Raw genomic sequence first — 144,179 nt, 5'->3', positions numbered from 1 at the left:
GCCCGGGACAGCGAGCCGGGCCCGGGACAGCCAACAGGGCCCGAGACAGTGAACCGGGCCCGGGACAGCGAGCAGGCCCCGGGACAGCGAGCCGGGTCCGGGACAGCGAGCCGGGTCCGGGACAGCGAGCCAGGCCCCGGGACAGCGAGCCGGGTCCGGGACAGCGAGCCAGGCTCCGGGACAGTGAGCCAGGCCCCGGGACAGCGAGCCAGGCTCCGGGACAGAGAGCCAGGCCCCGAGACAGCCAGGCGGGTCCGGGACAGCGAGCCGGGTCCGGGACAGCGAGCCGGGCTCCGGAACAGCCAGCCGAGGGTCTCCGGTGGGAGCGGGGAGAGGCAGCTGTGGGCACGGCGGGTTTGGCGTTTCCCCGCTGAAATGTCATACCCGACTGAGAAACGCGGGATCCGTGTGTTATGGTATATCACGGTGCGTGTTTTAAGGCTTGTGGCCGCTTCGAGACGGCGAGGAATGGGAGGTGCGGAGCTCTGCCAAGGATGGAGGCAAGGTGGGAATCGTGCCCCCCTCAGACATCCCCTGCCTCTCCACTGCGTCCATCACGTCCACTCCGAGCCTTTTCCAGAGAGACTTTCCCGGTTTCTCCGTCGCACGCTCGGAGGGGGCCCTGTGCCCCCTCACGCCGTGAACGGGAAGCCCGAGCGCTCCGGTGCTGCCCCGGCGGAGCGCGGCCGGAGAGGGGCCAGCCCCACGCCAGAGCACGGGGCACAGCACGGGGCACAGCCGGGCCGCCGCTCTCCCCATCCCTCCATCCATCCCCCCTTCCCTCCTTCCCTCTCACCCTCCCTCCCGGTGCCCGTCTCCCCGGCGGGGCTGGGGGCCGGGCGGGCCGAGACCACCCAGCTGGCCCCCGGCCCCGGCACGCCGGCCCTGCCCGGCCTCCCTCCGCTCCGCCGCTCTCTGCGCCTTACCCCGCTCTCCTCCCGGCCTCTTCCCCAGGCATTTCCTCCCCCAAACAGAGGTTTGCTGATCAGAAATAGGGTGCAGAGATCGCCTGAGTAGGCGGAGGAGGGAAAAAATTAAGAAAGAAAAAGAGAAAAGGAGATGGGGGGGAAGGAAGAGCTGAGCAAATTAGCAAAGAATTACAGCCACTGTAAACCCTATGCAGGTATTTCAACAGCTTGGGCACAAAACTCTGTAAATCAGAGCCGTGCCGGAGCACGGTGGGAGGCTGCACCGGGAGAGGCTCGCTCTCCTCCCCGCCGCTCGCCGGTCCCCGGCATCGCCCGCTTTGCCTTTCTCGGGGCGCTCTGCCGCACCTGAGCAGAGCCCGACAAAAGAAACCCCCTGTCCGGAGTTCCCGTCTCCGCCGTGCCCCGAACCCCCTTCTGGCCGCCAATCCAAACCACGTCTCCCACAACCCGCGCCCCTTCCTCTATCCCCGCGTTTGAGGCCGCTCATCTCTTCTGACATCCCAAATTTCATCTCTTGGCTGTTAAGGAGCCTTTAAAACACTCGTGCAGGACACCCTTCCTAGCGCCCTAAGTATCCCCCTACGTATATTCTCGTAAGTGGATTTCTCGCAGCTTCCCTAGATAGTTCTCGTTTACCTCTAGCTCTTAAAAAAATTTCCCTTTGGATATTTCTTTAGTGTATCGTGATACCGAAGTCTTTGGTGGCAAAGCGACGGCTTTCCTAGGGAAAAAAATAGGTAAAAGGTGAGTCCAAGCAAGGTTATTAAAATGGTCTGAGTTTGTTCAGAAAGATAAAGACAGTTCCCGCTTAGTCAGGCAGAGGTACTCTCCAGCTTTGCGCTGTGTATGAAAGTAGAATTACTTATTTTATGGATTTATTTTTTATGTAAAAATTATGATTGAAAACATATAATTGGTGCCAGAGTCGTTGAAAATCAATTATTGTCACTTCGTAGTCTACTGCAAACCGACGTTCATTTCTGTGAGATCAAGTAGGGAGGTGTTGGCGTGGCCACACGCCTGTGGAGAAGCCCGGTGACACCCTGAGAATTTAGTTCATGGAGCAAAGCGAGTTTGAGGGTGCCTTTTTTCAGTGCTTTATCTCCTTATGTTGCCGCGTTCACCCAGCACCAAACACCCATGTTCGTGCAGCACAGGCGTTTCATTTCTCGTGTACCTGCTTGATACCCTTGCCGGTATTTTTATTAGCTCCGAGAAAGCCAATAATATTTGAAAAAGAGAAAAGCGTGATGCTTGGGGGTATATTGTTGTTTTGGCAGCGAGTCTCAGATATACAATTCATGTGCGTGTAATAGTTTCCAAAGACTTCCCTTGCAGGGCCGTTTTCTTTTAGGGAAAGCATCGTTTAGGGAAAAGACTTTAATCTGCGAGAAATTGCTTTCCTAATACGGGCTTTATAAGCCCCATGGACAGAAGACCGTACTTAACATAAACCCGACCATGTTTTTAAACAAACGCAGTAGTGAAAAGCGCATTTTTCAAAACCGGCCGAGGCTGATTTGCGTTTACCCCGACAGTGCGGGCGGCCGGGGGCTGGGGCGCTCATCCCGCCGCTCGTACTGCCCCGCACGGGCACGGCGTCTCGGCCCCGGACAGACTCGGAACAGGCGAGTTCCGACGCCCTTCCCCAGCGGCGCGCAGCAATGCCCGCCACACTGCGGCGTCGGTCCCGTCCCCGCCACTTCTCCCGTCGGGACTGAACCTTTCCCCCGCGCTAGGCTACAGCGCTCTGCTGAGGCGCGGCGAGGGGGGAAACATCTCTGCAGTGCGATCCCGCACTGTCCAGGTGGAAGGCGCCGCTTTCTGCCTCGGAGAGGGACCGTCCCTTCGAGGGTCTCCTCGGCCGGGCGAGGCGGGGACGCCCGCGGGCCGCAAGGGGTTAAAGGGACGGCGCGCCCCGGCGCGCGCCCCGCGGAGCAGCATCGGCCCGCGGCGGGAGCCAATGGGCGGGAGGGGCGCGCGGGGGCTGCCCAATGGGAAGGCGCGGGGCCGGCGCTGTCGGGCGGCCGTGAGGGATGGCAGCGCCGCCGGCAGAAAAAGCGGAGGGCGGGCGGGGGCGGGACAGAGCGGGGCGGAGGCAGCGCCCGTGCCGCCAGGGACCCGCGGCGGCGCCCGGCGCAGCGCGGTGGCCCCGGTGGCCCCGGCCCTATGGGCGGGCGGGCCGGCAGTGGCGCAGAGAGGCTGCTCCCGCTGGCGCCCGCCCTCCCGGCGGCAGAACAGGGCCCAGCACCGGCGCGGCGGCGGCCGGCGATGCGGTCGCCCAGCTGAAGACGCGGCACGGTCCGCTGCTCGTCCGCGGGGCTTGCCCGTCGCCGGGCCATGTCCGTCCGCGGCGGCAACGCCCTGACGCCTTTTTCCATCCAAGCCATCCTCAACAAGAAGGAGGAGTGCGCCCGCCACGCGGCGGGGCGGCCGCCGCTCCCGGGGGCGGCCGGCGGCTGGCGGCTGTGCGGCGGCGCCGAGGACCCGCCGCTGCCCGCGCCCGCCGCCCGCGCCCCGGCCCCGCGGACGCCGGCGGGCTGGGACTCGGACTCCGCGCTCAGCGAGGACCCCGAGGGCGAGCGGCGCTCCGAGGAGGAGGGCGCCGGTGGCAGCGCCCGCCCCGCAGAAGCCACGGGTGGGGGGCGGCCGGCGGAGGAGGAGGCGCAGCCCCCGGAGGCGGCGGAGCGGGACACCACCGGCCTCAGCGACAGCGAGATGTCGGCCGCCGTCTCAGGTAGGGGCGGCCCCGATGGCGGCTCCTCCGCGCCCGCGCGAGGAGGGCGGGAGGGCCCCGGAGGGCTGGGAACCGGAGATGACCGCGGCTCTCGCCGGCTCCCCGGAGTTGTGCGACAGGCTCGGTTGTGCCGGGGGGGAGAGAAAACCCGAAACGCGTCCCGCGGGGCGAGGGAGGGCGGATCGGGGAGGGCCTTTGGCCCGGCGGAGCCCGCAGCTCGCCAGGGCGCCCGGCGCTTAAAGGAGAGCGAGAAGCCCCGGCCGCTGCCGCCGGCGGCTGTCCCGGCGACGGGGCGGGCAGCGGCTCAGCGGGCTCTCCCCGTCGCTGCGGACCGGCCGCAGGGAGCGCGCCTGGCCGCCTGTGCGCGGGTGCCGCTGTCCCGCTGCCTGCCTGCCCTGACCGCCGTGCTCTCGCCCTGCCCTCAGATCGCAGCCCTCCGGAGGAAGAGGACGGAGCGGGCAAGTGCGGGAATCTGCTGCCGAGGGAGGAGGAGGCGGCGGCGGCTCCGAAGCCGCGGAAGAAGCGCTCCCGCGCAGCCTTTTCCCACGCGCAGGTCTTCGAGCTGGAGCGGCGCTTCAACCACCAGCGCTACTTGTCGGGGCCCGAGCGAGCCGACCTGGCCGCCTCGCTGAAGCTCACCGAGACGCAGGTGAAGATCTGGTTTCAGAACCGGCGCTACAAGACCAAGCGGCGGCAGATGGCCGCCGACCTCCTGGCCGCCGCCCCCGCCGCCAAGAAGGTGGCCGTCAAGGTGCTGGTGCGCGACGACCAGAGACAGTACCACCCTGGCGAGGTGCTGCGGCCGCCCTCGCTGCTCTCCCTGCAGCCATCCTACTACTACCCCTACTACTGCCTTCCCGGGTGGGCTCTGTCCACCTGCGCCGCAGCTGCCGGCACGCAGTGAGAGGCACACACACACAACCCCCGGCCCCGACACCCCCAGCATACACACTGGCAGCCAGGAAACCCATCTTCCCTCTGCCACCCCCCCATCCATCAATCCGTCCGCTCAGCTTCTCAAGTCCAGAGCCCCAGCTGCAGCTCTCAGTGCCTCGGACAGTATTTATTATTATTTTATTGTTATTTTTATTATTAATATTTTTGGATGGTTCCTCACCCTCTCCTCTTTCAACGTAGGACTTCTTGGCCACCCCCACCCTGACCCTCACCCTGTCCCCATCCCGCCAGCCGAGGACTCTCGCGATTCGGCACAACTTGTTCATGGTATCCATGTTGTCAGTGTATTTGGTGTAGACTTTTTGTTTGTTTGTTTTATTTTGCTTCGGATGGGTAGAGACTCGATCTTGTGTGGAGAAAAAGAGAGAGAAAACAAGGAGAGGAAAAAAAAATACAACCCGCAAAACCAATTGCAACTCAAAAGAGGAGATCAAGGACTCCCTCAGTGGATTGTAAGGAAGATAATTTTTGTCGCCTGAGTCCTTGGTCTTCCAACTTGTTGCAAACTGAGTGTGCCTTGTATGGTGCTGAATGTATGGAAGCCTCTTTCAGGTCCCCCTGCTCTTGTTGCCCATGTTATTCCTGTACTCCATGATCCCTGGCAAAGGATAAATATGTCACAAAAGGGTGAGACTTATATCGAAACTCTGACTTCTTGTTTTCCTTTTTTTCCTGAGATCTTTCCGTGTTCGGGGAGGGAGGAGTTATGGATTTTTCGCACTTTCCAGATGTATTAAAGTTGTTATTTTTATATTCAATGTGAATATTTCTAGTCAGGCTTTTTAAGAAATCGATGTAACAGGAAACTTTAATACCGTCAGTGCCTTTTACAACTCTTCTGCAGAGCTCTCCTCCAGGGGTGGGGGTTTCTGATCTGCTCAGCGATGTAATTACAGTCTCTTTCTTCCAAGGTAACTCGTTGCTTTTTTTTTTTTCCTTCTTTTTTTTTTTCCCCTCCATTTCCCTTTTAATGGCACTGTGCACTCAACTAGATTATTTACTTCAAATGAATTGTGAATGTTTTAAGCTACCCGCTGTACTTGTTTTGTTGTTTGTTTGGGTTTTTTTTTTTAATTTATAAACTTTAGTTTAACACTTACCCCTGCTGCTTCTGTCATTTCTGAGAGCAGACACGGATTTCCCCAGTGATATTTTCCCCCGCAGCAGACCTCAGGCCGTAGCTCAGACCACGTCCCTCCTTTTCCCACTCGCACGGTGAGGATCGTAGGGCCTGGCAGAGATCTGGGCCGCCTTGCCCGGCTGCACCGGTCAGCGCTGATGCCCGTTCCCTCTGCGGGAGGCGGAGGGGACCCAGGAGCTCTGGCCGGGTGCCCTAATCACTTCTTTGGTAGCCCCTGTTCCAGATGGAGCCATCCCCCATCTGCCGGAGAGCCGGGATCGGTGGCTGTGTTTACGGGTGCTGGTAGCGGTGAGGACGCGGGGCAGTCGGCAGAGCCACTCAAGCTGCTTTTCCCGGTCGGTGGCAGCCTCTCCGTGCGGGCTGCGGCCCCTCTACCGCGGCGAAACCCTGGCGGATCCCGGGGCGAGTGCGCGGCTCGGTGCATTGCTTTCTCTCTGCCGGAGCCTGGCAGAGACACCGGGCCGCGGGCTCAGGATTGGGCTGCAAGAGGGGCCTTCGGCGGAACTGCCCAGGCCGTCCGTATCCCGACACTGCCGCGATAGCCGCTTGGGGCAGCCTCCCGCCTTGGACTGAATCTCTCCAAGCCTCTCTGAGAGACCGGGCCCTCGGCGCGGTGCTGGCGGCTCTTTCCCCCCATCGGCTGCTGTCCTTGGGTGTCTCCCCGGGGCCAGCGCTGGCCGAAGGGGAGGGCAGGCTCACCTGGGGCGGGCAGCTTCCCCCGGGGGTCGGGGGCGGGCAGCGGCGCTCGGAGGGACCGGACCCGGTGGTGGCTGCAGCTGTTTGTCAGCGCCGCAGGAGCCCTGCCCGGACCAGGCTCACAGGCGGCCGCATTGCCTGGGCGCTGCTGATCCCTCATCACCGCCGGCTTCTTTCCTTTCCTGCCGGTTCGCACGGGCATTCCCTGCGGCTCCCGGGCACCGAGTGGCTTGCCCTATCGCTTCCCGGCCGCTGTGCCTGCAAGCCGCCCCAAGATGCCGCCGGGCTCCGGCCCCCCTTGCTGTCATTTCGCTTTGCCCGGGCTCGGGCACCCCGCAGGTTAGATGTCTCCGCGCTGCCAACTCCAGCAGCACTCGGCAGCACGGGCTGGGGACGAGCTCTCTGTTCCCAAAGCCGACAGCCGCCGTGACACCGGAGGAAATGCTTTGGGTTTGGTTTTGCCCTGCCGGGCGTGTCGGCGGTCCTCCTGCCGAAAGGAGTGCTCCAGATGCAGCAGTCCCTTGGCAGATACGGGAGGACTGACATTTATTTGGCCCGATCCGAAGCTCTTGTCTCTTTCTTCTTCTTCTTATTTTGTTTTTTATAACTATTTCCCTCCGACATTCCCAACACTTTCCTTCCTGGAAAACACGAAACTTTGGGACAGCAGAATCTGGACCCCCGTGCACTTAAGGAGGTAAAGAGGTGCCACTGCTGCCCTGCGGTTTGCTTTTTCCTGGCCCCTGGGGACGTTTCTCTGCCTGCAGCCCCGTACAAGGCACCGAGCCGCTGACTCCCATCTCAGGTTCGATGGTACAGCCAAGCTTGATCCCTCCTCTATTTGTCCCACTGCAGACAGTGTGGGATGCTAAACAGAAAAGCAGAGGTGTGGGGACTGCAGAGCCCCCTCCTCACAGCCTTTGCTGGGAGGTAGGTTTTACACAGCAGAGGGATGTTACCTGATGTGTCTGGGATGATGCATCTTTAGATTTTAGTGCTGCAGATAAAGGGAAGTTGATTCGTTTTGACTTGTTTTGGATTATTTTGTGTGAAATATGGCACAGTGATGCAAACTGAAAGGTACAGCTCACACCAGCGGAGGTTTTGTCCCCGGCGGGGGTGGCTTCTGGCAAAGTCGGCTGTGGTTCTATAGGGCCCCCTGTTCGAGGGAGCAAACTATCTCTAAGCCTAATTTTTTTTCGCCGCCCTTTGGTCACTGTGTTGTATTATTTTGATTTGTGCTTGCTAACAAATGTTGTGCTCTAGGGAATCTCCTGATATAAAAGGGAAGTGACTGTTATTAGAGATTCCTTGGGTTGTAACACTGGGTAACAGACTCAAAATGAAGCGTCAAGCTAATTTCCTATGAACCAGGTAAAACTAACATGCATTTTACTCGAGATAGAAGTTGCTGGAAAAGATGATCCAAATAAAGATGCCCGGAATTTTAGTATTGGTGTTTAATATCGAACATTTATGCATCGACAGTGTCCTTTTTTGACGTTGACAAAATCTGATACTTGAGAAACGTCAATATGTGATACTGGGAAAATCTAATCGATAATTTAATGGAGTTTTTCTGGAATTTGAGACATTTCTATTCCTGTTTTTTCTTAATAATTCTGATTTTTGAAATATAAAGCAAACTCTCTGCATCCTTTATATTTTCTTAATGGCAAAATCTCCAGTAACACGCATGTACTGAGGCCAAAGGAATTACTCCGTATTTTCGGCTCTTAAATTATCAGCAGAACCTGGGCTCTAATACGCTCTCTTCACACACCTTCAGACACGCATTCAGCTCATCAGCACATACACGGCTGCTACGTAAAAATAATCTCCCTAACGATGTGTCTCAATTTCGGTCTCTCTCACAAACCCCGAACCGTACAGGGGCCGTGGGAATCATTTTCCGTCTGACCGTGGGCAAGCTGTAGCCTTAAAAAAAAATTCTTGCAAAGACAAGGGGGAGAAGGGGGAAATACCGCAGCTCCAAGAAATTCGATTGTTGAAATGTAATGTAAATTGTGTATATCTTTGCATATGTCTCCATTGGCGCTTGTGTTTGTGTATTAAACAGTCGCACAGGCGCAGAGTCCAGCTCTGCAGACGGGAGGCTGCCTATATTTAGCTACCTCCCGCTCGCTCGCAGGGTAATAAAACAGGAAACCACGTTGATTTGCCCCCCTCTCTGCACACACACACACACACAAACACACTCAGGTAGAAATCAGCGACACTTTCCCGGCAGGAGGAGAAGCAGCAGAAGACCCCGGGACACAGCAGCCCCCCCGGCCGTGCAGCACCTGCCCAGCCTCCCAGGGGCTCCCGGGAGCAGGGGCCAAAGGTGGCCCGAGGTTAAGGGCCTCTCCCCGGCAGGCCTTGGCAGGCTTTTTCCGCTCCGCTGCTGCTGTCAGTGGGACGGCGACGAGCCCCGAGGGCCGCGGGGAATCTCGGCCGCCTTTCCAGCGGCTCTCCCGGGGCTGCAGCACCAAACCACGGGAGCAGCCGCTCCTCTGGAACGGCTCCGAAGACAAGGACAGGGGTGCTGGAAAGCCACACCCCGCGGGCTCTGGAGATCCAGGGCGCTGCGGCGTCTCCATCGAGCAGCCTGGCTATTCCTAAGGTGATGGGAGACATAAAGGGCAGGTCCTTTTGTCCCGGCCACATAATCAAGGATATTACCTCTCCCAACCTTTCTGAAAGCCGCAACAAAGTGGACTGATCCTTCGCGTTGTCCGCTGCTGCGGGAAACAGCGTGATTAACCGGGGAGCAAATGGCGCGTTTCCCAAGCGGGTGTCACGGCGCTCAGTGTCAGGACACCGCACCGCTCCGGTACAGGCAGCACACCCTCCTCCGGGGCCGGGCAGAGGCTCGGATGGGCCGGCAGGCTCTGCCCGGGGCTCCCGGCCCCGCTGGAGCTGCCGCCTGCGGGACCCGCTCTGCTCCGCGCCCGGGCAGCCGCGCTGCCCCGCACCGGCCCGGGCCCGCTCCTTGCCGAGGGACCGCGGGACAGGGCGGACTCCTACCCGCAGGTGGGGCTTGCCATTTTCCTAGAACACGTTTAATATTTGTGGTGTGGGATTTTTGTTTTGTTTTGGGTTTTGTTCGTTGTTTTTTTTAAGGGAGGGACGGAGCGGAGAGAGAGGGCGAGTTCACGGCCGGGGCGGCCCGGGAGGGGCTGTGGCGGTGACTGGGGCAGGCCAGGGACAGAGCTGCCCTCCTCCACCCGCAGCCGCAGACACCTCCCTGGCTCCCTCCTAGGCAGGTCCTACGTCCCACAGAGGAAAGCCCTGGCAGAGCCTGAGGGGTTGTCTCCTCGGTCCGAGGCCCTTGGGGTGACCGAAGAGACATCCCCGGCTCTTTCTCCGGTGTTTCCCCAGACTGCTGCCCCATTGCGGAGCCGATAGAGGTCTTTGGCATCCCAAGTGATGCTGGCGATAGTCAGCGTGATCCTCGAAAAAAATTAGAGTAGAGCTGCAGGTTAAGCTGTTTTATGGTTCTCAGGTGCTCCTGTGGCTTCTTGCCTAAAATCTGACTCGGTAGTAAAGAGGCCACGGCTTGGGCTCCCGAAGGAAAGGGATGGCAGCCAGCAAACATATCCTCTGCTGAAACAGAAACTAGCCAGGGAAATCTCTCCCGCAGCAGTGGCTCGGCGCTGGGAGAGACAGAAAGGGGATCGGAAGGCAACCGGCAAGGACTACCTGATGTCTACAGAGGGGTGCAAATGGCCACCAGAACTGGTGAACGATGTCCTTCCCACCAGAGCAGGGACACTTCTAATAATAATAATAATAATAGTAATAGTAATAGTAGTAGTAGTAGTAGTAGTAATAATAATAAATGGATTTAAATACTCATAGGTTTTAAAATATTTTTTTCATTATTAAAAAAAAAGGAAGGAAGGGAAAAAGAAAAGAATCATGGGAGCTAGGAAGGCCACACGCAATCTTTTCGTGCACGGCCGATTGACAAGTAAAACAGTGCTTTCACACCGAACAAGAATGGTAGAAAACCATAAAACGGGTGAAAAGGAAAAGACGGGTGTGATTTTCAGCTCTCCGGGTCTGGAGGGTATCGGCTTGCGAGGGGCTCCGGCGGCCGGGGGTGGCCGCAGGCCGGGGCCGGCGCTGGGGGAGCGCTCACGGCGCAGGAGCCGCTGCTCGGGGCAGGGCGCGGGTTACGGCGTTGCTCCCTAAATTGCTCTGTGGGGAAAGCAAATCCTGCGGGCAGTGACGGCTCTGAACAACACCCCTGCCTGCTGCTTCAGAGCCCGACCCTGCCTGTGGGCTCGGGCGGTCTGAGGAGCCCGCTCAGCAGCGGTGATCCGCCCCCCGCTAGAGCCGTCCGACAGCGAAACCCCCGCTGCTTCTCTCCCGGGCCGGGGTAAATCACTCTGCCCACGGATCTGCGCCGCGCTTCAACTGGCCAGAGAAACGCTTTGTGTCGCAAAGGACTCGAGTGATAATTAGGGATGAAATGCGCGTGGAGAGGACTAATATTATTTTTGGCTTGTGCGGGAATAATACGGATTTGCAAACTGTACGAATAAAGCCGGGAAGGCTGGAAGGGGAAGGGAGGGAAGGTGGTCCTGCCGGCAGAGCCAGAACTCGGTGGCGGGGTTTGTGCCGGGCTCCTCTGTTCAGGGGGCGAAAGCGAGGGACAGGTCGTGTTTGGGAGTTGCCTTCAGGCGCTCGACTGCGGTACCGGGCGGCGGCAGGGGGGCGGCGGCGGGGGGAGCCCTGAAGGCACAGCCGAAAAGCCACGGGGACGTTTCCCTTCGTGTCGTGCGCGGATTTACGGAGGCGGCGGCATTGCCACTCTGTTCTGCACCGTGGCACGGTACTTAAAATGACCACATCAGACAAATAGTCTTTACTTGACTTATTAATATAATTATTATTATTAATAATAGTAATAGACGATTCGAGATTCTCTTTATTCAGTAAAGAATGAAAAATGGTGGCAAAGGGGGAACTTCTATGGACGTAATACATTTTCCCAGAAGAAGAAAAGAACACGTGCTCATTTGCTGGTTATAAACCCCACTGTGCAGGGGTGCAGACTGTGATTTTGTCAAGCAACTGTGAAGCTTCCTTTAATTTGTCTGAAATTTTACTAAGTTCCCGGGCCAAAAAAGAAAATGTCTGGAAGAAGCAGACGGGTTTCCTCGGTCTTCGAGAAAATCTTTTGCTTTTTGCTGCGCGGATTCGCGGCCACTGGGAAGCTGTGTTTAGGTGTCCATGTCAGGTCATGGCTCGTGGGAACACAATAACATTGTTTTACCCAAAATACCTCCAAAAGATATTGAAATAACCATTTCGTTTTTGCGAACAAATTATTTCACTAAAAAGGAACAGAAAAGAAGGTGCAAGAAAAAAATCTATCGCAAGCCCTCTTTACGGGGTGAACTTTAAAAGGAAAACTCCGACATTTTTAGGTTGGAAAATTGAAAGATTTGCAATATGGAAACTACTTGTAAACAGACCTCGCTTAGGGAAGATTGTTGTTTCCAGTGGGGTGCAAAGCCCTCGGCCAGGCAGGCACGGCAGGGCTGAGCGGGGGGCGGCTGGAGGAGGCGGAGGGGCCGGGGTGCTGCACCCGCGGGACCGGGGCAGCGGGTCCCGGGACATCCCCTCACACCAAGGACAGGAGCAGCTACGCGGGATGCAGCGTGTGCCTGGCAGAAGACATATTCCAGAAGCTCTCCCCATCTTTTCTCTCCTGCATCCCCGGGAGGTGCCTGCTGGCTGCTCGGGACAGCCCCCCATCGCTGCCGCATCCCGCCCGGCTCTCTGCTCCTTGCCTCCCACTCCCTGCAAAGCCTTCTCTGACTGATCGAGCGCCTGTCGCCTGTGCCCTGGCCATGAGCAGGGCCATGAAAGCTCTCGTCCCCGGCCGTGGCAGGCAGCGGGGCGGGAGCTCCGGGCGGCCCGGCCCCGGCAGCGCGGCGGTCCCAGCGCCTCTCTCGGGCCCGGCCAGCGCCCCGCGGGGCTGCTCCCGGCCTCCCGCGGCCCGGCAGGGAGGGTCTTCTCAATGCCAGGCCTGTGTATTTGTAGTTTGATTTCGCACGTCAAGGATAATTTCTTCATACAACTTAATGGACGCGGCTTGACATCCATAATGATCGCTAATCATTCAAATTATTTTTGCTAGCGCCCAGACATGTTCCAGTTGTTGTGATAGATCGCGTTTCACCCATAATGACGGACAATTACCATTTCTAATTCGCCGGCTTTTGACACCTAAATCCACCCACCATATGTGGCTGAAACGCGCCGGGCTCGGCGGCGAGGTCCTGATGACATTTGCAGCGAGCCCCTCTCCTCTGAGCGGGGCACCTGGGATGCCACCCACCCCCCGGCACCCCCGGCCCTTCCCCAGGCCGCCGCAGCCCGGCTGCTCGCCATGGCCAGCCCAGGAGGGCAGCCCGCGGCCGAGGGTGTGCGTGAGGCGGCCGGCGGGGCCCGCAGCCAGTCCCACGCGGAGCAGCCGGGCCCTTCTCTTCTCTTCTCTTCTCTTCTCTTCTCTTCTCTTCTCTTCTCTTCTCTTCTCTTCTCTTCTCTTCTCTTCTCTTCTCTTCTCTTCTCTTCTCTTCTCTTCTCTTCTCTTCTCTTCTCTTCTCTTCTCTTCTCTTCTCTTCTCTTCTCTTCTCTTCTCTTCTCTTCTCTTCTCTTCTCTTCTCTTCTCTTCTCTTCTCTTCTCTTCTCTTCTCTTCTCTTCTCTTCTCTTCTCTTCTCTTCTCTTCTCTTCTCTTCTCTTCTCTTCTCTTCTCTTCTCTTCTCTCGTGTCTCTTCTCTCCCCTCTCCCCTCTCCCCTCTCCCCTCTCCTCTCCCCACCCCGGCGCCCTTCGGGGCAGCGGGCTGTGCTCTCCCCGAGGCGCTGACGCGTCTCAGAGGAATCCCAGATGGAAAGCGGCTCGATCCACGAGCCAGGGCTGTCCCTGCGGGCTGTTCCCTTCCCGCCGCTCTCGTCACCATCTCGGCCAGGGAAACCCGCGCGTATTTGTGCTTCGATCCTCCACGGCCCACGGCCTTGAACTGTCCTTTGTGGGAGAGACAGCAAAGCGCGACGGGGAGGTTTGGCTGCAAACAAGGCGCGCAGTGCCTTTGCATTGCTTCCATCGCGTTTCTTGGGGTATTTACGTCCGCAGTTCCCCTAGAGCTAGGTGCACACGGTGTGAGGTGTCCCTGTGGGACCCGGTGCAGCCAGTGGAAGCAGAATCGGCAGCTCCGCGCCTCCTTCCCAGCCTCAGCGCCAGTGGCTCGGCACGGCCCGGCCGTCGGGGCACCCACACGCTCTGCGGACAGATTCACCCCAGTACTGGGTCTCGTTTGGCAAAAAGGAAGCGTGAGGATTCACTCTGGGTGATTTTTTCGGGGTCGTTTTGTTTTATTTGTTGTTTGCTTGTTTGTTTAGTTGTGTTTGGGTTCGGTTTTGTTATCGTTCTTAAACGAATGAAGCCACCGTCGTTTGGCTTTAATCCCCGCACGATGGAAGCACAATGCGCATCGACCTCAACGTCGATGGCACAGCATTCCTGCCCAAGTGCTGCAAGGCAGAAACTCCACGTTTGTACAGAGCGGCAGGCATTGCCTGCTTTTTAAACCCTGGGTATTTCTGCTGCATTAACGTCTGTTGAGCCACATGAAACTTTCCCTTCGTCAGGAATTACTGACCGTGGATACCCCGGTCACAGCTGCAGGGACGGGCAGAGAGGGAGCAAAGTCAGGTGCTGATGCTGTGCTCCTGTGCCCCGCTTTGCAGTGCTCCCCGACGCAGCCCGATGAGAGTCAGAGTGACACAGAAACCCAGACAGGGCCACGCAGCCACGCGTGTTTCCAGGGGGGCTGGTGATTAGCGGGGTGAAGATCACACATCGGAGCATGCCGGGGCTTTACCCGGCCCTGCGCAGTATCCCTGGTGAGATGAGTCCCCAGGCTGCTCCCCCGAGTGCCCCTGCAAAAGCCACTCATGAACTCGTTTCTCCGCCGGGGCGGGAGGACCGACGGGAGGCACCGCAGGGCCGCGGCCACCGGAGCCCGGCTCGGCGCGGCCACAGGGAACTGTCATTGCCGGGAAAGTGCTGAATCTGGCCGGGCACTGGCCCTGCTGCACCTTCTGCGGCAGCAAAAACCTCCCCGCAAAGGGCGAACACACCGACCCCCGCTTTGGACAGCTGAGGTGCAGGAAATGGAGTCTCACAGCCTGTTAAAGCGAGCAAGTGCAAGGATTTAGCCGTCCATTTAAAATAACACTTTAAAATAAAGACTAGAGGGGTTGCCTGTCTGAGATTTCTTGGATCCCGATGAGGTATTTTGATAAGGATTTCTAGTTAAACTAGTTTATTTCTAGTTAAATTTCCAAGCATGTCTGAAGTGCTATTGCACTTTCCCCAAGAATTAAACAAAATAGTTTCTCAGCTCTTGAATTTGAGGTAAAGATGATGGAAAAAAAAAATCACCAGCCCAGTACACACTAAAAACTCCGAGCAACTGCGCATCAACAGGAACCACCCGACTGCCGGGAGCGGCGCTTCTCGCCTGGGCAAGGCAGGCTGGGCTGAAACGCCCCTCCAAACACACCTCCCGGAGTTCCGAGACTGGGGCCCGAACTGCAGCATGCCAAGGAATAGAACCCACGTTCCTCACTGGGAGCGGGACTCGGGCTCAGGTGCTCGGTAGTACTAAGGAAGCCATGAAGGACACCCCAGTATGAATCCCTCAAACTCAGCAGAACAGTAATTGCTAATGACCTTTCCTCGCTTTGGACATACAGGTTTGATTAAAGGCTCTTTACAATTATTTCCCCCTAAATTTTCTGGCAGGCGTCCGGACTCAGATAGCTCCATTTCGGGCAGGTTCGGTCTGGGGCTTTTGCCACGGTTTAGATCACATTCACACCCTCTCCACCCTGACCTTCACATGCACACCCTCATCGATTACAGGGAGTTTCCTAAAACCAGGAAAAACACCATGGCATTCAAGAACTAGTAAATAAACTTTCCTATATGTTTTTGACAAAGATTATCCTCTTACTCTATGTATCAACTGGTGATATATAAATTTGGGGGGGGGGGGCGGGGAAGAGAGGGGAAAAAAGAACTCATATGTTCATTCTCTGCTAGGATAAGAAAAGCAATGTTCCAGAGACAGAAGGTCCCTTTTCCTTGATAACTTTGTAAGATACATGTTACTTTATGCCTTAACACACCACCTTAGACCTGCAGATCTCAGTGAATTGTGGGGAGCAAAACCTATTCTGTAGAGCATACTGTATCTTCATTCCTTCTGCAGAGTATTTTCCAGGTATTGCTGGAACAGAAAGGTCTCTCGGCTTCCTAGCAACTGTTCCACAGTGGTATTAAAGAAAGGACGAATATCTCAGCGCTTCTTGCTTGTCTCCTGTCTCAGGAGATCCCTCTGGACCGTCCCACAGTCCCCTGCTGGTACGTGGCGTCTGACACTGCCATCTTGTGTTCTACAGCTCCAGCTGTTATTTACGAAACCAATTTCAACGAAAACGTGTAGTTACGAACATAAAAGGTATAGCTGAGATAGTTAAACACATGCTCTCAAAGGGAGGTGCCAAGCGCCCGTTTTATTTAAAAGGATAAATTTCAACATTTTAGCTCCTAGCTAAAGAGCAAAGTTTAAACATATTTGAGCCCGTGAGACCTTCATGAAATGAGCAGGTTTCTCTGTCTCTGTCATGGTACAGCTCTCAGGTACTCTCAGCTCTCTCCAGTGTCGCTTTTCTTCTAGTTATGTTTATCATTCTCTAGGAAGAAAGTAGTAGAATTTATTTATGCTGCGCAGACACAAACCTGAAGGTCATGTCAATATTTTACTGCATATTTTCTGCCTTCACTACCAGTGCTGTAACCTAAGACAAATCTATGCAGACTCACCATGCAGCTTTGGCTTCAGTAGCTAAAACAGCATGAAAGAGAAAAGCTAAGGAAAATCATTCAAATGAGGCAAGACAAAGACATTTTACCCCATCTTAATAATTTGAACTGATAGGCACAGACATCAGGCCAGTGAGGACAGATGGAGGAGAAGTGAAGTTGATATACAGGTTTTATACCCAGCAATAAACGTCAAAACATTTTGGGCAGCTGAAAAAAGAAGAGTGTAATGGCAACAAAATGGGCATCTCTGGAAACACAGAAGTGCTGTCAAATTGTACCTTTTTTTTTCACTTGTTCTTTTTTTTTTTTTTTTTTTTTTTTTTTTTTTCTTACAGAGAAGGCCTAATGGCATGCCAAAGTTTATTTTACATTTCCTGACTTCTTTTGTTAATGTTATGATCTTGATTACTTAAACATTGTTTTCTTTCTTCATTAACATAAGTATAGATTGCAAATCACTGTAACTCTTTAAAGTATTAAAATCATGTAAGAATGGTGTGATTAGAGTAAGTGATGAAAACTTTCTGGTCAGGACTTCAAAACATGTCAAATTCCTAATGAACAACTTGAGTAGGATGCTGCAAATAATGTTAATTAAAAATGTCCATGCACAGTCCCTTTGAGGGCATGCGAATAAATACATAGCAGTTTCTACTGGGATCTCAGTTCATACTGAAAATGAGGAAGTCTTTATAATTCATAACTATTACAGAGTCTTGATGAATGCTCTTTCTCATATTTCCCACTGGAAACCATTAGATAATCTGTTTTTATTATATAGAGCCAAACATTTGGCTTAATATTTTAGTTTTAGAACAGACCACAGAAGCATGGGGATATTAGCCATCTCATAATTTTTAGGGGTGCCTTAAAGTCATGTACATTTATTCCTGTCTTGAGAGTTTCTTTAAATTACAATCTTTGATCCTTGTTCTTCTAAAAATGTTACCCAAGATACATATAAAACAGAAGTTTCCTACTCTGTGTTTTTTCATTAACCATCTACCTTCCCACCCACTAATGCTGTGAATTTAAGAGTCTACATAATTGAGTCTGTAAATTAACAAAAAAATCCAGACAGCCAGAGCAACCAAGTTGCAGATGGTACATTGGCCTTAATGTTCTTATATTAGCACATTAGGCAAGCAGAAAGGGAGCTTTTAATTCATTATGCTTATGTGTTTTGGTTTGGTGGTAGTTTTTTTTTAATGGCAGCAAGATGCCTTTCTTTCCCTGACCTCCCTTCAAAGCCAATATCTTTTTGGGGCCAAAGATGAATTAAGTCAGATAGGAAAAATGTGTGATGAATGGATTATTCTGGGTATCTGAGAAAGACTGTGAGTAGGAAGCAATGGACTGCAAGAGTAATTCAAACTGGTTTTCAGTGTTCTAAACTATGAGTTATTCAGCATTTCAAATTGACAGCTTGTAAATGTAAATTTTATTAAATGCAGAGCAATAAAATTTTGTAAGTTTCTGTCATTTTGAATTTTAGTGGTCGAAATTGAAGCCTCTATCCTTTTAAATCACAACTTGTAGGAGCACAGCTCTATAGCATCCATTACTCCTAAATGTGTAAATGTGTGCTTTTCAAAACCTCATTATTGCCTTTGCTCACAAAATATCCTTGTCAGGATCCAGGTCTGCATGTCTCGTGTCAATGATAGGCTGACAGGCTCATGCCCTCTGTTATGTTTACAGTGTATATTGTATAAAGTTTTCTGCTCTTCATTCTCACTAGGCAGAAAATAAAACAGGATTATCAGTGATAGCACCCTTCAGACCAGCCAGATTTTCTCCTTTGATCTCAAAAAAAAAATTCTTTGCATGTGCAGTGCAAGAGTCTGGCTCAAGGATCCTTGTTTTGCTCTTGAGACAGACATTGCCTGAATGAGGAAAATGAAAACATAATAACGCCTACCAGCTAAAGCTGAAATCTAGCAGGCAGTGTCTTGGAAAAGTTCTTGCATGACAGAGTGAGATCAGTGGAGAACTTTTGTAATATTTTACTGGATAACAAAGCTTGAGTAGAAGGCAGTTTTGCATAGGCAAAGGATTGCAGGAACTCAGCCAGACAGCTCAGAAATTTATGAGACCAATTTTTTTTTGGACGATTATAACTGCCATCGAAGAACCAAAGTGAAGTGACAGAATTGCACAGCATCCAACATGTTTGTGTTTGCCAGCAGGGATCTAAAATCCAGCCACCTCACTTCATGTGCTCCAGCAGTCACAGACACATACTGTCTGTGTCTGTGTCTGTGGGTGTACATTCGTCCATTTAAAAGGAACACTAGCAACTCAAATATCATATTTCCTTTAAAAAAACAGGCATTCTACTTACAAGTAAGAATTGAAAATCACTCCAAACATTTTAAATTGTGTCAAATGATGAGAAGGATTAAAGACACACCACACCTCATTTTAAGTCAGAATCTCAATTCTCATAGTAGCCTAGATATTTTTATAGTATTCTGTTAAGTCTATGCAATAAGCTGAGTAAGCTCTCAATTAATTGAATATATTGTCAAATTGAATATGAATTTGAGTGTGTTATTAACTGGTGAGAATTTTACCAAAGTAAAGTAAGATAAAAACAACTGATGCATTATAAGATGCTAAAAGCGTAGGTGGTGGAATTCTCAGGAATTAGAAAATAATACCTAATTTTAATTAGTAATAATTGCATGTTCTCAAAACCTTAATTGCACCATTTCTTCTTGGTCTGCTTGAGTAGAGTACTAGATATGCAAATTCTGTCACAGTTTTCTTCCAGCTTTTGCTGGGATGCTTCTCTTAACTCTCTCTTTCTTAGTATTTTCTATATTTACCACGTTGCTAATGCACCTCTATGGTTTGGCTTGACTTAGATCTGAGATAATCATGCCATAAAGCACTTCATCTCCATCAGAAACACCTACAGTTTTGGCAGCAGTAATAAAATTGCCCTCAAGATGTAGAATTTCCTGGGAAGAAATTAGTTTGGAAGCATATAAACTAGCGTTGAGGAAAAACACTTTGAGTGAGTCACAACTTTTGATATCACATCAGAAGAAAATTGATACAAAGTAGGGGTTTGAAAACCAGTTATCCAAGAGATGTAATTCTGCTGGTCATAGTCCCTTATGGAAAATTGGGGGATAGTTCTGATTTTAGTTTGTCATGTGCAATAAGAAAGATGAATGGAAAAACTCAGAAATATTAGTTCTTTGTCATTCCAGCTGAGACACATTGACACTGAGCTGTGAACTTTACCGTGCTAAATGATATAAATAATGTCTGAGAAAGTGTGTTTATTAGAGCTAGGACAGACCAACTTCCAGACAGGATGTCAGCTCTCCAGTTTGCTGGATGTCACAGCTCACAGAAGCTGCAGCAGCTGGAGGGACTTGTGCCCAGCCTGATTGCTCCTGTCATGGCTTAGGTCACGGATGAAGATGAGCTCAGGTGAGGCTGTGGTGTGGGTGAGGTGTGGGTGCACATTCATTGCTGCAGTGGTGGTAGCAAACCATGGAGAAATTGTGGATGTGACGTCCTGAACTGCTGCAGCTGCTGGCTCCTGAACACAGACGGAGCCCTCTGTCACGGTGGATAGTGACACACACACCTATTTGGCACAGAATATATCTCAAAGCTGATTAAGATATTGCATTAAGCTATTCAGATGGGGACCATTTTCTGGCAAAGTTAGTGCTTTGCCTTCATTTTCAGACATGGCAATGAGATGACACAGCTGATGGCTGCCTGGTAGGTCTGTGGAGGAAATGCTCATCCACCAGAGTCCTGTATCTTATATAGACTATTACAACAGGACATAGCTGAGTTGGAGGATACTAAATGACACTCCATGGATATTTCAAATTAATTTTGGGCTGAAATCATTGTTTGCTCAAGAAAATCAGTCTTGGGTGTCTGCAGTCAGTGCAAACTTACCTCTCCCATGAAAGTTTCCCAGGAAAGTGCGCATCCAATAACTCCAGACTGAGCTATACACCTGACTGCATCGCTTGAATATTCACAGCGGCTAAAATCTGTAGTCAGACATGAGGATCTCAGTTCACTAGGTGATGTACACAGGTATAGCCAACAGATCATATTTGTTCCCTAAAAACTGCAAATTGCAATCTAGGGAAAAAGAAAAAAAAGTTTCCACAGTCATGGGGGACAATCAAAGAACAATGAGACAATTTCACACAAAATGACAGACAACTGTACTGGATCATCAGTACCTTCCAACTGAGAAGTACTTATAGATGAGGTTGCACAGTGAAGGAGCAGAGGAGTAGAGGCTCTACAGCAGCCAGTATAATAAAGTCTAGGAGTCTGGGGAACTAACTAGCTGTAAGCACTCTAAAAGCATGGCTGGCATGTGCTGCTGTGAACACAGAGCTGCACTGTCATGACTATGACATCTGCAGTTTAATGTTGGAGATAAATGTATATTTGGAGAAACCTGGAGCTCTTTTCTCACCTTTGAGGCTAGGTTGTCTAGACTTGGCAGAAAGGGGATTGCAGAGGGTTTCCAATGTCAAGATTCATTCAACTCATGTATGTGCAGTTCCTAGGATGAATATCAATAGTGAATAATTATTGCTGTGAAAGCTGATCATAAAAGTGCTTCAAGGGATATATCCACTATCATATTTATGTCAAATGTATTAAATATCATTTGCAATTAATAATTTATTCAGAAAATTAAGTTTGTCTTCTGAATTGTTCACACAGTCTTCACAGACTGATAGATTATATTAAAGCTTTAATTGATGTATTTCCAAGGGATTTCTTTTGACATATAGTTCAGAGTGAAAAAGAATGTTAATAAGGACCTGTAGGCAAGTGAAAAATAGGATACATTGCAACACAGGTTCACTTCACATGTCATATTAATGAGACAGTTGATTTGCTGAAAGATTTTTAGACATGTGCAATTTAGACATGATAATGTATTGGGTTTGCGTGTCCAGGTTTTGGTAGCGGGGGTGGGTTCTGTGAGAAGCTGCCAGAAGCTTCCATCATGTCCAACATGAGCCAATACCAGCTGGCTCCAAGATGGACCTGCCACCAGCCAAGGTCACGCCAACAGCAACAGTGGCAGCACCTCTAGGAGGTAAGGAGAGGGGGAAAAAATCTGCACAAGTGTATCTGAACAGAGAAATGAGAATATGTGAGAAGAACAATCGTGCAGACACCAAGGTCAGTGGAGAAGGAGGTGAAGGAGATGCTTCAGGCACTGGAGCAGAGATTATTTATCCCTCTGCAAGCCTGTAGTGCAGACCTTGGAGAGGTAGGTGCTCTGTGGAGCTCCATGGTGGAGCAGAGATCCACCACCAGCCCCTAAAAGACCCCATGCTGGAACAGGCAGATCCCTGAAGGAGGCTGTGACCCTTGGGTAACCCATGGTGAAGCTGGGAAAGAGTGTAAGGATCCTCCCCTGCAGAGGAAGGAAAGGGAAAGACTATGTGTGATGAACTGACCACATTCCCCCTTCCTTATCCTCCTGCACCCCTCAGGGGAAGGAGCTGGAGAATCAGGGAGTGAAGATGAGCCTGGGAAAAAGGCAAGGGTGACAGAAAGGTGTTTTAAGTTTTGAGTTCATTTCTCTGTGTGGGAGTAGCTACACATTAAGGCAGAAGTATGGAAATTGGTAGATAAGGAGAAGATGGGAGAATTAGATAAAGAGAAAATTATGATGGATGTTACTGAAAGAAGTATCAGGTTGCAGGGGATGGGCCACCTGAGCAATAAGTTTCAGGTGCAACATTGTGTAAGGCATTTCTTAAAGAACTGCCCACAAAAAGCAGGATCAGGCTGATTAACTGGCTAAGAGGATTTTGGGAAGCTATGGCAGAGGCTCAAGATACTGGGCCAAGAGAACTGGATAACTGTGGCCCAAAACCCTCGATGTGGGGTAAGATTCAGCCATATAGACTGTAAAGTCATACACTTGGAAACTAGTAACTAAATATTCAGGAGTATTCACAAGGAGATGAGATTTAATAGCTTATAGTTCAAGAGAAGAATGAGATAGCTACTAGATCTATTGTAAATGTGATTTCTGTGTGAAAAAAGCAAATGCAATTATTGTGCACAATAAAAAAAAGCTGTGGGAAAGAGGGAGAAAAGTGGACATTTGAGATTATTGTACTTGTCTTCCCAAATAGGCAGGCTGAGGCTCTGCCCTCCAGGAAGCATCTAAACATCTGCCTGCTGATGGGAAGTAGAGAATTAATTTCCTTAAAAAAAAAATCGCTTGTGTGTATGGCTTTGTTTCACTTATTAAACTGTGATTATCTCAACTTTCATCTCTTGTTTTTGTCCTGATTCTCACCTTGCTCCTGCTGTGGGAGAGGGACCAAGTGACAGGGGGAAGTTTCTCTGTCAGGTGGGATGTTGTGGTTTACCCCAGCTGGCAACCAAGCCCCATGCAGATGCTTGCACACTCCACCATCAGCAGGATGGGGAAAGAACTGCAAGGGTAAACCCATAACATGGAATGAAACCACCAGGCCTTAGAACAAACTTCCAAGAAGAGTGGTGAGAGCACATGGCTTTCCTGCTTTCATGATGGAACTTGATGGTATCCTTCAGGAATTCAACAACAGGACACCAGTGATTCAGGTGGGTCCTTCCAAAGCTGCAGTACAGGCTAGAAAATAATTCTAGATTTTCCACGGTGTTATAAAAAGAAAAAAAAACCAGCTTTTTTTTTGGACTGGTAACAGGTCAAGACTGTGAGAAAGACAGCTTTATCCATTTTTGCAACAAGCATTGTGGTTTGGGGTCAAGAAACAGGAGTTCCCAGTGATCCTCTGTGTTCATGTGGGAAATTCCAAATTTGCATGACTGTGTCAGTAGAAGTTAGAATTACTTAATTTATAAATTAGCTCTCTTTTTGTAGGTCTTTTTGACCCGTTTTCTTTCTGTAACTGTTGTTAGCCTTGCTGTTGCTGGACTTTATACTCTGAGTTACATAGTGTAGTTTAGTGAGAAAAAGTGTTTACCACACTGAAAATGTGGTGTGGCTTTATTAGTAAATTCAGCTAGTGGAAAGACAAGAGAACTTGTTTGTCCATTCACACAACTGGAGAGCAGGTTTCCAATGTGGGTTTTTCATGTTAACTATGGCTAGAATTACTGCTCATGTCTTAAATACTAGCCAAGTGTCAGTGAGTTATTTCCCTTTACAGGGAAAAAGGTAGTGCCTTACACATATTAAAAAGCTACTGCTGACATTTCTCTCCCCTCCCCAGCAGAGTCAATGCAGGAGGAGATAGTTCCAGTGGGACCACATGCCATGGTCACTATTGCCAGAGGGATGCGGTCAGCTTTCTCCTAAACATTTAGCTTGGCCTCCACAGTCCTGTGCTTGGTGAACCTCACTGGCCCTGTTTTACTGGGCAGTTTGTGGGGAACAGCTGCCTAGTGGTTCTTCTCTGTTTTGTTAGGCATTGTAGTTCATAAAAGTTGCGGCCTTCAGCTTAACCATATTCCTGAGTGGAAAGTCTTGTTCACTGCAGTGTCTGGGCCAGAGACCTTTACATCACTGCAGTCAACAGTGTTAAAAACAGTCACTCCTTACGTGACCTTAGGTTAGCAGGAAGCAAGATGGAAGAATGCCCTTCCAAAAGCAAGGATTTCCAACTTGAGTAGGAACTGTTTTTCACATGTACCAAAACAAGTCATTATTTACCATTTCCACTCAGTTGTCTGTCTAGTCAGGCACATTAATCACTGAGTTTCACTCAAGGCATAGTCATCAAGCAGTGCAGAAGAAAACAGTGTCTGGTAAAGACATTAGAGATGGTATTGGTGATGTAGAAACAATTTGGGTTTTATTTGCAGATCTGTAGTGCAATTAAAACCAACAGCAGCTCTCTACTCTGCTCCAGAGATGAGTGGCAAACCCAACATTATAATGGAAGTAAATATATTTTCTTTTTAAATGCCCACTTTTGCTTTTCTTTTCAAGGACACTTTCCTCATTCAAACAAATGGAAAGTCGATGTCCACATTGAAGAAGAGGAGTGTGTGCAGATCCCAGCTACAGAGACTTGAAATAGAAAAACTGATATGAATGAAACTCAAAAGAGAATGAGTGTTGTTGTGTAAGCATGGGCATAAAAAGCAGAACAAATATTAAAAGAATGTCTTGTATTGGTAACAGAGGACACAGTTAATGTCAATCACTCTGAGAAGTGTGTTGTTTCCATCAAGTGCTGTAAGGACAGCACAGATGACTTGGAAGCTAATGACCCTGCATTCTTGAAGAGGATGGCAAAAAGGTTGAAGGCTCTCACACATGCTATTCCTTTTTCTCTCAGTGCAGATTCCACCTCATTCAGCTTGATTCACACCTTTTCTCAGAGCTTGGGAGAAGCACACATCTATTTCCTATGTAGGCAATGATTTTTAGTGATTTTGTAGATACTTGCATAAGGGAGTACAACCTTATACTACATTCAAAAAAAAACCTCCCACATTCAGAGGTGTAGTTTGCATTTGTACAGTTTGCATTTGCAAACATGGTGGACTGTGTGTGCCACAATTACTTAGTCAGGGTAGCTTAAGAGCAAGGAGGCAAAGGAATCAAAACTGGAACTGTACTATTTCTTCAAACAGAAACTGATTATCAAAAATAGTTTTCTAATTAAACTGTAACAAAATGAAAGGATTAAAAAAGACAGTATTTCTGACTTCCAGCTCAAAACATGAGCAGAAATGAAAATCAATGGCTTGCACTAAAAAATTTAACCAGGTTTGTAGGGGGAAATGTGAAGAAGGGAACAAACGCAACACAAAAATTCACAGGGGCCAGGAAGGAAAATTCCTTTAAACCCAAATGAGGTGAGCTGGGTACCTGGCTCTGTCTCTTGAGATGGATGAAGATGTTACATAAAAATGTGGACAGCGAAGAGTGAATACTAAAAATTCCCACTCTTGTCTCTGCCCCTTAGAAATTCCCACAGATTTCCCTATCCAGCCCTCCTTTCCTACCTACATATAAGCTCTAACTCCTCCACTGCTGCCTGTCTCCTCTCCTGAACATCTCTGGCCTGTGCTGTTACACTCTACTACCTGTGTCTCCCAAAAACTCATTCAGAAGTTGCAGTGATTCTACTTATGGAAAGTTACGAAATACAGACCAAATGTCAAACAATATATATTTACATAACAATATATATTTATTGTCTGCGTCACTTGGTGACCCAGGCTCTTTTCAGTGAAAACTCCATTCAAAGTAACTGCTCAAGGATTTTTCCTTAATGTTTTAAATATGCATAAGAGTTTCAAATTATCTCTATATTGCCATCAATGATTTTTTTTTCACTGCAGTGATCTGTTTGTTAATTCTAGTGCTTTTCAACACACTTCATATATTTCCTTTAACTGTGAAGTATCAAACACTTTGAGACTAGCTTCCTTTCATCTATAAAATGCAAATTTAGTAAAGATGGCAATGACAAAAATAGTTCAATTTGAAAGCCTCCCAGAGGGGATGTATTGTAGCAAAAGTTTGTACCACTCTGTAAAATGACCACAGCATGCTGTTAATGAGCTTGCTGAACATTGCAAGCAAGATGTGTAAAGATTTCCAGTCAGATTGTTTGCCCTGTTATGCTGCTTCAGTTAAATAATGGTAAACAACACTCTTTGGTAGTATTATTGTTAAAGCATTAACTCCACCAGGCACCTTTTTTGTACACTTATCTTTTATACAGTAAAAAGTGGTTTTAGTACATTCCTGTCATCCTTAAGCAAGGAGGTTTTTGGGAGCTGAGTTGCCCAATTGCATTCCTATGCCATTGCCTGGGGTAGTTTCCATTCATTTTTCTTAGTAGCCAGTAGCAAGCATGCATGTTTATCCATACCAAGTATTATTGTACTTCCAAAATTATGTTTTAATATATAACTGCTTATTTAAACAGATCAGATACACAGGCTCAAGACAAATTTAAGCCCATGAATACAACATCGAAGATAAAAAGGAAGAAGAAAATTAAATTTTGGGATGTTTATTACAACACACACATTTCTTTGAGGTATTTCAAATGAAAATACACATAGTCTGGACACCTGGAGCACCTTGCTCTCTTATCATCCTGCTTTTGCACATGTAGCTTCTCATCTTGTGAGTTAAATAGAACCTGTTTCCCCTCAAAATCAAGAAAGCTTTAAATTATTATTTCATATTTTTTTCTTAATGTGACTGAGGTGGCATTTGAGAAATATGAGCAGTTCCACCAAGAGTGGTTTATCAAGCATGTGTCTGCCCTGGTGTGAGATGTGGAGCTTTTAAATGTCTAATGCCAACTGTACAGCTATTCAGTATGTCAGAAATCATAAAGGGTAAGTTTCACGTTTGTCCCTATTGCTCTTCCTTCCAAGAAATGCTGAGCCCTGATGCTGATCTTGCTGAAGTGCCAAAGAACTTGCAGTACAATTAGGCTAAATGATTATCTGAAGTGGAAAATAATGAAGAACATGTTAAATTTGATTCAAAGTATGGAGTGACAAAGGTGTGTGTCTTGTTTTACATTAGAATCTAATGTACTTTATGGTGTATCTGCCCCCCTCTTTTTAATTTTTTTTCCCAGAATGTCATTAGAAAAGCATTTAGCCTCAATTATGCAAACACATGACTACATGATCAATACGGAACCTTCTTCATCCAACTGAGGATTGAGTAAAACAGTGTACCTGTAATATTGGAAATTTCAGACATACATATCATAAAGAAAACCTGAAAGAGACTGAAACAGGTGATTGCTCTTAAGACATTATACAAACTTGTTCTAAAAATTCTTAGCTTGTAATTGAATCCATTAAAATACATCTATACCTCAAAGAGTTCCAGATGGTTCTGTTCAAATTGTCATACAAACAATGTCCAAAGAATTGTTGTCACTCATACTGGAAAAATATGTCAAATGGAGGCTTGAAGAGATTTGGTACTATTGGATATCATTATTAATGACTTTTGAAGAGAGTATGGTTCTTAGACTTCCAGATATAAGCAAGTCAGGATGGTTGGCATGCATTTTAGAGGATAACATTATAAATAAAATTTTATAGACAAATGTTGCAAGTTGCCTGAAACAGGATTAAATTCAATGGGGAAAAGCAGAAAGCACTACAGTCAAACAGAAATAAAGCATGTATGAAATGCCAATAATAGGAGAGCATCCAGAGGCTCTTTTAGTAAATCAGGACTCATATGAGTCAGCAATGTCACACCGTCAAGAAAACAAACATCATACTGGGATATGTAAACAGAAGTCTTGTACGCAAGACACATGAAGTAATACTTCCACTCTGCTCAGTATTCCCAGGGCCTCAACAGAAGTACTGTATCCAGTTTTTGGCACAGTACTGCAACAAAGTGGAGAGGGGCCAAAGGAAAGCAACAAGAATAATCAGAAGTTTAGAAAAGACAACCGGGGGAAAGACTGACTGAAGAGGAGTTGTTTAGTCTGTGGGGAAGATGACAGGCTGAAGGGACGCTGGCAGTTCTCAAACTCAGGGAAGGCTGATGCAAAAGATGAGGTTAGAGCCTGTTCTCCCTGGCTATACAATGTATTTTATATGTAATAAAGTAATGGCCTAAAATTCAGCTAGGGCTACCTTGACAAGCTTTCTTATTGATTCCTTATATAGATAGAAAAGTTCTGAGACTGTGTGAGAAAATGGTGGAGTCTCTAGAATCGGGATTGTTCAGTCTGCAGAAAAGAAGGCTCCAGAGTGACCTTACTGCACAGGCCTTTATGTACCCCCCCTAAAGGGGATATGAGAGTGAGAGAGAGACTTCGTACAAGTGCATGCAGGGATAGAACAGGGGGGACGGCTCTAAACTGAAAGAGTGCAGGGTTAGATTAGATATCAAGAGGAAATTCTTCGCTGTGAGGTGCAGTGAGGCCGTGGCACAGGTTGCCCAGAGAAGCTGCGGCGGCCCCATCCCGGCAGTGTTCCAGGCCAGGCTGGACGGGGCTCTGAGCAACCCAGCCTAGAGAAAGGTGTTGGAATGAGATGATCTTTAAGGTCCCTTCCAACGCAAACCAGTCAGTGACTATGATTTGGCTGCCATAGCTATTTATTTAGTTGCCATATGTAATTGCCATAGCAAACCCCCGCCGCCCGCCCGATCAGCCCCACACGGGGCGGCCCCGCCCCTCAGCGGGGGCGGCCGGGCCATAGCCCCGCCCCCACCCCGCCCCCCGTTGCTTGGTTACCGCGCAGGGCGTCACTGCGGGGCCCGAGCCACGGCGGCGAGCGGCCTACAGCCGGGCTGAACCATCCTTCGACCCTGTGGGGGAAGAAGTGGGTGTGTCCCGAAGCAGTAGATGGACTTGTTGCTGTAGCTCCCGCCCTCAATTTACCGCTTCCCCCCCTTTTCTCTGCGCTGTCGTTGGTTTCGCCCTGCGCGGACCATAGCGACGGAGGGCGCGCCGGAGGAAGATGGCGGTGGTGGCTCCACCGTTGGTGCCGGCTTTGTGAGCGCGCCGCTCGCTCTTCTCCCTGTCCCGTTCTCGCTCCTGCACCTAGCTCCTCCCGGCTGCTCTCAGCCTCTTCTTTCCTGCCGGGGCCGTAGAGATCATGTCGGACTCGGAGGAGGAGGAGAGTCCGGACCGCCAGCTCAAGCTGGTGGTGCTGGGGGACGGCACCACCGGCAAGGTCAGTGCCGGCCCCGCCGGCAGCTCCTCTCCCTCGCCGCGGTGCCCTGAGCCCCTTCGCCGCCTTCCCCCTCACGCTGCCCCGGCTCTGCTGCTGAGGAGGGAGCAGCTCGCGGCGCTTCCAGTCTGTCGCGCAGCCGCTGTCGCGATACCCGCTGGCTGCTCCCCCTCGGCTCCAGGCCCTCCAGGCACGGGGGACGCGGGCTCTTCCCGCCGGTGTCCGCGCCGTGCCCCGCAGCCGAACCCTCTGGCGGGCCTTCCGACCCGAGGAGGTATCGTCACCTAAAAGACGTACACGACTGTAATCCAATTTTCTTGAGCCGCGGGCAAAGGAGCGGCCAGTAACGTAGTTCGTGCTGTGTGACGGAGTTGCCGTGGTCCCCGTGCGCTGCCCGTGTCGCGACGGAGGCAGGAATGGCTCGGCCGCAGCCGCTGGAGCAGCCCAGAGCCGCTCTCGGCGGCTGCAGTGCCCCGGGCGGGCAGGGCTGGGGTCCGGACCGGGCACGGGGGTTCGCGGCTCCCCTCCAAAGGGACGAGCAGGGAAGGTCGCTTAGCTGGGGCTGCAGCGCCCTTCCTTTCGGATACAGAGCTGCCAGCCTCCCGAGCTGGATGAAACACTTTGCATCTAGTGGAGTTACTGTTCAGAGTTTGAAAAGGCACTGCTGGGTCTATTTTAGTTTGTAACTTCTATGTTTTTGTTTTTTTTTTTTTTTCCCTATCTGTAATCACCATAATGAAACCCTGTTTATAAACGTTTATTTATCAACAATAATCAAACAATAATCAAAACAATCAAACAATAATCCAACAAATTTCTCTTTGTAAAAGAGAAATTTTGACAAGGAGAGACCAAAGAAGGCAAAAGAAAGGTTGCTTTCTTGACCATTTAAAATAGTTACTGATCCTAACTATTCCCTTGAACATTGCATATTGGCATATATAGCCTGAATAATTTTGTGAGACACACCTGAAAATAGTAAATTTATTGTATGATTGAAGTATACAGTTCTTTCCTCTGTCGTTAACTTTTGAAATTGCAAGGAGAAGAAATTCTGCGTGCTTCACAGTTCATATGAAAAAAGGAAATGTTCGTAGAGCTGGTTTAAGTGTAGTGCCTTGCATTAATAGGAATAAGCTCTAAGTGAAAGTACATGTGGTTTTGCTCACTTACTTACTCAGAGCTCTGTAAAGAAACAAAACATTTTTTTTTGTCTCCAGTGATTCTAAACCCAGTCTGAAGTGGTATTGTGTTCATGTGAGTCAGTAGATGGGCAGTTCCAGCCAGCTGTGTGATGAGAGCATAATAAATGTACAGCATTGACAGCTGAAGTGCTGCTTCATGGGTAGCATTTCCCAGGAGTTTCCCATTCACACTGAAGAATCCTTTCACTGCTGCTGTTGAGCAGCTTGTGGCAAGACCTCTTGCCAAGCATGGATTTTCAAGCATTCTTGAGTTTTGATGTATATTCCTGTTGGTTCCTACCTCTCTCTCAGGAGCTGCCACTCACTGCATCTCCTGCTGACTCCAGGAATCTCATGCTTCCAGGGCAGGTTCTTGGGCACGAGCAGCAGCAGTACTCTGGTGGGCTGCTTTTCCTCCCGTCCCCCCTAGATGATGCTGTAATAGAGGCTCCTTCCCACCATCCCACTGGCTGGCAGCACTCACAGATTTATTGTAGGGTCTTGTAAAAATAAAGAAGCAATTGGGTCATGGAATGGAAGGATAAAATGTACCTACTACTATTTTTTACCTCAGAAGACTAAATTGTTGAGGCTCCTCTCTTTTGTTGTCTACTCGTTCCGCTTACTTGTTGAAACCTGTGTATGTCTATGTGTTTTCAGCTCTAAATTGCCTGGCTCTCACATCTGGTTCACAGCTGGTCTTCACACACATGCATACTTACCTCTCTTTTACTGTGCAAGGTGTTGGTTTTTCTCTTCCTGTCACCCTGGGACCATGAGACAGGAGGTGTGTAGAAAATGATGGGATATATCTGAAATGCTGTATCTTGTACTTAGTGTGAGGTGTTCACATTTGTCTTCTTTTACCTCCTCTTTTCCAAAGAAACAACAAAAAAAATTGTTGTTATGGGTCAGGTGGAAACTTGCTGTTTTCCTCACCCATTGCTTAGAAGCAATGTGACTCGAGTTCTGTGAAGGGATTGGTAGCAGCTTAAAAACAAATCAATGTCAGTTCAAGCTAAAGGTAATGTTTGTACTTACACTAGCTAGGAATTGCTCTATCCATGAGGCAAGAGAGGCATGATGTGCTTCTGTTAATTTGTTTTGAGGTGGTTGAATTGATAACTGGATACTTAAATTTTTAAGGGTAGCAATAAGCACTGCTGGAGCAAACACAAGTAAAGAAGAGTAAAAGTGGAAGAAGGCAGAAGTGAGACAGTAGAATGTGTAAAACTCTTAGAGTAAAATAGAGATGCAAGGTAATGGTAAACTGTGGAAAATCAAAATTGAGGGAAGCAAGGCTGGTTAGTCAGAAGATAATAGAGGATGATTTTAATGAACTAGACAAACTAGGAAAACAATCTAAAGAGCAATCAGAAGTGGGGGCAATGGGGAGATGAAAAAATCCAGCAATTATTAATAGCAGTTGGCTCTTTGATTTTGAATATGGGAAGGACATATATACACACAGCTGCCTTACGTGTCTAGGTTTTAAATCAGACCACTCTTCGTGGGCCAAAATGATTTTCCATTAAAATAAACCAACATTACTACTAGTATGGATTGAAAAAAAAAAAAGATGTTATGATCCAGATATTTCTACTCTTTTTGTGCATAGATTGGCTTAATACTGAAATATACAAGGATGCTGATTTAAGATAGAATATTATGATTTGCCAATGTAGAAAAAGGTTTTGGGCCTCTGGAAGTAAATCTCAGAGCTATTAATGGGAAGGGAGGTCCTGAAAAATAGGTGTGCTGAGGTTCTGTTTGTTTGCTGTCTGTTGTAGCTGGAACTGGAGTATGGTATCAGAAACATCCTACCTTTCCTTCTGGTAACAATGGATGATGAAAATGAAATAATGAATGCTCAAGCTATAGGAGTGGTAGGAGCTAAAACATAGGTTGGCATAAAAAGTAGTGTCCTGCTTAATTAAGGATTTTTTTAGAATAGAAGATTTTTAAGCATTTTGAATTGTCTTGTTACACTTGGGCTCAAAAACTTCATAGATGGTGACAAAAATATTTTTATCACTCTTGAGTCTCGCAAATGGAGAACTGAATGAAGTGTGCTGTGCCGATTGGCCCAGCTGTATCAAAGAGACCTACATCAAATGTCAAGAAGTTATGATAACTTTCTCTTTTTCAGTGGAGAAAGTTGCATCAGTAGTTGGCAGTGGGATGGAAGGACATTAGCTTGGACAGTTATGTGTTTTTATGGTAGTTAAAGCATTTCATCATTTAGCCTAGTGTTTGTTTTAGTTTTGCTTGTCCTAAAATTCTTGTCAGTAAGATAGGACATGACTGAGAGATTAGTGTAGCTGTGCTTGGATAATGGTATTGATGTTCTAGAAGGGAGTGAGAGAAAGGATAGATACATGTGGTTTTTGGAAAATAGATTTTCAATTTGTGGCTAAAGTTTGTGTGTGAATGGAAATTCATGGCTTCAGAGCTATGTGCTTGCATCTAATTGAATTTTTGGTTTAGTTTTCTTTCTTACAACTGTGATACTACACTTTGGCACCACTTTCTCAAAACTTAATTCTATAGGACTTTACTCAAAGAGGTGTCATTGGTGGGGTTTTCCCTACAAGTTTCTGGTTGCCCTGATGAGTAGTCATTGTCAGAGCTGGCTATCATTGCTTGTTCCATATGACTTTCAATTTAATTACTTTTTAGTTTATTTCATAGATATTTGCTTTTTTTCCTCTTTACTCATTATGTAGGTCTTCAGGAACAGCATGTCAAATTCAGTTTATACTGAATTGTTGACATTGAAAAATAGAAGCAAGGAACTGTTATGCTTTTTATGTAAGGTTAAATTCCATCTTTGCTTCTTTGAAAAAAGCCTTCCTAAATATCCTATTGTATTTTGAACTTAGAAGACTGTACTTTTTTTTCTTTTACTGCTATCTTGGTTGCTGTATATTAGAGTTCAAAGACATTTTCTTGTTTTTAACAAGGCTTCTTTAACCCCAACCTTCTTCAATAAAGTATTGATATTTAGAATAGGATGTTTACATTAGGTGTGTGAACCTTCCAAATGGATGGAATTTTTGCTGGAAATTCTGCTATGCAAGCTGGTGACCTGTTTGTCTTAATAGAGCTGCAAAGGAACAAAGGCCTTCATACAATTGTATTGTTTTCTGAACCTGACATTAAGGGGTGGAATTGTATGGAATGCAACCTTTCTAAAAAATGGTCACTGATTACTTATTTATTTTTACAACTACAGTTCTACTGAACCATTATTTAACTTTCATTAATTGTTATATAGATTGTATTCAGCATGTCCTCAGGTAAAACAGTTGGGCAAAATCTTTTCTGGCAAGCATGGCAGGGAACACTTCTGGGATTTGAAGGGAGTATTTGCATTGTAGAGGCGCTTGAATATGCATTGACATAACTTCTTTGTTTATTGTTGTAAAGAAGTTTGAACTGTTGCTCTTAGCATTTTGTGGATAAATGCTTGTTTTGTGAAAAAATAGAGGACCCTAGACTGGTAATTCAACACCTTGAGCTCTAACATTTATTAGGAAAAAATTTAAGAAGGAGTTTGTCAATGATTTTGTGCTATAAATTCCTTTGCATTCAAGAGCACAGTGGAGAAAAACTGTTTCAGAGGACTTTGCCATGCTGTTGATTACTTGCTACTCTTATAGGTCAGCTGTTATTGAATATGTGTCATTTCTTGTTACTAACAGCCCTAGAAGTCCTCAGGGATTATTGAATGTCAAAGAATGATAAGCTAATATTTACTGAGCCTTTAAAATAAGAAGGGAGTGGTTGCTTATTTAATGAGGATCTTAATTAGTGTGTTGGAGAATATAGAATACTGTAATATAGTCAGATGCTACTTGAATCTGTACTCTAGGCACTAGTTACTTTTCCAAAAAGGAAAATTTCAAGAGGACTGAATAGTGTATTCATGCAGTTGTCTTATTCTCATCTACATCTTTAAGGTCATAATAAATTAAAGATGTCATTGTAATCTGGACATGCTAACTCTTGAGATTAAGTGAATCAGTTCTACTGACTCTTTCAGAACTGTAGTCTGAATCTGTATTGAATTTTATTTTGTGTGTGTTGTTAGGATTACTGTCACATAGCTGAAGGCAGAAGAATCTTCTCACGATTTGCTCTCTGTGGTCTTCCCCCTTTCCACAGGGATATAAATATATAAGTGTACTCATGCTATTTCTAGTTTACTTGCTTTTTTCCCCATTTTTTTTTAATTTTTAATCCTTTTGGGGCTTGAGTTCAGTGAAGTAAATGAAAATGTTGCATTAGGCTAACACTGACTTGTGGAATTGTTTCCTAAACATGTCTTCTGATATGAAAATATCATTCATTGTATATATGCCAGTGATAGGAATATAAATATAATACAGAAACATGAAAGCAGTAAATCTTATTTTATTTATTTAATAGGAAATCTAATAGCTGAATAAATATTTGCCAATTCATAATAGAGTGTTAATGCTGGAGCTCTGGTGATAATGTTTTAATGCTAAAAAGGGTGGTTTTTTTCTGTGTACGTTTGGCATTAGCCTAATTTAGATCTTTGTTATAACCTTCTATTCAAGGACCTTGCCTATTCTCATATTTCAGAACTATTTGCATTATTTTGCTATTGCATTTTGATTAAATGTGCTCCTAACAGCAATTCTGATAACAATTGGTATGACTTATCTCTTCATGGCTTGATAAATGGAAAACTGGCAAGAAAAAACCCTTCTGGCCTGCTTTGAGTTTTCTTAGACAGTGTAAAGGTTTTGTGATCTTCTTAGTATTTTTCCTTCTCTATATAGGTAAAGAAATATTTAGATTTTTTTTCTGTAGCTAATTTGTATATTTGTTTACAAATGTCATGCGAACAAGAGATTTTTAAGTGTACACTAATTTGATGTTGCTTATATTTTATAATTTTTAATATTTAGTATTTTTTTCACAATGCAGACTTCTGAATTATTTATGATTGTACCACTATTTTCTCCTTTACTTTTTTTGTGGGCCTTCTTTGTATATTTCTTTCCTTTTCTACCCCCACCAATTTCTTTTTTTTTTTTTTTCTTTGTCTTCAATGGAGACACTAAATTGCTACCAATAGAATGTGCCTTGCTTCAGTAGTTTGCCCAGGTTAGTTGTGTATCCTTTCAGCCATATACACTAAAAGCTTATTATTAGGTTAACAGTGTATTGGTTTGCTTTCATAAATCCACAGAATACCAATTGAAGAAATAAATTTTCAAATTTCTGCTGAAGGGAATAAATCTATAAATGTGCATTCTTAATATGTGTTTATCTTCTTTTTCTGTGTGCAAGAAAGGACTCTTTCCATTTAAGAGTTCGTGTAATCCCTGATCCCAAAACTGATGTACAGTGGCAGAATCTGGCCACACTCAGGAGCCCTCTGTGGGATCCTGCACTGTGCAGGTCTCTATTCTCTCCCAGAAAATTGGTCTGGGATCATGGTGTTCCTTACCAGAGAGGACCCTTGTTTTTGAAATGAACGCTTTTTAAAAATACTGAGATCTTGAGGTACAGATGGTGTTGCCTAGATTTATGTCTGTTTGAGCATACTAATGATACCTCCTTCAACTCTGCACAGTATTTTGTAATAGAACTATTAAGAGTTTTTTGAAATCAATGCAAATATGCACCTTGCTTCTTTTTGCATAAATTAGTAGCCTTTGCCACCTCCTGTTATTATGTTGAAAGTGACTGGAGTGCTTGTCAATCCAAATCCATGAACACTGTTGGCATTCATTGATTTAAAAAGTGCTTAACTGTATTTCATACTTTTGGGTTAACATAAAGTTTGTTGCTGTTAAAAATGACGACTTAATTTGATACTGTTCTGTTTTAGACATCCTTAGCTACCCGTTTTGCTCAAGAAACGTTTGGAAAACAGTACAAACAAACCTTAGGACTGGACTTCTTCTTGAAAAGGATATTATTGCCAGGTAAGAGAATAAAAACTAACTCTGAAAGGCTGGGTGGCAGCAGGACTTGCAGAAACAGATTCTTCAGAGTAATGTGTACTAAATAAGCTAAGTGCAGTGATTTTTATGGCAAAGTAAATTAGGTTGTTTGGAGAATATTTTGTTCATACTTTCCTGCCAGGTGTCATAGAGTTATGCATTTGCAACTTACATCTCTAAGTAAAGCACTGAATTCAAATAAAAGGAGTGTTATCTATACTGATGAATTTTATAATCCCTGCTTAAGTGCACTCACTTTTCACGTGGGTAGTGTAACATACAACAATGAAATGGAACTTTAAAGATATTAATTGAAAAAGTATATGTGTTTTGAAAGAAATATATATATTTTTAAATGAAATACACAGCTTATATTTGAGTTGTGTGGGAGATGCATAATGCAGCTATGGACTCACAGTGCTCTAATATGTGAATGCTGTTTTATGCAAGGCAGCATGAAATTGCTGGCATTTAATAGACCACTAAAATTTAGGGTCCCTCGGCACTCATAAAAATACAGTTTGAGCATTCAAGATGTTTCACTTCATGAAGGCAAAGAAACTATTTAGATGCCAGTTGCGGCACACTGCATGGAAAATGCAAAGAAATAATTAAAAAAGAATAATTGCTGGTTAAGTTTGTCTCTGGACAATTGGGGTTTAAAATACGTCTTTTCACTGATTTGTGTGTGCTCATATTCTAAGTATGCAAGTATTTAATTAAAAACATTTGCTTCTGGATTCAGAAATCAGAAGTTAGAAAAAGTTAGTGTAATTATTAAGAGCTGTAGAGAGATTTGATAAAGTTGATGCAAGTTCTGTAGTTCTGTCTTCTCCTTGTGGAGGATGAGGAGGGAAGGAAACTCAGAAAGTAAGCATTTTATCTGTAAACTGAAGTTATAAGAAAATGTATACAGTTCTTGAACTTATTTTTTAAAAAAATTATATTGCAAATAATTTCTTGACTGTGTTTATATATTTTCTTAAGTGAAACAGAATAATCTTTTCAGACTACCCCTGTGTTCACTATTTTGGTTTGGCCATTTTGCTGAACTTTTTTAGTATCTGGTGAATGATAAAGTACCAAATCCCAGTGCTTATTTCTCCATAAAATCAACAGAATAATTTTTTTATTGTCCTGCTCATGCCTCTAAAAATACCAGTGTGTATAATGCTTAACAGCAGTACTTGCAAGTGGAATGTGTACACAAATCATGCAGTGTGCATGCTGAGAACTTGTATTTTGCAAGTTTTTATTCCAGCTGTTAAGCATACAGAAACTATTAGTACGTTACTGGGATTCTAAATATCCTTGTTGAGTAGAAAATTTGGAAAATTATCAACTGTTGCTTCATTCATTTTTGTTCATAGTTTATATTGTGTGTGAATTTCATTCATTCATAGTTTATTTTGTAATAAAATCAGAATGCTAGTAAAAATAGCTCCAAAAAGTCTGTACATCTGTTTTCCTCAAAACAGTAGCATTTGCATTCATATTCAGGAAGAAACATTTTTCTGTAGGTTGTCACTCTGGTTTTGCCTATACCTATATATGTATTTAGGTGTATATGGCTCTGTGTTTCATAGGTAAACTGGATTAGTTGTAGGGAGTAAGAGGGAGGGAGGTTTCATTTCTAAATGCTGGAATGGGAAGCATTACTTTAGTAAGTGGATTTTTCTAATTTCTAGATTAGTTCTGGGTTTGCAGAGTTTACTCTATGCTTGTTTACTTGATAGGTTAATTGAGACCACTGCACAGAAATTATGTGTATCAGTAGGAAAAAGGACTCGATTTCTCTTGTTCAGTAAGAGAATTGATGAACAACTATGGTTCAGTAGTTGGGTTTTTTTTTTCCTTCTTCAATGTAAGCAAATATTCCAGAAATTAAAATTACAGATTTCTAGAATTACACAGAAGTTTGCATTGGGCTTCATTGAAATATATTATAACTTACAAAATAAAGTACTGCTTTTCTGGATTTTTTTTTGTTTTCTTTTAAATTTTTTTTAAGATAAAAGAGGCATTTGTCTCCAATTGTTTTAGTAACTAATGCAGTTTTGCAGTGAATATAGTAAATATTTTGCATGGTAAAACAGTACAGTTTAATACAAATCAGAATCAGAAGTACTTTGATAAATTTTGAATGTTTCCTGTGTTGCTCAACATGTGTCTAATGTTCAACATGAGAAATTCACTTCCTGCAGTTTGTTCAAAATACTTTTTTTTCAAAGTGCTAATCAGTTTCATTGTATTTATTGATGCAGAATCTTGCATAGTCTGGATGCAGCTATGGTGTAAGTTTTAGTGCCTAAATAGTGTATCTGTTACTCAGAGGGTCTGCTGATAGAGACTCCTAAGAGCCATAGTTGTATACTTTTTGGGAGGTTGTGGGTGCAGCTCAGTAAACAGGATTCTCCTGTTAAAAGGATTTTTTTTAAAGTTGTTGGTGTAAAAAGTGTTCAGACTTGTGTCTTGACTGTGCAGCACTGCAGCTAAGGTTAACCAGTGCACCAGGGTTCCTCCTGCAGGGTCTCTGCTGCTGCAGCACAGTGGCTTCACTCCATGCCAGGAGCAGTCTGCACACCTGCACTGTGCTACCTCACGTGTTTCAGCTTTGCACTGTGTGCATTTTCTACAGAGTAAAGAAGTGCTGGGGATTTTTTGTCCCTTAATAGTGTGTTACATGTTATTTTGACAGTATTCTCCTGTTATTTTTATTGGAGAGTTAAGACTGTTTCTAAGAACAGTCTTTATTATGCATGGTTTCTTTTTGTTTTGTTGTAAGTCTCTAGTTTTTATGTTCCTGTTAAATTGAAAAAATAAAAGATTTCAAACTTTTTGCAGAGAACTTTGTGTGCTACTATCTCAGTTGTTAATTAAATACTTGCTAGGTAAATTGCCTGCAGTTTTTCCTTTTGTCAGAGTAATCCTAACATCCTTCTTTCTTCCCCAGAATCAATCTGAGCACAAAGCAAATATTACAGAACCTACTTGGAAAAAAGGGAAAATGCAGCATTTTGCACAGGAGATGATCAGTATGAATTTCAGTTAGTGGGGTCCTAATTAAGAAGTTCACCTTAAACAAACATCCCAATTTTTTTTCCCTGTTTTTTTTTTTTTTTTTTTCTGTTAATGAAACAGAGTAAATAATTTGTAATAGGAGATTTTTTTAATTGGACAGTCACAGACTATTTAATGTAACTTACTGCACTACAATTTTTAAAGTTGTTCCATGCAGTTATCCAGATACTGGGGCCAGAATGGTGTGCATAATTTTCCTTAGGAGGAAAATCAAGTTGAAACTTTTTAGAATACTTGAACACAAGATTAGGCATCTGAAAATTACTGATTTTGAAAGTGATAATAGGCATAAAGGTTTTTTTTTTTCCAAAATACATGTCATGAATAACACAGTGACTTTCCAGCAGAATACATAGGGGTAGAATATTGCAGCATGGTGAGCCTTTGAGCCTGCATAGTTTGCTTACCCACTGAGGATGTGTAGTCTTTTCAGACTGAGGATGCACTGGTTTATGGAAGGCTTTCCTGCATTGTTTGCGATCATTTATATTCTAGGCTTTAAAAATAATTAATTAATTAATACATAGTATATGAATTATCAAAACAAACAAGCTTTTTGTTGATTATAAAAGGTTTCCTTGATTGAATTGGGGTGTTTATGATGTGTTTTCTAAGCTCCATGTAGATTTTTTCTTGGTATTAGATAAAACTCAGAGTAGCCTAATATCATCTCTGTATTTTTGAGACCAAGGTAGTAGTTTTGGGAATCTGCTCTTTGAACCAGATTAAAGCAAGGTTGCATTATAAAAATATAATGTGGTACATGTAATTTCACTGATAGCATATATTCAGCTATATAGGTATAATTTGCTGTTATTTTCACCTAGTACAGTGATACATTTCCATGGAGCACATTCCCTTGTGTAACCAATGCCAGCGTGTCAGTTACAAATTTACAGCTGAATGGATTGTGTGGGGTAAAATCAGATTGTCAACTACATAAAATAGTTGAATTAAGAATATATCTTAGCAAGCCAAAGTAGTGTGTTTATTTTCACTTGATTTGTAATTGTTGTGATGTGAAATTTGTTGCATTTTTTAAAATCTAGGAGTAAAATTAATAGGCAGTTGTGATTATTTGTGAACATGTAGAATTTGTATAAACATATAAGTGTCATGTGAGTTGTGTGTGGGTTAGAAAAAAATTTGTAAGTCCTTACTCTGTTAGAGTTTGGTGCTGCAGGTAATCAGTACAGTTCTGAAAACAGTTTTTACCATGCAAAATGTGAGAAAGTATACTTAAATATGTTTGGATGTATATGGTACCTTACCTTTCTATGTATATTTTTGATCTGTGAGTTGCTGAGTTGTCTTGGAGAATATGTATGATTTGTAGGATGTTAAATATTCTACATGCTTTTTTGCTAGTTCTGTTTTTAAAAACCTATTAACAATTTCAACGTAGCTTAAAAATGGTTCAGAGTAGAAAGGAGGGTCTATTCTTGGTGTAGATTCTTTGAAGATGAGACTGTAAATCATGTACAATTTAGCTTCATGCCTTAAGGTGAAGAGTGGAGGAATTAATCATAGTTTGCATCCTCAGCTTAGATGGGTGTCAGCATTTCCATTTTTTTACTCTGTCAACTATACAATTCTGTAACTGTATACTACTATCAGCATCACTACCAAAATGAAGTTATCATGAAGATTTTCCTCACTTCTTGATCTGTGAGGAAGATTTGGAGAGGGGATGAGGAAGGAACACACAGTATGAAATAATGTGGATAAGTTGGCATTAATTGTGTTACCTTTCAGTTCCAAATCCCCACTACAGAACGTTCTTTGTGCATTTTTACATGTTTTGTCAGTGGAATATATTATATAATTTCTATTCAGGAGTGTTATACTTTATGCAATTCCAATTATTTTCTGTCACTATTAGATATGTTAATAGCTAGCTATAGTTTATTGTATCTTAATGACTTAGCTGGACACAAATGACTTTTTTCCCAGATGATACAATTATTTTTGCTTCAAAATTTAGCTCCTGTTTCTTGTATACTTGTTAAAAGCTATTGTTGTTGAATATATTTGTGTCTAAATTGTCCAGGTTACACAATATCTGTATAATTTTTTTTTCCAGGAAATCTAAATGTTACTCTTCAAGTATGGGATGTAGGGGGACAAACAATAGGAGGCAAAATGCTGGATAAATATATTTATGGAGCTCAGGTACAGTATAAATGCTGATAATTATATCTTATAGCAATGATATAAAATTAATGAAACTTTGTTTGTAAAATTATGCATACATACATTATATTTAGCTTTTAGTTGACTGATTAATGAATCTCAAAAATGTTGAATGTCTGTTCAATCTAAACTTAATTGATATTAATATGCTACTTTAATTTTGGTGTGTAGCTAATTTTTTAGAGCTGACATAAAAAGCAAAGCAAGTGTGTGCATTTATAGAACTGAATAACTCCCAAGAACAGATGGTTGTTTCCAGGCTTTGTGTCTTGAGTTAAGAAAAGCAATCACAATAAATAGTAAAGGCTATTTGGTTATCCACATGGTAGATAGAGTGGCTGCTTTCAGAACAGCTGCCTCCTGGGGGGAAAAGGTAGAAGGAGGAAATTAAGAGCAATCCTACACCATTAAACTCATACATGCAACTGGGGTTATAAGGGGGCAAACAAAAGGAGACAACCAGGTAGCTAAATATTTTTGCAGAACTCCTATCCAATGAAAATTAACTTTATCTTCAGGTTAACTAAGCAACTTTAAGTGGATGGTAGGATTAAGAGTTAAGTATTATAACTGCATCTTGAGTCATGAGATGATTTAGGAGGATGTATTATATATGCCAAACTTCTTAGCGTGAGTGATCCTAATATGTGCTTTGTTCCTTAATTTGGAGTTTGTAATGAGACCAATAGGCATATAATGTGCTATTTGATAATGTTATACAACACAGGAATGGCTAATGAAAGAGATTGGGATTTATTAGTGAATTGGATAAAGAGAAACTTGTCAATGTAATGTTTTGTCACTTTCAAAACAATGTCAATATTTTTAGCTGTTGCATCTGTTTATAGTATGTTATTTTTTTTAATAAAACCCCATTTGCTAACCTGTTACAGATCTAGCAAGCAATAGGAGAAAGTGGCTTCCTTGACAGAGGGAATTTGATTAATCACAAATTGTTGCCATATGTCCAAAGTAAATTTAATGAAGGAAATAAAAGGCTATTAGCTTTGTCTGTATTGAATTTGGTGATAAATGTAGGAGTTTCTTACCAAAAATAGCAGGTCAAAGAGTTAATACCTGTGCCCAAAAGTGCATAAGCAGTTTATATCAATAAGACTAAAGTTTGATTTTTTTTTTTTGTTATTCAGAACACATTAACAAAAAAACCCTGTGTCCAATCTCTTTGTCTTTAATCTTCCTCCAGTCCTCATTTTAATCCAATTTTTTTAATGGACTGGTGATTTTTCTCTCCCAATGTTGGCATGTATTGCCAATGTCTGTAAGAGGCTTCTTATCATCAAAGTTGAGTTCTAACACACTTTTCTATTAGCTTTATAACAATGCCTGTTAAAGATGCATAAAATTGTCTCTATTTTCATCTATTCATGAAATGACATGAATAGTTTGAAAAAGCACTGCTTTCAGCTTATTTCTAGGCATAAGCTTATTTAATGTTGAACATCGGTACCTTTTTATAAGAAAAATAGGAAAAGCAAAGAAGAACAAGTAGGAGTATTTTTAAGGGTAAATCCTTTTAAATATGGATAAAAAATTCCTGTGAATGGGCAACAAAACAGCAAGAAAGTCACTGTGAAGAGGTAGCATGGAGTTTGTAAAGGTAAAATGTGCACAGCCAACTTGATTGTTGTCTGTGGTTAGGTGGTTAGCTGTGTGGAGAGGAGAGCAGTGGATGTAATTTGTCTTTGCTTCAGCAGGGCCTTTGACATAATCTCCCACAATATTATTACAATATTACAATAAATTTACTGAAAATCTGAATGGACAGCTGGATTTAAAGGTCTATAGCTCAGTGTCTTACTGATTTATTTCTTAAGGGTTGGTACTGGACTTGTTTCTTTTACTGATTCTTTTATCAATGGAGCAAAACTTTGTAAGTTTATGAATAGCACCAATTTGGGGAGGAATGGTCACTGTGCTGGAGTGTAGGGCTGCTACTGAGAGAGACCATGACCAGCTGAAGGAGTGGACCAACAGAAACCTTGGGAGGTTCAGCTGATGATAGATGCCAAGTCCTGCACCTGGTACAGAACAATCTTATGCAGCTGGGAATCAACTGGAGAGTGTGCAGTGAAGGGCCACAAAGGTGATTAATAGTCTGGAGCATCTGTCCTATGAGGAAAGGCTGAGAGAACTGTGACTGTTCAGCCTGGAGAATAAAAGGCTAATCAATATATATCCACCATGCAGGAAGGATGCAAAGAAGAAGGAAGCAGGCTCTTTTGTGTAGAGAACCAGAGCAATAGGCACAAACTGACACAGGGGATTCCTTGTGAACATCAGGAAACACATTTTCTGCTGTGGGGATGACTGAGAACTGGCACAAGTTGACCAGAGAGGTTGTAGAGTCTCCATCCTCAGAGACAGCCAAAAGCAGTCTGGACATGGTCCTGAGCAGCTGGCTTTGGGTGCCACTGCTTGAACAGCATCATTGCACCAAATGACTTCCAGAGGTCCCTTCCTACCTCAGTCATTCTGGGAAATGGCTTTGGAGGAAAAAGCTCTTGGATGGATGTCTTATTGAGGTAAAAAACCAGTTGAATGGGACTTTGCAATGCATCCTTGCAACAGTAAAAGCTAATTGAGTACTGATCTGTGTTAGTAAGAATGAAGTAGTCAAATCAAGGAAAGTGATTATCATGCTCTCTGACATTTTTGAGGCTACATTTGAAGTACTGTATTCAGTTTGGGGTTCCCCAGTGCAAGAGAGCCTTTAAAATATTTTAGTAATTTGAGTGAAGGTCGCTAAAAAAAAGTGTGTGTGCCTATGATGTGCACTTGGTCAGCGTGTGTGGTGCAGCTGGGATTTTAAACATCTTGTTTGTAAAGTACACAAGCTATACGGATATAGGTAAAGCAGGTGATTTGGATCTGTTGCAGAAATTGTGTTTGTCTGTGTATTCTTCAAATCTAAATAATTCAGATTTAAAGTACATGTGTGGAATTGTTTGTAGCATATCTATGGCAGATGCCGATAGCCTTGTGTAGGTTTCCGTCTATTTGATCATTGTGAGATTCAGAAATCATAAGCTGCTAAATTCTTATTTTTGTGCTCAGAATTAAATATGTATGGTAGGACTACTTCTGAAATCCTATGGCCAGCTGGAGATGGAAGTTTAGAGAATCTCCAGCAACTGAAAAGATTATGGTCTACAGTTCACCTGATCTTGGTTGAAATTTGATCAGAACATCAACAAGAGTAAATGGAGTATCCATCTAAACTTCACTGCAAAAACTTGCCATTAGAGGTTTCCTTCTCTCTAATGAGAGATGAATCAATTCTCTAGGATAGATCTTTTGGTTAGGTTGCTGTTAAGATGCCATATTTTGATTGAGATCCCCTATTTTTTGTGCCATATTTTAAAAAAAGAATGGCAGATTTGAGCATGAGAACTTTCATTGGTTGCAGTTGGAGGAATTGCAATTCATTTCTGTCTTTAAGCAGTTGCTTTCTCCCTGCACATTTTTAATTTTTTCCTCTGATATTGCTCATTTAGAACAATGTGGTTACTGCATCCTGTCTTGGTAGCTGAATTTCAGTGATGGGGCAGAAGAACTCTGCAAGCTGTGGAAAAGAAGAGCCCTTTGATCTTTATAAATAAAGGGTGTTAATAATCAACACTGACTGAAAGCTATTTAAAACTACCACATTTATCTCAGAATTGAGAGGTGCTGAGAGTAACTGTGTAGTCAGTTGCCACAGCTGTACTGACAGAGAGTAAATAATTCAATTATGGCAATTTAATCACTTTAATCACATGTATTTGAGTGACCATGTCCTCAGGATCAGCAAAGACAGGAGTGGTTAAGTATGTGTGGACTGTAAGCTGCTTTCATTTGCAAAAAACTCTGTTTTCATCTGCACGTTTCTGCAACAATTATGTGCTCTTTACTAAATTAATATTCTGTGACTAGAAAAAATACTCTAGAATTTTGGCCTGACTTATTTTATAATATTAATGAAAATTTGAAAGTTCCTTGATGCAAAAGTCTGTCATAGGACGAGGGTAGCTGAGGATAAATGAAGAAGAAAACATATATTTTTAATTATTGTTTTCTCTAACTTCCTTTTATTGTGCCAGATCTTGACATTAACTTGGCATGTCTTAAATTTTGATTATCACTACAAATATATTGCCTGGTTAAAACACGTCCATACTAACACTTCAGTTTTGAAATAAGGCTGCTACTGTTTGCATGGTAAATCTTTCAGAAGCACTCCCATACTTACCTGTAATTGCTGCCCCTACCCACATATCTAGTTTAAATTATCATTAAGATCTGGCATATGCTACATCATAAATTGGCTTGTTAATAGGAGTACTGCAGACTCTACTTTCTCCAGGGAGCAGCAAATAATTTCTGCAATATTTTCAGTTTCCAGTGACCTATTTTTGAAAATGCTCTGTAATTCCTAAACAAAAAGCACTCACATGTGCACTAACATAGACAAAATGTCTCTTACTAGAGTGTAATTATGCAAGCAGGGACTATTCACCATGTTGCTGGAGACTAGAGAATCAATGTGCTGTTCTTGGCATGTCGTCTACCATGTGTTTCAAACCTCTTTCATGGCAGGGAAATACAGTACTTTTGTGGAAAAATGGCAGTGTTAATTTTCCTCCTGAATTCCTCACACATAATAGGGAAACAACAGTTTTTATGCTGTCTACTTGGTTTGTACCTCACACGAACACCAGTTATTGTGGGGGAAGGGTAGATATAAGTTTAATTGTGTTAGGAATTTACGTTTTATAAAAGGAACTTACTATGTTGTGGTAAAATGTTTAGATATGGATAATATTGGAACTAGACTAGTGAAGAGATTTTTGCTTTTATTTTTAGAACATTAGTCTCAAAACAATTAAGATATGATGTTAACAGCTCACTGATTTACACAAAATGTCTGCTGAGGGTGGGATAATACAGAAAGACATAAAATCATTTTATCTAGATTTTAGCTAATTACACACAGAAAACTACATATTGACAAGCATTCTATTTAATCTCATAAAGCACACGTAATGATAGTTAAAACAAAGACTAGTTTATAGGAGACAAAGAACAGAGTTCTATTTATGCTAACTTTCTAAAGATATACATTAAATAACTTTGTTGTCATTTTAAAGCTAATTTTACAGAGGCTTATTGTTATTTGTCACGTCTACTGCTTGGGAAACTTTTCTGCTTGCTTGGGAAACTTTTTTGCTGTAACAGAATTTCAGCTTGAGGCTTACATACTTTTTTTAAACTATTTCTCAAAAATTTTCTAACTTTATGGATTCTAACATTTCTCTCTCTCTGACTCAGAAGTTTTCATTCTCTTGTTGCTTGCTACTTGTGTTTCATAGCTCTATTGCAAAATTTCTGCTTATTATCTGTTAGAGACTTATTTGCACTAGACTGAAGCATTGCTATATTATGGCACAGCAACTTAATGCTGTGAAGACTTAATTTTTGAAAGAGATAGGATTCACGTTTGGCAACAGTCACAAGTCATTTTTCAAAAAACTCTGGTCGATTCTAAGGCTTTAATTCAAAACTTTTGTTCATGTCAATACTTTTATCTACTGCTTTAGTGAGATTTTGTACACTCTTTGTGTTTCTACTTCTTAACTCTTTTGTTTGTATGACAAATACTTCTTGGACTGTTTTGTTCATTCGCTGAACACAACAGAGTATACAAGGTACTACTATTAATATTAGTATTAGAACACTTAATACGTAAAGACTTATTTTGCAAAGTTGCTTTAGCTAAGGTGCAAAACTCTAATTTTGAAACAAATCATTTAGTTAGGAACTTCTATCTTCTTTAATTTGGGCTGTCAGATCTTTTAATTTCTGAATGCTTTTGTGAATGGGTTCAGAATGATCAGACAAATTTATACAACACAATCTTTCAAATTCTTCACAACTATGCTTTTGTGTCAGTAAAAGAAAATTAATGGCTGCTCTGTTTTGAAGAGTAGCATGTCTAATACTATCAACATCGGTTAACATATCACTGATTGCAGAGGATGTGGCATTAGCTTGTTTGCTTAGCTAACATCTAACTCAATCTAATTGTTTCAATGCTACTGCTGAAGCTAATTGGGGTAAAAATATACTTGCTGAAACTCTTGTGGCGGCATTTTAAGGCATAAAATCACTCTGACAGTTCTTACCATAATGAGGAATAGCTCTCGCTCTCTTTTGTTTCTTTTTCATCACTGCTTTGGCAGTGGGGGTAATTATGGTGAGTATACTAATGCTACAAGGGTTACTTTCAAGGTGAGCTGGAATGCTTTGCTAAGTTCTGTCTTTGCAAATGAACCAATACTCTTTCGGCAATTGCTGTGGATATTGATTTATCTTTGGAAACACATCTCAACTGTTTGAAACATTACACTAAAAACTAAAATTTTTATATGCAAAATAATGAGGAGTAACACAACTTTGGGGGATCACTTTTTCGCTAGGCACGAGTCATGAAAGTAAAACAAAAATTTATGGTCAAAGAACTAAGGATTTCTAATTCTTGAGGTTCAGATGCTGTCTTGAGAAGTTTTTTGGACTAAATGTTCTAATTGAAGGAAGGACTGTTTCTATTGTCAATTCTACTTGGTTTACTATTGGATTGTTTTTTGACTAAAGGCAACTCTTTCACTGGCACACCAACTAAACAGGTTGAAAAAGGCTTTTCTGGTTCTGAATTAGACAGACATATAGTATCCGATCCGGCAGCCTTGGCTAAGGTCACCTAAACATTCGTTTTCGGTTGATCTACAGGCAAATCTGCACGACAAAAAACAATTAAAATCAAGCAAAACAAGTATACTATTTGATTTTGCTCCATCTCTTTCAGGAACTAAGTTTTGGCAGAATTCTTTTTACACAAAAACAATAACTTAAGTTTTTACTAAAAATTAGCTTTGTTAAATAAACATTCAGCATTTAACTAGCATACTCATAAATAACATTGGCACAAAATCAGAGTTCATGGATTCTACTGATGCAGAAAGAATGTCAGGCACAAGAGGCGTCAGGCGAGACCCGGGATCCTTCCATTCGGTCCACGTTTGCGTACTCGCTTCTTCAGTTCTGGGCTCGACAGCAGTTTCTGAAGTGCGATATGGTTTGACGTTTTTGGCAGGAACTCACTTAATTCCAGCACCTGTGGAGACAGAAGCATACCCTTTGCCCCACGTTATTAATTGGAACGGACTTTTTTCTGTCTAGAGTCAGGGTTTCTAATTAGTACAGGAGGATGTTCTTCCAGTTTTGCTTGTGTGTTATTTGAAAAGTGCTTAAAGATTGGTGGATCTGGTTCTGTACTTGAACTGTTTAGAAAATTAAAAACGTACAGAGCCTTACTTAGTCTCATCTGTGGGGTGATCTCCGTTTTACTCCATATACTGTAAGTTTGTCGAAAATATGATGTATTTTTTTAAAAGAAGTTATGGGATTTCTCTGTAAAATAAAAGAAAAAAAAGGAAATAAATTTTAGCCATGGAGTTGTGACTAGTCTTTCATTAATTATCTCTATCATACTAAGTTGTTTATAGAGTGCTGTTGTGGTGAAAATCTAAGCAGAAAGTATTCTTTATGACCTGGATGCCATGCTGCCTTTGTTTTGCATCTCTATGATGTTATACCTGCCATTTTTGCTTTTTGAAAGTGCAGCAAATAATGGCAAGACTAAAAAAAATGTTTAAGAAAAGAACGTGCTTTAGAAGCAGTGTTTTAGATCACAGAGAAAGGGACCAAAAGGAAGTGAAGTCAGTCCTAGTTGCAAACTTTGTTAAATGATTTATTTGATGGTAAATCCACTGTGAATACCCTTTTATCCAGAGGGGTAGGTAGGCTACAGTTGTCTAGAAGACATGAAGCAGAGTGGAATTTTGATGAAGAATTGGTTAGAAAGAGTTGACTAACCTTAAATGCTCACACTTTCTTATTTATTCTCCATCAAACTCTGATTAGTGTTGAAGATTGTTTAGACGATCTGCTCTTCTACAAGCTGGTGAAAGAACTCGACAGCTGGTGAAAGAAGCATTGCCATGTGCTCTTTCCTCATTTACAACTTCCAGCATTATGGCTGGTGGTTTTTTTTACCATACCTATCCTTTAGATTGAGTTTCTTTTCCACTGAGCATTTAATAACTTAAGTATGTCCTTCCTAGAGCAAAACTTAGATTGTGAGACAATTTAATTTGACAATTAATTGCCAAGTGCCCAGGCATTTGGGTAGTTATAAAAATAGTCAGGAGAAATTAACTGAGATTAACTTAGAGGTGTAAAATATTAAGTAATAAATTGTACCAAAATTGGAAGAGGGAAGTGGATGTTTAATCTTATATTTGATTAGTCAAGAAGGAAAGATAGCAAGATAGCAAGAGTTGGGTGTCATAATTCTTAATTTCCTTGAAGGAACTGATGAAAGCTGTTCCTCAGAAATTAATAGCAACTATATAAGGAACAAAAAAATCAAGTTTCCCAAGGAGTTAGTAACATTGGAGGAAACAAGATAGGGTGGTATTGCTGTCATAAGAAAGTAGGAGTTGGAGGGATCTCAGTAGGATCTGTTGCCTTCCTTCAAAGCTATCCATGTGTAATGACTTTTATCAACCTTCAAAAATTTTTTCAGTGTTGGTGTACACGACTGTTATAAGTGGTGTATTTCAGAGCTTTGCTATTCTGAGTCTCCATAGGGTTTTTTGTTTTGTTTTTTGCTTGTTTTTAGTACTCTTGCTATAATCTTCTTGCTGTGAGTTAAACTTATCACTACATGTTGTATTGATCACAGATTTGTAAGAAAGTGCAGGGTGGAAGGATGTCAGGAGGTTGGAGTACAACACTCTCTAAGTAGGGTCAACTGAGAGATGGAGCTAGGCTGCTCAAGGATCTATTGAGTCCTGCTTGTAAACTTCTAAGGATGGAGACTGAGCAACGTCTGGTCAACCTGCTTTATCTTCCTCATGGTGAAAAAGCTTTTCATTAGTTATGGTTTGAATTTCTCTTATTTCAGCTTATGCCCACTAGGTTTTATCTTGCTGTGCACTGCTGTGAAGAACCTGGCTCCATCTCCTTCTTTGCTTCCTCATGGGTATGGGAAGGTGCTTTTAGGTCTTCCCAGGGCCATTTCCTCTCCATGCTGAAGAATTTGGGTTTATTCATCTCTTCCTCATAAAACAAGTGCTCCAGCGTCTGATCATCTTGCTAGCCCTCTGCTGAAGTTACTCCACTGTTATCTTGAGGGACCTAAAGATGTGTTTTGACTGGATGTGTTATTTTAGCTATGACCCAACAAGTGCTGAGTAGAAAAGTTTACTGGACTGGTGGCTGTACTTCTGCTAATGCAGCCCAGGATTACGTTGGCCATCCTTGCTGTCAGGGGATGTTGCTGGCTTGGATTTGGCCTGCTGTCTGACAAGAGCTGCAGGTCATTTTCAGTTGCTCTCCAGCCAGTCATGTATTGCTCCCCTCAGCCTGTATTGCTCATTCCTTCCCAGCTGCAGGACTTGGCACTTGTCCTTGTTGAATGTTGAAAGGCTCCTGTTCACCCATTCCTTGAGCATGTCTACATACCCCTTTGAGATAGCCCTGCCCTTGGGCACATTGGCTGGTCTTCCCAATTTAGTGGCTTCTGCAAACTATGTATAACAGCATATACAAAGAGAGCTCCTGTTATCTTCTCTTGAAATTTGTTACCAGTATCATCATGCCTAACTCATGCATTTGTTGAAGCAGACAGGTTTTTTTTCCCACTTTTTCCATGTCAGTCATGGTTTCCAAACCTGTGATTCTGTTCTTCATTTCTTCTATTGTACCCTTTTTTGGCATTCAAGTGTCCAAAGATGGATTTTTTTCCTGGAATGTTTTATGCCAATGTGATATTTGCAAAATAAGTTTGACATATTCAGCTGTGAGCTGTCACTCCTTGATCCTATTAGATGGAACTTGCTGCAGAGCCAGATGCTTCCTATTGTGCACTTGGCTATTGCTTCCTTTGAACTTGTCATGGTATTTATTGAATTGCATCTTTTTATTTTTACAGTTTGTCATCATAAAATCTGAGCTCTCCTCAAATAGTCTTGCAGTCTATACTAATTTGTTATCAAATGTGAAGTTATTAAGTGTACACTCTGTTTTGTGATCTAAGGCACTCCTTATGATCTGAGACACTCCTGTTAACTATCAGTTAAAACTGGGCCCAGACAAATGCCTGAAAAAACTTGAAAAATCTTTTCTATTGAGAGTAGGTCTTTCACCCAGCTATTTTGTATGGATCATACGGTTTTTTCAGAATATTTGTGAAAATTTCATGTGAGAAACAGTGTGCAGATGTAGGGTTTTTTTGCCAGGTGAACTTCATGAGAACAAGTGTGCCTGAAACCAGTTCCGACTTTACTCCTCATTTACAAGACATTGATTTTATTAGGGTGTAGTGGAAAGCAGGGGCAGAAGACTCAATAAGATCTGAGAGCTGATCTTAGAATTGTGGAGGGGACAGGGATGACATTTGTACTGTTAATAGGCTGTGCTTTATAGTACTGAATATCTGTGCTGAGGAATCATCAGAAGTGTCTGCTTTAAGTATTTGTCACCTGTAGCTTGGCCCAAAACCTTGGAAATATATGGGACTCCTTTTTGAGTTCTCACCATGTCTTTAGGTTCTCTTTTGAAAGTTTAAAGCTCACCCATAACTTCTTATCTTCTGCAACACTGAAGGAATGGAATCTGGCCTTTATCCCCAAAAGGCAGCGGAAACATGACAGACAATGTGCAGAAATGTATAATTGAACTGCCTTTTGTTTTTCTTTCAAAAAAGGGAACATTGAAACTACAACTAATATTTGTTAAAACAAAAGACCTTCTTCAGTGTAATTTTTATTTTCCTGTTAGTGTGAAATGCTATTTTGGGTTTATCATAAAGTCTATACAGTTTGTAATATTTCTGATATAAATAATTGTGCTCTTGACTGTATTGCCATTTATTTCCTGAAATGTGTATTTGGAACACATGAAATGCAGGAGAAATACTGTATGTGTATAGTGTAGAAATTTATAATTCCTTTAACTGACCCTTGAAAGATATGATGCCATTATTTGTTACTGCTCTATTCTATGACAATAATAATTTAGATTGCTGCAAATCTTACCATGTTAAATTATTTTCCAGTCTGTAACATTTTAAACATGTCTTTTTATTTAGGGCATTCTCTTGGTTTATGATATTACCAATGGCCAGAGTTTTGAAAATTTGGAAGACTGGTATAATGTGGTGAAAAAAGTGAATGAAGGATCAGAAACACAGCCACTTGTGGCCTTGGTTGGAAATAAAAGTAAGTTACTCATATTTACTTATAATGAAATACTCTGGATGTGGTTTGCTATTAAAGAAATGACATAAGGTATATGTATATTTAGCAAAATGCAACTGAATACTATCTTGTGTGTTTTTGCTGTGTACAGATGACATATTTGGGTATACTTCAGGATTATGACTGTAGGCAGATAGATTATGTTATGGGATTTGTTGCATCATGCTTTGCCTAGCCTGCAGCCTCTCTCCCTGTGTCCTCTTTGCTTGGAGAGCAGCACACAGGAGGAGGGACATCACTCCCCCATGTTTGAATTTGATAGACCCCAGGAAATAACCATGGCAATGGAGAACTGGGGAGCATTTCTGGGTGTATTAAAAGGTATATTTCATGGTTCTGTATGTTAAGAGACTGATGCATTAACTACTGGTATATGTTTAAAAAACTACACGATGCATTAGGCATAATACCTAGGAATTGATTATCAGACTTTTTTCAAGGTTATCTGTAGTTGTGTACATCAGGTGATTTGTGTTGTTTTGGGATTTTTAACATCCTTTTTTTGATCACATAAGTGTAATATAACGGTTTTCTTCTGACCACCAAAATACATCACTTTATATAATAATCACTTAGGTAGTTTTCTAATTATATAGATTCCAAATTTCCCCATTTCCAGTTAAAAAATCTTACACAAACATTATTATTAACATACCTGCTGTCTTGATCCTGGCTTTCTTACCCATTTTTCTGTTGAAGATGGTAAAAGCATCATATAAAAATTTTAGAATCAAAGTGATAGAAGTGGGTACATAATTTTTAAATACTACAAATGTGTTATTTGAGCAACAGAAAATATTTGATATTTTTTTCACTTCACAAATAATTTGTTTGTGTTACAGTGACCATGTCATCAACAAACCTGAGAGAAGAACCTTATCCAGCATATTAGAATTGTTTAAAATAATTTGAAAACAATGTAGAGACAACACTTTCATTCAGAACCATTAATTGTAGTATTGCTACAGTGATACTGTAACATTTTATGACATTAACTATGAAAGACTAATTTCCTGTGAAGAAAACAGAGAAGGTCTTAGAGTTACAATATATAAATAGCACTTCTGAAAGCATAACACTGACAGTGTTGTACTCTAGCTGACCAGAGTCAATAATACAAATTCTGTTGAAATTCAAATGAAAAGTATTTTCACTGGTTTCTATTTTGCCCTGAATTTGGACTTCCTTGCTGGAGTTCTGCAAATATTACTAAGTATTTGCAGTAAGATACACTGTAACATAGCATAAAAAAATGTTCCTTTGCTGAACTGGCACAATAGGTGCAGAAAATGATACATTGTCTTTGATTTGGAGGTTGGTTATTTCTTTTTTTTTTTCAAATATAAGTGCCCACAATTCTTTAATATCTGATGTTTCCTTGGGAGCATCTGGAAGTAGAGTCTGGTTTCCTAGGTGAGTTTTCAGACAAATGCTGACACTGACTAGTGAAAGGGCTTTCATTTTATGGAAATAGCAGTTGAAGGAGTTACTTGCTGCCTTGTTTTCCTTCAGAAGCTGTATAAAGAAAAGCAGCAAAATACTGATTTCATGTGATGCTAAGGATGTTTGTTGCTGTTGCACATGTTGGGCATGCAGGGGATACTGTTTACAGAGGGATGTTTTTGCTTTATTTTTATTTCAGCATGATAAAAATTAGACTTTGAAAGTATATTGCTTTTCTGAATTCTGTAGTAGGATAAGAATATCTAGGAGGGCTTCCACCCCAATACTAAAAAATTAATAGTAGGCTGCTGTCGTTACATAAATGGAAAACAAAGTGTTTATATAGAAGCATGGTTTTGACTCTCACGTATTATGAAGAGATAATACTACTGGTACTAGCAAATTATTAAGGAGGAATCACTCTGTTCAACTTTTTTGCTTAGTAAGTGATAAAACACTCATGCAATGCAAGAGCAATAATAGGTTAAGAGCCAGGAGAAGCCGTTTGATGAATTGATGGACTTACTTGACCTCATGCATCATTCAGAAGAAATACTCCAGTGAGTGGTTTCTGTCTCAGGATTGTACTTGGTTTTTTGAGCTGTACATGTCTTTTAGGAAAATATCCAGGTAAGCTCACTGAAAGATTAGAAATGTCAATATCCACAGGCAAGTTATTCTAACACTTAACTTTCTTTCTGATAAAAGCTTTTAAAATTTGCCAAGTATGCAGTTATTTTCATTCATAGCATTTGGAAAGCTTTGGGCCAGTCTTTAGACTGATAAGAATTTGGAAGCTCAGCCTCTGTTTTGAAACTTTGGCTTAAACCTAGTTACTTAACTTGGGCTGTCCTTTGTCTGTTTTCTCTTAGTAACACTGTCTGAAATACATATGTATTTTTTCCATTTGGGGGAGACATACCTGGATTTTCTCTAGGGAAAAAGCTATAGCTTGGAAGAAAACAAAAATATTTCTCTACACAATATGATACAGAAAATTCTATACTTGAATTCTATGCAACTTCCCTGAGTAATTTTGTCATCGAAAGCAAATTATTTGATACCTAGCAGTATCTGGTGCATAATTGTTTACTGCTGTTAAGTCATGCAGTTTTATAGGTAATTTATTAGTGGTTTCTAGTATAAATTTGTAGTCATTTTGTTAAATGTTAAGTTTGTGGGGATTTCTCTCGTATTCCATAAAACTTGAAGAAACTGTTCAGTGCTGATTTAAATGAAACCATGCTTGTTTTCACTGTTCTAGTTTATTGTGCATTGCAATAGATTAGCAGCATGAACACAGTAAGCTGCTGTGTCTGTTTAAAGCATGATAATTAGCTTCAGAGTGGTGTCAAGCTATTAAAATGTCCTGTTGTGATTGTAAGAGGTTAAGATTTAATCATGAAACATTTGAAAGGTAATTTCTACTTAAAAAGCTCCTATCAGTTGCTGGTGTCTCATCCATCAGAGATTTATTTGAAAATAGTAGAGCAGTATGAATCGATACCTAAATTCTGGAATTCTGGACCTTCCCACCTCTCTTTTTTATTTTCCCTTTTTTCCACTTCTCATTTTGTTTGTTTGTTTTGGTTCTTGTTTGTTTGTTTTTGATTTTTTTTTTTTTATTAGATGAAGCCACGTTGTTGCCCATTAATTTATTCAAAAAAATTGGGAGAGCAAGAGCTTCAGAAATGCTGATCTCCGTTGTAAAACCAGGACTTTATTGAAGCTGTCTGGGTTCCCTCTGGGTGCTTAGTTTCAATTTCATTCTTTTTTCCTTCCTGTACCTTTTTTCTTTTTTTCTATAGCCTGTCCGACACATTTGATCAGACAGTAGAAAGCTGATTTGAATCAAGGTCTTGCCCAGACCTGCTTTCTGCACCAATGATCAATTATCAATTGTCTTTCCATAGATTTTTGTCTGTGCATTTGATGAGCAACAGAAGGAATTAAAAAATTTAATGCAGAGATATTTTTTCTTATTAATTCTAAGTCATAAGATCTTAGTCATCCTGAACTTTACAGCTGACATTGAATCTTACAATTGACTTTCCTAGTAGCTTACCTTGTGTTATTTTATTCTTATTGAATACAAAGTATATTTGAAGTGTGCTTGTATCTGTGTTGCTAGTACCACTTGCTTTGCACTGCTGATTAAGGAGTAACCCTTACTGTTAATTTTAACTTTATGTTTTGGAGTTTCTATGCAATAACTCAAACCTTTTGTATATATGTTGCTGTCAAATACTTTGATTTGTATGGTATAAATGAGACTATAGTTATCAAGTGAATGAATTGTGTTTTGTGCACTTAGGATTGTTGCTTAAATTAGGTATTGATAAAGTTCAGTGATCACAATGGATCTTCTAGTCATTAAGTGTGAATTAGAGAGGGTTTACCATGTTTCATATGATTGATGTATTTGCTTCCTTTCTACCTTGATGGCTTTACGTATTTTCTTCTGCACTAATCTATAAGCAGTCTCCTCAAGTGTCATACCAGCATTTTCAGTGGATATATTGTAAACAAAAATTAACCCAGGTTGCATGGGAGCTATACTCATTGTGATTTATAGCTCCCAAGATGGTCTTAGGGCGCTGGTTATCTGTAGCTTATGTAGGGGGTAGGAATTATCAGGTACTGGTGTATAGTGGCTAGATGAATGATTTCTGTTCTTAGAGATATTAACCAGATCCACTCCTCAATAAAGACTAATAACTCAGATTTTTAAACAATCTTCATGACAGATGAGGGCACAGAGGAGAATGCATCAACACTAATTAAGAATGTTGACCGTTTGTTCGTCTTGGCCGTGATTAATTGATCTTGGAGTGCTATCTCTGAACAGGAAGTGGGATGCTGTTACATTGTGAAGTTTAAAGGTTACATTTCAGTGTACCCTTTAACTTGCCCTTACAAGCAACATAAAATGTTTTTACCTATCTTATCTGAGCAGAGAAAGAAACATTTTCCAGCCCAGATACAAATTAACATTTGTTTTTTTGTGTACTAATGTGAATCTGGCTAGTCATGGGACTTACCCAGTGTGCTTTTTGACTCTGTTGCTGCATTATATTCTTAGTCTCCTCCGTTGTACTCAGAAAATTTCTTCATTAATACTCACTTTGATAATCTGTTTTATTTAAATTCCGAGCTGTGCATTCATTCTCTTGTCCCTCCCTACCGTCCCCAGTTTTCTGTTCTTGCTTCCTGCGGGCTCGCCCTTTTAAGGTCCTTCACCTGTAATTAAGACAAGTGTTGAGCAGCTAATGCAAAGACCCCTGTTCTTTAGAGTCTTATGCCTGATTAAACTAAAGTTCCTGTATGCCCAGCAGCAGGTCTGGTCACCTGGGCCTTACACATGCTCTTGGGATTGGAGGGTAAACTACTTACATGTAGAGATTCCCTTAAAAAGAAAGCCTTGTCCTGTGCTACAATAATTTTACCAACTCATTTGAATAAATGTAGAATGATACCCTGTTTTAAAATATATATAAAATGTTTGTCTCAACCAAACCTGTTTGTCTCAACCAAATGTTTGTCTCAGCTTGTAAGATTAATAGAAAATTGGAGTCCTATGGATTTGTTTCAAAGGTCAGGTAGCTTTTTAACAAGAAACTTAAATTAACAGAAGAGAAAACCACAGGTAAAAATGATCTTTTATTTGCCATAATATTATATTTCCAACCCAGTATTTCAATATGCTCTGTATTACTTTAGCAGTGGGAGCAACCTAGGAGCACACACATTTTTGAGTGAAAAAAATTACCTTGCTTGTCTGAGAAAGCATTTGTCTTGCAAGATTTTGATCCTAAATCATGCTTAGCTTAACATTAATAGGCCTGAGTACCATCCATGCTGAAGGGATCTATTAAAGTATGTCTGTTAAATTGCCATGTGGACAAGTCTACTAAACTGTGTTTAGTGGGCAGAGCTTGAGCCTCAAGTGCTGTTCTTTGGAAAGGATCTGAGCTTACAGAATTTTACACAGAAGAAAAGAAGGAAGGTTTATTGCTCTTGTGTAGTATTTACCTTGCCATTTTGTATTGTCTGTGAAGGGAAAACACCTGGCAGGAAAGATTACAAGGATCTGTGTGTATGTATTGCATTTTGGCTCCTGTCTTCGTGTGACTTGCTGTGATCTGTTGCAAAGGGCTGCAAATCAGCCCATGTTGTACTTCAAGCCTTCTTTCACTAAATGATCTCTTGGATGAGAAGGCAGTGGACACAGAAGCTGATTAGTAACCTGGTTAAAGGCAAATTTTTAGACTTCTGGACTTTCTTAGAGTGCTGCAGCCATTATTGAAGCATGTATACGGTATAGTTTTTGATGGTGAATCCTTTATTTTCATGCTGCTCAAAAGATAATTAACAATCCTTGTCAAATAATTGAGCCTGTATTCAGCCCAGATAGCATTAGTTAGTAGTGAGCTTCTTTTTTCATTTGTGTTCTGCTGCAGTCTGGGGTTCATGACAGAGTTGAAGCTGAACAATATACACAACTTGCACACAGAAGGTATGTTACTGTTGTACTGCTTGTCTGAGTTTGAGATTTGTACAGCTAGACAGAGTCCTGACATAAACAGGTGTAGTTCTATGAAAATCAATGAATTTACATTCAGTTTAACCAGGGCATTTCAGATCTGTGCAAACTATTTGCAGAAAAAATGTTTTCTCATTTGGGTCATACAGTGCTTGTACAAGAAAGTGAGTGAGAAAGTGAATAGTCATGAACTATTCCAACTAATAAACAGTTAAGTTATGCTACACTTTTTTTTTATTTTAGTGACAATGAATAAACTGGTTTCTTCTTCCTACATATAAAATCTTGAGGCTGCACTTGAGATTTTTGTTTTGTGCCCTTGAGTTTTGTGTGCTATGACTAACCAAGAACCGCAACCAAGTTGAAGGACCTGGTAGACAGTTGTTAGTGTACTTGGAACTCAAACACCAGTGCTACAGAAATACCAGTAAATAATGTATTCTCATTCCCTAACAGTTATGCTTAAATTGAGAAAAATCTGTAGAAATGTCATTGAAAAATGCAAATAGAAGTAAACTGTTTAAATACAAAGGTTAGAACAGTATATGTATCATGTTTTTATAATAATACACAAATGAAATGCTGAGAGATCTCTTACTGTTTCCATGGATTTTGTCTGTGGTTTATTTAGCAATGTAGACATACGCCCAATAAAAAAAGATGCTGCATAAACTATAGTTCAGGCTGAATGTGCTTCTGTTTTTGGTTTAGGTAGAAATGTTTTTTCTGGCTGCGTCCTTCATACTTAGGTCTTCTTACAACAAATGGAAAGCCCTTAATTGTACCTAAGGGAATAGTTAATCTACGGTGGACATATGGTGGACAAAAGCTGAGTCTAGTAAATGAAAAAAATTATAAACAGAAAATGTGTGAATGTCTGCACAGTCTGAGAGTCATGGGAGATATTGTGCTGTTGGATTGGAGCTTATTTTAGGTTAATTTGCTATTCTTTTCTATTAGTATATTAATAGAAGTCAGTGGAGCATAATATTCATAATTTTAAAACCCAGTCAAATTCACGTCTGTTTTATTAGATTGAAAAAAAAATACCTGGTTTTAAAACGGGGCAGAATTTCTTTTCTTTGCCGGTTGTCCTGCTCCTACCTTTGCCACATGACATAAATGCAATTTCAATTTCATTAGTGGAGGGAAACTCTCTGAAATTTTTAAAAGTTATAACATTTGATTGGGGGTAGTTAATCAGTGTTAACCCTGAGCAGCTCTTGGGCTTTATGGATTCAAGCATTATATGTGGTTGCACTGCTCCAGCAAAAGGTTAAGTATTAATGGAAAATGTTCACAGCTCTTTTACTCAAAGAAAACATGTTACTTGTAAGTTTTCTTTTGATTTTACTTTTACAGTTACATTGAATGTCTTCATTCATTTAGCCATCCATAAAGCAAATATTGTTGCACATGCAGTGGATAATAAGTCTTTTTAGGACTACTTGTGTGGTATGTCACAGATCATTAACTGCAAGTAACCACCTGACTTGAGGGAAGTCTGGAAGCATCATTACAGTGAAGTAAGCTTTTATTTCTGTATCACTGCAGCACATTGATTTGTAGGAATGTCTCCATTAGCTACTGTGGAAATATATTCTCATATATTATTATTGAAGGAAGTTGATGAGAGAAGATAAGCAAATTTTGAATGTGAATAGGGCATTACTATTAAGATTTTGGATAAAATGGAGAAAAAGACAAATGTTATTGTAGCATTATTTTCTATTTAAAAGCTAGATAAGTCAGTAAACTAATATTTTTTTTAAAGCTTTTGAGTTTCAGAGTCAGACTGATAAATGTAGTAACAGTTGTACAGTGTTTTAACTGAAATGCAGGTAGAAGTTGAATAAATGTATTACTCTGTATGGGCAGAGAGTGTGGAAGAGAAATATTCCTAACTAGCAGGGAAAAATTCAGCTTGTTCTACTGATTTCAATGAACCAGAAAAAGAAAATCAAGACTTTTATTGGAAGTAAGCAGTTATTATTCCAGTTCAATTTAGAGAATGAGGGATAGTTTATGCTAATATGGGAAATAATCATAATGGATAACCTTCACTTTCTTTGTGGTATGACTGATGTGCATAGAGATTGAAGAACAAAGAAAAATTACAGGGAATGCATTGTATGTACATTTTTAAATTGTGTAATTGTCAGGACATCATCATGTTTATTGGGGTTTTGCTAGTGAAGTGGAAATTAATGGTGCCATTTTGAGTTTAGCCCACAGTAACAGCTCCATTCCTGAGACACTGTGGGTTTATGATACCCATTTCAGTACAGGAACGTGTGCTCTGCTAAATGTGTGGCTTTTTTTGGGTAGAGCTTTAAGCATATTAAGCACTTATGGTTGTTAGTTCAAATATTGTTCCAGTATTTGAGAAGGCATGTCTTGATGAGGTACCAATTGTGCTGTAGTTTCTTTCTGCATTCTACTTTGGTGTTTTTTATAGATCATGCTTTTTTGAGGGGAAAAATTGTATTTGGAAAAAAAAAAAGTCATTCCTTATGTGTGTGTAATATGAGACTGTGAGGATGTTACCAGAGAAGTAACTACTAGGCCAGTATCAAACAGATCACCGAGATAAGTCTGTTGGTTAAATGCAGAGAGTGTTGTTGTTATTTACACTCTGTGCTTCCAGCCATTGTGGTTTGGAGGATAACTTCAAAATATCCTTGTTTTAGAAGGAAAGGTTTAAGACTCCACATTAAATTCAGTTTAAAATCAATTAAGATTTACTGAAATTTGTTGGTTAAGGAGGGTGGAGTAAAGTGATGATAAATGGTAAGTTAGTAATCTAATTTATTTATTTAAAATAAAGTTGTACAAGAGGAGGCCTTTATGTACATTATACATAGTTTCTATTTCAAAAATACTGAGTTCCCTATGAAATTTTCATGATATATTTTTGGTTTTTTAACTCTAGTTTTTTTTCAGAAGTAGTCTTAAGATAAAAATTTTTGTTGTTTACATGGGTGTAAATTTATAGCAGAATTAGTGAGCTACTCCAAGTTTACTCTGGTGTTCTCGTGCTAGCCCCTAGTTTATAATATTCTTCTGCATTACCTTTTTTAATATGTATACTATGAGGGTTTTCTTTGGTTGCAAATATTGTCCAATATTTTTACCTAATTATGTGTGATGACAGGAATATATTGTACTGGTATAATACTAGTATGTAGAATTCTACACATAGTAGAATTCATTAAAGTTTTGAAATATGTGTACAGAAAGAGGAATAACATTAAATCTTTCTGACTTTGACTGGAGAACTCAATCATACCTAGGTCATACCATTTAAAAACTGCCATCAGGATTATTGCTTTTTGTTTCATATCTAAACAAAAAGCATTAAAAAAAAGGTACAAAGGTACGGCCTAAATAGTTGAATGGAACACAAGAACAGTAAAATGCCTTGGGAAAGGCTTGCTTTGGAAAAATCCAGGGATATAATCATGATGTGTATTTAGGACAGCTTTAAATTGTTGGATTTTGTAACCAAGCATTTTTTGTGGTAGATAATTTAACATGAAGGCTGGAAAAACCAAGATTTGTACAGATAGCACACCTTTGATGCTGTGGACAGGAAGAGAGACCCTCAGTTCCTAAAACCTTACTTCATACATTTTCCAGGAGCTTGATGTGTTTTGTTTTGCAAATGCCACTGTGATGTCTCATGGGATGTGTATCTTTATGCTTCTCTTCATTCTTCATTCTTCATTCTCCTACAGGCTTTGCTGCTGATGCTATGGGTAGAAAGGCTGGTTTAGTAGTTGTTTTATTTTTCCCATTATATTTTCCATGATGTAGGTATGCCTTCCCCTTAGGTATGATAGGACTTTGTGAGAGTGGTGCACCAGGAATACTGTCCAACTGGCAAATCTAAACTTGGGAGGAAATAACAGTGTAAGACAAGCAAAAAAATCCCTCTCACAAGGCACCATACTGATCCTTCTGATTCAAACTGTTTGGTTCTCTTGATTGGAATTTTTTTAGGGAGTTAGTTTTGTATGGAAAAAGGAATCTTTTTGAGCAGAAAAAGTAGTTTTCAATGTAATATATGAGCCCTAGTAGTTATGACTGATAGTTCTGAACTAGTTCAGCTGTAGAGAATTTCCAGATTTTTTGAGTTTAATTCATTGTTTAATTCTAAATATACTGTTGTGGTAGTTTATTTTAATAACATTACCCCGTGTACTTGCAGATGCTGGAGAAAAGAAGCTTAGTCTGGTTGTACTGTAATTTTGCAAGGTTGAAAATGGTTCAGTGTGAAGAGTACTGACAGTTGTTTCCCAGTAATATTCAGTACTGCTTTAAAGTAAATTTTTAGAAAGCACTCCATAAAGCAGCTCTAAAACCTTTTATTTCTTAAGTTGTCTCAAGCTGTACAGAAGTAGTAAAGGAAACAATATAAAGAAAGATTAAGGAGCAGTCATTGTAGAGATCTCTATTGCTAGCTAATATGCTGCCTAATTAATAATTGAGCAATTTTATTGGGCTGACTTCTTAAAGTACATGTGCTAAGATGACCTGCTTTTACACTGTAAGTTTTGCTGTTTTATTTTGGGAATGGTGTATACAAAAGTTTATTAGAGAATGGTTACTGGTCTAGTTGCGTGTTTCAGTGGTTGATCACTAGGGCAATAATGCTGGTTTCTGAGCACAGCCAGCACTTTTTCCAGCTGCTTTATAGTGATATCTTGAAGCTTAAAATGTAATCTATATGGGTAAGCCACAAAAGCCACATATATTAAAGCAGACTCTGACAGTAAATCAAAATTGAACAGCTGGCAACACTACTAAAGTCATAAACTTGTTTATTAAAAAAACTAAACAGAAGAATTATATTAAAAAGAGAGGAATATGTTCTACAGACCAGTGGATATAGCTTAAAACCTGGAAAGTGCTGCAGATTAAGGGCCCAATTTATGAACATCTGTTCTGGCAGTTTCTGTGAGATTCTCATGTTCTTTACAATAAAAGTGTGAAACATGTTTTTCCCCCCATACTAATCATGCTTTTCTGCAGTTCATAAAACTTGCATTGAGCCTTATGCAACTGGGCCTGTCTGCTTTACACACTTGCAGAGTAATTACTGTTCATGAAAGAGTACTATAGCAACATCACAATCCCACCATATACACTTACCCTCACTTGTTCCAAGCAGTCTCATTGCCTTCAAAAGCACTGAAACAAGACTGCAGTTTCCTTCATATTTTTCAGCTTAGAGCATGGCAATGAACTAATAATGGAAGCAGGATGCTAGAGAGCAAACTGGATAGAAAAATGTCTTGTACATTGTTTCTCTAAAATTGAAGCATACTTACAGTCTTTCAACTGTTAACTCCCCTTATCTCCTATTTTTGAAATAAATAATCATAGAAAGATTATTTTAATTGTGATATTTACATGGAATATTACCCTACTTTTTTGGTCATATTGACAGATATGTAAGGGTAAGCTTTAATATCTGATCTGCTTTGAGAGGGAACTGAAAAATCAAAAGTTTAAAACTGTCTAGTTCCATTGTCAGTGGTACTGTTTGACTTTTGACCTCACTGTGACTAAGATTTGTTTCAGAGATTTTAGCCACAAGCCTTCTTTCATAATCAGACTTGGTCTGCACAGCACAGGACATATTTTGTTCTCTATCTTTTACTTCATGTCTAGTAATTCAGATTGAACTAGAGCAGATCATTTTGGAAGGCCATCACTTTTTTTCTAAAGCAGTACAGACTGCTAACATCCTGCCATTACTAAACAAAGTCAGGTTTCTGACAAAGTCTGTGATTAGGAAACCAATACGTAGAAGGAATACTTAGCAAATGTGCAATAAAATCACTTTCCTTGTCCTAAACGGATTGTATTGCTTTATTGATGGAAACGATTACTTTTTATTTGAATGCTTTCTTTTAATTTGAATGTGATCACTGTAACTGTGTTTTGCCTTATTTATTAGGTTGCAAAACCACATGCTTTTGTAGTTATTTAATCTGAGAGCAACGCTTGCAGTTGAGAATTCTCAGGACAGGAAAATTTCTGTGTACCGTTTGGGTACTTTCTCGTACATTTAGGCTCATACTAGCTGACAGTAGGGAAAAGAAAGGATATCTGATAATCCTTTGGACAAAGAAATGTCTTGTAGCAGCAAGGCATTTTCTGTTTCTATGTCATCCATTTTGGAACATTTTATAGTGTAGGTCAATCTCTGTCATGTTGATAGTGTGTATCCATTTTTAAAGTTGTTTGGCCAATTTTTTCTCCAGCTCGCTTGTGGAATATTAAGAAACTATATTTCAGCAAAATGTATATTGTCATTGATAGCTCTTTCTGTCTTTCCATTGAGTGATACTCTTATGATTAGTTCATTTGTAATGCTGAGGACAGTACTATTAGGAAATAAAACATAAAGTGACTCAGAGTATTTTAACAGTTCTGGATCTTAAGTTTTCATTTTGCTCTAATACAAAACTTGAATTGGTGCACTCTGGATCATTTTATCTGCAAGTGGTGTTCAGTATATTAATGTCAGTTCTTAAAGCATGTTTTTCTTTTTTTTTATAGAAGGGTCAGAGACATGAATGCTGTATTTGCTATATCCTTGTGTTTACCTGTGGTAAATTTTTATTTTTGGCTTTTGATTTGTTAAAATGTACAAATGTAATTTGTATGCACCTGCATGACTTGATTTGTGCCCTGGACTTAGCAAGGAACTAACCCAAGAGAAATCAAGGCTTTGTATCATCAAAGACAATATCCCAGAGGCTGTTGTCCCAGAGGAAACCCAAGGAAGGGATCTAGGTTGCAATATTTTTTATTGGACCTGACTGGAATGTTCTGGATTTCTGGTTTTGATTAGCTCAGATTTTCATATTTATAGTGAGCCTCTTGTATGTGGGTGAACAAGGGAATCCAGCAAATGACTGCATCACTGTAATTTTCCATCTGCCTCTCTCTGTTAGGCTCTGCTGTCCAGGCTGGATTACTTGTCTCTCTTCTTCCACTTTTTCACGTTCTTCATACTCCACACCTTGTCCCTTGTGCTTGGTGCAAAGACAATGCTCCCAATGTTGTTGGTTTTCTTTTCATCCATAGATGACCAGGATGTGTTACTTCATCAGCCCAATATAGCAGGCTTTTTTCTTTTTTCTTTTTTCTTTTTCTTTTTCTTTTTCTTTTTCTTTTTCTTTTTCTTTTTCTTTTTCTTTTTCTTTTTCTTTTTCTTTTTCTTTTTCTTTTTCTTTTTCTTTTTCTTTTTCTTTTTCTTTTCCTTTTCCTTTTCCTTTTCCTTTTCCTTTTCCTTTTCCTTTTCCTTTTCCTTTTTCCTTTTCCTTTTCCTTTTCCTTTTCCTTTTCCTTTTCCTTTTCCTTTTCCTTTTCCTTTTCCTTTTCCTTTTCCTTTTCCTTTTCCTTTTCCTTTTCCTTTTTCTTCTCCTCTTTTCTATTCTCTGGCTTACTTTGCATAATTTTTTACTCTATTACAGAAGTTCTAACAGCTTCTCTGAATAAACTTGATGGATGAACTACTAAATTCTTTTGGTTTAAGTAGTAGCTCTACTAGTGTACTGAAGAAGATTTCTTTTGGAGCTGTTACAGTCTACTGGGTGCATAATCTACATGAATTAATGTGACATTTCCTTCATATTCCTATGCATTTTCTCCCTTAGAGCTGCTTTTATGTTTTCTGTAAGAACTTTAGTAGAATGTACTTTAAATATGTGTTGATATCCAGAATTGTTATATTGTCATAGTGTGCTTTTGTACTTAACATGTACAAGTAGAAATAAGCTGTGCTATTTTTATTCTTTCCGTGGGTTTTATGTTAGAATTTTGTATTTAGTGCTGCTTGTTAAGTAATTAGGCCAAGAAGGCAGAATTTTTTTTGAGTATGCTGGTGTTAAAAATGTAGACTGCTGTCTGGTGGGGTTTTCAAATGGTCTTAAACCATTGCCAAGCTGCCCAGTTGCTTTGGTACTTAAAAAAGTGCCCCTAGGAATGCCTGTTTTCATCTTTCAGTCTCTCAGTACCATTGCAAATGTGACTCTAAATGTTTAATTCTTCTAAAGAGGACGTCTAAATGTAGGGGAACTTCAATTATTTTGATAACCAAACCAGTAAATATCTGGCAATATTAATGAGCTAGTTCTGACCTGAGTGTCTGCGTTTTTTGAGTTTCTAAAAGAATTTGTGACAACATTGGAACCTGTGAGGCCACTTCATTCTGGAATTAATTTTAGGATTGGTCCAAGGGAAAAGCATAGTAGACATCACAACTCTATTATATTTGCAAAACAAAATTTAGTTTAATTTTTCAAAATGTTTTTTAAGAAACATAGAGTTAACTTCTCTTTAGCAAATAAAATCACTTGAGTGTGGTGTGCACTTAGTGTAGGGAAACTTATTTTGTGTGTTTACTCTACCTCACTTCTTGTTCTGGAATTATTTTCCCTAGCATCAGCACAGCTGCATCATCCATTTCCACAGTCCTTTTAACCTCCGCTTTTAATTAAAAAAAAATTAAATCAAATGCTGTTTAAAGCTTCCCATTTAGTTTTGGGAAAATAAAAGTTCACATCTAGCTTAGACGTGTGTGAACAGCTGTTAAAAGCCACAAGCAAAACGATACTTATAAAAGTGCTGGGGGGAATTTTAAGAGCAAGCTGCCAGTTTGAGTGTACTTTTCAATAGCTCTTCACTTTCAGCCAAATGGTTTTAACAATAATTTTCTTTGAAAAAAACCTTTTTTATAGAACCAGCAGCCCAAGCAGTTAGGCTAGTGGTAATAGGAGGCAAGTTGCCATTTCTCTTTAACTTTTTATGAAATTTTTCTTTGAATCTGAGGAAATTGCTCATTAGAGAGGTTGGAGGGGCTGATGTCCGCCCATGCCCACCCACATGTAAGTACATCTGTCCCCATTTGATTCTAATGAGGGATCTTGTTCATTGAAATTCCCAAGTTTCAAGTCTAAGCATAATACTTCCCCTGTGCCATATTTTGCAGGCATTATAGTCCTCCTCATGATTTAAGTATTTTGAGGTAATCATAGGATTTCTCTTTTTTAGTCTAGGTTACTAAATCTGATGAAAATCAGTTGGATGGAAACAGGCAGAGAGTTCATCTGATGTTGAATATTTAAAAGAAAAAGGCAAGACTTAGACTTTTCCTTGATTAATCTACCTTCTGAAAGAGAAAAAACAAAAAGTCATTCCTTCAAGAACATTTTCTCTTTACTGATATTGGGGGTCATGGGGCTAGAGTGTAAAATGCTCCATAACCTTATATCCATGTGTACATATCTCTGGGATTTGTTTGAGCAATTTGTTTTTGTCCTGTCTGGCTGGTCTATTCCATAAGTGATGCATGGTGACTTATGATGTGATGTGTGGTCACACTGCAAAGCCTTCCCAGAGGTTTGGTGGCACTTGGAGCAGATGTGACTTGTCCCACCAGGTTACCCCATGGCAGGGCCATACTGAGTTCACTTAGCCTGAGCTTACTGTGTCAGTGCTCGTTCAGAGCATGCATCTTGATATGGAATTGTCTTCAGACAGCTGGGGAGCCTCTAAGGTGTAGTCATTGAATGTTTTGTGTGGGAGCAGAGATGCTACTGAAGTTTCTTCAAAGCTGAAATTTTCTTTTTTTTTTTTATTTTTAATTGAGGTTGTTGGAATGTCTGTTGGCTTGTAATCTTAGCAGATTACAGCCTGTCATAACTGGCGCTGTCGCTGGTCTTGGTACTTGTTGCTTTGCTGTGTTGTGGTTTCCACACTTGTGGAAATACCTTCAGTATCATTTTTGCTCCCAACAGTGTGGCCTGTGGTGTGCAGCCAAATACTTCATGTTCAAAGGCTTGGTGTGGCATTCATTTAATGCATCTGCTTTTGGAATATGCCACTGTTTGCTTTGCATAGACAGCTGGTGAAGATGAGTTGGGTTGCAAGAATGTAAATTCTTTCTAAGTAACTTGGTCATTGTTTTCTCCTTATATGTCTGAGTGTGTTTTGATTTCACATTATTAGAAAGTAAGAACCTAAAAAGCTTTTTTATCACTTCTAGTTTGTTAGATATCTCATTTTTATGTTTAGCTTGAATTCTTCACAAATTTCCTACCATCATTTCTTAAATGAAAAGAAGAAACAAGTAGGACAAGCAAAATCCCAGGTGAGGAATTTCTTTCCAACACAATGTGTATCCCTGGTGTCAAACTGCAAAGCTCTGATAAGACTGGGATTAGAATTTTGGGTATGAATCTCAGAATTATCCTCAAGAATTGAGAAAAATTTTGATGATCCCAGTTTACAAAGGAGAGCAGTGGTGACCAGAGGAATGAAAAAGCTTTTGTATGAGGAAGAGCAAAATAGATTGAGTTTCCTAGAAGTCAGGAAAAGACAAACAGGTGTATAAAACCATGAAAAGAGGGTAGAGAACAATTACATGGCGTCTTTTCAATACAAACCCAAGGAAATCTCATGCCTTTTGTTTAAGCAACAAGCTTAAAATAAACATATTAAATTACTTTTTTCACATTGTGAACAACTAAATTGTTGAAGTTCTATTCATTGTAGAAGCCAGAAGTGCACATGGCTTCAGAAAGGAACCATAGAGGCTTGTGAAGGCCTGGCCCACCAGTGGCTGTAAAACATTTCAGCTGTATTCCTGGCAAACTGGAGATGGAGAGTCAGGCTGAGGAACTCAGGCTGCCTCAAAGTGGGGTGTGTATCAAGGAGTGATCACTGTAGTTGTACTGTTTCTTATTTTCCTGCCTCAGTACCTGCTGCTGAATGCTCTTAAAGGAAAGTTGCTGGAGTGGACTGTGGGATCTCAGCACCTCAGGATGAAGGTGCAGAGAGACCGAGACCACCCTTGGGGGGCTCGGGAGTCCTGGAATGTTGCCAGAAGTGTCTGGTGGCAGGACTTTGATCCTACACAGGAGATGACACCTGTATGAGGACTGGGAGGATTTCACTGGGGTGAATGGTGAAGGGATAAGTTAATTAAGGTGTAGAACACAGGGTTTAGGATTTCTGTACAGGGGGGTCTAGAGAAGTAAGATGGAGGAATTGGGGCGTGTCCTGTCCTTCTTCTTCTTCTTCTTCTTCTTGGCCTCCATCTTCTGTGGTGATGGTGGCACTTTGGGATTGGTCTTTACTAGAAGTGCACCGGTTAATAAGGGTAGAAGGTATTGGAGAAAAATTATAAATATTGTATACGTAACTTCGGGTACAAAGATAAGTGACCGCCCCGGGGGTTGTGGAGTGTGCCCATGGCTGACTTGCTGTGCAGACCTCTGTCGGGCTGAAAGAAAATCTTTTAGATAAACAATTAATAAACACCGAGACCGAAACAAGATCAGAAGTCTCTCCTCGTCCTTTGAAGCGCCGGACTGTCCAAGGCCACTCTGAGAATTCCAGGTCTTTGAAACAGCCGAGAAACCGAGCAAGTGGCATCCCTGAGCTATCTCCGGTCATAAATCAGCCTAAATCAGCAAAGAGAAACGTGAAAACCGACAGTGGACTGTGTTAGACCTTCAAGTATTGGACTTTAAAAAACCACAAACTCACTCTCTCAAGCTGTTACAACTCCTTCTCCCCTACTCCAAGCTCCAAAAAACCTTCTGGGACAGTGAACAAAACACTTCCACACATCCTTGCAATTTTGACCTTGGTGCCTCAGGTTGTGTTTGTGTGCATTACTTTGTAGCTGGTTGGTTAGAACACTGCAAGTGAGAGAATGTGATCTGGATTCTGGTGGTTGCTCTACAGTCTTAATTATTTTTCAATACAATTGTCTTTGGATAAAGTAATTAAGAAGGCTGGGGAACAAAGAGAGATACTGAGTACTCAGTAGTCCCCGGTTAATTAATTTTAGGCCTTCAAGGTCATTATTTTAAAGTATCTGCTCTTAACCAGTTAAACTGTGTGAATCTCACAGACTCTTCTGAAAACCCTGTGTCTTGCCTAGACTATATTAAAGAAAATTGTGATACTGAAAGGTTCTAAGAATCTAACATGTTCTTTAATATATTTTTATTAATATGTTTTAAGTGGAATTTTGATGTTGACATAAATTTGTCAAAGAGTTGTCAAAGTGATGGCCTAAACAAATGTTTAACCATTAGCTAAAAAAGTTTATTTACTATCCTAATTTAGAACACTTCACCCATGGAAATAGTGCCTGTGAAAACTCTTAATGTATATTAGAAGAGGAGGAGTATTCTAAGTCACAAAGAAATTAGGTCGTCAGCAGGGCTGTGCTAAAATTTTAGTAGATAATATCTTGGGGTTATTTGCAAGGGACTTGTTAGCTTCTTGATGCAAATTCTCCTTTCCTTTTCCAAACCTAGCAAAGGAAGTTCTGCTGATCCTTGAGGACTCCAAAATATAAAAAAATAATTGGGTTTGTTTCACTGTTTGAGGTCATGACTGACCAAATGGTCTGGGAAAATACACTTTCAGCAACTAAATTGTGCTTTAAGTCAGATGTAGCTGATTTCTCTAAGTTAAAAATGGAATGAAGCAGAAACTCTTAAAATCACCTTTGGTTTTAGGAAGTCTAAGAAAAGAAATGTTAAAAAGTTCACAAAAAGAAGTTCCAGCTGAACCCCAACTTACTTAATATTTTCAAGTCAAAATGATTCCTGACAAAAACTTACGAGAGCATGCATTTGTTCAAGTTTAGCTGTTCTCAGTGATGTATTTCCCACAACACAGCCTGGTCTGAGGTGGTTTTGTCATTGTCTTCACCCACTTTCACTTTTGTCCTCTGCAGTCATGGTAGCACTGCATGAAGTCAGTTTTGTTCACTAATCCAGCCTCAAATGAGCAGAACAAAGACGAGTTTTCTTTGAACATGTGGATTCCTTTTTTTCTGCAGTGGTGCTATCACTTCAGAAGCTTTGGAAGTGCTCAGCCAGTAGCCCAGGAAAAGCCAGGATCATCCCTTTGATTTGCAATTATGGTAGCTTAAACTACTAAAGAAACTATCACTTTTCTAACCAATTTCAGGCCTGCCTCTTCTGCTGAACCATCTACTTTCTTGATGATAGTCTTTTTGGTGTGAAGTTGGTTTGGTTAATTTTATTTTTTTTTTCTGTTTGTGTGTGAGAGAGAAGTAATAAGAGGGTATTTGATTGCTTTGCAAAGGCAGATGGCTGGGTTTGCTTTGATAAGAGTATGGGCCTTCATTTGTAACAAATTGTGTATAAAGTACTTTTCTTATTCCCTTGGTTCCTTTATGCATTATATAGCTTCTAAAGTCTTGGACAAGGTTGTTAATGATTTTTGTTCAGTCCCTTGTAGATTGCCTGATGACTTGGTTCTCTCTCCTCATCTGAGACTGGTTAATACAGTAAAGTTGCAATATTAATATAATCCATCTTAGTGTGTCCACTATTTGATGTTTTAAATTTGTTTGGGAAAAGGCTTTTGTAGCTTTTCCTCAATACCTGAGTCAATAACAGCTTTCTGTTAAGCTAATGAAGTTCTGGACCACATGTTCACATTATGATAGAAATTTATGTCAGGGAGAAATGAGCTTTATACTCACTCTGCTCAGAGGTAAGAATAGTTCTTCAAGACAGTGATGAACCAACTGATGTATTGATTAAAATTCAGGTAGGCTTTTTTGCCTGCATGACTAGATTGTGATGATGAAGTATGTGAGTTGGCAAATGCATAGGATTTCTAGTGTCTGCTCTGAAATCATCACATTGTTAAGTGTAAGTAGCTTGAGTTCAGTTCTTGTAGTCTTTGAAATGCTGTGGCTCATTTTAAGAATTAGCTGATAAATTTACTGTCATTGATCTGAATGTGCTTGGGTTTAATTTCTTCTGTAGTTAATTGAAGAATGTTATATTTATTTACTAAGCAGCCTCACTTTTTTGCTTATAAAAAGTCATTTAATATAAATTTCATTTGGACTATTAATTTTTTAACTGCCAGTTAAAATCAGTTTGGCTTAGTAATAATTAGTTACAAAAGCTTCCAAATGGAAGAAAAACTGGGCTGCTGTTAAATAGGATTTGATACACATGGAACAGTTAAGCAGTAATAAATTGCCTAGTAACTGAGTAATTTCTCTCAGATATGTGCCAATCTTGTCTCTACATTGAAAAATTTTGGAAGAAGAACTGATGTTTGAAATTGCTTAATGCTGGAGGTTTATTGTAATAACAGTAATACTGACTTGGCCTGATCTTTGAACATTTAAGGCTTGCTTTTATATCCCAGTGAATGATTTCATGTTCATTTATAATTTTTGTTGTGGGAGAGTTCCCAGAGGGGTATGTAGGAGAAGCACTAAGTGTCTCCAACTCCTTATTACATCTGCTGGAACCACAAAGGAATCAGGCATGGAAGGGCCCTGGAGTTAACCTGGGTTGGCTCTGGAGCAAATAATTCAGAGTATTGGATAAAAGCATCACACTGGAGAGGATAGCCAAACACAGCTGCTGGCCTGGTGTCAACAGAGGCATACCTGTGGAAACAGTCTGTGTGGATGGATGCAGCACTAGCCATCCAGAGTGCTGGCATGGGCCCTCTGGGGAATTGCGTTTTTTTTAGGTGAATGCTTTTTATAGAAGTAAGTTTGATATTAATAGTTCATTTCTATGGCTTCATGAAATAGATTAGTCTGAGATATGTTCCTATGCATTATTTTAAAACTCTGTTTTAGGAACTGCTAGGTAAGGATAAGACTGTTTTTTGATGTTTTAATATGTCCAGATTTACTATTTTTTGGAAGAAAGTATTTGTCCAACTCTACTTAGTATGGAAGGGGCTGTATAATGTTTGAATAATAGGCAAAACTGGAAATTGGTTCCAAGATTTTGTAGGGGTTTGGTGGGGGGAGGGCAGACGGAATTAGTTTTGATTTCTGTCTAGAGCTACAGATTGCATCTCATATCTAATAAATAGATATCTGCCTTTAATAATACGAAAAAATTAGTTTTTCATATGCAGTAATGAGACTGACTTTGTTAACTTGCCAGCCCTTTCCAGTGCTGAGAAGGAATTCAGCCCTTGCAAGCTCAAGGAGGCTGCAGTTCCACAATTGGTTGGCCTTGTGCTGAAGCACGTTTGCAGCTTGAAGTTACCACTGCTGCTCCATGGGAAATCGGATCTGAGACCTGATCTGGGTTAAATGGAGCAGCCAAAAAGAAATGGCTATTTTTAACATGGATCAGCTCACTGAGCTTGGTAAGCTCACAGGAGCTGCATGGCCTCCTAAGTAGGTGAGGAGGGAATAGTTACACTCTGGCATGAAGGTGGGGATGAAGAGCCAGGAGTGGGACAGGTGAGGCTTTCCAAACTTTGGTGCTGGCATCAGTAGGTCTTGGAACTGTGACTGCAGAAGGAAACAGATGCGAGTGAAGGCAGGATGTAAGAAATGTTGTATAAGTTTTCATACAGATTGGAAGATCCTGAATTTCTGAAATTATAGTGAGCTTTATATTTTATGCCTGTCAATCCTGTAAATCTTCATGAATTTCAGAATGGTATTATTTGGTAGTCCTCTTAGTACTTAAATGATGGTGACTATACTTTGTCCGGGTATTGATAAATTCTGTGATAATGTAGTAGATACGTGAAAACTAGAGAAGATTTTGAAAGAGATGAAGAAAAGCTGATCCACACATAGCTTGTGTATATATTAGACTAGCACCATCTTCTGAATATTTAGTACACTGCAACTTCATGTCTTCAATAATGCACTTAAAGAACACTTAAAATAATATTCATTCAACTTAGAATTTCAGAAATTGCATTACTATAATATCTTTTTTTACACTCTGTTGACCTTTTCGAATTGTTAAATTCAGCCAAAACAATGGACATCTCTGTTTGAATTAGTAGGAAAAATAGGCTTTTTTTTTTACCCTTTTTTTTTTACCCTTTTCTGTCCTAAAACATAACTTTAATAATATAAGGAGGAAATTTATTTTTGAAAAAATCTATTGAACCTAGCAGTTTGTCACTATTTAGCTCAGCTAAATCAATCCAAGCTTTTTTTTGACTTGCAGTAATCCTGATAAAAATAGTTTCATGTTGAATCAGAGAAGAGTTTCTTTTTTTTCTGTCAGCAAGTCTTGTTTTAAAGTGCTGGGGCAGTCATTGAAATTCATTACAGGGAACTTTGGAAACTACTGTCAAACTCAATAATGTCTAATCTAAAGAGAAATGTGGTTTTTGAAGTTAGGCACATAGAAATGAACTTGTAGTGCATATGAACATTTAAAACATATAGTGCAGCCATTGCAGCATTGAAAATACTCTCAAAACATTATGAATCAAATGTTTCTATGTTTCTTATATGTTGCTCTATAAAGGGTAGTCTTAGACTGGTGAGGGAAAATCTTCATTCTAAGTGGTATAACTTTTTTCTTGTTGGTATTGCTAACATGTTAGAATTAGAACATGATGCCTCACTTGAAACTTGATTTTTTTTTCAATGTATATGCCTAATTACTGTGTTTATGAAGGATGCTGGATCAAAATGTGAAATATCATATATATTACTTACATAAAATTCTAAGAATGTGAGAAGAAATGCAGCAACTAGAGTTTCAGAGATACAAAAGAATTATTACATATTTTCATGTTCTACTGTATTTGAGTTATGGTTCTTCATTAACAGAATTTCTGTTTCTCAGAGATGGTTGAACTAATGCTATTGCAGTATAATTTATAATTTCATTAACATGTCCTTGTCTAGTGCTGGTGTTTTAATGTTCCTGTGGGGACTGGTATTGGGCATTGGGATTATGGTTTGTGTGAACACAGCTTATTTTTATTTGGCTTACTTTCTCAGCATCATTCAATAAACATTTTCAACGGTGTTCCTGTCCTGTGCTGGTCACTGTGCCTGCCCTGTGATTTTTATAATTGAACTAATATCGGAAGATAAATTCAGCTGGGTTGTGTTCTCCTGTCCTAGACTTTTTCTCATTGCTCCTTTTCTTTAGGAAATAGGCACTCATAAAGATGTTTGAGTCTAGATTAACACATTTAACTTAACTTTGTAACCTAAACTTCTGATTGGCACTAAGATTTGGAAGTCTGAACATAAGTGTGAAAGAAGATGAAAGATGACTTAGTGCACAAAGCAGTAAATTGATGGCTCTGTGAAATTTCCTCTGATCTTACACTAGGGCCATATAAGAGTCTGACAGACTGGATAAAAAGCAACAGTGAACAAATTGTCTTCTCTCCAGGAGTAGCTTGTAATCTTAGGACATGTTTCTGTGAGGAAAGTAAAAACTAATTAACCATAGGTGTGAAATTAGAGAACATCAAAATCTTGTGACACGATACTTTTGGGAGAGTAGCATTAGTTTGCTGGAGCCAGGCTGTTCATTCTCCATGCCAGAATGCACAAAAGTGTTTCATGTTCTTTTTCATTCACAGCCCCGCTTTGTTTGTTGGGCTTATCCAAAGGATGTGTTTGTTTAGGTCTGTACACTGCAGTGAACAGAGATGCATCATAAAATCATCTGCACAGAGGTGTGTGCACCACATCCAAACTCCCTGTGCCTCGGTTAATGTGTTCTGAGGTCACTGTCTGCTGCCTCAATAGATCTTCAGTGTACTTGGCCACTTGAGTTGCAGGATGGGGAGAAGGCAGTCAACAGTGCCTTTCCTTCACCCCTCTTGCTTTCTGTGACCTTACCCTTTCAAAAATAAAAAAAGCAGAGTACTTCCAGTTGTTTTAATCCTAAAATAATATTCAAGGTGACTCAAATTTGTATTAGTTTAATAATATAATCTTTTCTGAATACTTGTTTCCAAAAATGTCAGCATTAGGGGTAGGGGTAAGTGGTACAGGTACCTAACAGAAGAGATCAGATTCCAGCTGTCAGTGTAGTCTTAGTCCATTCAGCCAAATGAGAAATGGTTGCAAGAAATTCTGCCAAGAATTTATTAAAAATGAAAATGGGAAATGTCTAGCTGAGAAAAAAAAAAATCTTATTTTCTCTTTAACTGTCTCTTTAGCTGTGTAAGCCATTCATCTGTCATCCCAGTTTTGAAAAGAAACTTGGGTGTATTGTTTTTCCTTCATAAGAAATTTTATTTTTGTATGAAAATATGCCTGCTCTTTGTATTTGCAAAGGTTAACATCATCTTAAAAATGACCTGCCATCTACCAGACATTAAACATGCTTGTTATTAGGCAAGAATCCTGTCACACTCTTTAGTTAGCAGCACTTTGTGCTGAGAGGGAGGCATTTGCTTCTGGCTGGTCTTCTTGTTTTCTGTTGAAACCTATTTTAAATCTTGCAAGTGTTAACCTCATTAACCTAAGATGCTCAAGAACCACCGTTTTAGTGCTTTAGCAGAAGTGCTGTTGTTTAACAGCATTTGAAAGTCTCATTTAATATGGGGTATTTTTTGTAAAGAGAAGTTAATGTAATAACTGCAGCTACTTTCATGAATGCCAATCAGAGAACTTGTCATGCTAAACACATTATTTTTTTATTATTTCCCGTGTTAGAAGAAACTGTCAGCCTCATCAATTTTATTTTAATGTGTGAAATATTCTTATTCCAAGAAGCTCAGATTTTGTGTCTTTGTATGACATTTTTTGGATGAGAAGGATAATTTCACATAAGCTTTGTACAAATAAGTGGACGCCTATGTGAGAGTTGTGCATAAAACCAGGCAAACCTCATTCACAGGCATGAGGTCTTTCTGTTTTTAAGCAGAGACCTAGGAATTGTTCACCTTTCCTTTCCCATATTAGGCATACACTTTCATGTCTTGTATCTGTAGGAATTTGTCTTTTGGAAGGCACTCAAATAATAGATTTGTCATTTAGAAAGCATTGCAATTTTTCTTATTGCAATTGAGAAGCATATTTGCTGATAGTTCTAATTTTTTTAGAGGAGGATGTGTTACAGTGTTTTGTGTAAATTACAAGAGATTTTAAGCTATCATTTTTTTGCTTTCTGAAACCAGTGATTTCCTGTTGTAGCTGGAAATGTTAAGTGTAGTTTTTAAAGTAGTAAAGTGTAGCACCACCTATTATTCTGCCTTAGCAAGTCTTCTAATACAACATTTGATTTGTTACTATGTCCTCATAGGAAAGCATCAGCAGTAGAGTGTTCATGACAGTGAGAAAGTAAACACATGCTTGCAATCAAATTAATGTATTTCATCTGTCTTCAATTAATAACAATCTGTCATGCTATCTATCTGAGAAGTGGCATAAACAGTTTATTTTGTGTTTGGAATAGCTTCCTGGAGGTAGTTAATGTGACATGTAGTTTGTCTGACATGAGTATAACCAGATCAACACTCTAGATGTTTTCTTGATAACCTAAAAAAATTACTGAGAAAATCTGTACTGGAACTATATTTATATTTCCTTTTGAGCTTCCTTAAATCAGAGTAGGGGCATAGTTTTCAGGACTTCCATGAAAGAGTTTTCTTTTCTTGGCAGTTACACAATTTTAGTGTGAGAAAAAGATTGAAAGTATTAACAGAAAATTAACTATGAAAAGCAGCAGTTTTCACTCTAACATTTGGGACTAAATACTCGAGAATGTGTGCTATAGTTATTTAGAAGTACCAAATCAAAACAGATTTTCAAAAAGCTAGTTGATACACAAAGTCTGCTAGTGCTTCAGACCAGTTCGTGGGCAAGTTAAGTTATTGTTATTTCTGTATAAATCTGATTATATTGGATAATAATAATTAGATATTAGATGCTTTCTATTTACACAGAAAGAGCCTTTGTGTCCAAATAGAAAATGAAAGTGCAGTTGCTTGAAATTCTAGGTAACCTATTGAAATACTCTTTAAAATTCTAAGATATAATGAAATAGCTCTATCTTTTAATGAGAAAAATATAAGTAGGTTGCTGGTAAACTGTACCATAAAAAAACTAGGGAGGGTGGTTTTTTTTTTTTTTTGGTTTTTTTTTTTTTGGTTGCCCTTATTTTATTTTACTTTTTTCTTTGGCTTGGTGGTAGAATTAGGATTAAAACCAGATAATATTGCTTATGGCAGAAGAGGCTTGAAAGGGGGTTCCTTCTGGCCAGAGCAGTGGGCCATGCTAAGCTGTTCTCTGTTGTTGACATGCTGTGATGAACTGGAAAGTAAATCCTTCTACCTAGAATGTTGTTGTCAGAGTTCTGGTTTATTTTTAACAATAGTGGATATTTGGCACCTCCTGGAGAAATCCCTCTTTTAATTCCCTTTTCCATACACGTTTGCTTACGCACGGAGGAAGCGGAACCGTCACGTTCTGGAATTGAACTGCCTGTGCTTGTTGAGCAGCGTGCACTGCATGAGGACAGTGCTGCGTAACAGCGGTGTTGCCCTCAGTCTGCAAGGTTTTCAGGTGCCCAAGCCAGCTTTGTTCTTAAGAAATCAGTCAGAAATTATAGCAAAAAATAGGTTGAAAAAGACATTGTCATATACAGACCCCTTTTTTAATGACCCTGGAGTGTTTTCAGAAGAGAAAATGTGTACATAATTTTAAGCACATGTAAATCAAATTAATAAATTATTAAAGCATTTTACTTGTCATGTCTGTGTGGGCTAATCGTGATAGCTCATTATTTAAACATTATGTAATTGTATACCTTGTGTGCACAGCTGCAAATACTTTGCAGAAAGATTTATATTTCATTTTTCACAGCATACTATAAAAGAACATATTTTTGTGTGGTACTATAGATTAATAAAGATGTTTACTCATAACTTTAAAACTACTCTTAGTTATATTGAAATATGAAATAGCTATAATATGTAAAATAAGTAAAAACCAGAGAGTTGTAACTTCATTTATGTCTTACTACCAGTTTTAATGGAAAATACTGTTATCAATTAAAAAAAAGTTCATCTTAAAGAGGACTGCCCCTTTGCAACTGAATCCTTTGCAGTTTTTACAATTCAAGGTCTGAAAGCAGGAGGTTGTCAGATTTGGGTGGAGAGGCATCCCTGCACTGAAACTCTAAACTGTTTCTTGTTTCTTTCCAATACATATGGTTTAGAAAGTGGATGGGTTAATTATCACTGGTACAATCATTGAGAACAGCTTATGTTTTGCAAGTATAATCTCACAATCCAGGGGAAGTCCCAACAAAGTATTAAACACTCAGACTTGCTTCACATGCATTATACTCAGTTGTCCACGCTGTCATCAGCAAGTACTGTCACTAGTTTCTCAGCTGCTTGGAAGTACCTGTACAAGTTACAGACAGTTTTTGTGTTTCTTCCAAAATTAAAAGGAACATTCATGCAAAATGGATGTTTTCCTACTAAAAAAACTCTTATAATTTTACGTGAAGCTCTTCTCCGATGATGTTATGAAAGAAGAGACTTGCAGTCCTGGGGGAAAGAGAGAGAAAATGAGTAGCAGCCTTTACATTCTGCACAAATGATGCTCTGTTGTCTTTTTTAGAGCATGTGCAGTTATTTACTTACATAGTTTTGAAAGATTATAAAACAAGAACAGTCATTCTTCTGACTGATGATACATACTTTAAAGTACTTCCTGGCTTTGTCATTGTACCAGTTGTTTTAGGTAAATAGTTACATGTATTTTATTATTACCTTGATTTTAAGACAATACAGTTCTGGGATTAGACATCACACTCTAGTCCTCACAGCAAACTGCTGAGATAATTATATTGGTCCCAGCTCCTGGATTTTAGAGAACCAGCTGAGTTCAAGTAGTTTTTAAGCTGCTACATCAGATATGGTGTAGTGGAATGGAAATGATAGTCTGTGCATGGTGGTGCTGTGTGGTTCATTGCAGGACATTTTTTAGCTTATGGAATGACACAATCATCTAAATAGTGGAAGAGAAACAACTTTGACATTAATTTATTTACCATTAGTGGTTTCAGAGCCAAAAGCAGCATAACTATTCAATCAAGATGGGATTGCTGTTGAATGGCTGGGTGCGGGTAGATTATAAAGCACTCATTTGTGTTTTATCTAGTACTTTTAAAGGTTTTTCCATTCCCTTGCCACAGCCCAATAAACTAAAATTTTAGTGATTTAATTTCTCAAGTAAATTCATATAGACTTTTGACTTTGAAGAAGAATTTATGCTGTCTCGAGTGTTTCCTCAGAATTTTTAAATCATAAGCTAGGTATCTTGCCTTGCAGTATTTTAAAGTATGGTTTCCTTTTCCATTTTGATTTAGCATTGTCCATGAGATTTTCACTGCAAATAATTGATGTATAATAGTAATTTGAGGGGTAGTTATTGAAAATCCTTCTATAGATGACCTGAAGATATAACCTAATCAAGTTCTCTCTGTTTATTATTTAATCTTACTTTTTGTCCTTCTTTGAAATGTCACTTGTAGTGTTGTTCTTACAGGTGTTTTCTTTTTTTCTTCTTTTTTTTTTTCTTTGTTGGTTTTGGCTGGGATAGAGTTGGTTTTCTTCCAAGAAGTCTTCAGGAATGCCTTAGAGGGAGTATCCTTGGGATTTCTGTAGGAGTTCAATACTTTCCTCCTATATTCTGTTTTCTCTTTTCACCTCACTAGATCTCTGTTTAATCTCACCTATAAATCAAAACGGAACTCCCTGGAATTTATGAGAAGTAAGCATTTTAGTAAGTCTTACCTTACTTTTGCAACAGCTGATGTTGATCTGTGCTTGCTCAGAGATTTTCATTGGATCTGTTTGCCTTGCTGAGAGCTGCATTTGAATTCTCAAAGTTTCTATTCTGTTTTTGTTGTTCTGGTATCTTAATGAGATACCTGTACACACAGATGTGCATCAACCTGTTATGGAACAGCACTTTTTCTTGCTAGTGTAATTGAAATGACTCTTCATACTAAAAAAAGCTTAAAGATGAGTGTTTGGTCTTATTTTAGAGAATCAACAAGATGGGCTCTTTAAAGGATAAGCAAGGCAATGGAGATAAATTTTGGAGAATATCTGTCAGCCATGTATTGTTTGTATTGTCACTTGAGGCTTTTAGTGTGTATTTCAGGCATAAAAATGAGCAAAACTGCAACAGCCTATATTGTGGATGCCTTTTCTTTGAAAGGGACTTTGGAGGCTGATGAGCCCCCTTTTCGTCATCAGGCTAGTCTGGGGAACAATACTATCTCACTCTCTTTCCCCCATTGCTCATGACGTCCCTCTGCTTCTCTTGATACAAGTTTTCATGTAAGCATTCCATTTAGTGCAAATATATTAAGTGGTTCCATTCTAGCCAGGGAATTAGCAATGTACTCCTTTGATATTTTAACTATTGCTTTCATAATGTATATTTTTAACTGCCCTTTCTGCCTGTTGATCCCATTTTTAAGACATTTAGAATTTTTGAAATCGTAGCTCAAAGAAATACCCTCACTGCCTTCTCCAACATTTACACATCTTGGGTGTGCCTTAGCTTTTCATGATCAGAAAATATCCTTTAATGCACATAAGAGAGTTTGTATTCATGCACTCAAAAATACTGGTTTGTAACATTTGTGTGCTGTTGTGTGTCACTGTTTGCAAATAGTTAAATCTCTTTCTACTTTTCAAACTTGTGTCTTGTGTACTTTTGTCTCCTTTATTCATCCCATTGTGAATCTCTAGCCATCACTTTGTATTCTACTTGATGAAAATGAAGCTATTAATTTTGCCCTGCTATTACCCTCTTTCTCATTCCTGAAGATGAAGAGGATGACTGTACCATCTGGCACGTAAACTTCACTTTGGGCCTTTCTCTAAATGTTTGTGTTTGATGTGTGGCCAAATCTTGCAGATTCCTTCTTTGAGACCTTTGTTAGATATAGCCTAGCATAGCCATTACCAGAGTTAAAATGTTCTCATTTTGTATCTAAATTTCAATAATTCCTTTTTCTTGGCTATTGCTGTGTTATCTAGTCATTTAGAATATTCTGCAAGATCATTTTCCAGGTTTATAAAATCAAATGGTATTTATGTATCTTATTTGCTTTCTTTCTATCCAAAACTTATTTGTCTTTGCTGTTAAACTTTTCATGGCTTAAGTGCATTCTCTTATCATTCTTCATCCCAAGATACCTATTCCTGCTGTTAATTGGCTCATCATATGAGCCCACACTGGCCAGCTGTTAGTTTTCTGTCTGTAAAGTCCCTGCATTCCTTATAAACATCTTTTTTAGAAAATCCTTTTTCTCCTCCAAATCTCTCCCTAAAGTCTTTTTGCTGTGATGTCTAAATAAAAGCTGGACAAGACTTATCTCCTGGTGTGCTAAGAATTCTGCCTGTTGAGCTGACCAATGTCAGATGTTAAAGTAAAAAGACTGGAGGGTAACTGCTCACTGTCTTCAGCTGATCCTCAGTAACTCTATGATTATGCCCTTGGCCCGTGGGCAATGCAAAGCAATTGGACTTAGGGTCATTGTCCTTCATTGACTTCAAACTGCAGATTTGGGTAGTTGAATATTTATTAACTCTTGAAACACTTCTTGTGCTAAAAATGTGCCCCTTTTCACCAAGAGCTAACGTAACATGAATCACCTGGCATTTTCTGTGGGCTCTGAATGCACACATGCACTGAACCTGGCAGTTCCCTGGCATGGCAGTGCCTGTACAGTTGAGAGCAGACAGCCTGAAGCTCAGGAGGCAGAAAGTGAAGTACTTGTGACTGGGGAGAAGGACTAAGAAACACACAAAGTTCAAAAACATAATGACACCTTGATTTTTCACTTTCAGTCTGTTTGTTTCTATGATCTCGTGTGCTTTAATTTCTCTTCTGTAGTAAAGGATATACTCTACTGACCATATATTATTATTGATGTTTCTTTATAGGAAATAAGAGGCATTTGATGATGATTTCCAATATGCCTGTGGCATTTTTTTCCTGGAAACCCATCAACCTTTTAGCCTGTTGTTTTCTTTGTACACTCTCTATTCTTTCCTTCCTGGGAAAGAGAGTTTGAGAGAGATTCTATCTAGTGAACTTGTTTTTATGAATTTATGTAAGCATGTCATGGTCTTGTAAAGGAATATAGTATAAATGCTGTCTATTTATTTATTTAGTTCTATTGTAATTGTGTGTAGATTTTTGGAGTTCAGGTATAATCAGAGAAGTATAATGAGTGAAATCTGGAAGTGGGGTTTAAGTTCCTTTAAAAGTTCATGAAATGAAAATAAAGAAAATACATTTTTATTTTTCCCAAAAGAGTAATCTCACTGTTGTTTTTTCTAAGCTGCACTTAAAAATAATATATGAAGCATAAAAATAATAGTCAATAATGAAATGTTTTAGTCAGTATGCTGTATTTTGTTCTTAAAGGCATTTCAAAAGAGTCTATCTTTTATCTTGGTAGTTATTTTTCAGAGAATAAAATTAAATGCATGAGTTTTTAACAAAATTGTTATTGACTTCAGGATTTATTTTAGTAAATGTATTTGTTCTTCTCTTTTAAAATGAAACTTTATTATAGAGTGGATATTTAGTATTATAGAAAAACCATACTAGAAACATTAGTGTTAATAGCTTAGTATTTTAATCCTTCACAAATTAATGTCTGTGGTAACTGGATGATTTTAGGCCTGTTCTTACAAACAAGGCCTTACTGATGTGCAAGGAACAGTAATACGTGTCAAAAACTCCACATTAACCAAGGTAAGCAGTATAAATGGGGTGTAGGAATCCCCTGTTAGGCTAAAAATCTCCAAGAGAAAATCTCCAGAGCCTACAAATTAAAGACCTCCAATATCATTTAAAAATAAAGCCTTTTATGTAGTAGGAGAGCATTTTTTCAGCTGATAATCAAATAACACTATTATACAGGCTTACTAGATTTGCAAATTTACAAGTTTTTACAAGTCAGTTGGGTCCCTTCCTCAGGAAATCAGTTGAAGTTTTTTTTTCCTGTATTAACTCAAAGAGCTTGCTTGTCCTTAAATCCTTCTGAATATATTTGCCTTATAATTTGACTACATTGAGTCAACACCCTTATAGGAGCCGTAATGCAATAAAAAAAAGAGAAACTGTTCAATATAGTTTCCAATTACCTTAGGATCAGATTGGAGAAACTGGAATGTACACAATAAAACCTGCACAAGGCTTGAGTTCTGTGAGATTTTGGAAGGAACCAGTACTTTTCAGCATAAAATACCTTTTGAAAGCTTTACTCTGCTTCCAATGGTTGTAAAGTGATAAAAATGAAAATATGTATGTGTCTTGAAATGTGCATTTTACTCTTTAAAATTTTCTGAACCACACCTTTGTGGAATTGAAAGTCTCATATGTAAGTAACTAAGCATCACTGCTTTTACTCAGTCAATTTTTTTATTATAGTGAATGCTTTTCCTTTGCCATGTTCTGCAATAAAATTCTTTATAACTTATTTACATTTTTACTTTGGAAAAATATGTCGATTCAGATGTGCCTGGTGAATTTATTTTGTATAAGTCTTCAAGTTACACTGGAATCCCCAATATGAATCTTGCTTCAAACAGAGTATGGTATATTAGTTCTGTCTTGTTTTAGTATGTAGCTAGCAGCAGAGTTTTACAAAGTATTTGATTGTATGCAGAAATAAATTTGTACTTTGAGATATGAATTTGTTGCATTTGGCCATAAAATTTTAGTTGGGGTTTTATTTCAGTTTTGCAAATAAAATTAGTCTGATAGAATTAATTGCTTTTATTTTAGCAAATTATTACAGAGAGAAAGAGACTTGCATTTGCATCTACCTGTAAAGGAAAGTATTATATCTGGTGTGTTTCCAATGAAAAATTTCTAATGTCAGTAACTAAACAGGATCCAGTGTAACAATTTTTCATTTCTTCAACTTATTTTTAGTTGACTTGGAGCATATTCGCACAGTGAAAGCTGACAAGCACCAGCGATTCTGTCAGGAAAACAACTTCAGTAGCCATTTTGTGTCAGCCAAGACAGGAGATTCTGTAAGTAAGAAAAAACCCCAAACTTGTAGATGTCTGTGTTTTTTTTTCAAGATGCAGCAGTTATATTTTTCTTCACAACTGTTGAGAACTCAGAGTGCTGCAGGCCCTTTTTTGACTCCCTTTGTTGCATGAAAAGTAGATTTTTGTATGAATGCGTACTATTCTTATTAAATTACAGTGGTTTCTCATCTGATTTTCAGTTTGAGGTACAGATTTTAATGGAAATGTTCTGGCTTATACATCAGTGTGAAAACTGAGACCAGCTAAATCTCTGTTTGCTGTCAGCCTGTAGTTAAGTATATTTCTTTATTCCAGGTGGAGTCCCATCTATAGACCATCAATATAGAATTTTCCAACAATTGGTAAATAATGTGACAAGACCCTGTTGCAATAAAAGATTTTAATATGAGTCCTGAGCCATGAGAGACATTCCCTTTGCAGCTCCATTGAAATTTGAACATTCTGACATTTGTACCAGATGCTTTGCAGAGTACATTTTTGAACAATCTTTTGACTCTGAGCTAACTGGTTTATTTGTTTTAGTTGGAAGCATATGAAAGAAAAGGCTCTTTTTCAGTTGACACTATCAGTCAAATTAAATAATTTTGTATTGTTTTGCTTGATTTCTGTCTCATGCCTAATGAGTTGGTCATTGCCATAAAACAGTCTTGTATCTGTCTCCTTAATATTACTGTTGACAAGAAAGTTTACTTTACATTAATGTGATTGAATAGCAAGACCATGGTCAAGTACATGGAAGTATAGTCCACAAATGGAATGACTTGTTCAGTTCTTTGATGAATCTTGTGCAGTGAACTGCCTAATTTTGTAAGATAATGGTTTTTCTGTAAAGCCTAACAATGCTTCTGTTATAAATCAGTGAGTCCTGATTCTCTTTATAGTTTGTGTTAAATCCTTGGCATATTTTTTTGTTTTAAGTGTGAAAATACAGGCTTTTTATGCCAGAAACAAAAAAAAAATTTGTAATACTACATTTAGTAAAATGTGCATCTGATAAAATATATTCTTTTCACAAGGAGACCACCAAAATCAATTAATTTTATAATTGATACATTTTTCATTTCTAATTATGACAGAATCTTTATTTCAGCTTTTTAAGTCATTAAATACATCAACATTCCACTATATATACCGATTTTACTTTTCATAATTTACTGTTTAAAAAAAAAGTAAATCTGAACATGACTAGAAAACATTAACAGGAAATCTCTGCCTAAATATCTACTAACAAAAGAAGTAGTTTCAATAGTTCATTTTTAGTTTCAATATAAATTTGAATTATCCCTTTCACTGCTGCTGCACACTGATCATTTAGAAGATGGAGTGTTTATCCTAGACAGTGATTTTAGAAGAGGCATCCATTGCTACTGTGAATATAGACTAGAGGTGTCTTAGTTATATGATTTGTTTTGTTTCTGTCAGATCTTTTCAACAGACTTATTTGCAAAAGCTGATTTTGTGTGTATAGAAAAATCTGAAAGTCATCTCAGGGGCAAAAAAAATTCATGTAATTTTATTATTACAGTTTTATTATTACTAACTGTGTTACTGTCCACCAAATCAATTAGCTGAAGCACTGGACTTGTGCTTGATGTTTTTTGCAGAGTGTCCTCAGGGCAGGTGATGTAGCTCAGAGCTCCTGAGCTGGTGTGGGTTAAACTAGGTCTCTGAGCCTCAGAATCTCTGTTCAGCGTGCCCTTTCTTGTTGTGTACATGTTGGTAGAACAGACCAGTACTACACCAAGGAGTTGAGAGAAAGAGCAATTGTTTTGGAAGTGACTACACTTCATTGGTTGTGCCACTAATTTATTTCTGGTTTCCATCTCGGGTGTTGGAAGAGATTGTGTAAATAGTATTTTTCTTAATTTTCACTGAAAATGACGGTGAGCATGTACATAGATTTTTTTTTTTTTTTTGTGGGTGGCAGCTGCATGATGCAAACCAATGTTTGTTAGGTGTTTAGATGGTGAGCTCAGACATTGTTAACAGCCCTGCAGATAAAATATAACTTGTAGCTTGGCAATACAGTGTTTAGCAGGACTGCACACTTAAGCTGCTCCTCTTGAACATGTCATATTCTTTCATCACATTTAAAATGCAGTTTTACCTAAACAGTGAGATAGGTAGACTGTCATGAGATGAATTAAAGCACTTGTTTAAAACAGCATTGCCATCCAGTATTATGTGTTAAATCATGTCCAAAGTCTAGCTCTGCCAGGCTGCTGCTGCAGGCTGTACAACGTCCTGCTTGTTCCTAATACTTCTATTCAGTGAATGTTTTTGGGAGTCTTCAGAACTCTCTCATACTGCTGTTTTTTGGACATATGTGGTAGAGATTTTTGTGATGTAGGTGTGCAGTTCCGTTATTCTCAGTTTCAGAAACCTACATCTCTTATTTCACAATACACTGGTAATACATTTTTGTGCTCAACATTAGTGAATACCCTTATTCATATTTTATAGCACCAAGAGTAGGATTTGAGAGGTGGGTTGTGTAAAAGCTTGTTTAAACCTAGGTCTCTGGAGGCAAAGTAGAAGTGTTGCTTAACAATCCAGCATACTGTTCATTCCTTGTACCATTGTTGAGTTATTTTCTCAAATTTTTAAACAAAATTGAAAGTACCAGATGAGGTTTTTTTCAGATCTGTTTTGCACAGGTCATAATTTTGTATATCATTGTTTACTGTTCAGGAATGGTTTGATATATTTGAAAGAACCTCAAGGATGTCTGTTTTTAATCATTGAAATGCAATTTATTTTCTTTCCATAGGTCTTCCTGTGTTTTCAAAGAATTGCTGCTGACATACTCGGCATCAAATTAAACAAAGCAGAATTGGAACAATCGCAGGTGATTTTCCACAAATACATGGATTTTTTGGTATTTTATTTAGTATTAAAAGTGATCTTGTGGATTTATAACTGTTCTTTAAATAAATATTCATCTGTTGTTCTGAAGGTAAATATTTGATTTCATAACAGCTTTTTTGAAATACGATAATTCCTTACTTGTCCATCATGATCAACTCCCTGAAATAAGAAAGAACATGTTCAAAAATGAAGAAAAAATTTATTTCTAAGGATATTTGTTTAAAAATAGCGCTTAAGATTAGTTTGGAAATTAAATATGTGTGCATATACAGGTAGCATGGAAGATATTAATGAAATTATATGCTAATGATATTATATGGTATTATATGGTTTAAACTGAAAAATTTTTCTACAGCCTAGTTTCAGAAACCTCAAAAAGAAAGATTAAACTACTGAGGCAACCCTGTGTAATGACATTTGAGATTACAATTATTTAAATTTACTTAATGAACCCAAGTGTTGCTATTCTAAAATGGTGTAATATCCTAGATCTGCTTTTCAATGCCAGTGTTAAACAAGTACCACAAAATAAGCCTATAAGTTTATTTAAAATAAATGGCAAAGCATTTCTTATGCACAGCTTGGTCTCCTTATTTTTGAATTATACAATAAATATGTAATTTCTGAAAGTGCTTTGCCACAGCAGTGTTTGCAATCTGTGTTGAAGTGGTTAACTAGAAAACTGTATTGCAAACAGTAAAATTGTAAAATAAACTTACGGAGCATACTTAACAAACAAATTAGTTTTAAAAAGCTGTAATTTATAGGCAGAGAAATACTAAGTGTGTATTTTAAATGTTCTTTTACTGCTAAGGTACTATCCACCTATTATTTTGAGCTCTGTGATTATTTGTCTCTAAATAATTGAGCACATAGAGTTCTTCAGTTTTTCTTTGGTTGTTTAGCTAGCACTGGACTATCAGTCCAAGACCTTTCTGTGCTATGAGTGGTGTTCTGTAACTCAGGTGTAAGATTGTAGAAAGGTGTGTAATTAAATTTAAAGGAGATAATAGGTTATGTGGAAAACTTTATCATTCCAAAGAAAGGGTCTGGTTATAGATTGTTTTTAAAGTAGGAAGCTCCATATGGCCCCAGTTCAAGAGTACATAATTATATCAAACTGGTATCAGATTTAAGTAGGCTTCCTTCTACTTTAGTATTGTAATTAGCTTTTAATTTTGTTGAGTAGATCAATGGAATATATGGGTCAGTTGATATTACACAAGTTGCATTAGCAATAGCCTATAAATAGTTAATTTGCATAAATTAAATGTTGTGGCATATATTACTGTTGATGTGAATCTAGGCTCTAATTATCAAAAAAAAAGGTAAAAAAAAAAATCTCTGAAAAACCACCACCACTGACAAAATAAGCAACAAAAGAAGAAACAAAGCCAGTAAATGAATGTGGACAGAAAATGAACTTCACTGTTGCCTTTCAGGTACAGCAGAAGTCACTTTGTGGTGCAACATGTGTTTGTAGCTAAGGAGTGTGAGATGCTTAATTTGCAAAGTTCTGTTAATGGGGCATAATTTTAATCTACTCCAAACAAGCAATAGCTCTTTGTTATCAGTAAAACCTTTGCTCCTTTTGAGAGGGTTATTTTGAATGGATTCTAAGAGTTTCCCCAATGAGAAAGTTGGAAGGTCTGTTAGCTGTATCTTAAGGCTCATTGTTGTATGGAACCAAACACCTCCAATACTTCATAAGAACAGAAAAGTGAAAGTCTCTTCATAATCTGGAGAGTGAAAACTTGAACCTTCATATCCTCAGGAAGATAAATTCACTTGAGAGAAATTAATTTGTCTGCAGTAGAAAAGTCTAATTGAGGTGATGTGCAGATGCTGTTTGCCAACAGCATGGAGCTTTTCTCTTGGCTGGAAGGAGGTGGAGTTAGAGGACAATGCCATAATCAGGTTTCTGTTTTACCATAGACTCTAGTATGACAAATGCAGGTCCCTTCAGTGTGGTGGTGGTATGAGTTTTTCCCTCTTCCATCTCTAAAATGGGCACGTGTGTTCCTTAATTTGTGGGCCAATTATATGATGTGTGTTCCTTAAAGTTTTTAGGCATTGAATACTCTAGGTACTGGGCTATAAAATTAGGTCAGTGGATAACCAGATGCTAGATAAATGCTATAAAGAATCTAATAAATACAAGACAATAGTAAATGTGACTTATCTGTAAAGTATACAAGTGTTGACTTGGATTCAATCTTTAAATAAGGATTTTGGTTTTTACAAATGTGCATTATTTACACACTGGATTATATATTTGCGTTTTCCATATTTTGTGTAATGTGAGATTTCCTTATTTTAAAAACTGAGATCTTTCTTGCTTGAATCTGTTTGTCAGACAACATCAGATATGTTCATTCAATCTAGGCATTAAATACTGAATTTGTGTAAAATGCCCACAGTCAAATGCTATATGTGTATTTTTATTGTCTAGTATTGAGAACATGCTTTAAAATTATTTCTAGTGCTTGATTTTGTGCCTGAAGATCTTATTTCTTGTGTTTAGAGTCAGTTATGATTATTATAGTCTAGAAGATTTTAGATATGACTCATAGGTGGATACAACTAAGTAATAGGAATTCCCAAACATAGTATTTTAACTTGTATGAATTTGTGGGGTTTGGCTCATGACTTTTGAGCTTTGATGAGTAGCAGAACTGCAGATGCTCTTGTGAAAAGTATGTGAGGTTCTTGGTTGCCTTCAGATTAGCAGCACAACTTCTGTTAATTGACTGCAAGAACAAGCCTTGGAGATTGAATTATATTTACTCTGCATTGTTTCAGAAAACAGCTGCAGCAGTTTAAGATATTAATGCAGCCCAAGCTATTTGCTGCTGCCCTTTTGTTGGAATGCATTGCTCCCACATCAGAATCAGAACATGGAAGGTGATCATGTGCTTTGGCCACATCAGGGTGAAGTTGAGCAGCTTAGCTTAAACTGCTGCTGAAAGTTGTTTTAAAGAGAAGCTGCCAGACTGTGCTGAAGTGGATGAGGTGCAAGTACACGTTACATTCCAGCAGCTCTCCTTTGGCAGCAATGATCTCCAGCAGAGGAGTAGGACAGACATTTGGGGGTGGTAAGTTTTTAAACTATCTCAGCTAGAGCTACTAAACCTTGTCTGTTCACATGCTGAGATGGCTGTTAATCAAACCTTTATTTGGACAAAACTGGTGAAACAAAGAACTAGATTACTCTTCATGTGTGACTGGAAAGTAGAGCATGTTTTTTCAAATAGAACAGTTTCAAAATGAGAAAATTGCAGAGTCTGACTTTTCAGTCCTCAAAATGCTCTCCCTTTTAAATTGCAAGGGTCTGATGAAATGTGAGGAAATAGCTCCTTTATTAATCAAATGTTTTTCTTTCTGTATTTTTTACTTCCAACCATAGTGTAAAAACTGCATGGGGTACAGCTTTGTTCCTTGGCATTGGCAAGAGCTAGCATTTTTGGAAGTGATGTGTAGTTTTCTCTCTAACTAAATACTGGTTCAGCAGACCAGTGTGTGTGTGCCAGCTTTGTACAATAAAGTGTTTGGCAGATAAGTCAGAACTGGAATACAGAGCACCTGGACCAAGAAAGGTTATTTCTCATTATTGACAGTAATTTGAACCATGGCAATGATACACTTGATGTAGGATCTGATGCAAAGAGGCCCAAGTTTTTAATTACCAAAAAGTTAATGAAAGAAATGTTGCAATGATATTTTTAAACTGTTATTTGGATGAAATTCCATTAGAAAATCCAAGTCATTTATGATCATCAGTTTTTTGCTACAGTGTAGCTAAGCATAGGTCACTAACCTGCCTGTGTTTACAGGATGGGATTTAGACCAATGTTTGAGGAACAATTAATTGCCTGCTGATTGCAGGAGTTTTTCTCTTGGGTTTTTTTTTTGCCCCTCAGCTCTAGTCAAATGATTGGTATGAAGAAACTAGGTCCTGTGAGGTCAGATAATGCTGTTTAATGCTAAAACTCCTACTACTGCCCTACATGGGATTTGGCAACCTTTCTCTTGATAACATCAGGCCAGGAGTCCAGTAAATCATGAGTGTTGTCCACTAGATAAGATAATATGAATGTGATGAATTAAGCTCAAGAAGAGTACTTCAGCAGCTAATAAATCCAGGTCCTTTGAAGCCTATTCAATTATTGTTGCTTGTTTGACATACAGGTTTTATTTACAGAGGTAATCTTTAATGTATACTGTTTATATATTCCTAATCCAGTTTATATATTGTTTCCCTTAAAATAATATAATTTAATTATTTATGAATACATTTTAACTTTGAGAATATATTGTAGGAAAGCTGAAGTATTTAAGAAAAAGTATTAAACTGGTTTAGGGTATCTTTCATAGCAGACTTACCTCCTCTGCTGCTTCTTTGCTGAAATTGTTCCATGAATTTTACTTCCCTTTGCATGAACCCTGTATTGACCTTGTATTAATAATGAGAACCCTGTATCTATTACCTGTATTAATAATAAGAAAACAGTTTTTTTGATTTGTCTCTAAGGGGAAAAATGGGAGCCTTTTATTTTTAAATGAAGCAAAGATAAATCAAAACTTATAGCATTTTGATACGTGGTTGTTAATTTGGTCACTGCTTTTGGATTAGATATTTATTTTCATCTTCTGTGATGGAAAAGATGCATGTGTACAGCTAATGCACTTGTTATGAGCTAAAAATGTAGTATTTAAGTATATTTGATTTAAAGTAGGAATAGGCCACTGTCATCTTTTCTTCCACTAAATTCCCTGCCTTTTTATCCTGTCCCTTCTCTAGCTTTAATACACTTTTGCTGATTGCATGTATGAGCCTTTCACTTTGGTGCTTTGAGAGGGCATGTTCTGGAAAAAGCTCAACAGGCAGCCCTGGTGCTGAGTGCTGCTTTCAGCCAGACTGTTGCTCTTGTATCTGCCTAAGGCCTGAAAATGCACTTTCCTTTTGCTTCTGCATAATCTTATGTTATCCATTCATTCTTTTCAACTACTGATTAATCTCTCCATTGTTTTCCTTCTCTTTTCTTTTTACATTCTTCTCCTTGCCCTCTATCCATCATGTTGATACATGGTTAACAGAATGTTGTCAGGGCAGAACTAGTGAAATATCCTGAAGAAGATAACCAACATCACACTTCCAACTGCCAGAGCAAAGTCTGCTCAATGCAGTAGTTCAGGTATTGATGGAAAAGTTGGTTTGTTTCTTTTTTATGAGCTGCATTGCTTTTACATGAAGTAACAACTGTTAAAGTAAGTTCTTTTGGAAGATTGTGTATTGTACGTGTAAGTACTTGTAATACTCAACATATTATTTTGGAACTTTTTAATTACAATTAATTATGTAGTCTTTCTAATAGATAGTTTGTAGAAACTTTGAAATGCTTCATGTTAGTGTATTCAGTGCTGTACATTCAAAATATTGCATAGCTGTCTCAGATGGAAATGTATGCAAAATAGTACATTTCTGTCTCCTCATGTAGGAGAGAGCATCAGTCTTATCATGTGCTTTGTAAATAGAATGTGTAATATCTGTTAGATTGTACTAGAGAATAAATATAGTATGCAGAGCTTCTTTTTAGGTTAATATAATCTTTAGCCAGTGTGCCTATCAAAGCTTTTTAAAAATATTGCTGTATTTAAAATTTACTTTGAATTCTGTCCATATTTTCTGATGAAATGCTTGGAGTAAAGACAAAAAGACTTAGGTACAATTTCCAGTTACAATTTAGGCAGTTATTATTAAAGAACGAATGGCACAACTTTTGCAAATAAATTCTGTTTTATTACTCTGACACAGAAAACTTTTCATGGAAGTAAAACTTTATTCAATGCTTTAGGAAGAAAATTCTAGTCCTTTTGTAGTGTTGTGATAACCTACCAAGGCACTTGCTTCTGCTTAGCATGAATAAACCTAGAATTATAGCAAGCATTAGCACCTGATAAGGTTTCCTGTAAGGTAGTGGAAAAAAAATACTGATTTGTTTGTTATTTTCCCCTTTGTATTTCATCAAAATCTGTTGAATGCTTTGCCAGCATGAAGTTTCTGTTTTCTGATTGTTACTGTGTTTTCTTTTGTGACAGAGAGTGGTGAAGGCAGATATTGTCAACTACAGTCAGGAGCCTGTGACAAGAGCCGCCAATCCTTCCAGGAGCTCAATGTGTGCAGTTCAGTGACCACCCTGTTCTTCTCTGGCTCGATACCTTTGCAGTGCTCCTGCCTTGATGCAGGCTCTGGGATACCAGGACCTTGTTTTAACAGGGACCAGCACAACAATGCCATTAGAGGTTTCAGAAACATCTTCACCATTGTCCATTAGGAAGCAGCAGGCAGTTTTTTGACTGGCTCAAATTCAAACATGAGACAACACACTTGAAAAATTTCAGTCTATATTCTTTAAAATTATATTTAAATGAAACTGTATAACTGTGTTTATGTTTCCTCCTCTCTATTTGACTGATACCAGAATAAAAATAGATGAGGAAGCCTTGCACTCAAAATGCTTTTAAAGACATCACCGTGGAATGGTATTTTGCCAAAGCATTTTTAATTTTTTTTTCTCCAGTCATTTGAACTAACACTCAACAAAATGTTACTTGGAAAAGCTGTTGTTGGAATAACTTTAAACACATAATATATATTTTATCTAGGGATAATTTTGAAAGTGTTCAATTAATATATATACACTTAGCACAAAATGTATAAGTTGTATCCAGTGAGAAACAGTGCTTGAAATAAAGCTGTTATTATAAAAATAGTTATTTCTATGAAGTCTCAAATTGTCTCCATGGATGCTCTGAAAAATGCTAGTGTTTTTGTGTATTTTTATCACCACATCAACATTTCTTCTTGCACTAATAAATAGGCTTATATGTCTTTATGAATATGGATGAATCTCAGTCAACAGTTTGGTCTGTAAATGATGAGTGGTATATTCATCATGCATTAGAAACTGTTGATAGATCAATTAGCATCAGTCACTTTAAATAACTAACAGAATGACTTTTGGCCTGGTATTCTTTTCTTTCGAATATAGAATAAATGACAAAGAAAAAACTGTGTGCTCTGTGATCTTCACACTTGTTCCCTGTTGCTTTTCTAGCAGCACACACAGTTCTCTGCTGGCACATCTAAACAGAAAGCTAAGAAGAGAGAGAAGTTAAGCCATCTCAATGCCCAAACTGGAAATCTTTTCCTGTTTAAACTCTAGAATGTGCTTTCTAATAACTACAAGGAAACATTTGGAGATTCAGAGAGTAATGAGGCTATGAAGGAGGCTTGTATATTGCAAGTGAAAATTATGAGGTTCTTCAAGTGAATGTTAAGCTGTTTAAGCAAAGTACTTATTAGTTGGAACAATTAAACTATTAGTAGTTTAACAAAATATCTAAAATGTTTTAACTATGTCAAAAAATTGCAGATGGCAAAAAATCCTATTTATTAGCTTAAGACATAATTATATAACTCTGTGATATGACTTAGTGTGCATTGTTTAGCATTCAGATCTGGGGAATTCTAAGAAGCTGAGATATTGAGAAATTATGCTGCACTAAGGTAGGTGTGATTTGCAGTAAATGATTCATTCTAGTCTGAATTCTTGCTCCTTCCCATAGGGTTTGTGTCCCACTGCATTGCTTTACTGTATAGTTAACTGCAACTATGGAGGAGAACTCTCTTCCACTACCACCAGATGAGAACTTCTCTTCAAAGAGTTTTTCTTTATAGTTACTCACTTCACAAGTTTATGGCCTCCAAGGCAGGTGGAACGTTTTTTAAATCTTTATATTTCTTGGTGTGTTTGTGGCCTCAGCTCTGCTTGAATGTTCAGATATTGACAAGAACTGCCCCCTCTGAGAAGCTGAGCACAATGTAGCTCAGGCAGGTGGCTGTGGTCTTTCTCTAGTCCAGGTGTATCATCTTCGTGGTCCTGCTTCCCAAGTCATATGTAGTATGGTCATAAACACCCAACTTCTTTAGTTGTTTAAGTTTTTTTCTTTAAAAAATTTCTGTAATTTTACTTTTCAAAAGAAAATGCTTTTTTATAACTTCATATGAAGAGTCCATTATCACCTTGAACAATAAAAATTTTTGCTTTTATATTTTGGGTGTTCTGCTGTACGAAAAATGTTATATGTGTCCCAGTACAAGCTGTTTTACAGATGGATTTTATGTCTTGGTCTCATCACAGTTTTTTACTCTCAATGCCTATTTTTCTAGCTGTCTTTGACTTGTACATCCTTTTGTATTTTATTCCTCTTGATCTTTTCACCAACTACTATGTTAAAGGCCTACCTTCTCTGAAGATATTTTTGTTTATGTTTCCAGACTGCCCTCATTCTTTCTCCCTAACATACATGTATATTATTTACACTAACCAGGAATCTCCTCTCTTCTGTGCCCTCAGCCCCTCCTTTTGCTGCCCCTCTTAACCTCCTCAGCTTTTTGTATTGTATACTGACTTCCACTCTCTCTGCTTTTCCCTCTCCTTCCTGCCCCACAGAGATCCATTACCTGTCCACCTTTTAATCCTTACAAATGAGCTTTGCTCTTTTTGCTCAGCCCTGGGGACCCCACCTTGAGCCTTCAATTTCCAGCTGCAGTCTAAATCCTGGGCTGTGGTAGCTGCCTTTGAAGTGCTGCAGCAGCTATGGTTGAAGATGCAGCACTGCTGTTGCTGGTGCTATGGCACAAGTTCCTCCAGGCAGAGCAGCAAGGTTAGAGATGATTCTGAAGCATTAAGCAGTATGGAGAGAGGGAATAGACAGTGTTCTGCAGGGAAGGCAAGGGCTCTGGTGACTGGAGGGATAGACAGAAATCTGCTTAGAGAAGGACTGTGTAAGGACTCCTCTGGGTCCAGGTGCCTGCTGTACGTAATGTCCCACTGCTGATTCATGTGATTCATGTATAGTAGAGTTGAATTGTACCATATTAATGCACTTAAAAAATTTTTTCCAAGGTGAGAACTGGTGGAAGGCAATTCAGCAAACAGTTACGAGGTAAAAAAATGCAGCGCTCTCCAAAAGTGAGGCGACATGTGCTTAATGTCCACTGACATGGGGAGTGGGCTGGGACAAGTGAAACGTGTTTTTTCCTGAAGCTGAGGCCAGATGAAGGGAAGAAACATGTTCAGGCCCTGATCTTACACAGATGCACACTGGTGAAGTGATCTGCCTGCTCAGAGCTGTTGTAACTAATCATTTCAGTAACAGCTCTGCAGTTAAAGGTTGTTGCTAAGTTCAGCTCCTTGCTAAGGTCAGCCTCTGTGATGTGGTGGATACCAGGAGGTTCATTGTGTCTGGCTGCATGGTCGAATATCAGTGCTTTTAAAACATGGATCTGAAGCATTATTAGACTCATGCAACTTGTCTTTTGTGGTTCTAAAGTTTGGTGAGTCAAACTGAATCTGTTTCACAAACAACAGTGTGAAGTTCTTTTCCCTTGCAACATGGGATGCTGTGAGTGCCAGAACCTGTGATGAGTTCACAATCTCTCTGAATACATTGTTCTTTTGACAGTTCATAAAAGTCATAAAAACATGTGAAGCTGCTTTTTAACCGGACTTTTTCTTAAGTTTAGACACGTACAAGGTCACCAAATTATGTGAAATGTGCTTGTTTGAGGAATTTGATAATTGTCAGTTCTATCTGCATCATTAGGCATCTGAAAACCCCATTTCTTTAAATCACTGCTTGATTTTCACTGGAAGAAAAGGAATTTTGCATCAGGCAGCATCTTTTAAATGCAGAGCTAATTTTCTTGTCAGCAGGTGCAACTGATAGCCTGATATCCAAAATTTTATAATAATTTTGTAAAGAAAAATATAGTAATATTTGAAGTTTGTTATTCTGCTTTTTTTGAGAATGACAATTTAGATAAATTGCAGTTGTATTTTTCCTTTTAAAATTTATTTTATATCAGGAATATGGTTGGTTTTTCACAAAGATTTATAATCTTTGCTTCATGATGTTCTTGACATTTTTGCAAAGTTGTACTAGAGGGTACAATTTAGTAGGTAAACATTGGTATATCTAACTTGGACTGTAGTGTGCTGCTAATGTTTTGACAGAACATTGAAGTGCTGTTCTGTAACATAACTAACAAGTTTATAATAATGGGAAATTTTCTGCTGGGGAATTTTTCCTATTTAGGATACTTATATGCATTTCTGATGTAGCTTATCAGTTTGTTTGAGGGGTCTGATAGATGTATTTAAAGCAGCATTGACTTTTATAGAAGTTATATTTACAAAGCTGATTAACTACTTTTCTTTCTGGAATTTGCACATTATTTCCCAAGCAAAGTTGTTATTCTACAAGGCTGTATTCTTTTCTTTCTCAGTTCAAATACTATTGCTTAACATATAATCTGATTTCTTTAGGCTGTCTTTATTTAAAACCAACTCATAACCACTTAAAATGTCAAAATAGCTGAATGTTGCTGAAAAGAAAAAGCTAAAAGTTATCCATGTTTGCATATGGGTAATGGCATACGTATAAGATTAAAACTCCAGTCCAGATAATTATCTGTAGGAAGCAAATTTATACTCTGATTTCAGATGCTATGAATAGAATGTGATTAGAATTTAATGTGCTGCAGTTTTATTTGCAAAATACACAGGTCCTGTATAAAACCTCTTTTTATAAAGTACTCTCTAGAAGCCTTGGGGATCCCTGTTTAACTTGCAAATGTCGAAGTTTGATCTTCCCCAAATAGAAGATAGTGAAGCTCCTGAGTTCCATGAACTGATTTCTATTTTCAGCTTCCCATAGAGAGCTGACTGTTCAGCCAATTTAAACTATTTTTTTTTTCCTACTCCACTTCATCTTCATTCATTTTGGCACCATTTTGAACTGGAAAACTTCCAGTTAGCTAATTGGCCATTTGCCTTGTTTTATGTGGGGGTGATGTCAAGTGCTGAAATAACCGATTGACTGAAAGCAATCTTGTTTCAAAGGCTGGTCAGAACCAAACCTCAGAAGGTACAAATTTCAGGTTTGTTTTGTGTTTAACTGCTACACAGCAGTCCTTATCCTAGTGGACGAACCTCAGCAAAGAATATAGATTTGAGGTCAAGAGCTGGTGTTTGCTCAGATACCACATTTAGAGCCCTGAATTCTGGAGGAAGTAGGAATCCAGATCTTTTTTTAATATCACTTTCAAGACTTCCTCTACTTCTACTCTGTAATATCATACTAGCAATCAATGCTTTTAAGAAAATATTAATTCAAGTCTCCATTAAAAAAAAAAAAGTGGTAAGCATACTTTGGTTCAGGAAAGTTTTTCTTTTAAGGATGAGTGGAAAAAACTGCTTGTTGTATGAAATATCAGTGGCATAGTTGAAGATATTTAATGCACATTAATATTCATATTTGGTTGTTATGATCTGTTAAATATCCCATATTCTGCTTTCTCCTTTTCTTATTTAAAGTATTCTTTAAATGATAATGATTATAAATAGAAAACAAAATACCAAAGCAGTTTTAATTAATTTGCGACTCAGAAAAAGTCCTTCAAACTGCTTCAGGCAAGCATTTTTTCTTTGCTAGCTAAACTTCATTTCTGTCCTTTCCTGGGCTGATCTATACCAGGTAGCTTGGAGGATCATGACCTACTAATCCTTTTTGATTTCTGGTGAGCTTTTAAAAACAAAGTAGACCAAGAAACATCAAAGGAGGATTTAAAAAATACACACTGTGCCCTGAAAAGTAAATGTTGCTTTGGAAGGCATTCTCTCCTTTAAAAAAGAGATTAATGCTGTGGTTCAATACTATTCGCCAAAAACACTTAAGCATATGCTCAAAATTAAGCATGTATTTAAGTTCCCTTGAAGTCTATGCTGTTTAAGTACACACTTGAAGCTAAATACATTCTGTCATACTTTGCTGACACAGAAATTCTGGCTCCATTGAAATAAATGCCTTTGAGGATAAAATTCTTTCAGGAATTTCAGTGTTTCTTAGATATTTTACCCATTGTGAAGGGTATAAAGCCATTACAGCCACTAAAACTAAAGCCACTCCCAAGTTAAAAAGAAAAAAAAAGAAAAAGTTTCTCATATGATCAGTTGTTTTTCTGATATTTTCTCTAGCATGAATGATATGGAATTTGAAAAAATAGAAGTTGAAATGTGGTTCAGTTTTGTGAGCAGAATATTTACTTGACATTGGGCAAGTGCTGTTTTTGGAACAAATGCTTCTCAGATCCATAATGAATCAGAACCAAAAGAATCCGGAGGCATTTGACAAGTCTCATTGCAAACTGAATTCCAACTGATTGTGCAGGAAAACATATCAAGTTCCCATTTGTAGTGTCTGAATTGCAGATCTGACATGGAGGATAAACAAGAGCTGGTACTCCTTACTCAGATTTGGGGAGGTATTTGATCACAATCTTGGAAAAAATGAAGTGTGATTTCTGGAAATATTCCAGTATTTGTCAAAGAATGGTGAGGCAATGTTTAACTGCATAATGGAAACTGGAGAGAAATGTTGACATCCCACTCATCAATCCAATTGCTTTTTTATCTCTCCACTGTCTTGGAAAGAGAGCAAAGTGTAAACCAGCGTTTGGCACAAATGGGCTGTCTGTGCCATTTAGGAGCAATTTGCATGTAATTGGTAACAATTATACAGACAACCCATTTATAACAGGGAGTGAGCTCACAACCTAGCATAAACTACAAGAAAACGAATCATATCCCCCAGGAATCACACACAAGAAAGGAAATGGAACTTTTTCAGTTAAACCTCTTCAATAGTTTTATCATGCAGAAATTCAGGGATGCAAATAGCCTGTATTCAACAGGTTATACAAAAGTGCAACTTGTGTTTGTGCCAGTAAGCTTGGATATAATCAGGACTCTTAAAGAGGGTCCCCTCTGTCTTTTTTATTTTCACTCAGGTTCTGCTAATGTTGCTGACTAAACAACCAACCTCTGAAAATTCAGAGTCTAACTGTTTCCATATGGTCAGCTGCTGAACTGATGAGGTGGCTTCCCAATCTCCTTTGTCAAGGGCACCTGGTGCCAGCCAGGTCCCCAGCAGCAGAGACTCAGGTGACAGGTAGTGGTGACACTGAAGTGCAGCTGAGCAGGCTTGGAGAAGCTTCAGCCAGATACTGCAGCTGGGGAAGTGTAAGTTAATTGACTGAGACACAATTAGTTTGATTTGCACGTCAGCAGCAGTTGAATGTCTTCCACTGTCTTTTGGATAAGACACCAACTGACTTTTAAAAATTATTATTTGTTTTCAGGTAGATGTAAACTTACTGTAGTTGTTCTAGTTGTGACAACAGGTTGGATGTTTCTGTGTCCTCCTGTTGTGGGCAGTCTTTTCCTCTTTGGTTAAGAACCACACTGATTCAGGTTGGACACAGTTTCTGATGAAGCTTTTGAGAAAGTCTGAATCCAGATGCTTGTGCAGGCAATTCATTAGCTGACTCTCTGAGGAGCATTCAGTATGGTGCTGCAGTATCCATTCAAAGGGGCTGCTACAAGCAGCTCATAATAATTCTGGTCTTTGTGATTGTTTCTCTGCCCCTAACCTCCTGGCATGGTACTAGTGCTAGGCAATAAAAATTGGTGATTGGTGAATTGGGGTTTTTTGCCTGTTTATAGGATCTTATTAGTCTGATTGGCACACATTCACCAAGAAATTCAGATGATAATATCTTTGAATTTATTTGGAACAGGACATTGCAGACCAGCATTTTCAATGGAAATAGGCAGAATCTTTGGCTCTGAATTAGAGGAGCTGCAAATGCTCCCTGTGTGCATTTGTACAAACCACTTAAGCTGTCTATGTCTTGGAGCTCTTTGCAGGCTGACCACAGCACTCCATCCAGCAAGCTGCCGTGGGCGTTTGTGGGAATGTCCTATGCCTGTGTACTGTGGTGGGGCGGGAGCTTTGACTGGTTCCTTGTTTAGACATGGGAGGCATCAAGCAATATTTTCTAGGATTCTTGTCAATGCTTCCATTGTGCAAGTGTACAGTCGGATGGTATCCCTCATGTAGCCAAATATTTGGGATGGACCTGGACAAGGTGTATTTCAGGTAACAAATAGGCCCAAGTTTATGAGAGTTATCCCAGCAAGGTTAGTTGACTGTTTACATCATGCAACTCATAAACATTGAAAGATGTTGTCTATTTCTGCTCTGAAGACACACAACTGGCAGCTGAAGGCTAATGCAAGTGATCACTGAGGCATTCCGGCAAAGCCTGGGGATAGATGAATGCTTTGCGTAAGTGTGCCTTAATCACTTTAGTCAATCTTGGGATTCCTTTAAATTAATGAAAAAAATGAGTCTTTTTTCTAGTCTGTTCCTTTCCCTAATTATTTTTGTAAAAGCCAAAAAGTTACCAAAACCACTTTTTTTCTTTTACTGTGCCGCTCATTGGAGCAGTGGTTTCTGTTGTGCCCTTCACACCTGAAGCCACACCATCAGCAGCAATCAATCTGAGCTGTTTCTTCTATCCCTGTGTATTTTAGCAGGACATTGTGGTCACACACACACACGTACATCTGTGTGCATATAAATATATGGGAGCCTCCAAACACTTTGGCACATAATGAGTGTCTTGGTAGTTGGTGCTAGCAAAGTTTTAGGTGTTGGGTTCTCTCCCCACCTATCTCTATTTACTGTTTTAAGCCAAGTGTTTCAGTACTGCTAGAAGCATATATCAGACTACATGGCTAAAATTTGGAAATAGCTGCAGTATTTAGTGGTAGATAGTAGATATATCCGTCTCTAAGCTATGTTGACTACATCGATACAGTAAATAAAGCAGGTCCAAGGAGCACTGGAATGTTGTTGTTTGCTGTGGAGCAAAAATGGCCAGACCATTCCTGACCAGAACTCACCTTCTTCTTTTATTTACATGGTGCAGAATGAACTGCAGTGGGAATTAGGGCAATGGGAAGATGGTTGGAGAATGGGAATGCAAACCAACTTTCATTGTCATTTCACCAAAGCACTTGGATGTTCACAGCAGTATCAGATTGCAGTATTTCAAATTTGCACTCCACTTCACTGTCATTAAGGCAGCACAATTATTTATGTTATAATATAAACTGGGAAAATGATCCAGCTTAAAAAATATGGAAGAGGAGCATTGGAAGATGGGATCCATGTTGCCTGGCATGCATTCTTTAGACATGGCTGAGGTGACAGTGAGCTGGAGCACAGAGGCACTACTGGTCAGTGTTTAGGTGAAAACAACTCATGGAATCACAGACCTGGGAAAATGTACACCTTTTTAGGACCTGCAGTCCTCAGGCCATGCAAAAGTTGTAAAGACAAGTGACAAACACATCCTTTCCCGGGCTCTTGATATTCAAGCCATCATTTGTTTTCCCTTTCATGTTGCTGTTAATGGCATAAACACAACAGATATTGATTTTCAAGTTTTTTTAATCAGCTGCCTCATCAAAGAATATCTGGCACCAAAAGACAGGTCTCACTGTGTTCCATATAGGAGATATTTCAGATGCCTAAGATGAGATGAGTACTTGAGCATCAGATTGCAGGGCTAGGGTTGCTTCAGGTTTTGAAAATTGATATCTTTAACTTCTTTTTATATAAAATAATTTGTGTTTTCTTTTAAAGTATAAACTTCAATGAAGAAAGATGATTACCTTAAGCACAAAATGACCTACTCCTTTTCTGTACCTCTTTAGTGGTTTCTTGAAACAGCAGAGAAGAAAGAGAGAGGACATGCACAGAGTCCCCTTTCAGCCAATCTGAAATCCATTGCAAAGAAACACTTTACATTCATCCCTGTGTTTTCTGGCACTTTTTTCACAAAAGGAACAGTTGCAGTTTCCAGTGTATCTTTCTATTCTCTTGTCCATCTGAAGGTGAATAAGTGACTTGAGGAAGGGAGTGTAACTTTATGGCATATATGACTCCATAGTGGTTAGAAGCTTTCTTGTGTAGTTTTGTTCCTGGATCAAGAACAGCCATGAGGGAGAATCATGTGTTTGGTATATGGCTGTCACTAACTAATGTCATTATGCCCACCTGCACCAATGCTGAAGTTGCCCTCTTGTATGGAAACTACAATCCTTAGGAATAGCCTGCTAGTTTGTATTTGCTGTGTGAGTATGTCATGTATGTAAATGTTTATGCCACATAAGTGAAGATGCCATGTAAATGATCTACATTTGGTCAAATCAATCAAATATAGACATTCCTCTTTGTGATTTGGAGGGCATTGTTTCTTTGCTAGAGGAAACAGAAAAATATCTATTCATTATCTTTATCAAAAAGTGCTAAAATGCCAATGTTGTTCTGGAATTAGCAAAAGTTGATTGCTGTTCAAATGCAAAAACAAATGACAGCATTGTCACAAAGAGTTCACATTGTAAATAGGAGTCAGGAGCCAAACACGGATGCAGAGAGAGAGATAAGGGTGAAGAGAGGTTCAGATGTACCCTTAGAGGGGGAAATAAAAAGCTCTGTGGTGGGATTTGAACAAAGGCAGCGAGCTCTTCTGTGATCTGTGATGCTTCTTGATGCTGGGTTTGGTCATTAAAATTACTTGTTCAGATGGTAAAGGCTGAGTAGACCTTCTGTTTCCATTTTTCAAGGTGGTGGCCAAAAAAGACTTCCTGGATTCCCAGGGGAAGCAAAGAAGTCTGTGCATAAATTTCTGCTCTTCAAAATGCTACATTCATGTGCAGCGTGGATAGCAATGCCCACAATATTTTTTCAACATGAAGAAGTTACATGGTGGCATTGCAACACTTTCTTGAGTAGGAGGGAAGAGCAAGGGACATGACTGTCATGTTTGGTGGCACTGCCTGAGCCATCACTGCCAGGATCAGAGGATGCCTTGACTGTATAGGAACCTCTGTGTTATTGTATAAAAAATCCTTTCTTCAGTGCTAAATGGTGACACCTAGGCAGATCCCCATCAGAAAGGAATTCTGGTTCAATGCTGTTCATCAGGCACTTAAAAAGAGGGCCATGGACAGAGCTCTTGGATCAGGGCCAGGAGGTCTGGACTTCTCCCTGGTTCTGTGACAGACATGCAGCAGCAGCTCAGGAAATCCATACGTGTTGTGTTCTGAGATTACAAGTTTCCCATTCCTTCAGATCAATACATCACTACCCAAGGAGATGGCTGGCACCACCCTAAGGAGGGTTTATGTCCCTTGCCTGCAGAGTGGCTCTTTTAGAAAGTGTTAAAACTATGAGCAATTATAAAGTATTAATTATAAAGTAATTATGGACAAAAAGCAGAGGCTCCTTGATCCAATGTTGTTCCTATACTAAGGTGATGTGGCCTTCAAACCATTTATTAAATTTTAATAAATAAGAGTTTATCCATGGAGATACACATTACTTAATCTCCTCTTAGTAGAGTCAGGAAATGGATTTCATAATAGTTGGACTTCTGCCTTTGATTTCTAATTGGTTACCATTTACACTCACAGAGTCATTGACCTTTCAATTTGTAATTTATGAGAGAGACTTATATCTGATGATACTTCAAAATATTTAAGATATTACATTTTATCCAGAACAGCTGAATAAATGTTCCAGAAATTTACTGGGATTTGATAATACTGAAACAAACCCCACTTCATTTTTTTTCAGTATGCTGCTAATTTTTTTATTTTTTTACTTGACATATTGTACTTGCTCTTAAAGCTGCAAGTAGAAAAGATTTATCTGCCTTGTTCTATGATGTTTGGAGGTGGGGAGGCTTCCTGTAGAGTCCGAATGCTCCTGATTGCTGTGAGTTCTCTGGAAGCTGATATTGCAGGTGGAATTCTTGTATAAAATATTTGATAAAAGAAAAGGTTAGTTTTGTTCATGCCTGTAACAGAGATTTGCTACCAGAGGTGAAACTGCAGAGTGAAAGGCCAGTGTGTCTATGCTGCCGTGGCGTTTTTCAGTCTACATAAATCAAAGTGTTTTGTTGTTGGCCGTGGGAGTGCACTGGAGGAGCTCAGCTGCAGCGCTGTCCTCAGCAGGGGAGCTCCAGGGGACAGCGGTGACCCAGGGAGTGCACACAAATCTCCAGCACTTGGATCCAAGGCTGCCAGTCTTGGCCCCAAGCATCTGCACTCAGACTGTGAACTCTGAGATGCAGAGACAGTGCCACACTCTGAGGGCTGCAAAGGCATCTGTCCAGAGGCCAACAGAGGACAGACCATTAGGTTTCAGGACAGTAAAATTTTGAATTAGTGTAGTGTTTCCCATGTGGCTCTATGGTCTCCTCTTAGGAGCTGGCACTCAGTGATGATAGAATCATAGAATCATTAAGGTTGGAAAAGACCTCCAAGATCATGAAGTTCAACCTTGGAATATGCAGAAGAGATATGTTTGGTCCCAGATATGCACCCATGTCTGGCTTGCCTGAATTATCCAGATCACATCCTGTAATGCAGCTTTGTTTGTCAGTTCCAGAAGAGCCTGCAGGCAGGGATGCAGAGGAACACAGCCTTAGTAATGAGAATCTGGATTTGTGTTTGTGAGTGACCAACTCATCAACAGAGGCTGTTCCTCAACATGCATGAGTGTGCTGATTTAACCACCAAAATGATCTTAATGGGAGAAAGTTTCCAAGAATATTTTTTTAGTTACTGTAGAGACAAGAAGTTGTAACATTGTGTTTAAACATTACTCTTGCCCCCCAAAAAATCCAGTAATGAAGTGTCATTTCATATTATTTTTTTTAAAAAACCTCAAATCTGAAATGATAGCAAGAGTCAATTCAGAATATGTAATATATTTTGTTTTTTGAACTAGAAAATACATATAAATAACTTCTTACTACAACTGTTAATGTTGCCTGCTTTCTATAAAATTACTTTTCTCTCCTTGGCATGTTTTTGCTGAGAACTGGTCCTTAAAGTGGTGCAGAATGAAGTATCCTGAAAGTGGGTTTTGTGAGTGCTTCCCTCTACTAGGGGGTGTTAAAAACACCCCCCTCTACTAGGGGGTGTTTTTAACCCTATGTGCTGGGTTTTTTTTCAGTTCAAATTTATTTTTCTTAAAAACTGATGTCTTCTTGTATAAAAATTATTGGCATAGCTGCTGCAACTTCTTCAACTTGTAATGATTCACCATAATAAATTATCCCTTCCAATTCTCTGCACAGGATTTTAAAAAATTTTGCTAAATTTTGGCTGTTGTGGGTCAACTCTCGAGTGGGTCTTCAGGAGCTGGAGAGGAGCTCATGAGAAGAAATTCAAGGAAGTCTGGGTCTAACCCCACCTTTTCTAAATTTTGTTTTTGCTGGAGTCATGACTTGGATGGAAACCTTATTCTCTAGGTGTGGCTGAGACTAAGATTGTGTGAGGAATTGGGTGACTGGGGCATGAAACTGTGGAAGGGGACAGGCTGCCAAAGGGATTGGGAGCAAGCAGAGTGATGGAGGATGGAAACAGGGGTGTTGTGAAAATGCACACGTGGTTGAAGCAGTCAGTTACTATGGGGATGTGCAACACCACATCCACCACTGAGGAAATGAATCCTGCCCTCCCAGCAAGGCTTTCAGGCAGTAAGTAACAGAATGTGCCACACCTTTCTGGGTGAGGGAGGGAGAAAATATCCCATCTAGTATCTGGGTGACATTTTCTTTAGGGGAAAGAGTAAGTGGTTGTGTAATGAGAGATAGGGTCAAAATGTATAGGCATGAACAGGCAACTTTGCCTTTTTTGCTAACTTTCCTGTTTCTGGTTTTGGAGCCTTAAGGTTTTTCCATATGGCTTCCTTGATTATTATATTAATTATATATTATATTATATTATATTATATTATATTATATTATATTATATTATATTATATTATATTATATTATATTATATTATATTATATTATATTATATTATATTATATTATATTATAGATATAATATAATATAATATAATATAATATAATATAATATAATATAATATAATATAATATAATATAATATAATATAAATGTTTGATATAATATACATGCATAAATAAATAAGCTATGGTGAAGCCAAGGCTGCCAAGAGAAGTTTAGTAGACTTTAAAGCAAATTATCCTATATTTTTGTTGGTTTTCAGTTAGATTGAACTAGCAACATTGTAAAAAGGGACCTTTTCATCTTCTTAAAATATATCCCTCAGGATTATTCCAAGTTACCACAAACAGGTTGTGTTGGGAATGAGTTCATGTTCTTAAAGTTCCATCAGTAATCCATGCAAATTAATTTTAGTCTGTGGGTATTTTTTCTTATGCTGGTTACTGCAAGTTTTTCTTGCCATAGGATCATTTGTTGGTTTTGCACATTATTCTTTTTGTTTCCTTATGGAAAGCATAGGACTGAAAAATGTGCTATCTTGCTCCCTGTTTCCAAGTTGAATTTGTAATAGCTATTTCTACACTGTGAAATAAGAGTTGTTTTTTTTTCTTTCTCTAAATGCAGTTTAACCGCATGTATTCATGGTCTGCATGAGGTGGCTTTTGATTCATGCACAGTCCCACTGCCTGGCTCCATGTGAGCAGCAAGTTCTGTCCACAAGCTCCAGCAGGATCCAGGGCCCAAGTAAAGAAGCAGGTTGCAAATAACAGTGCAGAAGAAGCAGAAGACATAATCGACAAGGGAATAGTATTTGCAAATAAATTTTTATGTATTTGCCTAGCACTATTAAATAAAAAATCTGGGAAAATAAACTGCTGTGATTATCTGACAAGTGAGCAAAATTGCCAATAGTCACTACCAGTAAAGCTTGGAATTAGTTAGTCATAGCAGGCTAAAGGGTAAAGAAATTAAAGTACCTCTATGAAATGCCAAAAATAACTGCAGATAAAACAGAAAGTTTTTTTTTCACTTCTTCTGGCCCTCTTGCCCCTCCCCATCTGGTATTAATTTTGATTTGATTTGAAATAATCTTTAAGACATCAAGGGTGTTAGGGCTTTGTAGCTTTAGAGGACTAGGTCTGCTTTTCACATTGAAGTAAAAAGAGTATACCTTTGAAGTCCACTCATGGTTCAGAAAGGAATACTCCCACCCTCTCTTTGAGAGTGAGTGAACCTCAAATGGTTTTAAATTTTGGCCTGATAGGTCAAGTTCAAAAATATTTTGGAGCAGTTTTGTTTCCTCTTGAGCTTTGTGTCAGCCTTGAGTGGGATGCTGCTGACTCAGAGACAGATGGAAAGATGTATTTAACAAGTGGAAGATTTAAATGAAATTCTTTTTCCTACCCAATTCTACATTACACTGTCTGAATTGCTCTGCATGTTGCCAGCTCCTTAATTGCTGTCAAAGCTCCTATTACTTCTCACAGAGCAGAATGCTGAAGGTCATAACCAAGAGATTATATTTTTATGCCAGATAAAATTTCTTCCTGTGGCTTCTCACTTTTGCTTAAAGGAGTAAGAGGTATTTCCACTCCAAGGTACCAATCTTAATGCATACTGTGACAGCAGCATGCTCTGCTGAGGAACAAGGCTTCATTTTGAAGGTTGCCTGAATAATGAATGGATTTGGCATTTGTCTTAGCCATGGTGCTCACTCTCATAGCAGGAGAGAGCTGCACGTTTAATTCTTCCCTTGGTTTAAAGCTGCTTGAGCTGGTGTGTAGGAAGGTGCCAGCACCCAGCTGATCAGCAACAGCTGTGTACAAGGCAGCGGCAGTTCTGAACATCTCTGTAGGGCCTGGCCTGCATCTCTGTAGGGCCTGATCTCTGTAGGGCCTGCTAGCACTATAGGGCCTGCATCTCTGTAGGGCCTGGCCTGCATCTCTGTAGGGCCTGATCTCTGTAGGGCCTGCTAGCACTATAGGGCCTGCATCTCTGTAGGGCCTGCATCTCTGTAGGGCCTGGCCTGCATCTCTGTAGGGCCTGCAGGCACTATAGGACCTACATTTCTAGGGCCTGCAGGCGCTCAGTTGCAAGAAAACCACCTTCCCTGGTGAGATCTGCTGTGTGTCTGGTGTGTCACTCCTCAGGGGGGTGGCAGGAGCTCCTGTGGCTGCTGAGGCTTTGGGTGCCACTGTCAGCATGGCCAGGTGGGTGCATGGGGGCACGGGGAGCGAGGGGGGTGACACATGACCTGCAGCAGACCACGGCTCCTCAGCTGCTGGGTGTTTTGGTTAGTGGGGGAGAAGCTGTGAGTTTACTTTTCCTTCTGAGGGCAGCCTGGGAGGTCCAGGCTGATCTGAACTGAGAGGCTTTCAGCCCGTACACCCAGAGCAGCTCTCAGAGCCCTGATTGCAGGTGAGCCCGGCCCTGGTGGTGCCAATGCCCCGGGCACCGGAGCAGCAGAAACTCCTGGCCAGGGACAGGCAGTGCGGTGGTGACATCTGTCACAGGCAGGGGCAGCAGCAGTGACACAGACCTCCCTCCTATACAGCACAAATCATCTTTTGGCGCTTTTCCTACAATACTGACACCTTTCCTGGTCAAATTTTATTTTCATATCACAATTTTTTGCATTTTTTAAAATGCAGTGAAAAGTCTGAAACTAGAGCAGTGCCTGTGCTTTGACAGAATGCTGTGAGATTAGATGGTGACTGTGGGTCTGCCTCTCGGGGAGTTTTGCTGTTTGTTCATCAGTGTTACTGTGAATTAATTTGCTGTAGTGCAAAGCTATAAAGTTCTTTACATTAATAAAAGAAAATTACTTAACAAAAATAACACGTATTAAACCTATCCTTTCTTTGCCACGGTTAAGAATGCTGTATCATTAATATTCTCTATGTAGTAGATAGGAAGGGAACTATTGTAAGATTAACAATTCCGTTGTCTAACTTTGTGAAACAACATTAATATTTCTTTGCTTGGAAGAAAACATGTCACTGTTGATTTATAGCCTTTGGTCAAATACTTGCATAAAGTTTGATCCATCTGTTAGATTATACAAATTTTTGTAAAGATTAATTGAAGCATGTGTCTTGTTGAGGTTTCTCCTTGTCTGTGTGTTTGTCAAATAGATAATTACACTGATTAAATTTGTCAGAGAAAAGGAATTCCAACCAGATGTGTGAATAAATGTTTTGTGCTATTTTAGCAATTAAATTCTTCAGTTGAGGCTGCAACTGCAGGAAGCATTGAATTTATTAGACTTAATAAAAAGGGGGTATTTCCATGAGACCACCTGTGAGATTTTACAGCAATGAAAATATTTAAGATATTTGTTATGTTTCCTTACGATAGTTTCATTTTTTTTTCTTGATGTTTCTTTCAGCACATGTAGAAATACAGTGCTTTGAAGGAAGAATTGTTCACCTGTCTCTGGTAATCACATGTTCAGATGGGTAATGTCAGGCCTGTCGTACCAAATATGTTATAAAGTGGTAAGTTTATGGATTGAATTGCTGTATTTATTTAGGAAGCAATAAAGTCCTTACCTAATAGCAGAATATGAAACTATAAGAATCTCATGGGCTCTCATACCCTATGCAAAGCAGATGGGCCTCACAGATTCTTTGCATAAAGTCTTTCCATAAAGGCTGATTTCAATTTTACAGAAAATATTTAATGCACCCTGAACTTCCTATCATGACCTAATTTCCATATCAGACAAATATTAGAGCATATTAGTTCTAAGTGAGGCCAGAGTAAGTCCTCTTAAGAGACACAAAACTAAAAAACGTAAGTGTATAATTTTACCATTTACAGAGTTGTCCTGGGGAAATTCAGTATGGATGTGCACATGGACGCTGAGAAGAAGGAATTTAAGGTGTGGACTCTGGGAGCCAAATCTTTTGTGAACTAGCACCATGTGAATTTTACTTTTTCTTCAGTAAGGGAAAACATCCCAGATGTGCTCTAGTCTTTTAAGTAGAATGATTGCTGCCAGTTCAGATAGTTTTTGTTCAAGCTTTGCTTCTTTATGTAATCAGAATTCTTTAAAATTTCTTACTATAGGTAAGAATATCTTGCCAAAAGGAGTTTTATTTTATGTATTAATGTAACTAAAAAGGGCAAAAGATGATTTTGTCAAATAGTAAGAGGATGAGAATATAAAGCACACAGGTAAACATACTTGTGGAATTGGCCCCAACTGAATTTCAGAGAAAGAACTGAAACAAGTGTAAACACAACATGTTTTTAGGTGCCTTCCACTAGATACATTAGTAGGATAAATATCAAGAAAAATAGGTTTGAAAATAGACTATTCACTTGATTATTATAATTTGCAAGTAGTTTGCTTATGTTTATGTTTGTGCAAGCTAGCGGAATTTTAGATCACTAATCCAAATACTGTAACTCCTGAATCCTTACAAAATGCACGATCCTGATGTTTGAATGCTCAAGAAAACTGAGGAAAATATTTATTACTTTTACTGTAATTCAGCACTGGGAATGAATATTGTGTTTAGTCTTACAACTGGGTTTTCATCAAAATGACTTAAAATCCTGTAGCTATATCCTTTTAAGGGAAGTGCCCTTCTGAGGACTTGTTTTGCCAGAGTTTATTCCAGCAAAAGGGTAACTCCACTTTTAATAGTTCAATTGTTTGCTGTAATCTATTAATCTTTATTGAAGCTCTATATCAGGGATATGTATCACCCAATATTTATCTTGTGCTTGAGTATGAAGGATAATAACAATTCCTAGCTATTATTTTATTATTATATAGAATTCAGGGTTTGGCAGTACATTTGCTTTTGATTCATGGCATGGTGATATTTAGTCTTCCTGAATAAGTTCTCTCTGAACTGCTCAATGATATTTCTGGATAGAAGAACAGAAGAATTGTGGTCTATTGAGTTTTGCACTTAGCTTGAGAAACATTCAACTTCTGATAGAAGAGTAACTACAACTAGATTATTTCAAAGTACATAAGTGCATTTAAGACAAATGAGTTATTTTTAGTTCTGTCTATCATAAGGAATTTTACATGACAGCTGGCTGATGAGGCATAAATTGGCATTCTTCAGTGTAACTGAGATGACCCACCCTTGCTTCCAGTCTTTGCAGTCCCGCTGTTAATCTGACAGCTCAACAAAAGTGACTGCTGTCTTTGGCTTTAAAATGAGTCCAGGTGATCTAAGCCCAACAGCTGTGTGCTTTTGGCCAGGAACATCTGGCACTCATCATGGTATGTATTGTTGTGTGTTTTGTTTTACATGTGCCAATACTGCCTTTAAGCTACTAGAAGGCCAAAGTTTATTTTGGCTGAGTAGTCAACTATTTAGAATACACAATAAAATCAGATTTCTCATTTCTCACCAAACTCCTACAGCTGTTTTGATAAGGTATAGAGCAAAGAGGAAAACCTAGACATGGCTGTAACTAGAAGATGAATACTTTGGTGCATCTGCAGCAGGCTCACAGCTTGGGTGGTTGCAGGTCATATATATAAAGGAAAAGAGATTGTTTCAAACTGGTATCCATCATTAGTAGTAACTTAGGACAAATATTAATATTAGTGAAATCAAAGCTCCTTGAATTTTGAATGGGCTAGTTACATGTAATAAACTACTTAACACGTGATGAATAGCTTTAAAATGGTAGCCTCTTCAGCAAATAAATGTCCATTAAATAAATGTTTGGATCTTTTTAATTATCAGAATCACCTATTTAATATTCAATATATGAAGATGAAGGCACTGATGGCAATAAGGGTAAACTGCTTAAAATGTAGAAAGTTTTCCTGAGCAATGTACATGTGACAGAAATATTATTCTGAGGTATTCTTTCATTAAAATGACTTTTAAATAATTTTAATAGGGCAAGAAACATATATTTTTACAACAAATGAGAATCTCCATCAAGATCTTAAATTTATGCAACTTCAATCAACCAGTTAAACCTTAAGTACATGATTCCTGAAAGAAAAAAGCTAAATTACAATAGGTCTGTTAGTGGGTCACAAAGGGGAAACTATTTCAGTCTGTTTTGGAAATCAATATTTAATGTCTGGGTATGAATTTAGTCAGTGGTCTGCAATGCAAACTTCAGGTGGTATTTTCCCTTGTTCACTTTCACATATCCATCACAACTTACAGAGCTGCTCAGTTCCATGTGAGATACAAAACAGAACCAGTCCCTTGCTCATTCAGTTTAGTGCTAAAAGGTGGAAAGAGAATATGCACTGGGAAACACGCTGAAAGGATTAATTTCAAGTTACATATTTGGGAGGAAGAAGATGGAATTAATTCAGAAGTGAAGGTGGCATTATATTTATCATAAACTTCAGCTTTGTTTCCATGTCAAGCTATCCATTGGAGCCATTTCAGTCATAGGCCCTACAGGACCTGCCATCTTTGGGTATCACCTAAGACAAAAAAGGTAATTTAGCACAGTACAGAAACTGCTCTCTTTTAAGTGTAGCAAGGAGAAATTAGCTTGCAACAGAAATACTTTAAGTGGATTCTGCCATGCCTAGCTGGAAGCTCAGCTAAACTTATGGTAGTGTGGGAAAAACCACAGTCAGAAATGGGGCAGTTAGGAGACACTGCTGTCTGGGCAAAGGGATGAGGTGATTGCCAAAGGGTGCCTTGAAGGTAAAGGGAAGCTCTGGTTTTGGTGGAAATATTTAACATAAAGGTGTTAGGAGAAAACAGTAGTGGGTGTTTGTGTTAAATGGATTGCCAGGGAGAGGCATGGGAAAGTTATGTGCGTTTTAAGTGACTCTGTGTTGTACTTATACTTTCAGAGCTGCTATCCTGCCTTTTGGGTAAATAATGTTTAGAAAATGTTTATAACATATACAGTCAACTTGATGTTTAGGTCTTTCAGAGCCTAGTAAAAAAAAGGGAAGTAGCAGTACTGTTAACATAGTTCAACCCTTGTGTATTTAAATTGTAAACTCATGGAGGAAGAATTGTACAGGGATATGTTTGCACATTGCTTGACACAGTGGGTTCCTGGCTTCTGTATCTTATTACACTACAAAGAGCAAACAAGAAGCATAACTGCATTACAGTCACTATATTTTAGAATTATAGTTCAGGCAGTAGTGATCAAACCACTGGTAAAATGGGATTTCAGCCTGGTTTTGCACATGTATAATTTGAAATTAAATCCTCCCAACAAGCCAAGAGAACTATAGCTGTAGGGGGAGCAGATGATCAGAGTTCAGAGGCCGGATAGTTAGTGGAAGGAAAAGTGGGCTCTGGGGTTTCCTTTGTTTTACCCATATATATATCTGCAACCCATACAGATGCAAAATTGCATTAGTTTGGGCAACTACTGACTCCCTCTTCTCTCCTCTCTTCTGACACATGGCTTCTTTCTGCTTGTACAAACTGCAGCTGCACAGCAAGCAGCACACAACAATACTAGTCTTGTCATCCCTGTACTCTTCAGCACCTGCATGTAACCTTCATCACTGGAAATAAAGGCTTTATTAAGCGCTTTTGGGTGTAATTCTTAACCCATCCCTGAGCTATTACACTCAGATATGTGTTGACTCACAGGACAGTGTCTTTCCTTATCCAGTAAAAGTGTGGTGTGTTAATGATACAATGAGGAGATAAAATCTTGGTGAGGAAGGGGAATGAAGCCACAAAATTTTTTCACAATCTTCCTGTTCTTCCAACAGGAATGGGTACATGCATTCTTGATGCTGGAAGGAGTTGAATGTAACAACAACAACAACAATAATAGTAATAATATCATCCCTTCAGATCTTCCTGGGCAGACTTGTTAAAATAAAACTTCTTTCCCTGAGGAATCAAGAGATCATGTCTGCCTGCTCTGCTCAAGTGGGAATCCCACTAACTGCCCACAGGAGGAGAGCAAAAACAGTAGAGATGAAACCCAGTGTGCATGTGAAAGGGGAGAATTTTGCTTAAGGCATCTGAAGTATCACGGGAGGCTTAAGATAAAAGTTCTTTTTGTGTTTGGAGTGCAGCTGTGGAGTATCTGACCTCAGGCTCAATGGCTACCAGGGACTTTTAGCTTCATCATTTGTTGGTATAAAGTTTCAAGAACCTTGATTCTGCACTGCTAAAATGAGATGCAATGGATGCTCCCTCTAGCTCTTTAGCTGAATTAGCTAGAGGGCATAAACTCAAGAATTTTTCTTATTGTTTTATTGGGTAGGAGAGACTGACACTGGCTTTACATGCAGATGAATTTTAAGTATCAGTTCTTAAAAGTCTGTTTTCCCAAGAAGCCTATAAAAAGAGTATTAGCACCTGGCCCCTGAGATTGCTGCCCTTCAAGATGACTTGTTCAGTTTTCTTTATGCTTTTCTTGCACCACTGCAGTTTCTGTACCTTCTTGTCTGGTACTGGAATCGCAATGTTTCTGTCATGGAGATCATTCTTCTGCTCAGGGTCAGGCTACACCTAATACACTGATGTCCACATCCAGTGAAGTCAAATACAAAGAATAATGTGTTTAACAACACTTGAGGAACTGCACTCAACACCTCTTACTCTGCAGATGCCAATGACTGCCCTTGCTTACAGGCACAGGCTAAATCCTCACACTGGAATTCCTCTTGTATCTGTATTTATGCTTGTATCACTCTCACTGCAATGCTTTTATGTTACTGGGACTAAAATTTTCAGAGGAGAGCAAAAATTTTTCCCCATCTCAGTGGGATAAACAGCCTGAGGAGACATATTTTTCCAGATAAGGACAATCTTCAAAAGAGGTTCTCATAGTATTTCATTTTTGGCTTTGCTTTGATTTTTTAATTGCAACCATGCAGAGGTGATATTAACTGATAAACTCATTGCCTAAAAATGTCCCAAGTAAAATAGGAACTCTGTGTGAGTGCTCTCAACACTGGACCCCTCTGTGTTGTGGGGTACAAAATCCTTCTGCAATGACTCAGTATCCCAAATACTGTACAGAATTCTTGTAAAGACATACTGTGCTGTTTGAAAACATAAGTCAATCTCCACATCTCTCTAAACAGGTTTATATCTTTTCCTAAGCAACTGAATGAAGAATTCATTTTGTCATATTTGAAACCTGTTCAGATGTTGTCACTTTCAAGGTTCGGCTCAATCTTGAGCATTACTAGGTTCATGTTTCATTTCAACAGTATGGTAAAAGGGCAGGGAAAAAATCAGTGGGAAAAAAGCAAAAAAAAGAGTAATGGAGTTCTTCTCTCTAAAAAATAAAAAAAATATGGAGGTTGAGGGTGATAAAGAAATAGGACTAAGAAGGGCAGAAATTAGTATGAAAATGTCTGTTCTCTCTGTATTATATGAGAAATCATCATGCTGGGCCCAAACCAGTTTCCTTATCCATGGAGGACAAGTTTCCATTTAATGGCAGAGTGAAAATAAATTGCCTCTAGCATAATAAGAGAGGGAAGAAAGAAAAGAAATTAAGACTTTTATCCCTTCCAGTGTTCAGCATGAAGATTTTTCACAAACTTTTCAGCTTGGAAAATTTTTTCCATCTCTTATCATAAATGTACTTCTTTACTGTTCCAATTGAACAGCTGCTGCATGTCCAAGTCTGGCTGATAAGGTGAGCTAGTACTAGACCTCAACTATTTAGAATCTATTATTTTGCCCATTTCTCACCTCTCCTTTGTGCATAATGTGATATATGGTGCTAATTGTTAAATTTCATAGGTTAAAAAAATTGTGAAGTATGTTTGTCTTGTTTTCTTGCAAAATGTTGCTTTTTCTTGCAATATGTTGCTGTACTCCTTACTTGCAAAAGATATGGTATGAATTGTTGCTTGAGCTTTCTACAGTGTAGCTAAATCCAAAGGACTGGCTGGGAAGAGCAGAAAGATAGAAAATTTGTTCTCTTTCAACTGAACATTTCTCTGTGGTAACCCTTTTCTATTCAGCTGCACAGCCAGAGAAATGTGGAGTGTGGAAGCTCTTGCAAAGAAGATTGGAGAATCCAGAGATTGGTGCTTAAATGAATGCACTCAGTTCCTCTCTCGAAGAGTATTAACAATTAATAATTTCTCCATTTTGTAGCTCCAACTAACTAATCAGAATCATCACTTTGTGTCTGCATCTACTGCTTCTCTACCAGGGCAGACTGACAGTAACCATGCTTTTTGACTCCCAGAGTCAAAATCTTGTAAAGTTCATTAATCTTTTCATCCTGAATCCACAGGTTTTACTTTCATGATGCATTTTAACTGACTTGTAATATACCAGCACCCTCTCTCTGCATGGATCCTGATACTATAATCCTCTAACTGTATTTAGGGGCAATGGTGTTCTGATTAGCTTCCAGTGGTGATTAATCCTTTTTTCCCCCAGATGACAGTTGTTTATACCATTGGTGGTGCTCTCAATTCTGGCCAGCCTTTTCTTATCAGTCAAGTCCTTTTTCAACACCTGGACCTGGCAATGGATTTCATGCCTCAGTGCATAAGAGCTATTTTAGAGCCATTAACCACACTGGTGCTTACAAAGTAAATGTTACATTCTCCAAGCAGCATCCTGCTTCCCAGTCCCTGTGTTCTTCTTCCTTCCTATCCTCTCCCTGTCCTTATCTTCTCAAATTATTTTAAAGTAAACCTGTGATTCAGACTAGCCTGGGATATTTAGCAGTCAGTCCTGCCTTTACAGTTCCCAATCATACACTGACTTCCAGTAGAAAAAAAAAAAAAAAAACTAAAAGGAAAGAAAAATAGTTTTTATCGTACTGAGTCTGACTTAAACATCTGCCTTCTCTTGGCACTGTTGAAGCCTGGGAATTTGGGAATTTAACAATGCTGTACGTGGAGTTGGCCAGTAGGTGTCAAAATAACCTGTCGTTTGTACCACTGCAGTGTGACACCGATCACGGTTTCTCTCGTGCAGTGTTCATGAAGAGCGGGCTCAGCGAGGGTCTTGTGTCCTTACCCAAGAATGGAGCTGATGTTGTGGCAATTTATCAAGAGTGGCAATGCTGTAAGTGCCTGTATTACAGATGCTGTGTCAAATCTAGAGAAACCAGCAGATACTGGACATTTACTCAGGCTGGTAATGCTGCAGAAAGCCATGCACTCCTCTGACCTTCCTTCTCCCCCAGTAAAACTTAGCAAACTGGGTGTATGCTTTCTAGCAGTTTGCATATCGTGCTGCCATAAATTGAGATGAAAGCTTCATTTTGCTGGTTTCTTGGCTTTGTTTTCTGTCCTTTTGTCCCCCCACATTTGACCTTAAACCTGATTTTTCTGAATGTCTTGACCTGAGAGCAGACCTGATGAGTTTTGCCCTCAGGGGTGTGCGGGGGCTTCTGCTGACATTAGCACTCAGGGCAGCTCTGTGAAGTGAAATAGTTCAGCCCCTGCATTTGGTGTGTCACTGAAAAGTTAGGGAAGCCCTGCACATACTCAGGGCATTTGGATTATAAACAATTCTCATGTTCTTCAACCACTTTACTTTCAAAGACAGAAAAATAATTGATGTTTTTGTAGAGTTTTCCAAATCATTAGCTTGTGTAACATTCTCATATGTGTTTATTCTTTTCAGCCTGAAATTTTCCTGCTTGTTAATTAATATAGGAGCATTCTGTGGTCTCAGTTTATCAGGGTCAATGTAGACACAGGTTTGCTGCCCTAAAACTCCACACGCTTCTACAATTTAGTTTAGTATTTTGAAGGAAAACACCTGAGTATATAATTGGAGATTTTATAAACCAATTTTTTGTGTTTCAGTTTACTGATGAAACAAAGCAAAAACATAAGCAATGAACAGATTTAACCCATCTTGTTTGGGAATGGAATTTTTTCTGATTTTCTAGTTTCCTCAAAATGCTGTATGTGCTCCCTCTGTGATGCTGCAAAGGAGCCTGCATTTCTGACGCAGGATTGCCTGGTACTTGGTGCCACTCAGATGGGAAATAAGCTGAGCAATTAAATTAGGTTAGCAGCCACTTAGATTAGCAATTGGTTGAAATCTGTTGGTTCCTCTGCCTGTCAGAGTGTGCCACACTGGCAGAAATGTGACACTGAAACACCTCCCCCAGTGTGACACTGAAACACCTCAGTGGCCAATTTATCTAGAATAGGGCTGGTTGTTTTGGATTTGACCTAGGCCAACCCTTCAGCTTCTGTGTTCATGGCTCATCACACCACGGCTTCCTCCTTACTGTGTATGTTTATGGGTGATTGTGGTGGAAAATCTGTGTTCAGCTAGTATGAGATCAAAACCAATAGAAAATATTAAAGATTGGGGGGAAGATCAACTGTAAATGAGTCCAGAAAGTGCCTTGGATAGGAAGTGAGCTGAAGCACAAAGGCCAGTCAAACAGAGCCTCTTCAACTGAGCAGAATAATCAGGCAGGATTTGGTTTGAAACAGAAGGCTCTTATTGAGGGCACCTCAGAAGCCATCACACATCTGGGAGATCTGTTTGTACCTTGACCTTTTGGGAAAATATAATTTATTTTAATAAGATTTTAAAATGTAATACAATGTAAATTGACTCCTGCCCTTTCAGCTTTCACTTATTTCAGATGAGTTTCTGATCCCTAATGCCACACTATGGTAGCAATAAAAAAAGTTTTTATAATACCTTATAGTAGCTGCCAGTAATAACACTGGTCTATAATGAAGCCAACAAATACTGAAATTTGAGCAATTTGTAAAGTCAGTAGAAAATGTGTAACCACATACTCTGGCAAATAGGCTTTTGTTACATAATAATCTTACAAAAAGCAGATGCAATTTCAAAGCAATAGAAAATATGTGTTGCATACTGGAATAGGCTTGTTTTAAAATTCATCTCTTACAAAGCCCATGGCTGCATGTTTACTGTCCCTGCCTTCTTCTTCTCAGCAAGATTGTTTTCTGGCTTGCTCCTTGCCCCCCATGGAAGGTGAACACCACCCACCACGATCATGCTCCATTAAGATCTTGTGCTAAACAAAAAAGTTCTATGGAGCTTTCATTTATCAACTTTCCCCCAAAGTGCTTTTTGCATTTCATCAGGGATTTGCAAAACTATTCACAGCTCCAGAAACCCAGCACTGGAGCACCATGATCGATGGGAGAAGAATTCAATAACCACCCAATGTTGTTGAGCAACCCTGGGTAGTCGATTGGGACAGGAAGTGAATGAGCAGGAGATGATGAGCCAAGGTAGTTGATTAGGAATGGTTGATTAGAAACGGGTTGGGACTTTTAAGTGCTCTTTGCAGTTAGAGCCTCGCTTTTAGGCCTTATTAAAAAAAAGTTATTTTAAAGAAACATGTAATTTAACATGCTGATATGTATTGGTTTCGGCCCATCCCAAGTTTGTATTTTACCTTGCAAAGATACTTGGGATGTAAAAATATTTAATTTTTTTTGATTTTACAAAAATGATTTTTTCCATGAATGGACAGTTTTAAATGCACATGTAAAATTGTGGACAAGATAGTACTGCCTCAAGACAGATTGGTGCCCTGAAACCACAGATCTCAGTTATCTGGATTTATTTTAGTGCTCTCTGTCTGAATACAATTGCAGTTTTGCTTTGTTTATCTTAGCTATCCTATAAATTAAAATATAAATGCCTTCATTGACAACATTGCCCCTTCTCTCCTTCAGAGCCACAGCTGGTGTAGCATGGTGAGATCTTTCAGTCCTGGAATAAGAGAGTTTGCTTTTGCACACAGCTTTGGAGTGTGTCAGTCTGAGCTCTTTTATTTTACATTGTAGATGTCTGGAAAACTGCTGTGTCTCCTCAGCTGGGTATTCTCATTGCTTAGCACATTCCCTGCAGCCCCCGGCAAAGCCGTTACTGTGGGAACAGGGGAATGTCCAAAGCACACGATGTTCTGGCAGATCCCAGCTGGCAGGCAGCCCTCTGGGGTCACAGCTACTCAGATGTGGCGTGGGTTGCTTTAAATCAGACCATTGGCAAGCTCCAAGGACCAAGAATTTTTTTGCTACATCCACTTACCCCCAGCAGATACTGGGGCAGCCGAGGTTAGAGGCCAACACAGCCCTTCGTAGCAATGTCCAGGTGGAACATCAATCAGGGATTTCCATGAAGAACTAAATGGTACATTCAGTTTATTGACAGAAGAGGCTGTATAAAAACATACATGAGAGATAAAATGATAATGCTCGTTCATTTATTCTATAGTTTTTATCACACAAAACAAGGGGTTGGCACCAATATTTTTTACAGACATATTTAACTAGAGTTAAATGGGACTGTTCTTGTGGCTGGCCATGAGTAATGATGAAGTCACTAAAATTAGGAGCTGAATTGTTTCTGAATCTCATAACCAGGATGGAGGTCCTGTTCTGCTAAGTTATTTATAAACATAGAGTTGAATATTCCATTTCTGAGCATTTAATGGTAAAAAAAGACAAGACATGACATGGAGAAATAATCCAATAAAAAGTAGGATAACTAAGTGAATGTAATAACTTACATCAAGAGATGATCCTCACATTAATATGCTTTTACAGTAATAGCTGAAATTTTAATCCCACTGAAAAATCCATAACTGTTTTTTTAAAAAATTATTGTGTGCTGTATTTAAATAATTTTTTGCTGGAATGAAGACTGCAGAATTCCATTAAATTTTTCTTCATTACATTTTGTTAATTCTTATGCAGAATATATTTTTGTTATGTTATGAACAGTTATTTGCATTTATTATTTAATTAAAGCTGCCATGATTTTTAAAGTCTCTTAACTTTCTTTGACTTGTTTAGTTTAGTTGTGTTTTAATCACAACCTAGTCAAGTGGTGAAGAATAAATAGTAGATAACAGTGATGAATGAAGCTGAGTATCACAGAAAACAGGTGTCTGATCAAGCTTCTGCTGAAATCCAGGAATAGATTCCTATTGACCTTTGTAAAAACAAAAAGAGAAATGATCTTTCAAATCCAGTTGTAAGCTTTATGAAAAATTAGCCTGGGCAGTTAAACACACTGAAACTCCCAGCCACAAGGCACATTAGTAGTATAATTTTTACACCTGAAAGGGAATATAAATTGAAGTTTTATTTTTCTGAGAATAGAAGAGTTGTCCTCTTATGTTATTGATTATGGATAAGGTAGGAAGTTCTGAGTGGTCTTCTGAAGGACAAAATAAATAATGACAGAATATGTGTAGATGAAGTATAACTGTATAACATATCATAACATGCCATATGACAGTTAATTATATATTGCTTTGATGCTTACTGCTTAAAAATACCACAGCAGTTCTCAGACAACAATTTTAAATGAAAGAGAGAGAAAAAAAAGGAAAAAGAGGGGTTCTGCTTTCTCTGCAGTCTAGGAACATTGCTGTTTACAGAATAAACAGAATTCAATACTAATTATTTTGAATGTAGTGAATTTGACTCTTTAATACACAGCTGATAAAATTATTCTGCTCAGAAAAATTGTGTGGGTTGCAATTTTAAGGTGGTATGGAAGGTATGGAAGCTGAAAGAGAAAGGGCGTAAACAGAAGATGGAGTGTTGGGATTCTTTGCTGAAAGTTGGAAAGAAAAGGATGATGTGTTGAATGCCTAATCAAAACACAAATAATAAAGGAAGGCTGGATGTAAGGAGAAGCATGAGAAAGAGATAAAAATTGAGGGACTCTAAAGGTGGAATAAGAACATCTGGATTCAGGTAGGAGGTGTACTTCACTGTATCTGAAAGGATGAAATTTCAATGGAGAAGTCACACTGGACTGGGTAAAGAATGAGGTCAGTGGGGAAGAATTCAGAATGCCTGTTCATGGCAACTGTTGAAAAGGCAGGATAAAAGGATGGAAGCCAGAATGGGTTTTGTGCATTTCTTCTTCAAACAGTGAAGGAGAGTAAGGCACATTTCTGTCAGAAGTGTGAGGAAACTAATGAGAGTGAGAGGTTAAGGAAAGGCAGGGAGAGTAACAGGGCAGCAGGAAGAATGTACTGGATCACTGTCTGATGGTGGGAGTTAGGCAGTAACAAGTTCCAGAGTTACTGGGGTAGAATAAAGGAGGAATAAATTTAATACCAATAGCCTTTCTTTCAAATGTGCTCTCATTTCTTAGTGGCTTTGCTTTATAACACTGCTGATAGCCTCGTGCCTCCTTGATATCACAGACAAACCAAAGCACAGGCAAAAGACTCCTCTCCTGTTATGCACACAATGTAGAGAGTGTGTTCTAGTGCTGTGTCCAACAGGGATGTTGAAGTAAGGTTCTGCTTTTTATTTTCAAGGGCTTGGGCTTTCAAGGCTTTGGACTGAGTGCCAAAAACAATTCATCTGGAACGCTTTACAACTCAGCAATACAAAATCTGTTAGGAGACAGACACCCACAAGACAGAGTTTGGGGAGGAAATATGTAAAGCACTGGTTGACCTCAGTATGATTAATGGTTTTTAGCACATTGAACTCTGTTGCTTACAATGTGAATTTTACCCTGGCTCACGCATAGTTGTTTATTTTTTTTTTTTGGAAGGAGGTGGAACCTCTGTTTGTGAAACTCTCATTCATATAGAAGTTAATGACAGTCCACATACAAGAGCAAAATATTTATACTGGGACACTACTGTCCCAGCTGATTCTACTTCTCAGCAGTTTGTTCCCTTTAAAAGCAGCCTTTAATAATTGCAGACCTTGCAGGGTTTATGCCAATCATCTCTGTCATGAAAGGATTATATGAAGCTCATTTACTGGAGTGGAGCACTGAATAAGATATCTTCCACCACCATGAAGTCACCCCAGACCCAGCTCCTTGGATTAATAATAACCTGAGTTTGAAGGGACCCCTTAGGATCAATGAGTCCAAACCCAGTCTTCACACAGAGCAATCTTGAACTGAAACTATTTGTCTAAGAACATCACCCAACCACTTCTTGGACACTAACAGCAGCAAGTGCTCCAAGGTGGACACTCGCTGTCTCCCCTAATCCAAGCATTCTGGTCCTCAGTGTTGCTGAGCTGTGACATATTTCCAGTTACAGACAGGGCTCTACCTTTTGCTGCAGCAGGTCCTGCATTCAGAGACACTTGGTCACCTGCACACAGTGAGTGGGATTTGTGACAATGAGCTGTAGCTGAAATGAACAGGGTAGGCCTGTTTCTGCTGACCATGGCTGGGGTGAGGCTGTGCAGCAGGTGACAGAACAAGAGCTTCCAGCCAGTGAGCCCAGCGCTCTGAGGCTGTCCTGGACCATGGGTCAGCTACATGTTCCAGTGTCTCAGGGACAGGCATGCCAGACCTGGATAAACTACACAGCACATGGTAAGCACTGCTTACATCTTCTGAGCTGATTTGTTGGCTTTGTGACAGGATTCACAAACCCTCAAAGTCAAAGGACTCCTTGACTTGTCCTAGTTTCAAGAAGGCCAAAGAGACCATAATTCTTTTGGGGCTTAGCTGCACAGGAACTATGCTCTCTTTTTTTTCTGAGCAGTATTGAGAAGGGAGAATAAAACAGGGGACTGCTATTAGCTATGAGTCACATATGGAGTAAATAAGTAAAAAAGCTGAAGGGCTGGTTCTCTCCCAAAGGCTAAAGAATTAGAGCTCCAACCTTCAAGTCACTACAGTGTCATAGCACGGAAAACCAGCAGCAGAAAAAACTCCACTGTGTTAGAAATGCTCTGGGAGTAGAAGAAAAGGAGGAAGGTGGCACCTGTTTCATAAATATGTACCTTTAACCTGGAGCTACAGCTTTTGTCTGGTTGACCCATTATATAAGCAGAAAGTCCAGACCTGTTTCTGTAAGCTTGTACTATGCATTCATCTCTCAATATGACAGTTTCCATATTTCACCCTGGCTCTGACTTGTGTTACTTGTTAATCCTGAGCTAAGTTTAAAAGAATGAATGTATTCCACAGGGCTTGAACTTAGTTCAGGTGTTAGATTTCAACACTTTACATTTCTTTATATTTACTTTATGATATTTTTCATAATTGTTGAAGTGCAAGTTCAAAAGATGTATGTTTAAGCTCCTTAATAACAAGGATGTTTTTAGAAACATCACCTAACATTTTGGAAGGTTTACTGCCTTTTTCTTATGAAGCTCATGCAGTTGAAATCTACAAAGTGCTTATTCACAGGAGTTATGTTTTTGTATTTATCACTTCCTGCTTTGAAGTGATAAACAATTCTGACACAGTACTGAAAAATATCAAGATTAATGTAGAAAAATTAACGGATGGTTTTCCATGCAGTTCCAATGCTGCCATCATCATTGTAGCATTTCATAGTTTTCTACACAAACCATCCTAACCGTGTGATAAACATTTTAAATATTAAGCATAATCTTGAATGAAATGGGACTATATAGAAATATTTATATACACCTTGCTGGTCAAGGCCAATGATTAATTCAGTGCCTCTTCAGACCTACAGCAAATTGCCTTCTCCAGCAGTAAGACAAGGAATGCAAAATACCCCAAATTCTGAGTTTTATCGTATCATCTGCCTTTCTTTCTGAAGGTTTCTCTTAATTGCATGTTTATGAGGAAACATGAGGTTAATGTCCAAAGAAAATGTGGTGCATGCCCATGGACCAGAAGGGAATTGGTGAGGAATGGAAACTTCAGGAAGCAAAGGAGGTAATGGAGGGGCTGAAATGAAAGGTCACGTTTCAGAGGAGGTGATTTCCTGGTGATGCTGCTGTGCAATGGGATGGTTTTGGGGAGGGTAAAGGGGAGGGTGGGACAGTAGAGCAGGGCTGAAGTCTTGAGACTCATTTCAGGAGACAGGAGGTGGTTGAGTCATGACTCATTTGAGCTCAGAGCTTAAATATCTAAGATTTTTCCTTCTCAGTTCTGGAAATAACAATTACATCTTCTAAGATTTATTCTGCGTATCTATTTATTGGAAAACAACAGCATATAATGGAAAACAAATGAGCCTATCTATAGAATAAAGTTACTTTGAGTAGTGCAATTTTAAAGAAATATACTTTTATATTTTTTTCTATAACCATTTTTTTTTTTTTTTTTTTTTTTTTTTGCTGTTTCCCCCCATGTTTCCAATAGAAAGTAAGGTTTGTTTTCAAACTTTAGTTGAGTTCTGACATGAAAAATGTTTAATATTTAACAAGTTAAACAACAAACGGTATGAACCATTCAATTGCTGCTTTCTGAAGAAAAGCAAATGAGAAAGTTAAACCTTGTATTTGAGTTACCAGATGTAGGGGAATATAATGTAGGTAGTATAGAAAGTAATCTTATTCTGTAAGGAGTTGCAGCTGAGCCAATTACTGTAGATTAGGTGCAGGCCTGATGTTAACAGGCCACAGCTGTAGCCAATAAGCAGAGTGTTATAAAAGAGTGGGTTGGTTGGTTGAGGGGAACTGGAGTCAGTGGCTGCTGTGAGGACAAGGCAGAGTCAGTGCCTGGAGGAGCTGCCTGCAAGAAACATCGAAGAGGTACAAAACTCTAGCAATGTGGAACCTTTGCAATGTAATGACAATAGAACTCTTGCACTATTTTGACAACAACCTGTGGTGAGTGGGATAAAGATATGATAGGTGTTCCAGGGAAGTGGACATTTTGAATTCTGGAGTTTTTTTTTTTTTTAATTACAGCTATCAGAGCATACAAGACCAAATTTGGTTTCTGGTGCCTACTTTTTAATGGAGCGGGGACACAGTGACATATAAAGGTGACGTATCTTTGGAGTTACCAGAATGCTGTTGTGACTTGGTACAAATCCTGCCTACTTCTGGTTCAAATGTGACTCTGAAGCAGGAGTAAAAGCAATGCTGTGTGTCTGTTCCTCTGCTCTTTCTGTGTTTCATGGGCTGAAGTCACTCAAATTCAGGGTCTGGGAACTGCTGAACTCCTGCAACAGGGGTAGGTTGCTGGTTGATGCCAGACTCATATATGTTAAGTAAAAGGTGTTTCTCCTAAAAAGTCTGGTTGTGCTCCATGAAAACTCAGGGAAGTAGATTTCAGCCATGGCTTTCAGCTGTAATTTTGCCAAAATACTGGGCTTGCTTTCCTTGTAATTCTTCCATCTTAAGGTTGATTACTTTGACTGCTAATTCAAAATGAAACTTTGGGCCAGTATGTCTGCCTCTGAAAAATGGAAAAAAAAAAAGAAAATAGCTGAAACCTCAAATAAAGGATTCACTTCCATTACAGAATTTTATAAGGTGATATGTGGCATATAAAACCTTGTATTGGGAGCTTGGGATCACATGCTTGTGTTTCTGCTTTCTCTCATCTGGAGTGAGCGTGGACTATCTGTGTTATGGTTTGGACTGGAGATGGTTTTTCCCTTTCACTTAAATTGGTGACTACAGGATGTGGCAGTTCTAATCATACTGAAAATTGCTGTAATTGTTATCAGGCAATAAACATTCAATATATTTTTGTAAGAAGTAGAGCTTAGTGGAAGTTTTCCAGTATTTGAGAAAATAGCTGGAAGCAAAATGGTAAGGATACAAATTGAATTTGGACTTTAAATACTGAGAAAGTTGGCCTGGCTTATTCTCTTAAGAAACAGGATTACTGTAACACGCAGAGCAATGCAGGACATGTTCTCAGCTAAGGATGAATATGAATGTCTTTTTCATACAAAAACACATTGTAAGTGCTGCAGGAATGCATACCTGTCATAAGCATAACTGTTGTACAGAAAACAGAACAGGATTGTGCATTAAATGTTCTTACAAAGGACATAATTTTCCTCTTTGGTTCTCTCAGCTGCCATATATGGGCAACTTTTACCAAATGAGCCTGCAATAAAAACTCTGTATTTTGCATTCACCTTAAAACAATCAAAAGATAATGTCCATATAATTTAGGTGAGAGCTGTTATTTATTACTCTGAAATTATAGTACTTTTTAAAGTACTCCATATGTGTCAATGGGAGGGAAGATTCTTAAGTTGTTAACATTTGATCTCCTGTTATAATTAATCAGATCCAGAATGTAGCTTAAATAATGTGTTTATATAGTGTTGTCTAAGAGTTTTACTTACAGTACCCCTTTGAAACTGTCTGTATTGAATGGGACTAAATATAGGTGCAGTCTTTTTCCTTTTGATAAAACACATTTCCACCGGATAATCCTCTTACTTTATTTTAAGAATTGATGATTTTAGAAAAGGTAAAACTAATTCTGAAATCCTGTAAGTATTTTATCGGCCTTGTAATGTCCATAACTCATTTGCTGGAAGCATTGCAGGATGGGAATAAAGTTCTTGGATTATAAAGTTCTCTTTTAAAATAAACAGGAGGAAACATAGGGGAGAGACAGAAGAGTGTAACTTGTTTAACATTTAACAAGCCTCTTGATCCATTTTCTGGACTAACTGCTGTGCTTTTGAAGATAAAAACAATTACATAAGGTATGGGGGTGGTTTTCATGTTCTGGGGGTTGAGAGAATTTTGGTTCTTTACAGAAGCAGGAATGTGACTATTTGACTGAGTGTCGAGGCTGATTTTTTTTTTTTTTAACATTTTTCTGAGTGCATCTGTGAGAAATCCAGATCTTGCAGAAATCAGTGAGAATTGCTCATTCCCTTTAACAGGGCCAGGATTTTGTATGTGAATGTTCAGGATTTCAGTCACTGGCCAGCTCCAGTGGCGCTACATTTCAGCTTTTCTTTTTTACTACTGCAAGCTGTCTCATTCCTGGCCCTAGACTGCAGAATGACTCTCAGGAAACTTTTTCTCTCTGGACAAGTACAATGTTGATGATGGTAGCATGGACTCTGGTTAGCTGAAGCACAGCAATATTGTGGTTAAGGACTGGGAGCCCACTAATAAAGTCTGTACATTTGCTAGGCTGTGGATGATGTTAGACTGAGTTGGGTCAAAGCTCACTCTTGTAAATTTTGGCCAACAAATGGGAAACTCCTGCATGGGATCCTAATGTTAGACAAAGAGCCTTGGTCAGAATTGGGATATCTGATAATGCTGTAATGTTACTATTGGAGAGAATGGATCATACAGGAGAGGAGACCTGGAATCTCTGGATCTCTAACAGAATGAGGATTTGCTTTATGCTGCCCTGCAGACAGACACCCAAATTCAGTCAGCTTGACCCTCTGACATATGCCTGTCTCCAAAATGGGTTGAAGGAAAAAAAATTACCAAGGTCAACTCAGAGATAAGGAACTTAACACATTTTTCAAAGTCTCAGTGGTAGTTAGACCTGACTTTATTGCAGACCAGTGAATCTTGAGGTTCTTGATGCCTAATTTATGTCTGAAAAAATGGAGCTGGACACCAAAGTCATCTATCTACTGATAAGCAAATGTAAGTGTTCCTGTGTATTGTATTTGTGGGGACCCTTGTGGCAGGGAGGAATGATGAATCTGACTTCATATTCTCAGAAGGCTAATTTATTATTTCATGATACTATATTATGTTAAAAATGCGATACCAAACTAACTAAAGAATACAGAAAGGATACTTACAGAATGCTAAAAAGATAATAATGAAAACTTGACTCTCTCCAGAATCTTGGCACAGCTTGGTCGTGATTCACCAATGACTGAAAACAACTCACAGCAGAAACTAATGAAAGGATCACCTGTGGATAAACAATCACCAATCACATTCCACATGAGCAAAACACAGAATCACAGAATTTTCAAGACTGGAAGAGACCTATAAGATCATCTAGTCCAGCCGATGTTCTAACTGTTCAACTAGATCATGGCAGCAAGTGCCACATCCAGCCTTTTTTTAAATTCTTCAAGGGATGATGCCTCCACCACCTCACTGGGTAAATGATTCCAGTTTCTGACCACTCTTTCTGTAAAGTATTTCCTTCTTACTTCTAACTTACATCTACCTTGACGCAACTTGAGACTGTGTCCTCTTGTTCTATCCGTTGTCGCCCGGAGAAAGAGGCCGACCCCCAGCTCACTACAGCCACCCTTCAGGAAGTTGTAGAGAGTGATAAGGTCACCCCTTAGTCTCCTTTTCTCCAGGCTGAACAACCCCAGCTCCCTCAGTCGCTCTTCATATGGCTTGTGCTCCAAGCCCTTTATTAGTTTCGTTGCTCTCCTCTGGACACGCTCAAGTAACTCGACGTCCCTCCTAAAGTGAGGGGCCCACAACTGGATGCAATACTCTAAGTGAGGCCTCACCAGTGCCGAGTACAGGGGAAGAATGACCTCCCTGCTCCTGCTGGCCACTCCATTTCTGATACTGGCCAGGATGGCATTGGCCCTCTTGGCTACCTGGGCACACTGCTTGCTCATATTCAATCGACTGTCAACCAGCACCCCCAGGTCCCTTTCCACCTGGGCACTATCCAGCCACTCCATCCCCAGCTTGTATCGGTACAGGGGATTATTATGGCCGAAGTGCAATACTCGGCACTTGGACTTATTGAAGCTCATCCCGTTTGATTCTGTCCATATGTCCAGCCTTTCCAAGTCTTTCTGAAGAACCCTACACCCCTCTAATTGATCTACACTCATTCCCAATTTGGTATCGTCAGCGAAACTACTAATAAAAGACTCTAAGCCCTCATCCATATCATCAATAAAAATATTGAACAAAGCTGGTCCCAACACGGACCCCTGAGGGACACCACTGGTGACTGGTTGCCAGCTAGATGTGACACCATTCACCAGCACTCTCTGGGCCCGGCCATCCAGCCAGTTCCTAAATGAGAATTATTGTTTTCCTTTTTCTCTGAGGCTTCTTATTTTCCCAGGAGAAAAATCCTGGGTGAAGGGAGTTTTCAGAGAATGTGAATGCCACACTTGTGCATTGTCTGCGACTGACTTCTGGGCTCTACTCTTTGGAAGAGACATTCTCAAATTCAAGGTAGGGGCCAGAAGCCACCCCATACATTGAATAAAGGTGCCAAACAATGGGTTTGAAGAAAGTGACTGAGAGATGAGTTTGTCCATTTGCCTACCAGGCTGTAATTTGGCTCATGCCTGAGAGCTGGATGTGGGATTGCTAGTTTGTCAGCCTCTAATGAGGTTTCAGGTGGGAGGCTGGTGTTAGAGGTACTCATGAGGCCAAGGTGACCTGAAAGCAGGTGGGTCACATGGAGTCCTGCCCTTGCACAATGCTCTCAACATTCATCCCAGCAGGTCCTCTGTTCAGTCTGCATTGCCACTGCTTTCCACTGGGCTGCAGTCTTTTCAGGGCTGACCTGGAGTTTGTGTGTTCCTCTGTATTGCCTTAAGAAAACTGGGGTTGAATGAAGAGCAAATTCCATAAATCCTTCCCCTAGGATGTATCTTCAGTGGAGAGAGAACTGTCCTCTAAGACAATTCAAATACCATCATTCATCACAATGTTTATATTCAGATTTTAGGTTACTCTCCTAATACAGTTATGAATGCATTGTACAGTCATCTGGTGGTTGCATATTAGGCAATGTTTCCCAGAAGTTTCCACTACTCACAGTATCTTTCATAATTTTGGGGGTTAGGCCAATTTGTGATTTTGGTTACAATCCCATTTTGTTAGTTACTGCAAGCATAAAGAAATAGATGGTAGTATGCAATCTCCAAAAATGGGAGAGTTGAAAAGGTAATTTTAAGTTATACTGAGTGCAGAGGTATGTAGAATAAGTTGGAAGTTTTAATTTTTCTTTTTTTTTTTGGAAGACAAGAACTCTAGCATGAGCATCATCTAACCTATGAGTTTCAAAGCAAATATGTAGAGTTCTGAACATTCCATGTGCTTGAAATTGTATATTTAAAATGTAAGCCTCTAAGAAGATGTGTATTTTGCCTCTCTTAGTTTCCTCTCAAAATCGGTAAAATGTTTTGGATTAAGCATATTCAAACAATTTGTGTCTGCAGAAACTACCGTGGATGCTCTGTGTGTTCCAGTTTGCCATGCTGCTGTTCAAACCTCAGATCTGGTGCAGTAAACAGAGGTGGTGTTTTTGGTTTCCTCAGTCCCTGAGCAGCTTCCCTGCTGTGTGTTAGCCACACCACTAACTCTGTTGCAGGTCAAAAGGAAAGTTGGCAACTTTACAGCTCAGACACCTCTCTGCAAACAGTGTAGCCTATTCCCATCTCTTTCCTGGATGATACTGGAATTTCCTACTCCTGGTGACTCATGTGGCTGTCTTCCTCCTCCCCAGAGTCTCTGTCTGTGCCTTGGACTTCTTGGTTCCTCTGTTCCCTTACCTGTGTGAAGCAGCTGGGGACAGGTCTGTGAGGGAAGGCAAAATGCTTCTTGCAAGTGGACAGTTTGTTTCAGATAAGGAAGTGAGGGGTGTGAGGTGGCTCAATATATTGCTCCAGGAGGGGTTTGCTGGAGCCAGGAAAATCCAGCTCCTGCAGACTGGCTCCACTTTCCTTTCACCCCCTCCTGTGAGTAATGTGAGTTGTTTATTTCTTCATAGGCGCCCTTGCAGAGAACAACTAGGCGTTCATTTCTCTTCCCACCTCCTCCTTGCCTCGGCCTCTCGTTTTTCCTTGAAGAAGTGGGCAAAGCTGCAAGGGAAAACACCTTCACTGCCTGTCCTTGTGGGATCACAGGGCACTGGGGCAGAACCAGATGAGCTGCCTGAGCATGGGGAGGAGTAGGACACTGCTGTGTAGGGTGAATTTTGCTGGGGCTTGCAGCCCACTCCAGGACTTGTCTGCTCCCAGACCCCGAGCAGAGATTTAGATTCTTTTGCTGCTGCCCATGTGCTTGTGTGCAATATCCTACCAGAGATTTCATACATTTTAAAATTAATTAGAACCTTAACCTCCTTTTCCTTTAATAGTTCTCTGTAGTAATTGTATCCTTCTGCTATTAAAGGTCTAAATAATGACTGAAATAGATTTTTATTTGATAATTTACAGTTTGAAGAGGATTTTAAAAAGAAATTAATCTCTTTACATGGGAAGACACTATGTAATCTTCGAAGACATTCCAAGTTTCCTCAATATTTTACAGTCTTTTTGCTATTTATTTTGTATCTCTTTTCTTGAAAATGTTTATTTTGGGTAGGTCAAAACAAAATTCTCCCTATGTCTCTCATCAGCTGTAAGATGAATGCACACAGTTGGAACATGTTCCATTGAAACTCTCATGCAGAATAAACAAAGTCCTGACCAAAGGCTTGACTCATGATAGATCTTTAATGACTATTGTCATGAAAAAGTATTTAACATATTCTCCACCAAAAGAAGGGTGTAGCTTTGCTGCAGAGTCAGCAACACATCAAAATTAGGGACGAGGAAAGATTCAAAGGGGAAGGCTGATATGAAACTGGCGGGCATTGGAAAGAAGCTGGGCAGCTGTGTGCTCATTAAAGAGGGTGAAATAAGAGTGCTGGAGGTCAGGTGTGTCACTGGTCAGGCTCTCCAGATGGAGTCAGCCTACAGAAATTGGTGTTATCCCAGGGTGTTGCAGGGGTGTAGTGACCATTTGAGCTTCTGTGCGCTGTATCATACCAAACTGCGATAAAGCAATTTTGCCTCACATGTTCACACAGTCTGTGTGGAATCTCGGGGATTGTTTTGGGAAGAAATGTTTGGTATTTTGATGGATGAAGCTGGAGGTGCCTACAAAGTCACTGCACATCCTTAAACAAAGCTGATCTGTTTCCTCTGCCTTTTCTACTTGTGTGACAGTGAGTGTAACACTTGGCAGTCAACAAATGCTGCATGCTGCTCTTGTCATCATGTGGTGGGGCAGGAAAACTGCTGACATGGAAAAGTGCAGAGAAAATCAAGCAAAAGTGATTCATAGCTTGGAAGGCTCTGTGTCCTGGGGAAAGATTAATCAAAATGGGCCCACAGAGCTCAGGGATAATAATATGCATGCATGTTATAGTTACTGGGTGATAGAAAAATATCTTTGGGTGAGTTGGGCCAGATTCACAGATGTTATTTTAGGAGGTACATTTATTATTTTTGCTATTAAGAAAGGTCTCTCTTGTAAAAGTCTAATCTCTCTGTGAATGAGGGGCTAGGAAACCTGCACTGTATAGATTACAGACCCATGGTATTCACAACAGTCATAAGGAGGGCTGAGTAGAAAGTCCAAGAAAATTACACTTTCAGACCATTGCTTAGTGGAGAAAGGATGCTATGAGAGCTGTGGGACAGGCTTATCAAAAGGAAATAAAACACTTTGGTCCTTGAAGAGTTCAGGTATCTGAGAGTGATTCAGACTATAATCTCATTCCTTGCAGTAGTAAAAAATTAAAATACTCATTTTAATTTTAGTACTACATGTTACTTGATAAGTTTTGGAAGGTGTGCAGTTATTTTTCTGTAAGTCTAATTATCTTTAAGATGAAGAAGACAGTGATTAAAATGGTCCTGAAGATTTGATTTTATTTAGAAGATTAAGAGATAAAATGTCCTTTTAACCAATATGAAAATATACACAGATGACATGAGAGGAAGCACCAGTTTCAACTAAATTTCTAAAGGAGAATATAATCTAATCATACTCAGTGAATGATTTTATATTTTTATTCTAAAGAAATTTTTGAACTTGTTGGCCATTTTTACTGAATTTAAGTGCCAATGTTTTTTCAGAATTGTGAAGCTCCTCTTTATTATGAGAAAACTAGAGCTAGGAAAGACATTTATACATGGATGGATGGATGGAAAATATTCAACAGACATACCCTGATCAAGCCACTGGCATGCACAATGTTCAGAAGCAAGCACAGTGCCTCTTGCTTGACCTGAAGCTGATGGATACAGGAGGGGTGGAGGAGAGCATTGTGGATCACAGAGAGGGGAATTTATCAAAGGAGTATGGAAAAGGGGCTTGGACTGTAGCATTACAGAGCAGGGAATGATGCAAGCCACAAATCTCTAGGAAACCAGGCTTTATTAGTTCCACTGCTTTTGGAACAACTTGTTTAAACTTCCCTTGTAGGTAATTAACTTTCTAATGGCACTGTGAGATGGGCCACCTGCAGAACCCTTGGGCAGGGGGATTCACAAGCATGTGCAGTTCAAAATAAGGCCTCATGGAAAACTAGGCAAAAGTGCGTTAGAATAATATTTACATTCAGTAGCATTAAGTACATCTGTTTGTTATTAGTGGGAGGCTGAACTGGCTCAAAAATCTTCTGCAAGAGTGACCCAGCAGCAGAAGGCCAGGTACCTCTGACAGCTTTTCTACAGCTACCAATAGAGATGTTTTCAAAAACATGACAAGATTTCCCTCTCAGTGTCAATTTGAATACAAAGAAGATAAAATTTAGATTACTGTAGTATACAAATATTCCAGCTCTGTCCTTTTAGGTGTTTTGCTTTGTCCTTATTTTCTGTTACTCCTGTGTTTACACAGTAAGAAAATTGTGAAGTTTTTGTACAAACTAAGGGAGTGCAGCTCTGGCTGAAATCAGTGCAAGCAAAAAGATGGTCAGCTTGTTTGAAAAAGCAAGGGAGATAGGCGACAGTCTTTAACTTAATAATTTAAAATTTTCTATGAGTGTCATTTAATACAAGAAAATTATTGCATCTTACTATGTCAAACATGGACACAGAACATGCATTTTAATTTTTTTTTTTTAGTTCAGCTTAGTCTGCTTACTATAAATTTGATGTCTGAAGATTGTACACATAATTGCGAACAAGGATTAATGATTTCATTGTAGCTGTGATGATTTAGGCTATCTGGAACTAATGTTTAGTGTCAGGTGGAAAAGCTTTTGCGTAGCTAAGAACAGAGTCCTGATACTTCAATCCTGTGTCTTAGGCGTATGTGTGTGCTTATGCACAAAGCTGTATTAGGGAGATGGGTTACTCTAGCTTAGGATTTAGGAATTCTACTGACCATATACTCAGGCTTTTGTGTTTAGCTTTGTGTTCTACTAGAGGTTTATTCAATGTAAAGCTAACTAGTAACAGCTATTTGTTTATATTTCTGTCTCTTGAGATTTTTAAGAACCTGAAGGGAAAGGAAAAAAAGACATTCTGTATATGTGTGTTTACATATAGCACATAAAACACAAAACTATGTTGACCCTCCCATCTGTGTTAATCTTTCAACCTGAAGTATCCACAAGTTTCAGAGCGATTTCTAAATCTGGAGGTTGTTGTGGCAAACTCTTACTTAACCACAGATGATTGTTGTCTTTCCTCTAAATTATTTAAAAAAATCTGTCCATCCAGCCCCTCTGAAAGTTTCCTTTATCTTTCTTTTATCTAGATTCACACTCACTGTCAAAAACTGTCTTCCTCTCTGGTTCAGAGCCTGCTGTCTCTATTCTCTGAATGTTTGTACAGACTGCTGTTTCCTGGCCAGTTTACACCTTCAGTAATCTACAAGGTATAAATAGACATATAAATAGGCATTAAAGGTATAAATAGACATTGTGTTGCACCTTAGTATTGCAGCTATAAATTCTTGTGCTGTACAGTCTCTGGGATGAGAGCTCCTGAGCCTGTTTTGTTTGCAGGGCACATTAAAGCCTGATATAAGTGATAGAGGTCAGTTCTGCTGCCCAGCCACATGCACCCATGTTATAAGGATTTCCTAGGGTGTGGGTGTGATGGTTCTGTGGGGCTGCCAGGCATCATACAGAAGTTTTGAAGGTCTCATGTGTCCCTGGGAAGACATGGCTCTCCTACTGCAGACCAGAGGATACCCAAAGGTATCTCTGGTGGCACTCACCTCTTACTTCAAAATCATAAAAGCAGACATTTATTAATTATGCAGTTTCCAACAGTTAAAACAATTTTTAAGGAGAGGAAAAAGCAAAAATTTTGATTTGATCAAATCTGGAAGAAATCTATCATGGTTATGATAAAAGAGAAAGAGCATTGATTAAAAAAAAACACCTCCAAAGAGATCTGACACAATAGCAACAGATGTAGAGCTGTGTGTCTGGAGATTAGCAGCAGAAGTAACCACCTTGTGACAAGACTCACAGTGTTGTTTTGTGGTTTAGGAAAAGCAAGTAGGTATGACCAAAATGACTGTCCTTTGGGAAGATGGGGTCAAAGGGCACATGCTTGAGAGCCGCAAATATGAGCTATTCAGAAAACAAACAAAGACCTCTAAACTAAAATGTGCAGGTGACTGAAAAGGTCACCTTGTGAGAATCACAAAGAATGAAGCAAAGGGAGGTGATGAGGTGTGTTTGGAACAGTGGCCTCATCTCCTGTGTAAGTGCACCAGATGAGGAGCAATGCGGGTCAGTAGGTCCCACACTGACTTCAGGATCTCCAAACTCCTCCAGTCTGCATGAGGCTTTGGGACACAGCTGCTCCTTTAATGAGTAGTAATGTGGGTGGGTAATGTGTTCAAAATGTGTTGGTTTCTAGAGCTGTGCTATTTAAACAGCACAGAACGGCAAGACTTTGAAACTAGCCTTAACATTTTATGGGCAGTGTAGCTGCCTTTAAAAAAAGGAAGAAAATATTAATTAAAAAATGGGAGACCACCTACTTAAAATATAACTCTGCAAGACAATAATTTCATTAAAACAAACTTATATGCAAGCAGTGAGTCACCCTTTCACTTCTGTAAATATTTGTGCAGTGTGCATCTGTTGAAAATCATTTGGATTCAGAAAGGCATGGATTTGATTCTCTCCTTTCTTGCACTAACTCCTATTAGTACTAAGTAGGTAGATTACTCATTCAGGGATTTACTCATTCAAGAACTCACTTCCTTCAGTCTCCCTGCCGGCTGAAAGCTTTCTGCTCTGATATTGGGCTTTCTGATACCAGCTCTGGGCAGTGGTACTACTTGTTTCCTATAAACCCTTTTCATGCTCATGTAAAAGCTGATGGGTCTGCTAAAATCAGGCATCCTTTTTCAAACAAAATTTTATATAAATAAGTTGAACTGGATTCCACTCAGATCTTTCAGGCCTGGTCTAATATGCCTTCTTTTCGTTCTGGTAATTTTTTATTTGCTCCAGGTTTTGTTGTTTTCTCTGTTACAACTATTTTGAAGAGTCTTATTTTGTTATGTGTGGTCACTTATCTGTTGCAACCCACTTAGTGGCTTCCATATGTTGCTAAAATGTGTTTGGAAGAGGGGATTAAGTTACTCTTTCTAGCTGTGAGTTTGGTCATTTGGACACGTTCACTGGGATGTGAGATCCTGGAGTCCACAAGAGCCTTCCAAGTGGAGATTTTGTCTTTTTTTTCCTTTGCAGTGGGGGACCCCACACATGCTTTCCCTCTGAGCCCTGCTCTGAGGAAATTCACATAACATCACAGCTTTACTACAGCAAAGTGAAATCTTTGCAGCCCAGGTTCTGGTGTTCCCTGCCCCGGGGTCTGAATTGAGGTGCCTCCCTCCAGAGGTAAAAGAAGGAAACAAGGGTTGGGAAAATTCTCTCAAAACCCTTAATGTCTGTTGCATAAAAATTTATTGAATAATCCCTGACAAAACTGGTTCCAGAAAGTGAGGCATATCCTTGCTTTTGTCTGAGTAAAAACTGAGGAATTAGGAGCTCAAATAGGATATTTAACTGTGAGTGACCAAAAGAACTTCAGTTTCTAGTGTTTTTTTAATGAATGTTCATTGTTAGCATTACATTCTACTAATTACAGTGCTACTTTGAGAATGTAAGTCTGGGAAGCATTGACTAAGTAATGTTTTTAGTCAAATCTGTTTCTTTATGAGTGCTGTGACTGGTTTAACTTCTACTCTTTTGTATCAGCTTTTTGCCAGTACCTTTGTATGATGATTTTTTGCTCTCGAGTGTGTTTTGAGAAGATGGCTTTTCTTGTGATTCTTAGCAGTTCATAAAAATAAACAACATGTAGTGGGTTTGTTTTTCTACAACTAGGGATATTTACCTTATAGGATTCTATATAATTGGCGTTGGGAATAGTTTTGGGAATGAAGAGCTAAGGCAGAGGCAGAGATGAAGAATCTGTTTAATTTACTTGATTATTTCAAGCCAAGTGAATATGCCTAAGCAGCACAGAAAAGAGAAAACAACTAATTGGTCCCCTTTCCCAGTGAGGTTTTGCATGGATTCTGCACTGTATCTCAAATACCAGCAGTGACCACATCTAGTAGAGCAATCTTGACATGCAAATGTAGCATTAAACACAACATGACGTTGTGTAGGTTTGTCCTTTTCAGCCTGTTTCAAATAGTTTGCTCTTCTGGTTTTTCCACAGTTATGATTTTCCAATACCCATGGAAGGTACATTAATTTCTTTTGTATAGTATTGCATGGGATTGAACTCAGTAGTTTCCCAAGTCCTCTGGTAATGGTTCTGAAATAAAAAGAAAAAACAAAAATTCTGAAATAAAAAGAAAAAAAAACCACAAGAAAAGCCACTATTTTTGTCACAATTGTAGTATATGCTGCAGCAATAAATGGATACTAATGAAACAGAAATCAGTGGATTCAGCCTTTGCTCTTGTGAGTGGCAAAGTACATGAATATTTAAAGTAGTCTGAAGAGCTGGGTAGGATTTGATGAAATAAGCAGTGACTTCCTTAAACTGCTGGGCACCAAAGTAACTTTCATTATTAACTGAAGCAATCCTGTCATTAATTTGAAGATAACTTTCACAACTTGGACTGAAGCAGAGGGGAAGATAGTGACCTCTTCATGCTCATGACCAGTGACAGGATTACAGGAAACAGCATGAAGGTGAGTTGGGGGAGGTTTAGGTTGGATATCAGGAAAAAGCTTTTCACATGGAGGATGGTTTAGCACTGGCACAGGTTCCTCAGGGAAGTTACACAGCACCAAGCCTGGCAGAATTCAAGGAGTGTTTGGACAATACTCTTGGGTACATGGTGTGATTCTTGGTGGTGTCCTGTGCAGGGCCAGGAGTTGTACTTGGCAGTCCTGATGGGTCCCTTCCAACGCAGCATATTCTGATTCTGTGACTGTGTACATACAGACAACTACGTGTGTGAATGCGAAGAGAAAACCAGAACGTAATGTCTGCTAGGCAGCCAATAACCCTGAATTGTATCTTTCTGTTTGCCTCAGCCAGGAAGCCACTCAGCTATTTTTAAAATCTCTATCTGTGAACATAAGAGTCTTTCTTGAGGAAAAAATAACAAAGAATAATTTCAAATGCCTTGAAATTTCATACACTTTTTTAGCTCTTGATGCTTCTCCCTTTCTGTCAGAGGGTTTACAAGTTTATCCAGATTAAAGGCAAGAGTCCAAGAGTTCTTTCCAGAAGTCCTGCATTTCAAAAGAGTCCCTACATAGCAAGTAGGCAATCTTAGAATCCTTCATTCAAGTAGTTTTACTGCTGACTTGTTGCTTATCTCTTGGCAAGTTCCTTGGCAGTTTGCTAATATTTAGATACTAGAGGATGGTGATGACAGTCAGATGACAGCAGTTTGTCACTAGAGTTGTCACTACTCTCTGGAGTATTAGACCATGAAAAACATGGTTGTATGAAATGTTCTTTGTCAGCTGCACTTTGAAAACAGAAAAATGAAGATTTACAGATTTGATTTCTGAAATTAAATAGAATGGAATTACATGGAATCCAGTCTGCTTTTCCAAATGTTTATCACTGTAAAAGAGAGCTGATCAGGTTAACTAAATACCAGGTCTTTAATTTGAGCAAACAAGCTAATTTTTTAGCTCTAGTATATAAGTGAGTATATATAAGTGAGATTTTCAACAATTACTCAAAACTCATGGTGTAAAATGTAGTAGTAGGAATATATAATTTATGAATAAATCCATGAGATCTGATATGTTCTCAGCATCATAAATCCCTGGCCAGATTTATATGAAAAATATGTATTTGTTAAGGAAACCAAGTATTAGTTGTTCTTATGAAATACACATAATTTGTGGTTCTTGGTATGTGTATTAATGATATTGACAAAGAAGAACTTTTTTGTATTTTACTTCTCTGTGTGGCAGATTTTTTTTAAAAAAGACTTTTGCTTACCAGGATGAATGAGGATCACCAGGTCTGGTCCTGCAATGGAAAACTGGTTGATATTTCTGTTTAAGAAGCAAAGTAAATAAAATACAATCCCTGGAGTGGATACCTCTGCCATGTTCCCTTGGAAAGCCCCTAATTGGACAGAGGTGCCCTCTGTCCAAGCACAGAGCCCAGCAATCAAATACACATGGGGTCTGAATTCCAGCAGACTTTATAGCCACCTCTGCACAATAACAATAAATAATGAAATAAATGCAGGGCACTTTTGCTGGTTGGTTCTCAAAGCGGTCTACAGACCACTCAAACAGTAGTGCATTGATTTTTCTCACCCTTGGAATACAGCGATCCTGTGTCAAAACATGGCTGCTGTTTAAAAGCACAGAGCAAGATTACAGAGTGTTTAGGACAGGAATTAATATTTGCGGTAAAAACGACAGGATATTTTTAAGGATGCAAAACATAAGCATTATGGAATGTGGGTTATGTCTTTTACAATGCATGCCTGTCCTTGCTGTTTGACTTCAGAGCCAAGAAAAAAATTTGCAGAAAATGGTTCTGTTATCAATCCTTAGTCACTTAGCCACTTGCTTTTCCCTGGTTGACTTATTCTTTTTTTTTATTTTATTTTTTAAAATTTTTGGTGCTGAACTACTTTCACTGTGCATACCTGCAGTGTAATCCATACCAGTAGTTGAATTTAGGCAAACAGGAGAAGCAATTGTAGCTCTGTTTGCAAAACCTGTTAATTTTATCAATCTGTTTGATACCAGTAGCCAACAAAGAATGAACACCCAACACCCCAGAGAAGAACCTGATCCTCAGCTGTGCTTGAACTCCAGCCTCCCTGGGCTCTGTGCTCCAGACCTCAGCTGCTCTTGGTACCTCAGGTGGGAATCACCTGAGCACTCTTCTCTGATGTGATCGTGCTTGTGAGCACACTGTTCAACAAAGCTCTCCTGAGGTGCTTGGAACTCCTCTACAGATGTTTCTGCAGTCTGTCAGCCCTTCTCAAGAAACTTGGAGCTACAACTTAAAAGGCTTTACTCATTCTGCCTGTGATCCAAATTTGTTTGCTTGCATTTGTTCAGATTAAATGCAGGTGGTTTTTACTTGAAAATCCTGATATCTTTTGGTTCTTCCACATCTAAAATATTTCTTTCAGTGAGGCCAAAGGTGTGGTGATATTTTCCTTAGTTTTTATTTCTCTTTCTCATGGGTAAATATGGGCATCTCTATTCCAATTGTTCAGTTTATAGGAAGATGGCCTGGTTTGTTTTTTGAAAACTCTCTTGCCAATACTAACTTATAGCTTTTCCTAAGTTCTGAATCCAGCATGAAAAATTTTAATTTGAGTATTTAATGATTTCTAGTACTAAGCTTTGCCTCACACCAGCATGCTATCCATTTACTCCCCCCTTACTCATAGGAAACCAATGAAAAGTGTTAAAAAAATTACTGTGTTTTTATTTTTAAAAAAATTAGGGGACGAGAGTGCCAAAGACGATGCCATCTTTTTCCCCCTCTCCCATATTTTCCCTGAATCCTGAAAGAATATCCTTGATAATAACGGTTGACTATTCAGAAGTAATTCATTTTAGACTCTTACCTCAGATAAAATGGCAAGATATTATTGATTTACATTACTAAATATGTAGAGTTTGGGTGGTTTTATTCATGGTAAGCTGTAATGACATGGTTAGAGGATCTACTGTGTGTTTAACAGTGAGGAATGAAGCTCTAAAGGTCTGGAAGTTTGGAAAAGTTCAGATGCCTCAAAATGTCTGGATTCCTCTCAAATTTTTTTTTAGCTGTATAAATCTACCACCCAGCTGTCATCCTCTGAGGAATTAGCAAAAAAATGTATTTATAAGACAAATCATTTGGCTGATGAAGAGAAATATGCTAGCAATAATTTTGTGATTCACATTTGAAAGTAGAATATTTCTTCCATTTCAGTCTGAAGTCAGGGCTGCAAGAAGGTTCTTTCCAGCAAACTTACAAAAGCCTTTT

The 144,179-nt window shown here is 39.6% G+C and overlaps 2 protein-coding genes across 3 annotated transcripts; both read left to right on the top strand.

Moving 5' to 3' along the window:
* The first annotated feature begins 3,269 nt into the window (after window positions 1-3,269).
* NKX3-2 (NK3 homeobox 2) lies at window positions 3,270-4,570 on the top strand. Its single transcript, XM_058025093.1, has 2 exons — window positions 3,270-3,666; window positions 4,092-4,570. Exons 1-2 carry the CDS (start codon window positions 3,270-3,272, stop codon window positions 4,568-4,570), a joined length of 876 nt encoding a protein of 291 aa, XP_057881076.1.
* Window positions 4,571-28,649: 24,079 nt separating this feature from the next.
* On the top strand, window positions 28,650-95,378 carry RAB28 (RAB28, member RAS oncogene family). 2 transcript variants are annotated; one of them, XM_058025047.1, is made up of 8 exons: window positions 28,650-29,043; window positions 36,094-36,190; window positions 41,373-41,461; window positions 52,695-52,824; window positions 85,613-85,716; window positions 88,508-88,585; window positions 93,703-93,800; window positions 94,705-94,791. In XM_058025047.1, exons 1-7 carry the CDS (start codon window positions 28,966-28,968, stop codon window positions 93,793-93,795), a joined length of 669 nt encoding a protein of 222 aa, XP_057881030.1. In that variant the 5' UTR covers window positions 28,650-28,965; the 3' UTR covers window positions 93,796-93,800; window positions 94,705-94,791. The 2 variants fall into 2 exon arrangements, with proteins under 2 accessions (XP_057881030.1, XP_057881031.1); XM_058025048.1 differs by lacking the exon at window positions 93,703-93,800 and having other exon boundaries at window positions 94,705-95,378.
* The last annotated feature ends 48,801 nt before the right edge of the window (window positions 95,379-144,179 follow it).

This window comes from Melospiza georgiana, chromosome 5 (assembly GCF_028018845.1).
Source record: "Melospiza georgiana isolate bMelGeo1 chromosome 5, bMelGeo1.pri, whole genome shotgun sequence".
Lineage (NCBI taxonomy): Eukaryota > Metazoa > Chordata > Aves > Passeriformes > Passerellidae > Melospiza > Melospiza georgiana.
The sequence above is the reverse complement of the archived record's forward strand: the minus strand, read 5'-3'. Positions and strand labels throughout refer to the sequence as shown.

Excerpts from the sequence above, each read along its gene's own strand:
- RAB28 (XM_058025048.1), top strand. The coding sequence starts at position 28,966 with ATGTCGGACTCGGAGGAGGAGGAGAGTCCGGACCGCCAGCTCAAGCTG. Across the intron at positions 36,191-41,372 it reads GAAAAGGATATTATTGCCAG|GAAATCTAAATGTTACTCTT; the intron begins GTAAGAGAATAA and ends TTTTTTTTCCAG. Across the intron at positions 88,586-94,704 it reads CAGAATTGGAACAATCGCAG|AGAGTGGTGAAGGCAGATAT; the intron begins GTGATTTTCCAC and ends CTTTTGTGACAG.
- NKX3-2 (XM_058025093.1), top strand. The coding sequence starts at position 3,270 with ATGTCCGTCCGCGGCGGCAACGCCCTGACGCCTTTTTCCATCCAAGCC. Across the intron at positions 3,667-4,091 it reads GATGTCGGCCGCCGTCTCAG|ATCGCAGCCCTCCGGAGGAA; the intron begins GTAGGGGCGGCC and ends CCCTGCCCTCAG.